Consider the following 132,176-nt stretch of genomic DNA (forward strand, 5'->3'; position numbering starts at 1 on the left):
CATCATACACTGATGACAGAGGCCGATATGTAAAGAAGGAACTAATCCCATTCACATTCATACGCTGCTGACAGAGCAGCGGGAGCAACTGGGGGTTAAGTGTCTTTCCCAAGCACTTCGCGTGTGGCTGCAGGAGCTGGGATTTGAACCCTGACCTTCCAGTCGAGCGACGACTGACTCTATCAACTGAGCCACAGCCTTCTCGATGCACTCTTTATTTTATGACCTCTCATGTTCTCCTGGTGATTTATGCAAATGTCATTTGTGGGCAATTTGAAGATAACCTCTACAAACGTAGATGAAACCTTTCTGCAAAATACTTTCACACTTGTCACCTTAATGCAGTTTCTGTTAGTGATTTGTTTGCTCCAGTACTTTCTTTGGATTCTGCCTGTGTGAAGGAGTCCTTTGAATTAGATTTGTAAACATTTCTTTTATTGACTGAACACTTATGCACAAGGTGTTTTAATAGCTGTGTATGATTGAGGCCAAATGTCTCAGTCATGTGCTCAGTGTTCTCAAATAAAGCTTTAGGACAGTGTTGTCATAGCGTCCATTTACACTCAAAATACGAGATCATGCAAGTAGATAAGTATATAAATGTTTATTTCAAAACATGAGAATGGTCATTATGATAAAATTCAATAATATGCTGATACAATTCTTTTTTTTTATAAGGGATAGATTGAAAAGTATTTGTTTATATATCAAGTACAACAAGCTCTTTCTCTTTGAAGAATAAAATAAAATAGATTTTTTTTTTTTTCCTCAGACACCATGGCATGTGAACACGACCACTTCACACCACAGCGACGTTTGAAACGTTTAAATGTACAACCAGTACCACTTTGAAAGTTCGCTTTCAGTGAGAGCAGTATCACGTTCAGCTGATTTGTTTGGCTCAAATCTCAATCCAACAAAACTCTCCGTTTGTCCATAGCCGTGGGAAGCAGGGCTACAGCGCCCTCTGCTGGTTGGCTGAGTTATTGAATAAAAGTCCAATCCAGTCCGCCTCTGCAGATTCTCTCTCTCTCTCTCTCTCTCTTTTCATCCCATCAATCCAGGTTTTTGACATCACGTATCACACTTACTCCACTTTATTTTTTTAGAAAGCAAAAATATGATGCTTTATCTGAGTGTAAAAGGTGTAAAAGTCTATTTCAAAACATGTTATGACAAAAAAACACAACGTGAAGTCATCAGAGCTCAGTCAGATCTGCAGAGATAGTGAATTTGTAAACATCCTTACAGTGTGAATCCATGCAAAATAGAGCCTAGTGCAATATTTGCAAGTTGGCAGACTCATGATACGTTTCCTTAGTGATGAACACGACAAACATTTTCATTTGTAATGAATGGCATGTGTTAACCACACTCCCAAGAAAAACATGTAACAGTTTGTGAATTTGAGACTCACATTACAACCTTTATCCGATCTCACTTTTCGTCACACAAACATGACACTGACACCCTCTTTGAAATAGCATCTAGACTTACACGACAGCACTTTGGAGAAGGGAAAGCTATTTGAAGCACTGATACCCCGAATACAAATCGGCGATCCATGCTTGCAGCGAATGATGCACAAATAACATGTCAATCCTAAAAAAAAAAAAAAAAAAAAAGTGTGATTGGATCTGCAACAAAAAAAAAAAAACACCCGACCTAGGCAAGTGCAGGGATTTTTCCTTAAAGGGCTACTGCTAGTGATTTAGTATTGCATAAAGTTAATGGACGCACAGGAGATTAATTGGAGGTTGAACCAAAAGAAGGGGAGTCAAAACTGAAGGGCAAAAAGTAACCTGGGTCGTACTGGAAAATACTGAACTTGAAAATGTTGAAGCATGTTGAAGGTTAATGAAAGCACTATCATACGTTCTTCGAATGTCTTCTGTCTCTTTAAAAATATATGAAGGTCATTTTTTTGAACCACAGATGTGACCACACTGAAACAGCTTTAACAGTCTGAGTGTCACTCCTTATTATGACTTGTTTACTTTGACAGTAACACTGGAGTCATATGGTAAAAATGAAACTCATCCAATCAGAGGAAAACTAGCAATTCATAGATTCTGTTAGGGAACGGCTCAGTTTGATGGTACAAGGCTCGGAAGTTTGCGAGAGTTCAATCAATCTGTATTTGTAGCGTCAATGTTACTCGAGACACTCAACAAAAAGCAGGTACTCTTTGTTATTTAAAATAACAAAAGAGCAGGTAAAAAGACCTTACTCAATGCTATATTACAAAGACCCAACGTTAATCCATCATGAGTGCAGCAGTTAGCAACATTTAGCAAAGTTACAGTGGCAAGAAAAGATGCAGAAATCGTGGGCTAAAGCAGGCTCAGGCTGTTGAACCAGGCTCACAATGAACAGCAATCTGCCGGGCAGTGTGTTTGACATAGAAGTGTTTAGTTGGTTAATTCTTAAGTTGTTACCATGGTGAGGACAATACAAACAAACACACAAGGTATGAGCGCGATGATGTGGTCTTTGTCTCTCATTGGTACATTGTGTCGTGGGCTTCTTCTGGACTTTTATCTTTCACATTTTTGGGAAGTTATTACTTATAATACTTTTCATTGTTACATTTTCTTCTGCTTGCACTCATGGTTCAAAGGGATGATTGATGCATGTGCGTTTGTAAAATGAGGTTTTAGTTTTCTGTCTTTTGACATTCGGGCTTACTTTGACGTCTCTGTGTCTCTTGTGGCGTTGCGTCTTTTGTGTGCTTGCAGGCCTCCTCAGACGGTCTAAGAGGCCTTACTGTTAATCAGCTTTCACTTGTCAAACAGCTGTGGTTGATGGTTCCACATATGAATTACTTGTCATCTCCATGAGCACTGATTGAGCATTGTTAGCCTGGTTATTCTGAAACTTTTCTCACATTTGAACTTTTGGCTTTAATTCCACAGCTCAGATAGATTTTTATGATTCCATGGACTGTTAACTTTTACTCGTCCTTTGATTGCAGTTTAAGGTTTTAGTTTGGAGTTTGAGAGAGTGTGGAGGGTGAATATTAGGAGGTAACATTGAGTGATGGTGTGAGTTAAACTATACCGTGTTTATTCAGCAAGCGTGCCCTAAACTCAACCCATTCCAACAAAGCCATCTTCCCACGGCTATGCGCGCACCGCCTGTAAATCCCGCACATCGGGGTCCTCTCAAAGACATTCAAGTTCCACTGCTTACACCTGATTGGTTGGTTTTTGTCCTGTCCAAAGTGTTCAGCGTGCTCGACAGGTTAGCCTTCTGTCTGTCCAGGCTAGACGTGTTCCGTGATTGGACGGTAACATTTCCAGCGCCTGGTTGGTTGACTCGACTTCGCTCCAAACTTGTGGAAGTGCGCGAATGGACAGTCCTCTCTCCTGCCAGAGTGTTAACGGAGCGTAATTGGTTGGCTCTCCCTCTGTCCAAACTGTTAACTGTGTTTAATTGGCTGCTCCTGCCTTGCTCCAGAGTCCCAGGACCGCCTGATTGGTTGGCCCTCCCTGTCTGCTGATTGTTCAGGGTTTGCAGTTGGCTGGTCCTGTCCCTCTCGGGGAGTTTCGGCTGAGTGGAGCTGCTTCTGTCCGTGTTAATAGTCTGTATCCTCTGCCTGTCCCTCTCCCTTTCCAGACTGGTGTCCCTGCGCACGAGTCCGCTCCTCTCCCTCTCCAGGCTGCTCTGGATCTCAGCCCTCCTGGCCAGAGCCTCCCTCAGCTGGGTCCTGAACGTCTCGATCTTCCCCTGCAGGTCCTGGAGCTCCCCCTCCCACATGCTGGTCTGAGCCGCCCTGTTTCCCAGCGGAGAGAGAACCAAGCCGGAGGATGCCAGCGTAGACACCGGCCCCCCGTTAGCATGGAGGCTTATCTGCGGAGGGGAGGCGAAACTCCCCATGCCGCCTAGCCCGAAGCCTCCAAGACCGAGCCCAGGTCGGCCCACCATGCCGGGCCTGCCGCGCACAGAGGCGGTGTGTGTGCGCAGGCGGTAGCTGTGTAAGGTCTCCAGGTCGAAGTGCACACGTTTCTCCTTGGGCTCATGCGATGGGGAGGAGTTGTTGGTGTCTCCGGCTGTGGTGGAAGCGTCTGGGGAGTTTGGAGGAGACCTGGGAGGAGGGTGATGCTGTTTCCTGTGCAGGGTGCAGTTCTCTGAGATACAAGAGGAGGGGCTAGTGAAAGAGAGGAGGATCAGAGCAAAGAGCACATATCCAGTGAGAAATACTTCACAACAGGATGCATGAATATATTTAGATACAAACAAACTGCAAACACAAATACAAACTGTATAAGAAGGATCTGATCTGAAATACTGCTGTAAATTATAAACAACATGCATGCTATAAAAATAAGATGTGTTATTTTAATGCTCTGTACTATTCTAGGTTCTTCTATGAGAACGGCAACAATTAGCAACAGCCTACAACCATATCACTCAACACATGGGCTGAAATAGATATGAAAATGGTATTTATAAAACATTTCTGACCAGTCCTCATCTGTTTACTTTGGTTTTTGATCTTTTTGTGTATTATGACATCAAGTTGGTCAAATCAGCAAATCAGTAACCACAACTCTTTTCAGATTTGAATTGTTATTCTGACTGAATTGTTATTCTGAAAATGAATTTTTCGGACACCATATGAATGCAGTGTTCGTCATAAGGTGGACAACTGCTGGCTGTACTTTCACATTAACTTTAAAACATGAGAGTGCTTTCTTTTTTTCTTTCTCTAAATACTAAATATTTTATTATTTTCTTTAAAAAAGGGTAATATTTAAGATTATTGATTGAAAAAAGACAGAATAAAGAACATTCTTACAATGGAAACAAAACAAAAAAGACAGATTCTGAAACCCCCCCCGACTGAAACATCATCTTCCTGTACATAAATAATGTTGTTTAATTAAAGCAATTACAGAGTGCAGATTCCAAAGTAAGTTAATGCCTTCATTACTTTTCATCGAGGCCGCTCAGCTCCTTCCCAACGTCCTCGTACGTGGTGTGGAGGGCTCTGTGAATTTTCTGAAAGTAGAAAAGATAAAAAGATAAAACTCCAGCTGTAATCTGAATTATTTTAATCAATCATCAGCATCTGAATTAAATCAGCAGAGACGATGAAGTTTAATTCATAAGAGCGGTTATTTTAGCCAGACGACGTACAGGACTTGTAAGATTCCTCACAAATCCTGCTGTGGTGCTGCTTTGAATAATTAAATCAAGGGATTGAGATTCAGAGGGAGACCGTTCTTTTCTTCTTAAAGTTTAGGAGAGGTTAAGGTTTCAGTCGCTTTACACTTTTTAAGTATCAAAGTCTTTAGGTTAGGCTGAAAAGAAACACCTTGAGTTCTAATGTATGACTATGCGTTCTTGGATCTTTAAACATGTCTTCAGGTGTCTGAGGAGAAAGGGACACTTTCGCTCTTGATGGGTTTTTATCTTCCGTGACTAACTGAGACGTGGTCTTCTCAGAGAAGCTGAGCTGGTTTGTGATGGATGCAGGAGGCTGCCCAGCACTTGTTACCTTTTAGGAAGGATGTTGCAAACAAACATTCAGAGTAATATTCACACTGATAGTACCATTTCCGTTTTTTAATTAAAAAATATCATCACAGGCGCCTCGTTTGGTAATAGCTGGAGTTTCATAAATAACTAAATATAACCTTTTGATCGCCAATTAGTGTTCCCTTTGATGTTCATAGCCTAAAACACAAGAATTCAATAACAGTGTTTGTGCATAAAAATAGACTACTGTTCTTTTTTTTTTTTACTTTCTATGTATAATTTTTTTTAACCAAATAACAAATTGCAAATGCACATTTAGATATGCACATTTCAAAAACTGCTTTGCATGGAGTAGGAGGAGGTAAAAGAAAATGTACAATCAAATATCAGTAAGATAAATCAACTGGATCTGTGAGGAAAAGCCAAAGAAAGGCTAAATATTTTACAAGGGGTCATGAAGCAGTTTATAAATGTTTGCCAATGTGAGTTTTTAATCATTTTCCGATATTCCAAACAAATACGTTGAGGTGCTGTGGAACTGCGCCGACTCAGGGGCATCAAAAAGTGACAATTGTGTGTGTGTTAGTACTGGAGAAAAATGTGAAAAAAAAGGTAGAGGAGATACCCCTACACCAATTCAACCGTGCTTAAAAGTCACAAAAGAGTCCACAGGATGAGATAAATGCAAAAAAAAATAGTCTCTTTAATGAAGACACGATAGGTGCTCACAGTGCTAAAGGTAAATAAAAACAGTAGCAGCTTTCTACTACAGCAGTTGCTACTGTTTTTACTCAACTTTTTTTTATTTTTATTTAATTTTAAAATATGACAGAGGTTAGTTTAAAGAGCAGAGATGCTAAATTATGTGGTTGGAATTCCATAGTAGATAATCAGAAATAAGTACATTTTGCCCAGTCTTGGCTGTTATTATGAGTTTTCAACACTAGAGGGCGTATGTTACCTGCAAATAAGACTTAACTCCAGGGGGGTAAGGACTTCTTACAAATAAGAGTATGCTGGTGTGTGTGTGTGTGTGTGTGTGTGTGTGTGTGTGTGTGTGTGTGTGTGTGTGTGTGTGTGTGACTGTTCTCATATGCTTGTGCACGTTCATATATGAGTAATGTGAAGGTTAAAGTTGTGCATCTTTTCTCCCCTTCTGTTGTCTCTTTCTGTTTTGCGTGCATGAGCATGTTTCCACTCTCCACCACGTGCGTAGTGTTTCCACTCACCTGGCTCGTGTGCAGCCAGTACTGCAGTGTGTGCGTGCGCCGGAGGCGTGGGATGACCAGGTGATAGAAGGTGTGTTCACCTGCCAAGGTCAGCAAGGCTCCACCCACCCCCATACACAGCAGCACGAACAGGCCCGAGAAATGCTGGATCCCCATCTGTAGAGTCTGGGGGGGGGGGGGGGGGGGGGGGGGGGGGGGGGGGTGGAGTGGTAGTGGTGACACAGATTAGTAAAAACTTAATATGACAGAAAAAAAAATGCAGAGATTGATGATTTGTATTTACATAATTACTAGTCAGGCCGCTCTGTACGAATATGCAATTGATATTCAGCTTCTGTATGTCTACTTTAGCTGTGTAAGCCCATAAGAATAGAATAAAGAAGAGAGGGCAAGAGCGTAAAAGACCTGCCTGGAAAGGAAAGTAGAAGCAAAGTAGGAGACATGGAAAGCGTAAAGAGCTGAGAGGGGAAAGAAAACTGAGAGTGATAGTAAGAAAGAGCACTTAGCGATGCTTAATTGAGGAGCAGTTTGTTCCCATTTTGTTCGCCCACATTCCGCTGGACACATTGTCTATCTCTTATGAGGTTTTCATGGGCCTGGAGGAAGTGGAAACAGACAGCGGTGCTCTCTAATCATGTTCCCTTCACCCGGCTCATTTCTGGGCTGCCTCTGATGGCAATTAGCCCCATGCTGACTCTGCAAATTCATCAGCGACAACAGTGACCTCCTTTTGCTCCCAATCCAGAGGGCGAGATCGCAGTCGCACTAACACCCACATTGTTTGAGAGTAGCCCACTCTCTGCCGTTGTATAGTACAAATGGTAATAACTTTCTAATGCAGGGTGAAGTTAAGGTTCTGTTTCATTCGGAGAAACCTACGACTGTGTAATTGTGTTTTCATAATGTGATCCAGCTTTGAAGTGGGATTTAAAAGGCATGGCCAAAGGGAGTTGAATTGCTGCTCGGCTCACAGACAACAAATATAGATAGACTACAGACAGTGCGCTCTATCTAGAGATTCACACTTTGTTTTTTTTATAAAAGGAGGGCAAGAACTCAAAGTACTTTGCTTTAGCGCACACACTAGACAGAAATAAGTATCTTCACTCAGACAGTACGTGCCTCTAACTCCAGTTGAGCTCAGCAAATAGGCCCGAGTTTATGTGATTGTATGTCTACGCCTGGGCCTGTGTGTTCATCTGTGTGTGTCACTGTCAGGTGTGTGTGTTTAGCTGCCAGGCAATCCTGTCAGTGCCCCAAAGGGAGACTCATTTAGAGGAGTACAGCTCCATAAGGCTTCGCTTTACACACCACACACGTACACACGCTACATGAACACGCGCACTCTCCCACGCGCCGGCGACTTACCTCAGTGACGGCAAAGACTCGTTTCCCGCAAGGCACCACCTTATACCATTTGTCATGTAGCATGTCCATGAAGCCATCAGACTTGTAGCGACTCACGAACTCGGACACGTTTCGGGTTAGAGGAGAGCCCTGGGGCAGACCTATGCCGTAGCCTGAAAGACGAGGAGAAACACACAAACGTACAGTTGATAAATAGGCAACAGAATCTGGAAGAAGCAGCTCTATTTGTTCTGTTTTCATTGTCCAGTCATTGAACATGCTGTTTTAAGTATACTACTGTCTTTCAAGCTTTATCAAATGTTGTATAGAGTTAGCAAACACTATAATGTGGGTATTTGTAGTTATTGATATATGGTCATTAAAACTTTAACTCAATGTGATTGAAATCAAATGCAGTCTTATATAATTTTTTGCATTTATTTATTTTGCCATGGATTTTATTTCTTTAAATTACATAATTGTTGAACATTATAAAGTGAAGTGTGTGTGTGCATGTGTTTGAATGTGTGTGTCTCTGTATTGGCTGATGGGGATCCACATAAATGAATAAATAAATGCCCGAGGATGAAACTGGAGGATGCGGTCTTTCTCGGTGGTTTTCATAGGAAACCACAGTCAGCCAGCCGCAGTTAGCCAAAGGGCAGATGCCTCCTGGATAAAGTTGATTAATAGGTTCACTGGATAAAAAAAAAATTCCAAGGTACAGTGCGTTTACAGTGAAAATATATGAGCTTTTTTCTTGTATAGTAAGCCTATTTGTGTTGGGAAATGAAGCATAAAACCACAAATGCTGGTGGGTTGCCTTTGGGGGTAAGGCATAAATATTATGCAGATCAATATCTGTGTTTATAATGCTACGGTAAATTATTTTGAATCGACAAGAGGCATTCTATGAGAGCTGATAAAAAATAAAAGAGCACCGAGTATGTAGAGCAGGGATGGGCAACTTCGTTCACAGCAAGGGGCCACATTAATTTAATTCTCACTGCCAGAGGGGCCAAACTGTAGGATACAAAAACGATTACAGTCAATTTTGTCTCCAATTTAACTCAACATATGCCAGTGATCAAATATTATTATGGACATACTTCTGGCTTTCATGATTTCATGGCAGATTTAGTCATGTTTTACTTCATGTTCCCGATTAATTGATGTGTAAAATTTTACCTGAGGGCCACGTTGAGGGTTGATGCGGGCCCGCATGTGGCCCCCGGGCCGCCAGTTGCCCACCCCTGATGTAGAGTATGATCCTTTTCCGGATATGTCACTACGTTACGGCCAATAAAAAGTTGTTCATTTGGTGTGGGCGGGGTTTAGGTTACATGTACACGCGCGCGCTGTTTGAACGACTCCGCTAAAACCATGTCCCGCCTTTGCTATAAAATTAAGAGAAATTAAGCAGGAAAAGTATGAAAAACGGGGTATAAGCTAAAATTAAATTGAAGTTCAGGAAATTAATGGCTTAATGGTACTGCTGAAACACACAAAAACATAATAAAACCCGAAGAAGTCACCTGTCTGTTCCTCCATTATGGATGAAGGCCTACCTGGTAGCTTACTTGATAATTACTGGATAATATTGACGATTAAAACATAATTCCGGTGATATCTGTGACCGGCGGCCTTTAAACAACTTCACTTTTATATAAAAAAGAAAGTTGACTGGCTGAATGATGCTGCTGAAACAAAACCTACACAGGTGCATTTCACCTGGCTGTTCCTCCACCCTGGATGAACCTACTTGGAGGTGACGTCAACATTTGCCATGAAGTTCCGGAGGATGTTTTGAGGATTAAATTGCGTTTCCATGACCAGCGCTGCTCTTAATAACTTCACTTTCCCGTTACAAGAAAATGAGCCGGCAGACGGATTGGATTGCAATGACTTTATCTCCATATTCAACTCCAAGCCACGCCGCCCTGCCCCTCCTCTGACTGAAGCTGGCAGCGTCAAAAGGTAAGATTAATCAATGTGTTTGTTTGTGCCCGCCGTGGCCGCTGGATGACAGTAAATACCTTTTGTCATTAATAATGAATGTGATGCGTTCACTGACAGCGCGCTCGAGTCGTTGCTTTTTAAAATCGGTAGACCTTGCTTTTTTCAGAGCGACAAATGTATTGTTTGTCTACTTTTATGTGAACATGTGAGCTCATGAACTGTTCGATGATGAAGTTCGTGAGGTCTGGTTCGTTTATTTGTTTGGTGTTGTTGTTCATGTCTGTATCTTAGTTAGCTGTCACTTTTTTTTTGTTGTTGCCTGGATTCCTAAACTTAAACCCCTAAAGTGGAGAGTCGGACCACTACATAAGATTACAGACATATTTTTGGACTTGAAATAAAATAAATAATCACAGAAAAACTATACAATCTAACTACTTGACAAAAAGTTTTTAAATAGACCAAAAGTAGGCTAAGCCATTTACAGCTTTGTTTACTTTGAAGGCTATATCACAATTGAATTGACCGGATGCATGTTAATGTGTGCCAACATTTGTCAAGCTTTTATTTATGACATGGTCCTATTGGTTACATTTTTTGGTAGCACTAGTACAGTAGATGTATAGGTTAGCAACAAATCTTATATACTGAAACAAATTACAGGCTTACTGATACCAAACTTTATCATTTGGGCTTATACACTAGTAATGCTTACACCACTGCCTATCACTACTCAATGGTTGGAAAATCTGAAACCCGCGTCAAATATGAAAAAAATTGCATTTCAGATGGTCACTTTCCAATGCTCAGGATATTTTTTCAGACCGAGAAGCATCAGACACATAGACACTTATTTTCATGACCTGCTAGACTTGCAAAGCTGATATAGAAGAAGAAGCCATGCATTGATTTTACACGGCTGATTGGTATTGAGCCAATACTATTCTTATTGAGGGTGACAGGTATTGGACAGATATAAACCATCCACATTTAATACAGCTTCTCTTGTCAATATGATTAGGCCTATGGAAATTCAGTGACTTCTGCGATCCCATATTGCACGCTGCCAACTCAGTTATCTCGAGCGCAAAGGCAATCCTTTGTGCCTGATGTTACCTTAGAAAAATGAAGAGGTACAGGTAAGGTGGAATTATTTTTGGGTTGATTTGGCATGGGGGAAAAAGGGAGAGATGAATTATTGAAATGCTACCAGGATCAATGTCAGCATTGAAGGCATCTGAAGCATAGTAAACTGTGAACACTGTCAATCTGCTTGTATTTCTGTCAAAGCCTTCAGTGATCGTCCGCTTTCTGTCGTCCTCCGTTAGCCGGGTGGGTCGTCGTATTCACTAAAATGATTTGAGGGTTGGAGTGCGATCAAGTTTGACTCAACGCCCTGGACTCCATGTAATGGAAAGAGTGAAAATAAGGTCGTATTTTACCTCACTGTGCTCCTTACATGCAGTTATGTTCCCTTGGGTCATGCACTCACTAGCTGTTGCTGCCCTCTGGTGATTTATTGGTGCAATATATATGACTTCAGTGGAAATGAAAACACTGTGTGGGAGGAGACGGTGCAGCACCAGCATGTCGTCTGAGAAATTACTTAGAAGTTAAGCAAAACAAATTGTCAGCCATGTATTTTTCATGTAACCTTTATGAAGAACAACCATCTTTTGGAAATTGTTCCTGAAAGTACTCTTTCACCTGCACGCCATACTCTAAATGTGTCCTTTTCCTCTAGTGTGCATGATAACTTTTGTTAGACTTTCCTGCATTTCCATTATATTTTGAGAGGAACAAGCCTCAAGCCTGCCTGAGGAAAATTAAGAGGTACAAGACACTTCATACTACTTCAGCCATCAACTCGTAATATTATGAGTTTTATTCTGTTTTTACTGGCAGTTTTATGACATCCTTTGACGGAAAATATATTAAAATCTGAATGTGCTTAGGGAGGATACCATCCTTCTCCAGCTTTGAGTTCAGTTTTGTCACCACACTTCCAGGTTCCATAAAAATCCCCCCCCCCCCCCCCCCCATCAAAAATAAATGGTCCTCCATCCTCTCACCTACTTTGACCTCATCACCGCAGCGGCCTCTTAGCTGAAAAACACTTATGGTGGTCTGTGATGCAGATCATCCACTCTATCCATGCTCGCTTCACACCCTTACCCTCTGGTTAGAAGACCTGCTTTGACAAAAAGGCCAAATAAAGGCCACTCTCACTCCATTTGCACTTGAAACTAGATTACATGCTGACATTTCAGCGCTTATGTGTGTGTTTCACTGACAAGTTGTGTCACATTAATAGAACCTTGCCTATATGGGTTATGATACTAAGGGGAGGGGGGGGGGGTATTTACAGATTACCGATAAATCAGCCAATAATATGAGTCGTCTTTGTAGTTTAAATGAAAATAGACACTTTCCGTATTAATTGTTTACTAATTTCTCAGCCGGTTAAAGAATGCAAAGGTCCTCAGAAGACTTCTTTTGTGGCAGGTAACATTGTTGTTTTACATTCTCAAGAAATTCAAGTGCAGACTTGTGTTTCTTTATTCCACATGTGCTGCAGACCGTGTTGAGAATATAATAATATAGGGCTGCACGGTTATGGCCAAAAGTAAAATCACGTTTATTTTGATTAGTATTGAGATCATGATTGTTCATCACGTTTATTTATTCATTTTAGGGACTAACTCGTTTCTTTGTACTTTCACATTTTAAATAAGGAGAGCAACTCTTTGGTTCAATTATGTGCTACATTTGGGCTCATGTGCACATTTTGAACAGACACTCACTCACTCGCTCGCTCACTCCCTCACTCACATGCTCACTCACTCACTCACTTGCTCACACACTCACTCACTCACACGCTCACTCACTCGCTCACTCGCTCACACACTCACTCGCTCACTCACTCACTCACTCACTCACTCACTCACTCGCTCGCTCGCTCACTCACTCACTCACTCACACACATGCTTCTCCTACTCTCTGCCAGGCAGCGCACACAACTCTCCTCTGGCCTGCTTGTATTTTGACAGACAGATTGGATGGACACAGTGGGGGAAGATATCATGGATTTTTAATGTCCGACAGGCCACCACTATACTTTTAGTCCGGTTTCTTCTTGTTAACGAAAAACAAAGTTTTTAGCTCACCTCGTCTTCATTGTGTTATTGAACATTTTTCATCCTATGTTTTTTTTTAACAAAATGAACATGGGACTATATGGACAGACTTATACTAAAGATACGTTTTCATAGCAGCACACAAGTAAAATGATATTCATGTAAACACTGATTTAAACCTGTGACAGACTGAGATCAGCCAGATTGGCTGACTTATATGTAGTTATGTTCCATACATGAATACACCATAAAACACATGGTATCATTGTCTTTGTTGAGGCATTACTTTACTACAAGTAATATATTTGAATGTGATTACTTATACCTCCTGCAAGTATTGAGTACTTTGTCGGGTGATGGTTAACAGGCAAAACAAATGATGTGCTAATAAAATATTATGTTCAATTACGAGTTCAAACCCACTGCTGTCACAGATACAGATTTAATAGCCTCAGCGATATCATGATTATACAGTCAGTAAAGCAAATGATTGTTAGTTATTCCTATTTCAGTGGCTGGCACATTGGGAAAATTCCATAAAATCATTGTAATTAAATATTAAACTGTGCTTTATTTGTAAGAGAGTGTTTAATCTTCACTTGATTGCTTTTGCTTTGGACTTCCTTATTGCCCTCTTAATAAAGGTACAGCAGTGGTGTGCGTGTATGGAGTAATGAGACCAGACACAGCCATAAAACACCCACTTGTTACAGCAATATAATCATATAACTTTAATATTTTTAATTAAGTTACTAATTCAAGTGCCCCCTTTTTCCTCCCCCTACCACTGTTCATTACTTTAATTTCAAAAAGCGGCTCATTCGTGTATCATTACACAACTTCAAAGCTGGAGAGAAATCTGGCTCTGCCCGCCCCTCACTTTGAAACCGCATCTGTTTAGCATTACGGCTCACACTTCTGCAGGTACAAAATGAGATAAACCTGCCCCTCTGTTTGGAATCAAACGCACCCTCTCGGAGATTTATCGTCATACACGGTCTCCTGGGGTTGTTTGTTTCATTTCATCTGTACTGCAGAGAAAGACACAGTCATGCCAACAGCGCTCTTTTTTCTCTGTGTGTGTGTGTGTGTGTGTGTGTGTTTGAGTCAGACCTGGCAGCTGTTTGTGAGTGTGTTTCTGTGTGTGTGTGTGTGTGTGTGTGCTGTCAAGGTGTGTGGGGTTTGCGGACAGAAAGAGAGAGTAGCTAAGGTTCACGTTACTGTCACACTCTGCTTCCTACATGACAAAGAGTGTCTAAGCTTCCCTCCCTTTGTTCTTACCCTCTCCTTTACACTCCCCTTTTTTTCTCCTCTTTTTTCCCCCTCCTCGTGTTCTCCTTCTCATCCCTCCTTGTTCCCTGTCCGAGGTCATTTCTCTCCCACCATTGCTGCTAGTTTCCGCCTCTGTTAGTCCGCTCCTTATCTCCGTCATCCCTTCAATTCTGTTCAGTTTCTGCCTGAATCCATTCTTCTCTTTATCTTCCAGCTCCTCTCCTGAGTCAGTCCATCGCTTTGTCTCTGTACGTCTCCCTTCTCATTTTATTTTCCAGCAGACAGACACAGTTTTTTTCCCCCCTGTCATCAGCCTATCTCTGTCCACATTTCTTTAAAGCACTCAGTCAAATAGTGAAACACAAGTGGGCAGCCATTTGTCATTTGTTTTTCTTCTTTCCCCCAAGGCGACAACATATTCCATCACAAGCTTCAAGCCTCGCAGCTGTCACTCAAACCTCCCTCACACCTACTCGATCACAGGCACACTCCAGCACATTAAGTTGTATTTGAGAACACTTTATATAGATTCCTAAAAAAAGTTGTTATCTAAAAAAAAGAAGCTGATTCACCATCTTATGAGCTTTCATAACTTGTAGACTGTATTACGTTTTGTGAGAGATCTTTGCCCTTGGCCACTGCTTTCTTTTTTTGTTTCTGTACGCTAAAAGATATTTCATAATCAAACGGCAGCCAGTATTTTTGAGGCTTTTTGAAAGTTCTATCAGCAATGTTTTGCCTTTCATGTGCATTTCTTTGGTCTTCTATGAATTGTAATGTAAAACCCAAATTTCCCAACTGATATAGCTCAAAATCTCTTTGAAGCTGAATTGTTCAAATAACTTAAAAAAAAAAAAAATAACAACAAATGGAATGACTGTGCAAAGTGCATCAGTGGATTACTACCACTATTAATACTTAGTGCTTTTGTCTTTATCCTGTTTAATTAAAGTATGAACAGTTAGAGACACTGAGCTGCAGGCTAATCGGTTGGTTTTGATTTCTGCTTTGAAGTTTTTGGTTGCTGTCACCATCAAAAGCTGTTAATCTACACAGCAGACATCATAAAAAAAAATGATACAAAAAGTAATTGTCCTACGAGGACAATGAAGCGTGTCTAACCATACTGTACAGTATTGTATCATATCGTGCCGGATCGTATCTTACAGTATTATATCGTACAGGATTACGGTACCGTACTGTATTTTATCGTATTGTATTGCACTGTATCATATCTTAATAATTGTAGTTTTATTTAATTCTTGTAGTTTTCACATGACGTCATGCGCTTACAAAACTGCCCATCTGGCTGGCAAGAAAGACTTTCTACCCCTGTTGGCTACGGAGATGTTATCAGTTTCAGTTTCCACCTACGTGTTTTAGACAGTTTTATTTTTAAACGTTGAAATGAAAGACAGTTGTGTTTCAATTCAATACACTAACAGACTAGGATACAAGCCAGGGATGTACAGAACCTTTTGCAAACTTAGAAAGATAGATTGACTTTATTTGGCATGGATATCACAGATACATTGGACGAGCCAGATGCAATTTTTAAGTGTTTTAGCATACATGTTAGTTCTCTATATTAGACACTCTGCCGTTAGGGGAAAAAAAGAATAGACTTCTCTTAATCCTGCCATAAAATATTGTGTTAACATTACTACCATTTAAAACTGAAAGTAACAGACTGACAGTGACCCTGAAACTATCATTAGGTAATGTGAACAAGCTAATGTTAGCTAATTAGCACTCACCTATGATTTGATGATGAATTTCTTGCCCTTCACTTCCCAAACGGCAGCGTAATTGACCCATTCATATCGAAAATACAATTAAGCAGTATATGTAAACATAACTGGATTGAAGTTCTGTTGAGGAAATAGTGCAATTTATCTTAATGTCTCAGTTTTACTGTGGTTGTCTTGCGTTGTTTTGAAAAAATTGAAAAATACCAGCCCCCTGCTCCAGCCCCATGTTGTGTTCAATGGTGGTCACTACTTTTCTGAGCTCTTTTTGCCCTCCAGGCCTCTGCACCTGTCACGTGACTGAAAGACTAAGAATTATATAATACATCAAAAATACAGTGAGAGATAAAAGATACACTTCTAGGGCTGCAAGAATCGAGTAATTTTCTGATTATTTTTCTGATTTAAGGGTCGATGGGTCGGTTTTGGGGTCATTTGGCGCGAGTTTCATATAAACCTTTCAGATTGTAGATGAAGCGATCTGAGACAAAAACAGACTTCTGAGCCTCCTCTTCAGTCTGAGAAGGCATTCTTTTTGACTGAGTTCTAAAAATGCTGATGCAGACAGTAAAAAAACAAGTCAATATCTGTGAACCCTTTCAGATATGTTGAGGTGATGCTATGATTGCATCATGCCTCAAGGTGGATTCAGAGGTAGATGTTATTCTTTCACTGCTCAGGTGACATCTTCTTGTTTTTTTCTGTTTGGTCTGAGCAACATGCAGTTTTCTGCAGACAAGGAGATAAACAAAATCCAAACATTTGGAAACATGGAACCAAAGGGAACATGTGCTAATCATTTTTAAATGAACGCTTATCTTACTTTGGAATTAAACTCTAATATTCCCATTTCCACACAGACGCACTCAGACAAAAGTGTCCGACGTCACAGTCTAACCAAATCTTGTGCCAGCCTCATTTGATCTTCAGACGTGCTGTGTCCTGCTTGACTGAGCTCGTGTAGACCACTTCTGCACACAGGGACACACAATAGCACACGCATACAAACAAGCAGCGAGTGGCTGCGTGTTCAGTGGCAATATTATTAATGGGGTGTGTCTTGGCTGTCGTAAACATCTCCCAGCAGCACTCAGAGGAGACCGGCGCACAGCGACATCCCCACGTCTCTCTCCACTTAAGTAGCCTGAAGATTTCAGTAGAGCACCTTGCCTGCAGCGACTCCACAGTCCCAATTCCCTTCGTCTCTCTGTATCTCCGAACCACAAACTGCTCTATAAATCCCGCCGGCATCCTCATATGGACCAAATAACACTTCCTCTCTCTCTCTCTTTTCCCCCCTTCTCTCTATCTGTCCTTTCTCCTCCTCCTCCTCCTCCCTCACTCCATCTGCTCGGGTTGAAGGTTTGTCTTGATTAGGGGACTCTGCTGGCTGGCTCTTTTATCACTTGCAGTGCAGAAAGGCGCAAACTGGCAGTGGGCAAATGAAAACCCTCTATCTCCTTCTTGTGCTCAACACCCACCTCGCTGGCCCCCTCCTCACTGGCCCTCCCTTTCTTTACCTTTGTTGTTCTTTCCCTTTCTTACTTTTTCATCTCATATCCACTCTCCCCGTTTTTTTTCTCCCTACCAATCTTTTTCCTCTCTGTCTGTGTTTTTACTCTCTTACATTTCCTGTCTGAGCCATTTCCTGCCTTTTCTTTCGCTATCATTCAGACTTATTGAGTTATTCACTCCAATCCCAGCCCTGCTCACGCAGGCTGTCGGGGCGAATGGCTACGAAAGAGAGCTGTATTCCTCCCCTGCCTTTTTCATGTAGACAATGAATCAAGCAGTCATCAAACTGACCCACACTACATACCAATGAGACTGTTTTCTCATCCACAAGACCCTCAGTCATGCCACAGCGATGCCTCCTGGCTCCTTTTGTCTTATGCAGTGAAGAAAGCAGCAGATAACCTCAAGTGAGCGAGAGCTGCACAGTGAGTAGGGAGTGTGGGAGTGGGGTCTTTCCGAGGCTATGCTTTGACTGACAGAGGAATGGTATCAAAGTTAGTGTTTCGTCCCACGAGGCCTTCCTAGTAACTGTTTACTGTCTCTGCATCTTTGTTTGCCTGTCCCAGAGACGGGAGGAGAAAGGAAAAGGCTGAACCAAAAACAAATACACATGGAAGTACACACATTGGCCGTTTGCCTCTGTGGTAGGTTGCGAGGCACATAAAGTAAGAAATCACCATTTCACTGCTTCTCAACCTATCAGCAACTGAAGAGACATATAGACAGTGAAAAGTTGGACGGTCTTCTTGCTTTGTTTCAGGGTAAAACAACATATTTGATGACTGATTAGCTTCTGTTTTTAAAGCAGTTTATATTAGCATTAACCATAAATTACTTGAAAGTAAAGTCCTAGCTAATGTTGCTTTAGCCAGAGGGTCATGTAGGCTAATGTTATGTCTACAAATTAGCTTTGAATTTACACATTTCTTTTTGTACTGTGTAACAAACCAGACGGCCTCTTGAAGCCATTTCACTGCTTCTCAACTGGTAAAGATCTTAAAAGTCAAGTAAAAAGTTGGGTCTTCTGGCTGTATTTCAGGGTAAAACAACATCAGTGATAATTAGCTAATGGTAAACAACAGCTAATGCTAGCATTCAACCGGATAATTTTAGCTAGAAATTTGAATCCAAGCTAACAGGCTATTGCATCCACGAGGAGCTCATGACGCTTATGTTGTGTTAGCTAACATTACAAAAGCTAGGAATAGATTTCACTAACACTAACATACAATTATATGAGTATTAGCTAACAGTTATTAGCTTGTTAAGTGGCAGAACATGAATGTTAATACTCTGACCATGGCTAATGAGCTGTCAAATATGTTGATAACTCATTAGCCAGCTCCCTCACATCTATCACGCCTCAACTCTCAGCACCCTAAAACCATCACTCAGCTCCTCTGGGTAGTCTCTTCTGGTTGTCCTTTGGCCTTATCGCAAACTCAGTGGTCATTTTTTTCCCTTTTTGGGCCCCTTTGTCTTTTGTAAATATTATATTTGCCTTAGTTTGTGAAGCACTTTGGTCGCCTCACTTTGTTTTTATGTGTGCTATACAAATAAATTGACTTGATTCGGCTTGACAAGTTGTTGATGCTTAAAGTATTCTAGATTTCCCTCCTGATTTTCAGCGCCCATTGTTTTTTCATTTGCTTTTAAATAAAGAAGCAGTGAACAATAATGGACTGTCAGAAAGGCCTACCCTAAGCTAATACGACTGACAACATGGAAAACAAGAGACTTTATGACAGCATTATAGCTCCCCTCCCTGAGCACGGCACTAAAAGGAAACGGCGTCCTTGAGTAACGGTGGTCTACATGTATCTTACTATGCATACGTTTATTTGTGTCAATGACAGGAACAAGTCCGTTCTTTATTTCTGTACCAGTAAAAATACTGATGTGACTAAGCTAAGTTTGGGTTAAGAGGTTAAATGTTTGATACATCCAATAAATGTGTTCTGCCAGCGAGGATTTCACTTCAAAGTCACCTTCAGAAGGCGTGTGTGAGTACATGACATGCGACTAGAATACTGTAAAAGTTGTTGCAATGGCTGGAGCCTCATTTTACCTCAGTGAACGTCAGCGCCAGGCTTTCATTGGTGCTAAGAAATGATTAATTTTGACAGGTCGTCAGCTGCCTTTGTTTCTAAAAGTGACATGATTTACTCTTGTTCTGCAAAAAATCCCTCTGCTCATATATATTCATGGTAATTTGTAGCATACACATATCACTTAAGAATCTATTTTTTACTACGTCTATTACTGCTCAATCTAGTCATTATAATGGGCATCTGTCTCTTCCCCCCCTTATGGATCTTATGGTGATTTTTAGATGGAAGAAGACAGAAAAAGTAGCAAAGACTTTGTGAAAAAATTCCTTCTTCTGACAGTCTGGAGATGTTTAACACACCAGATTGTGCCCAACTATCAGTGCTCTCTCACACATAAGCACACTCATTATTGCAGCATCGTACCAGAACTTGAATATAATAATCCCCTACGTGGACTATTAGCTGTCTTATTTCTGTGAGTGGATCTGTCCATACGCTTCCTGCAGTTGGTTTGACCTGTAAGCCTTGAGTTCAAATTGTTCTGACAGGGTTTTGTTGTTAATAATAGATGGCTGAGTTCTTTTTACCCTGCAGCATTAAAAGTTCATCCAGTGTTATTCTGTCAGTCATGGAGCGGACTACAGTATTTGATCTCTTTGCTGAATATGCTTCTTTATAATGTGTGCATGGGTAGGTATGCATCCTCAAAGGTGAATACAGTAGAGTACATCATGCATGCACAGGTGCACTATTGAGTGAGTTTGAGTCCATAGAAGAATGTGTGCGAGCCAGGTTTTCGGTCTATATGAGCACATTATTTATTTATTTCTTTGGACAACGCACATTAATCAGCATCACTGTAAATGTGCCAGTTCCAGCCAAAAGTCTAGCAACAGCTGTTGTTCTACTGGTGTGTTACGGGGACAAGTCTGTTCCTACGTTCATGTTTTGGAGACTGACCTGACAGCTAGGGGCAAAAAGTAGGTCCTCACAAGCTCTATATTTATTCTGGGATATAAAACCATAGGGGTATACCACAAAGCAAGTTCATCATACCCAGGCTTTCTTTGAGTAAGCAGGCTCGACAAAGCCAGAAGTTGAGGTTCAAGATGTCGAGTATCACAAAGCAATTTGGTTTTGAACTTTCTCCGTCATAAAATGTAAGCGTTTTAGTTTAGCGCATCATTTAATGCTTCTTCCACACAAAAAAAGGAATGATGACTGGTTGTCTGCTTCAGTCAGATTAAAAAAAATGAGTGGAGATGATGACACCTGTGGTAAACTGTGGACACCACTACAGCGTGGAAGGAGAGAGATGCTGCAGAAAGTCAATGCGTTAACTCATATCTAGCAGGTTAAAAGGTAAACCCCCCAATTTTTCTGGTTAAGTAACTTTGACCTGAAACAAACTGGTAAAAAAGAAGAACGAGAGAGTGGGGGGGGGGGGGGGGGGGGGGGGGGGGTTGAAGCAAAGTATGTGCTACTCTAACTGCCCAGACTCTTTCTGTGGCATCAAAGTAACATCAAAATGAAAAAAGTTTCCATATTCCTTTAGCCGAGGAACTATAATGCCCACAAAGGTTATTCCTAGGTAATGATAACAAAGTGGCACTTTACTACGGTGGCTTGGAAGTATAAAACAAAATTACAACGTGTGAAACACTTTTACAAAATTTGAGACAAATTTACATTTTGAAAAACATTTTTCAATTTTATAAAACAAAATTACAAAACCAAAACACATTTACAATTCATAAAACAAATTTACAAGATGTGAAAGCAGCGAGACAAATTAAATCAAAGGGTAGATCACTTTTACCAGTCCCCAAACATAAATTTACAAACGACAGAATCTTGACGGAAAGGGAATGTACCAAATGATGTACCAAAGTGACCCTGAAGTTATTGAGTGAGGGGTCTTTAATTTTGTTTTGGCAGAAAGACTCAGCGGACAGCGATACAAAACATCTTTCTGTCACCACAAACTCCGTAAATATGAAGGTATCACTCCGTATCAAAAAAAAGTTTTTCAAAATGTAAATTTATTCTCAAATTTTGTAAGTGTTTCACACTTTGTAATGTTGTTTTGCACTTCCCAGCCACCGTACTTTACAGCAAATTTAAAGCTAAAACTCTGAACATAAAGTGGTCTCCAGCAGGTTATGGGTTTAGAGGACATTACCATGGTGATCTAGCCAAGTTAAAAAAGAGCCAGTTTCATGACACAAAAAACTCAACAGACGCTGCTTAGCCTCTAATCTCCCTTTGTGGTATACCCACCAGCTTTTTAAGAATGTAAATATTCTTTGACATGTAGGGGGTTTTGGTCAAAGGAAAGTAGTGACAGTGACTTTGATATGATGGGACGTTTCAAAAGAGTGTACAAGGTGCTCTACAAAACAGGAAACAAGAGAAAGAAAAGGACAGACTCAGCAGTATATAAAAAAGTTGGAACCACATAAAATAATGTTATGAGAAAAAAGGAGGATGCAAATAAGATTCTTCTTTAAAGTGGTCTCAAGGGAATGAGTGTAAGTCAAATCAGGGTCTTCCCATGTGATAAAATTAGTGTTTTTTCATGTGTGCGAGTGTGTTTGTGCACCTTCAATAGCGAACGGCTTCCCCACAGTGAGCAGCTTGCATTCTGCGTCGATGGAGACCTCAAAGTCCAACAGGGCTTTGTCCATAATGAAGGCATCCAGGAGAGGAGGATCTGTCCTTCACCACCGACACACACACAAACACAAACACACACACACACATTTTACAAGAGAGAGAGAGCGAGAGAGAGAGAGAGAGAGAGACATGCATTAATTGAAGATGGCGCTCTGCAAACTTTTGAAGACCTGCAAATCAGATTAACTTCGCAAACTGACTCGCACTCGTCTGACCTGTGCAGGAACTCTGTATTTAGGGCTGTCGTCCCACTCTGTCATTTATACAGAGGATGAGATTAACTGCATTCTAATACGCCGTGTAAACACATACATCATTACCTAAACTAACAGCCTCTGCGGCGGACTGATAAGGCTTTAAACACACTGATGAAGACTTTCCTGCTTCTGCTGTATCGATCCAATTGACCCTAATTGACCCCTAATTATAGACCGTTCCTCTGAAGCCGGCCTCGGCTGGCAAGAGATAAGTTACAGGATTCGAAGCAAAACAACCTGCATTTAAATACTATCCCTACACACACAACAATCACTGATACTGAGAAACAGATACCCAGACAGCTAAATGAAGGCACCAGCTTTTCATTACACCAACATATTTGCACCCACACCCCTACACACACACACCAATTAAATGGCAGACAGAGCCTAAATTGTATCATATTGGAAAAAGCATGCATGCACACACGCACAGTCTGATGGAAAAAGTAGAACAGGCTGATCAAATTACCTGCGACTTGTTATTATTCAGGATGTTTACTGCTAAACAAACAAAGGGGGGGCTGACTTTATAAAGTCTTTGCTGTGCTGGCGAAGCAGAAAAGTCTAGTTTTTTTTTTTTCTGTGCCTAGACCTGTCAAGAAGGAGGCTCGGGGAGAGGAGACGGGAGAGAGACTTCTTTAGGGACTAAAGACGGTCGGAAGTTATCCGATGCCTGGTCTTGGGAATAAAGTAGCGTGCGTGTGTGAGCATGCATGTGGCATTAAAGTGTGTAAGGGTGGCTGTAAGTTGTAAGCCTGTGTGTGTATATACATCCTATAAGTCTATACATTAGTGCTCATGTGCAGCAGCATGTGTAGCCCTGGGCGTTCTGCCTCTCCAGGATCACTCTTTTTTTTTTTTTCTCCTCTTAAGATTTGAGTGCAATATTGGGGTCAGTAGTTCTGCCAACACAGTATTTTACAGCCTCACTCTGCTCCCTGCACTGCTGTGACTCCCACTTCTGCTTCTCCCCGCACGCAAACAAACGAAGCCTTCATCCTCCCCGCGCTCATCCTCTTTCTCTGAACAAGCGCTTTGTATCTTTGCACTCGCATCACAAAGTCAGCACATGCGTTATCTCAGCATCTCTGCTGGAGCTCCACGGAGAAGCTGTGTGTGTGTGTGTGTGTGTGTGTGTGTGTGTAAGAATTGATGTGGTTAGAGCTGTGAGTGTGTTTTGCTGTGTGCGCTACAATACGGCTGTGTGTTTGTGCCCGGGTAAACCAGAAGAAATATGTTTTTAATTGAAGCAGATCTGATTTCCAGTCGTGGGAAGAAACTAAAAACATCAAGTTAGTAAGATACTATCTATTGGAGCCTTTTTAAATCCAAGGCTACCCAGTGCTCTAGAATACAAACATTACATTTCTAAATGACAATACAAAAACACTAATAAAACAGCTTATTCATCTACGATTTCTTTCAGATTTTTGGAATTAAAAAGCAGATTCGATGTATTGTGTTTTTCTATGACTTCCATACAAAACACCCATTGGCCAATTACATGACCCTAACCCTACCCTAACCCTAATCCATGCATATATGCTCAAACTTCTACAACACAGAAATTGCCATAAACAGACTAACACAATAGCCTTGTGATGGCTGTACTTTAAGTTAATTGAATTCTTTATTTACTTACAAAGATGAGTACAATAGATCCTTCCATCATCGGCCCTGATGTTAACAATTGGTGCTTTTCATGTTAATTCCTGTTTGTTTGAATGTTTTTATTTTGGTCATTCATTAAAGAATAACAAGAGTCAAAAATATTTGAGTAAATAGTCCACTTACAGAAATAGAAACATTTTTTTTTTTACATTTTTACACTTGTCCATTTCACACAATAACATTCAAACAATCAATGACCAAAAAAGGAATAGGCTGAAGCCCAAGGCTTATTTCTCGTTTATAGGACCACTGTGAGTTTATCTAAGGTCATTCATTAAAACTTTTTTTAATTTCAGAAAACAATAAAATGAATGATTAAAAACCATCAAAATAAATGATGATTACCTGATACTAACATTACTTTATCAGCCTCTGAATTGCGCTGCCTCAACCTTTTCTTTTCTATTTTCTTCTAAAACCCACAAGCATTCATTTTGGGATGAACTCCCTTTTGTGGCTATTACATTTACCACACTTCTGGGAAGGCTTACCACGAGATTTCCGAGAGTGTTTGTGCCATATTTGTGTCCATTCAGCCAATAAACCAAGTGTGAGGTCAGCCCGTTGGATGTTTGACAAGAAGCCCTGGCTCAAAATCAGGCTTTTTATTTCTCCCAAAGGTGTTCAGGTGTTGAGCTGTTGGCTCTGTGCAGGGCCAGTGTAGCTCTTAACATAGCAAAACTGCCCAACATGTCTTTTATTACCTTAAATTACCTTCCCTGAACTGATTGCCTAAAAGTGCGCAATAGTCTAAAATGCTTTTGCGTCCATGTAGCCTGGTAGCAGTTACAGTGTAATGCTTAAAGCCTCACTCAGCTCTGAACGACCTGTTCTAATTTAGAAATGTTCACCCGTGACGAATTAATAGTGTTGGTTAGAGTGTCCATTGACTTTTAAAAATATAGTGTTGGATAAAAAGTGATGTATTAATAATCCACAGGTGCAAACATGATTGAAAGTCTAACCCCTGTAATGTGAAGGGAAAATCTGTTTCTACTTAAGTCTTTCATGGAGGATAAATTCAGTGAGTACAGCAGAGGTTAGGCAGGCAGACGGCAAAGTGTGTTCACCCTCAGATGCTTATTATGAGGTAAGTAGAGAAATAGCAGATTTTTGTACAGAAGAACAAAACAGGATAACATGCTGCAATAAATGAGATATGATAAACAAAAAATCGTATATATATTGCATTAGGGCCCGACTGATATCTGATTTTTGTGGCCAATAAAATATCATTATTGGGCAAAAAAAATAAATCTGATTCCTATATATCGGCCGATATCTTTCTTAGATATCTGTCCGATTTGTAGAGCTAAATAGATTTAGATATACACATTTATTGCGTTGATCCCTTAAATGCAGTTATCCAACAATTTTGTGTTGAAAAAGATTTTTAACGAAGACAAGATGGTCTGCAACTGCCGATGTACGTGCACCACCGCTTGAAACTCTGGAAGGTGATGATTGTTGTAGTCCATATAGCACCCTCTGCTGGTGACAGCCAGAAAGAGAACTGCTAGTGTAATACAATGATACTCCAATTAAATGACATTTGAACAGTGAATAAATCTAGTAATATTGGCACATTATCACACAGTATCTGCGATAAAATTAGCTGATACCGATAGTGACTGAATAAGCTAATATCGGTCGAGAGTATCGGCTGGCCGATTAATCGGTCAAGGTCTAATATGCATGTTTACATTCTCAAAAGTGAATAGTTAAAAGGAAGCTCAAATATCTGTGCACTTAACCTAAAGATTCTCAGACGTTAAGTTATCTGGTAGCAGTCTGCAAACTATTTCAAGAGTCAAAACTAACTGGAAAAAGCTGAATTTAACTGTCATTACTTAATTTAAAGAGCCCATATTATGCCCTTTTTGGGGTTCGCATATTTAATCTATGTACCTACTAAAGTATGTTCATAATAGCTAAAGTTTGAAAAAAGTGTCTGTTTTCATGTACTGCCGCTCCATGCACCGGCTCTCTTCTGACTCTCTCTCTAAGGCTCTGAAGTGCCCACGTTCAGAGTCCCCACGTGTGCCAAGTCTGATCTGATTGGTCGGCCTGTCGGCTCTGCCGTAATTGGTCTGTCGCTCAGCACGGTTCTTGGAAATGTCCCGCCCCTTTTACCATATTGGGAATGCAGCCACTTTGGCTCCGTCAGAGGGTAGCATAAACATTAGCACCTTAGCACTACTGTGCTACCGCAGGCTACGGCATATCGTGGGCGTGCTACAGAAGTTAATGGGCCTGCAATATGAGTTGCTGGGCTTGCCACAACGAGCCAATGGACTTAGATCAGTGATCTCACACTGACAAGACGTCACACTGGCAACATTTTTTTCGAGGGGGACTAGAACCGAGCGTTACATGCGGCTAATGCTGCAGCTAACAGGAGGACGTAGGAGAAGCCGCGTTTACGCAGACTTTGAATTTTTGCACATAGATGTGCCTAAACATGCACAAGACACTTGGAAAACACACTAAAGAGCATATAAAACCAGAAAAAGCATAATATGGGCCCTTTAAAGCTCCTTTGAGGAGTTTTTAGCTGATTAGAAACTGATTGAAAATAATATAGATGACTCTTAACGAGACCATCAGCGAGAGAGTGGTTATTAACATGTAATCCTTTGTTAATTAATGCAGCATGAACCACGGGGTAGCCGTCAGAGTGATCGACAGCACTCTGCAGAACTGACCTCTGTTGACATCTTCAATGGCAAAGTTGAATTTTTTCTACTTCTTCTTTTGAAATGACCTAAACCACTTTTCAACACTCTAAACTATTATAAATTTGATTTTTATACTCTTTTCAAACCCAGTCTCCCTTAAAGTGCAATCCTTTGTTGTATTCTTTTATAATCAATTATGAAATATAGTTTAAACTGCCCTTGATAATAAAATGTGTTCTATAAATAACCTTGCCTTGCCATCTTGCTTTCATCCGAACACAATCCCCATTCGACTCCCGATTCAAACACCCATCCTCGTTCCTCATTCGTCAGTTTGTCCCTGACCCTCATTCTATCTCTACGTTCAACACTTTTAATGAACAAAAAATATTTTCCTCAAACAGGGGGGACTTTATTAGTGTTATTCTTTGTGTTCACCTCACTTCAACTTTGTGTTGAGTGTAATAAATCCAGATAAAGACAAGTGATGAGTATCTGATCATATTTTTTGTCTGATGAAACGGCACACGGAGGGTTTACAAAAATAACTAAAACAAACAACAGTGGTTTAAACACCAGATATCTGCAGGTGGAATACATCAAAGGGGAAATCCCCAAATGAAGCTTATATTGAGCAATTACCTCGTTTCTGGATAGAAAAGTCAGTTCGTACAAAGATTAATAACAGCGTTCCCAAGCTGGATATCAAAACATCCAAGACTTGAATTGATGGCTCCATCGGCGATTGATAAATGACTGACTTTATGGGCCTGTAGACATTCTGATGAAGACTTTAGATCCAAATCAAATTTAAGGGTGTACAACTGGGGATTCAGAGAACATGCACGACACATCCATGGTGTTTTTTCTTCTTCCTCTTCCTTTCTTCACTTTCTGTGTATGCCCTCCAGACTGTCTCAAGGTGATTTCATGAACTCTTTGCTGAACATTTTAAAATTCAAAATGAATCTTCGGTATATTAGGGAACAGCGCGCTGCAGGAATTCTATTTACGGGATGGTTTTCACGAGTATATTTTTGTCTCTGATGTTTGTGAATCTGCCATGTTTGCTCTAGTTGTCACTAGACAGAATTGCTATGCACGGTGCGCTGAATACAGACAAGCACAGATAACGGATGCAAACGTGACTGGATTGTTTAGATCCGGATTGCATTTGCCTCTCTATGAGCTCTCTATACATGTGCACAGTGTTTGTGTCTTACTTTAACATGTGTACGCCTTCAGGGGTCGTGGGCTGGTTGTAGCGCCTCATGTAGTCGTGCATCTCCGGGAAGCTCTTCTTCATGTAATCTTCAGCGCTGCTCTCCCGCACCGTTCCAAAACGGAAGCCCATGGAGGGGTGGTGCAGCTGGGAAAGTGACGGAGGAAGACACGGGAGGGAAAAGGAGGGGGGGAGAAAGCGGCAGATAAAAGGAAGAGGGAAGAGAGAAGAGGGATGGGTATCATGATGGGGCTCATAAACTCCCTGCAGGGTTACGGATATGGGAAAGTGATAATCCCGCACAAATAATTCCGCTCTTTGCTCATTAGCCTGTCCTTGTATGCGATTAGCTTGTATGTACATGTCGCTGTGGGTCTGTATGTGTGTGTGTGTTTGTGTGTATGGTGTGCCGACATGTATGCAGTTGCAAGTTCGTGTCCTTGTGCGCAGTCTGACCTTGTCGTCGTGAATTCCCGAGACCTCCTCGAAGGTCTTTTCCCCCACCATGACTGCAGCTAGGTTAGCGGTGTAGCTGGACAGCACCAGTAAGCAGAAGATGGCCCAAAGGTTCATCAGGAAGCGCCCGGTCCAGCATTTTGGAGTCTGCAGAGTGGAGAGATCTTTTTTTTTAGATTATTATCTGGGTTTTATTTTGCTTCCGTGTACTGCTTTGAATATAAAGATTTATACAAAGATCAAAGAGAAGGGGGAGAAAAAAAGCAGATCTGAAGGATAAGGGAAGCTAAAAATACCATAGCTCAAAAGTGAAAATGTCACTATGTCAAGACAAAAAGGAAAGAGAGTGACAACATGGAGGAAATAAAGATAACAAACTTTGTACACAAGAAAAGTAAAGGGACAAATGTGTCAGGAAATTTTCTTTCAGGTTTTGACATGAATGCAGAACCCCCCATTATCTCAACCTCATTCTCCTCCCTCATATTCAGATTTAACCCTTGACTAAAGGTTATCGGATTTATAACAACACAGCAGACAAGAATAGCAAATCTCACAAAGTGTGACTGTTTTTTGAGACACATCAGAAATATCCTTCCATGAAATTGCCTGCCTAGGGGACAGAATCCACCTGAACACTGCGTTCATTTATTCATCCTGCCAATTAAAATCCACTTAACAGAAGAAAAGAGGTGAATTTCTAGTGTTTCCGAGGCTTGAGATTAATGAGACATTAATTATACAAACAAGGTTGTAACCCATTATTACGAAGGTGTTTGGATTCTCCGCATAATGATTGGGTGGACGAGGAGAAAAGGAGGATGGCATGCACACTTAAAGCACAAATTCTTCACTAATATTGTTTCGGGCAGCTTAGAGAATGAATGATGAATACATAATGATCAGTGTGCATTCACTGCTTCTATGTAGGTGTTTTCTCCACAAGGTTTTTTTTTTTTTTTTAATTTCACATTATGCCTAAATGCTACATCACTTATGCTAACACAAAAATTGTAATTGAAGTCCTGTCCCTCTCAGTAACCCTTGTTAAGCCTTTCAAGTTTCTCTTTCAGAGTTAACAACGATAAGTGGGGCATGCTAACAACCTGAATGTGTAAATAATTAAACAAACCGTGGGTATACTGTGCAGTGGTAGACAAAAACCACAAAAAAAAAGATTCTAACGTCAAGCCTGCCACATTTTTGCTAGCTAACATGCCAACTAACATGGCAGCTATCATGAAGCTTACTGTCAGTGGAAAGCTAGCTATTTAGCTGACATTAGAAGAAGAAGATATACTTTATTAATCCCTTTATTCATTATGGCAAGGGTAAATTAATTTTTTACACTCTGTTACTGAGACATGCTACAAACACAATAACCTGCGACACTCCGGTTCCAAATCAAGTCAGACTGAGTTACTGCCGTCCTTATTACACCTTTAGCACCATGTGTTGCACTTTAAAAGGCCTATGCCTAAGTTTTAAATGCCATTTGAACATTTCCAGCTGATATACTTTGAAACAACATAGAGGTGACTTCATTGTGAAAGAGTAAGCTGCAATCATGTTAAAATAAAAATATAGCTTCATATCTCAAATGTCAACATTGTTCTTGTATAGGCTAGCAGTGTAGGGCTAGCATACTTTTCATTCGGCTTTATGTATTATATTTGTGAATAACCAAGCAGCAACCTCCAGGGTTGAAAAATGAAGCCAACGCAGAAGTGCAAAGAAACTGTAGTTCCTAGAGTGTCCACTGGAGGCTGGCTGCAAACACACCATTACATTAAAATGATGATTTTGACATGAGAAATAACATGTTTACAGTCTGGTTCAAAAAACATTTTTGGTCTGAATAGCTCATGTTTTTATTGGCACACTCTCTGTGGTGGTGGATTTTATGAAATGATTTGTCCTTTTGTCTTGATTTTATTAAGACAGAGAGTGCTGCTTACTTAGGGTAATGGTCTGACTGACAGGTGGGCAACTGCACTTCAGTCAGAGATTTAACCATTAATTGCAAAATTAAAACACAGTTGATGGCTCTGATTATATGCTTAATGGGTTAGCTGAGCAGCATGCCACAGTTTTCCCGGGAGCGAAGTGCTAAACCTCACTGTATGAGGGGGCACCAAATGCTTTATAACATTGGTTTGTGCATGATTAAAAACAATGATTCAACCAGCAGGCCGTCAGCTGATTACAGCTGGGGTGAATAATTATTGTGTCCTGCATGAACATATGTGAAGCTTCATATCTTAGTCTGAGCAAAAGTTAACATTTCTGAAATGGCAACTGCCATCCTTAACCTTTAAAACAAGCTTCAGAAACCAATGGTCGATGTCACTGAGATTATGTCTATGTACAGTCGATGGGAAAAATGTCATGTACTATATTTCATTTGAACAAAAACCCTTTCTGACATCTCATCTGAAATTCATTTTTTTTTACTTTAAAAGGCTTCTGAGGACTTACAAATATGTTTAGCAAATGCTGTGTTGTTTCGGGTTACTTTAGCTGGGTTAGCAAAAGTGCTTATCCAAATCCAATACAGAGAAAGACACAGCTGCTACATCATCCTCTGCTAGTATTCAGGGAGAGTTTCCAGAAAGTGGGGAAAAACCACACTGTGAATGAAAGAGTCTTGTAGAATATTTTTAACCAGACTTTTCATTTTACAAATTGATGAAGGTCAGGTTCGTAAGTGGCGTGTTAATGTGTATCAATTAAGTAAGTAATGCTAGATTACAATAAGTAGCACCAATGACTGGACAAATAAGTAAAACTAACCTCTACAATAAAGGTGACTCCATGGAAATATTCCTTATTAGCAGTCAAGCAATCCATTTAGTTGCCCACTGACTTCCCCATGGCCTAAATAATCATGACTGTTTGGCTCTGACCCAGAACACAGAGGTTACAAGAGTTGCTCAAGGGAATTTTAACAGGTCACAACTCTGCTAATGGACAAAACCTTCAACAGACACATTTCCAGTTGCAAGGATCAAACCTGTGACCTTTCAATTATTGGAAGGTCTCTCTAATCAGTTTGCTTATGTTCAACCAAGTCATTTGCACCCCTTCCTTTAGGGACTAGGTTCGAATAAGCGTTTAAAAAAATAAAGTATTATGACTTTGTGTATGCTCCCTAAGCAGGGGAGGATAGATGAGAATAATTAAAACAAACGATGTTTGAAATATTTAATTTTGTGAGCCTCCATGGAAATTTGAAAAGAAAGCACAAGTAATCATAATGATTGATACTAGCACAGTATGATGCTGTTTAAAAAACAAAGAAGGCAGAAAACAGTTGTTTTTCATCTCTGCTGAAGTTGAGTATGTGCTGTAATGTTACTGCGGGTGTGACATAATCAGTCAAATCTGACATTTAATATATTCATGTATTTTTACCTTACAAAATGAAAAAAGGAGTTATTTTTCAATCTTCAAAGGATTGTAGTCCATCTTACAACATGCTTTCAATGGACACATTTGCCAAAGTCTTTGGATTCGTCGTGATTCATCTTAAATGATCTCCTGCCTCACTCATTGCCTTCTCTTTTCTAACCTTTGTTGCCTGGCCCTCCATCTTGCCCGCCCACCTGCCCTCTCCCCTTTTACATCATCGTCCATCTGCCCACCTCCACGTCACCCTCATTGTGTTGCTCTTCTCGTCGCTGCTTGCCCACTTACCCTTTCAACCCTGTCTCACTATCTTTCTGTCAACCCTCGTATTACCTCCTTTTTGAGCCCATTTCCTGATTTGCCCTCTAACCTTTCCACCCCCCCACTGGCTATCTTACACCTGCCTTCTTGTTTTCAACTTTGGTTCAGCCTACTTCAGGGAGTTAACCTCTACTCACTCCCTCTTTTTCCACCTTCATCCATCCCCATCATCCTCACCATAACTCCTTCAATCTCTGTCGGCCCACTTACCCTTTCCCCTCTCCCTCCCTGTATGTGCATTATCCTCCTTGTAGCTCCCTACTTTATCACTGCCTACCTTTTTAACCTCTCCCCTATCTATCTTTCTTCCTCCCGTGCCATTTCTATCCTCTTTCTCCATGCCTCTTTCCCTTCTAACCTTCTCTTTTCACTTGCCTTCACTGTTTGTGTAGATTTTCCCATAATGCAAATCCCCTCCTCTCTTTTGCTGCAATTTATTTTCCCTACCTTGCATGATGCCAATTTATCACACAGATGAGAGCTAGTTTACCTTGGTAGCGACAGTGCGTCCAAACAGTATGGCATAGCAGAGATTGAGGGCGGAGGAATAAGAGAACACTCGCAGCCTGTTCCTGCCGTGGGGTGTCATGCCGAAGGGGCTGTTCCACTCGTACAAGGTGAGGAAGAGCGCGGTGAGGTGGAGCGTGACAAAAATACCCACCCACATGGACCAGTGGAGAGGCCACATAAAGGCTCCAATTGGGGCAGCAGTGTCTCTGCTACGAACCTGGTGGTCAGAAACAAAAACAAAAAAAATGTCAAGAAACTGGCTCGATGCAGCTGATTTCTATCTGCAAGTGATAGTGCAATTTGTGCAAAATTTGTGATTTAAATTCAGCCTCAAGTTTGAAGGATCTTGTCTGTAAACTTTGCTTTAAACCCTCATGGGCATAACAAGAAAAATTGCATAAAATGTTTTTATTATGTACTATCCATCATTTTGGAAGGGCAAGCAATCTCTATTTCAAATAATGGAGTACTCATTTTCAAATGGAACCAAATTGTCAGATCATATTATGCACTGCAGTTTGTCAGGCACAGAGGGACATGTTAAGAAATCAAAGAACAACTGCAGCATGTTTGAGGACTCTATTAAGATGGCTTCTCAAAATGCTTGTTAAACTCCTAATAAACTCTTAAACTGCCGTTAAATTTGAACTTTCATAATTAAGGTGCACCGAAGATGTAGCAAACTAATTATTCACAGCTAATGATCTCCTATTCCTCAAAGTAGATTGGTTGAGCAGGGCAACAGGGTGAAATTAAGTGTTTGCAGACCATATCATCATACTGAAATAAAGTCAGCCAAAGAGAGAGAGAGAGAGAGAGAGAGACTGACAAATCAAAGAAACACTGATGATTGCAATGGTGTCACAATGCAGTATATTTTCGGGACATGCCCCACGTCTTGTACAATCATTAAAATACAAACTCAGAACTCCAACAAACTAATGATGACTTGAAGCAATAGTACCAGAATGCCTAGGCTGGTGGAGTAGAAGGGCGAGGTAAAATCAATGACTCTGCTCCGGGCAGAGTTGATGGAGAATGAAGTGACGGCCATGTCAGCTGTTCCACTCAGCAGGTCCCCGACCAGCCCCGTCCAACGTCCCGTCCCACTTGATGCGCCGTACTTTCCGTCCCCCACAATGTAAAGGTCAAAGGTAAATCCCATGTCTTCCGCAAGTTTCTCCAACAAGTCGATACAGTACCCATAGCAGCACCTCCTCAGGTCCTCTGGCAGGTCTGACAGGAAAGAAGAGATTATGATGTGAAATGTTTCCATTCCAAGTACTGGGGGTCTCACCAATGGGATTTTGTCCACATAAATATTGAAAAAGGATCATTGGAAAATTCTCATCCATCCTTTTGGGAAACTTCTTTGAGTGTTGTAAATGACCCCTGCACCAAGGCTAGGAAATATTTTGTCAAATTAAAATCTAACAAATCCTTGATCAACTTAAGGCAAGAAAAAAAGTTGGCAAGCTGGACACCTTATGATATAAATTCTTAAACTTTCTGCCACTTTGATTTTCCTGGCAAACCTTGTTTTGCAAACGCAGTCAATACAGATTAAGGAGTATGCCAATCGCTCTTGAAACTTGGCACAAGTCTGCCCTCGTTCTGCCAAGATAGAATATGGAATTTTGAGATCAGATATTTCATATTTATTGTATATTGAGAAAAGGGTACCACTGCCATGTATTTTGCACCTATGCCTCTACTTCTTGAAACCCTAGATACTAAATAAAAGGTACTTTCCTCAATGCAAATATGCACTTCAATTTGCTGTCTTCCATTTTCCATCCTCAAATTCAATTCAGAGAAAGTTTGGATGCCTTGTACTTCCCTGCTGTACAGCCGGCTTTGTGTGTAATGTCCTTTGTGAGATATAGTGCCTGTTTTTTCTTTCTTGAAGTCCTATTGATTTAACACCTTCAATGCTCATCACTCATGAAACAAAGATTTGGCTGTAGACCTAAGCCCTAGACAATGGACTGGGAATACTTCAGTACTGGACTGGCCAGCCTTGATCCCTTATTGATTTTTGCTTCTAAAATCCACTTCAATCTTGAGGAGAAGCAACTGAAATGTGTCCAGTGACATAGCAAAAAGGTCTAAGACTAATGACATAGGTATCTGTAATTTTTCATAGATCTGTACTCATGAATGTCCCACGAGTTCCTGTGATAGTTCTTGACCACCATGGTCTAATAAAGTTAATAAAGTTTATCTTCATACTACAAAGGCTGCTGTAGCTTTTTGAGCACTTTGAGCCGTTCATTCTCCATGCACATTCGTAGTAGGTGAAGTTGTGCGAGAAAACCCAACTCTGATTTTACAGTGCTTTGCTACTCTGAGGCACACTCACCATGGAAGACCAACACCACATCAGCATTATCCAGTCTTGGTCTCATAAAGTAAATAAAGTTGATATTGCTAATACATGTGTTGCTGGAGCCTTTTGACCTCTTCATAGTTCTTCACCACAACAAAAATTCAAAAACAAAACTCACCAATGCCCTCCCATTCTGCAGCAGTAGCGTTTGGGTTATGCAGCTGGTGGAAGAGGGCCTGGATTATGTCAGACCTGTTGGTTCTTGGGTCTAAGCATAGTTGACCCGCTGGACACAATCCATCCTCGTCCACCTCCCGTGTAAAGACAAATGGGTGTTCCACCAGTGTCACCACCCTGAGGCGTTGTCCCTCAACGGAAAATCCTGGCCTCCAGCGTCCTCCAATGTGACTATCCCCCTGTCCATCCCCTCCCCGTACCCCGGCTCCAAGACCTTGTCCCTGACTGCTTCTGAAGCCTCCCACCAGTCCCAGGATGCCTCCTTCTAACTCCAGCCTGCCTCGCGTCCACTGGCCTACGGTCACCCAGGCTGGCTGGCCAAGAGCACCCCTCTTCAGGCTCCATACATGGAACAGCTGGGAGGAGGAGACTCGAGATAGGCCAGCATCCACCTGGATCAGGCCTGTGGCCCCGGTAAAGGAAGTGTTGGAGAGAAACCTCAAGGGAAAGAAAGAGAAATGCAGATAATAAGCCAGAGAAAACAACATTTGAAAAAACTGCAAGATCCATGCTGGGTTATGACAGTTTAGAAATGTTGCCTGCAATCACAAACAACAGTTAATGGGCCAACCCAAGGAGAAAGCAAGGAATATTTTAACATAATGGTGCAATGGCATGGCTGGGTTGTGAAGCTGTTTTAAGTGCAGACTCAGATGGGTAATTTCATCTCCCAAAAAGTCGTAATTAAAAGTTAATTCAGAGCAGTGAGGGTCCCCTCCTATCTGCTGGCCCATACAGACAGTCATTGCTATTCGTCTCACTCGCCTGGTGACACCGTATTGGTCTTTACGGCGGAATGCATTAGGAAGAGCAATCCCCGTTCACACATAAATCTGCCCTGGCCTCTTGAACCGTGCAGGGATTGTTAGCTCATGTCTTTGCATTTGATCATACGGACATCGCCAGGTGCTGGCTCAGTGTGAAGCCATACAAGTACTGTTTGATCATGTCTTGATTAGTCGTGAATTGTCAAGGGGTCATTGGAAATCGTATGGGGTGGGTGTTTAAATGTTAAAGTATGCAGGGATCACTGCATTCAGTATGGGTGCTGAACCGTGCAGGGACTGTTGATTATGTCTGGGTCAAGGCTAGAAATGGCAAGTTTTCCTTCCAGTTAATGGAGAAGGTTTGTAAAGCCTTTGCTTTTTTCTCAGAGCAGGAAAATCGCTTTTCTGTCTTGCCCTTGTTATATACTTTCTTTCTATTTTATTTGTCTCATCTCTCATGAAGTAAAAAGCTCAATTGATGAACACAGAATGGAACCTGCTGCGGAACCCCTTCCTCTGTAAAATATGGGATATGCAATGTAAAGTGAAAGCTAAATTGATCATGTGGCTCATTAACCACCTCTGAGGCTTGCCTGGACCAAAGTCTATCTGCATCACAGAAAAAAAGACATGAAATGTACGTCATGTTTTGTGTGCTATGCTTGTGTTTTTTGTTAATAGTCGTCCTTCTGATTTCGTTGAACAGCATAATATGAATTCGTAAACCAATTCCTCGCACTATAATACTTTGAGCCTGATGAAAAAGCCTCTGATACCCATCTAATTCTGCGTTAACTTATGTTTCCTCATCAGCATCTCCCTCTGTCTCTGTGACCATAAAGCGCAAGTGCTAGCCTTGCCTTGAGCTGAAATCACTCATGGTAATAGCTCGGCTGAATCATCATATCCCATAGACAGCAGATTCATCAAGCACACCCACTCCAGACTCATATACTATCCTGTGGTGGCTGCGGCTGGCCACAAAAAAAAAAAAATTACACTTAGGCTTCACTTCACGTCTCTTATCTGAATAAAAACTATGGAGCCACTTTTGTGCAGTTAGTGTCATTTTTCGAATTCATGTCCAGAAATAGAAACATAAGATAGAAGTGGGAGATTATGCTGAGAGAAAGAGCGTGGTTGTTAACGCATGCCACACTTGAAACCAGCTTCACCTTTTAGTTACGCGTCTTTTGTTTGGCTGCACTGGGCCAGAGGCTGCAGCTTTTAAAGAATGACCCTGGGTGTCAAAGCAGGTTGATAAGTCAGCCCGTGGTGTCAGAGAGCGATGGCGTCCCCTCAATAACACCTGGCCTCGCTTTACTCACTCAGAGAGTAAATGTCAGCAGAGTGGCCCTTAAATGATGACTCCATAAGAGAGTCCCGGGCATGTGTATCACTCTGTTATCGCTCTATCTCCTTTGGTTTGGAGGAAAGTTTACTCCCTCTCACTTTGTATCTCTGGGATGATACGAGGTCTGCTTGTTTCAGTGGTTTTAATCTCTTCAGGGGAGATAAAATCAGCGTGGCAGGCGTGCCAAGTGAGATGGCATTGACTGACAGATCTCACTCTGATAACAACAACCCTCTATCAATTTCCCTCCCTTTTTTTTTTCTCCTGCTTCACATCCTTTCCCCACACAAGATTCTTCTTTCTTTCCGTTAGCCATTTCCTACTTCCCGTCTTTCATCTATGTGTTTGTCTTTGACCACTGTCTCCTTTCTCTCTAATGTATTTTGGGGAATAGGCAACCAGGGACTTTTTTTTTGATTCTGGACATTCAGAAGAACTACATCAAAGTGGCCAGTTTCTCATATCTTTACTCTGGCTCCCTCATACCTTCCCCACTTGCTTATATCTCAAGACATCCTCTCTCCTCCCTTGCCTTCCTCGCTCCGTCCCTTGGGCATTGAACTGTTAATTGCCTTTTCCATGTGGAAGTCTCTCACTTCCTGGAGCTTTGTAAAGGCTCTCTGGAGCATTGGCATGTCTGGCTGTTGCAGGGGAGGGATAAGAATCAGGGAGCACACTGGAGGGCATGGTGTCTAACTGGACCGGTTTGAATGGTGCGATAGAGCAACCGCTTTTATCAGTCCCTCACAGGCCAGGAACAAAGGTCACTAGCACTATATTAGGAAGGACTCTATCATAAATAGTAATTTCTGATAGCATAGACTTTGTCCTAATTGAACCTCTACAGAGATAGTGACTTTCTCTGTTGTTCTGCAGAAGTTTCAGTGAGTTTGAACACATTATTTATTATTTTCTTATAAAGCTTTACGGCTTAAACTGAATGAATTAGTGTACAGTTAGACGCTCTTTTTAGACCCATTTGGATGTTTTTTTAATTTAACCAAGAGAAAACCTGTTGACCCGTATATTGAAAATATACTATTATAATAAAGTATAAGAGTGTCCTGGCCAAAATAGGTTACATTCTCACATTGACCTTGTTACTCTGTGATATTCAGCATATTTACAGGAAAACAATCTCTGTTCAGCCTTTTACCGTGCCGTTTATGCTTTACCACAAAGTTAAGTTTCAGTTTGATATGATTGGCCTTAACTTGGAGTTACTGGATCGTAAACAACACATTCTCATTCAACAATGGCAATAAACTACTTTGTTGAAGTTGGAAACACATTATTGGATAGGAGAGGTTTAAAAATGAGTCAAAATTGACTTTTGTATTGAAACAGGACTCTAGTCTCTGGTTGTACTTCCTGTATTGTTTGCCCATCCTTAGTATTCCTTCCTAAACCAGACTTTATTGGGGACTCTACTACATCACTGACACCAGTTTTTTGCCAGTCAGTTAAAGTCCTCTGTATCTCATGCAGACACTAAAGGATATTTTGTATGAGATTGTAAAAGATGGCCTTGATATACTGTCTGTATTTGGCAAATTTGGAATGAAACAATGGATTCACAAACCGAATTACCAGACAAATTAAAATGTTTGGCCTTGATAATAGCGCTACAGATGATAGGTTAATGGATTGTTTGAGTCTTTAAGTAATCCACTTTGGTAAAGATTTGTTTTGATGCCATTATTTCCCCCTAGACACCATCAATACAACTTGATGTATTCTTGCTTTGACATACAGAACACTCTCTACCAGCAACACATTGCTGTTAATGTCACAGGATATTTTACTTAAAACCGGTTGATCATCAGTGAGCTTTATGGTATTGGTTTGGTGAATTTAATGGAATATCCACTTAAACCACTTTTTAGGCTGTATCAGAAGCCAATGTCACTGCTGGTATCGGAAAACTCTAACTTGTTACATACACACAACATTTCATTGCCCGAAGTTCAAAAGATTTCAATGCATTTCAACTTTCATCTATGTCAACCTCGTGATTATGCTACAGAAAATATCAGGGCATTGCAAGAAAGTAGGCTCCATTATCTTAAGAACGCTACAACATAAAAAATAAATCCATCCAATTTATGAATTATTCAGCCTGGTCCAAAGTTCTGGACCGACTGACAGCCGGACATCGCTATCAAGTTAGCCAAGCTTCTAGTGAAGATGAAAATGAACAATTTAATCACTTTAAATATAATAAACTTATTTTCACCCTGATAATAAATGTCCATTGATATTGCTTTGTAGCTCAACTCCCACTCCACTTGATTCTGCCTCTGGCCTTCCATACTAAATTGTTTTGGCATCCCAAGGCTTTACTTAGCTCCACTAAGAGAGAGAACACTGTGAGAATCCAACTTGTGATTATGTGGGAGGTGTTGATGATCACTCTCAGCTGGCAGGAACTAGTGTGTGTTCAATATTTGCTTTGGGCCCCACTCAAACCACAAATCCTTCTATCACTAGTACTACATGGCTGTAAAAGTTGGAACCATTCTCTTTTATCCTTTGCGCTGTTTCAAAAAATGTCCATGTCAACTTGCAAAGCGTAGATATTTGCTCCAGAGTGAGTTTATGGCCTTTTCTGATGTTAATGGTGCTTCAGTGCATCACTCAGCATCAGCCACATTTGGCATTAAAGGGATTGTAATTTATGTTAGTATGAGGGTTCTATTTTTACTGTGTACAAAAACGTGAGGATTTATTTTTTCTGCCTTAAGTGAAAGCATTTGTGTTTGATATGTATTTCAATGCTTACATAGCATGCATATATACGTTATCATAAACCGCACCTTGACAGAGGCAGTGAAAGCTGTCAGGGGTCCTTTTAAAAGCTGCAGGGATTGAAGCGGCAGCAGCGGAAGCAGCAAAGAGAAACAGGCAAAACTCTCTGGTGTCAGTCTGTGAATCTGTATGCCATAAAGACCTCCTCCCAACCCCCTTGTATGACAGCGCCACTCAGAAGGAAACACCCCCATGGTGCAGAGGACAGACAAGGGCAACAAACCAAAGCGTACAGTACCATAAGTGTAGCAAGCAACTTAAGAAAATATGCCAAAGTGTCTATCAGAAAGCTAACAAGCTTACAGACATTCCAAGGTGTGAACAGAGAATTAAATTGGTGTTTGTCAGTGTCTTCCATAAATTACTTGGTGATTTAAATGTCTGCACTTTTGGGAACTTTGCTGAGAATTTGTAAGTGACTTGGAGGCTGCAGGGTTTATAGTCTATTTCAGATCCATTCCTGACCAGTCCACTAGTAATCCTATGTAGCCTAAAGCACTGCATGTCTTACATTTCTACATCTGCATACCAGCAAGAAGGTGCTGCTCAGGGTCTGGCCTGAATCTTGACCTTAAGCATGGAGTCACAGAAGAAATATTGCTTTCTGCTAAATTTGTGTTTAAGGGTTTGGTTGACCCAAATTATACAAACAGATTTAAAAGCCAAGTTTTATCCAAAAAAAAGTCCAATACCATTTTTCCCTTACCCATGTCAATTAGGATACCTGGGCTAAAGTATTGGCCAATACCCAGCACCTCTTTGTTTATAATGAAATTGAAAAAATACAGCCGCTATTCTATTATTATTATTATTATTAAACAGCTTTGGGTTACCGGTACTCCTACAGTTATAAGAGCTATCTTTGTTTTAAGATATGGCTCATATCACACGAGGAGTCCCTTCCTAGAAATACGGTGAGCACTAAGAGTCTCACTCGCTAAGCTAATGTTAGCCGTGGATAGCTCTCCTGACTTCCTGTTTTTGAGTAACCCTATTCTTAACATGAAAACTGCCGTATTAAACATTTTGAGCATTTTAAATGATGTTAATGTTAAAACATAATTGAAAAACATCAAGCCTTGAATTAGTCCCTGGAAAACACAGAGGGAGATAAAAATTTGCCTACCTACATTTTGCTAGCTTTGACTGACACGACATTTTGCTAACAGCAGGGAGTGTAGTGCCAGCCTAGCAGTACACTGTTCTTCTCTGCTGCTATAAGGCATTAGCTGTATGGGACAGCCATAGAAAATACAAGTGCTGTTTAGTATAGGGTTTAGAAGAAGAAGAATCAAATCAATTTTGTGGGGGCTAATATATAAAGATATCAAATAAACAATACACATTTAAGGCAGTCTTTGAGCATCCCTCCATTCTAATGAATGTCTTGTATTTGACTTTTTCTATTTCAACTAAATCAAGATGCTCACTTTTATGGATGCTGCGTCGGTTAAACATCAGTGTTGGCCGATATAGGCCCGTCTGACAAATATCGACCTGTCAGAAAATAAGGTGGTATGCACTGATGTAACTAGCCAATTTCTGTCTTGTGTCACTTTATTGTTGACAAGCGACCCAAACGCTTGTGCAGATGATGTCACCTGCAGGGAAAACACTGATGTGTTTTCATGGTGAAAATATCGGCAGTGTTGCACTTTTACACGGGACTTTGAGAGAGATCAGCGACATAAGGTTTGTAAGACACATTTGTCATATATGAACAGTGTGTGCATCTACCTGGCCAGATATTGTCCTGAAGAGGGCAGCTCATGCCTGTTCGGTTTGTCGTAACAGTTCACCATGTTCTGAATCAGCGCCAAGTCTGGCCTGACCATGGTCGCTGCAGTGACCGCACGACCAATCAACTGCAAAGCATCCCTTATGTAGAAGCTGATTGGCTTACGTCCGACCTCCCCATAGGCCAACAGTCCAAGGGGCCCTCCGAGAGTGTGGAGCGAATCTGGAGACAAGGGATATCCCATAATCCACTGCAGTGCTGGTAGCGATGGAGCGAGGCGCTGAGCGGCCCGCAGGACAGAAGAGAGACACTCTGGGTCAGATCCCAGGAGGAGAACGGAAGAGATAGGAGAGGGGGAGCGCAGAAAACTGGTGGAGAGGATCTTCAAAGCCTCCTCTTCCCTCTGATCCTCCCTCCTCTCCTCGCTGGCGTCCCCTCTTCTATCTCCGCCCCCAGAGATATGGGTCAAGTTGATGATATCCCATAAATGCCACGAGGACCCGCTGTGCGTCTGCAGGTGAGACAGCAATCCATCACCTCCTTCCTCCCACCCAGGGCAAATCACAGCTGCTCCTCCCCAGCTGTCCTCCCCCCGGCTTCCTCTGTCCCTGTCCCCGTCTTTCCCCTGCAGGACAGCCAGCAGCAGAGTGCCCAGGGTTGATGGAGGCACACGGGCGGACATCTGCAGGTGGAATCGGTTCTATGAAAGAGGACAGGAAGGAGGAGTAGGAAGAGGTGAAAGATAAAAAAAAAAAAGAGAGAAGTGAGAAAGTTAGAGGGAACAACAGCAAAATGATTGAGGACGGGGCACAGAAGGGAGAGAGAGAAAAGGGAGGAGGGAAAACAGAAAACAAGATCAAAACAGAGATTAATAGATAAAGCCATACCCCAACACCTCGGGGCTGAATAACATACAATCACATTAAACGCGGCTTTTATGGGCGCCGGAGTGCTGCAAAACAATCCCTGTTGCTGCAATAATTCAGCACAACGATGATCAGAAGCAATCCGTCACATTTGTTCATTATCTCTCACCCTGAATAAGGAGAGTGGCGCTGATACAAACAAGGAGTCAATGATTCGCATCTAATCTGCAACATCACAGTTGGCTTGGCAAGACAACAGTAGCATCCACAGTTCATCCAGAAGCCCGGCATTTCCAAACCCCGCTGAAAACACTGGCTTGTTTCATACTGTTCCAAAGTGGATAACACTGTTGTCCTTGAATGCAGCTCACAGATGGACCTTCCTCCTCCTTCCTTTGGGGCTTCTTTCCATTTTTCATCCTATCAGTGCTCCAGGCAAGGTTGAGGAGGGGGATTGAGGGTGCTGCTTTTATATAGTGAGCCCAAAGTTAAGCTTAACGTGACTCAAGTTAAGATTCTCACAAGCTCGCCGAACTAAAACGAAAGGAATGCACAATGCAGTATGCCTATAAACACCCTCTGGCACAAATGCATACACATTTTCAGCTTTTCCACATATAAATGCACCAAAAAACATGTGCTTATAGTAGAAAAAATCAATACTGTTAATCTATGCAGTAACATTCAGTATGCAAACTTGTGGAATACACCGTCACACGCTCAGGTGTCCCTGAAGATATCTAAACCAGACTTCAACACACACACCCGCTCATTCAAATGGAAATATCCCACCCGGGAGTACAAAGTAAACAGAGCGACCCTCCGCCGAAAGTCCTTGAATCCCATAAGAGAAAAGGAAAAAAAATAATGTTTGAGTGAAGTCTGCAAAGACATGGCTGAATTAATGCAGTGTTGTCTCCTGGGAGAGTCATGAAGGGAGAGTGGCGTGTGTGTGGGGAAAAGTAAAAATAGGCGTCTGTGTTTGAACTCAATAGGGGGCTGGAAAGATGGCGGAGGTGGAGGTGATGGCAGCAGGTGGCGTCAGAAGAACAGAGACAGGAAGGGAGATGCCTGCTACAGGTGTGGGTATTATTCGGCATCTTACTGCCAGGTTTGAAGCTAACATCATGCTTGTTTTGTCAAAGGGCTCAGAGAGTTTAAAAAAAGTGACAGAAAAAGGATCAAAAACAGAGCCCCGAGGCAGCTGCAGGAATTAGTGTGTGAATCTATAACTGCTCTCATCTCTACTGGGTACGATCCATCCATGACATATATCATTTAAATATTAATGTAATGCTAAATGTTAATGTTTGCTCATCTCATGTTAATAACATCCACATGAAAAGGACTACAAGCTACAACATTAGACAGTCTGACTAGTCTAAAAAAAAGCTGTGAATTATACTTTCAGTGGAAACAGATGGCTAGAAAACTAAAAAAATGAATCATACTAAATATATCATTGTCAAATTAATCATGATCAAAATCATCAGGGATGCATCTCACAGCTGTGTCAGCTGTTTCAGAGCAATATATTATTTGATTATTTCTCTTCCACAGACAATTATGTCTGACTTTTAATTTGCTTGACTTTGAGAGAGATTCTTTTACAATTCCATTTACATTTGCGGCGTTTAGCCAGCGCTCTTATCCACCGCGACTCACAACGGTAGAATTACTTCAAGAGTGAAGACGTGAGAATAATGACAAGAGCTCCCTGTGCCATTATAGTAGTGGTATTTGTAGTCGCTGCTGTTAGGAGAGAAAGCGAATTAGAGTGAATGGAGGAGGCAGATGTGGGAGTCGTGATGTGATTCTGAAGAGATAAGGAGATTTGAGCCCTTTTCCTTAAGACATGAGTTCCAGCCCATAAGTCGTGCAAGCACTCTGCTGTTTTCTCTGTTTTGAAGAAGGACTTACTCAAAAAGTCTGTGGGCAATCGAATGTGACAAGCACCAAAGTGGACCCAATGAAACTTAAAATAAGCACCTCGCTGGAGTTATTGCCTATTACAACTGCAGTCGCTTCTTGCCTGCATTTCAGTGTTTTGGCACAATTAATTCCAGTGATATATTAGGGCAATAACTCCCAAGAGAGCATTTTCTCCTGTGCTTAAAGGTACAAATGCAATTCAGTGAACTTATAAAAAGTTTTTTTTTTAAGGATATGTGCATTAATAATAACCCAAAACAGCCTTGCGCCGAAAATAAAGATAACTAAAAAAGTAGTAAACACAATCTTACAGCTCTGTTAATTGGAAATACTCGGAATATGTGAAGCATGGAATGAAAACTGCAGCCACTTTGTCCATTTAAATTTGCTAATCTGATACAGTGCAGCGGGATCTGACAAAACAGCACAGAGTTGTCTGTTAACAGTTGAACATGGTTGGCCTGTGATGATAAACATGAATTCTTTGTAGAAACAGGGAACAGGACAGTCCTAGTATTTAACAGCAAAACTGCTGAAGGTGCTTTTTTTACACATCCGCACTGGCTTCATTTTTCAACTCCAGAGGCACAAGACCTCAGTCCTTGTGAAATCCCCCTACCTATTTATTACTTTAAGATATTTATCTGCATGAGTGACAATGAAGGGTTCATGCCAATTGGCTATCACTAAGGACTCGGATCATTAAGGAGTCTTACTGTAATAATAGTATCAGTATCAATAAAAAATAACAATCCCCATCCAAACTCTCAAGTAACTTAGGAGGGGTTCAAAATGACAAACCTTAGCATAATGGAGCATGAGAAATCTGTCCTCTCTGATTACACCTGAAAATTGCTTGATAAGTTCTACTGCTTTAAACATAATAATAATGGATATGTGTACATCCTGCTGTTCTAAGCCGTCTTCAGTAAGTGAGACAGACAATGAAAGATTGAATTAAAGTATATACAAATGAGTATCATCAGCATAAAAAACATGATTGACATTGTGATGTGAGATACCAGGTGGAGGCATATAATGAAAACCAAACAGGCCCAAGAATGCTTCCTTGTGGAATCTCCACTTGAAATCATGAGTCTCTGACACAAAACCAAGGATGACAAAAATATTGGTTAGGTATCAGGGAGATCCAATAAGACCAACATATTTCTTCAGTTTTCCAAAGACAAAGTAAGGTGACCAACTGCCCAAAAAGTTTGCTATTGTTTTTTGCGATTAAATTGACGAGTTATGCTGTAGGGTTGTCATTTTCAGCTGCCATTCTTCGCTATCCTCTGTTCCTTACTATTTGTCACCAGCATTGCGTTCAATGCACACTTGTTGTGCGTGTGCGTTAAAGGAAAAGCTTCTCTTTGGACTTTAATAGAGCCGTTTGTCACTCATTTTCAAAACAGGCCAAACGCTCTTCAATCAAACAATGACAAAATCCTACATGTAGCATCCTGAAGCATTATCAAGAACAATGAAAATCCCTGTCAGTCATCACTCTAGCTTAATCCAGCCTGTCTGAAACACAAGCTGGCAACATCGCTGTTTATCCCTGTGACACACCAAAAATGATGTATATGCGTTTATGTCTGCATCCGAGCGAGAAAGCTTTCCGACAGATATTTAAGTACACTGTGGCTGCCTGAATGCGTCTGTGCTTGTTCCTGACAGCCTGTGCTGCTGCTTTGGGTCCAGGCCAACTTTGTAGTTGTGGTTATCAGGCATTTGAATTTAAAATGTCATTTTTTTAACAGACCTTAGGGAACCTGAGTGGAGTTTTGATCTCTAGAGGAATGCAGCTGGTAATTTTTTCATGATGTCGCTGTCTAGACAAGATAAAAGGTGGCTGTGCTGTCTAGAGCTGGAAAGTTAGCGGACTATTGGCAGTTTTCACAAACACAGAGGGTGTGAGTGTGCGTGAGCAGGGAGCAGCTACAGGCTTGATCCTGTCATCCATGCTGCTATCGAAGTCCAGCTCTGCTGCTCCAGTCAATCCTGACCCCAGCTGATGTGTTGCTTTTTTTTTAAGTACACAGATCTTTTTCAGGCCTGGTTAGGAATGCAATAGATTTTTTTTTTGTGAGCTGCTACACATTTTCAACCTGTAATGACCTCCAGTGTGGGTGTTCGTGTGTGTATTTTTGTGTGCACTCTCTTATCTCCTCTTTCTATTCTCAGGTAAAAGCTTCATCTGCAAGCGGCAGGATATAAAGACTCTGAACTAAGGATGCAAGACAAGCACAGCTAAAAGGAATGTCAGCATTATTCAGATATGAAGTACAAAATCCATCCCCCTGTGCACACATCTGCAAATTAGGAGCCTTGAACTGAACCTCTTCTGAACAAATCCAGGGTTCTGTTTGATGCGCTGGCCCTAAGAGTTTCATGTCCCCAAGCACTATGCATGTGCACAAATACACACAACAAAACCCTCACACACAGACAGGAAACATACACACATACAGCCCGCGCAAACAAACTGACACACACACACACACACACACACACACACACACACACACACACAAAGGCGCCAGAGCAAGAACACACAGATCCAGTACAAACACGGCGCAGTGTGAATACTCGAGCGTAAACCCAGAGGGATCTTTGGGCAATGTGGAGTAAGCAAACCGACAGGAGTGCGTTGAATCAGAACAGGAGGTAGCAGCTCCCTGTTACTAAGCTCATTCCTTATTTAGGCCTCCATAAGTAAAGCATCGACACTTGGAAGGTTTGCAACCGAGTGCACAATGCCAAAAACAAACAAAAAAAGGGTTCTCTGTGTGGAAAAGGGAGAACAGAAGAAACGGCAGCACCTGCAGTTTGAGAGCTTATTAAAAGCAAGTTGGAGCAAAAGCAAGAATCTGGAATTGTGTGTGTGTGTGTGTGTGTGTGTGTGTATTTGTGTGTTTTGGAGAGTTCTGGCAGTAGCAAGAGGCTAAAGAGGTCTAAGATTTAAGCTGAATCTCTGCAAAAAGTGAAGAATCTCCTCACATCCTTCCTCCACTGCTCCAGGCTACAGATCTCTTTAACTCGCTGCAGCTTGAAATACTGCGAAAGCACTCTGCAGCCTCACTCGGGCTCAACACTGCACTCATGAATCGTTCTCATCCAGCACAGTGCAGCTGCTTCACCCAACCTCTGCCTGAGCCGGTGAATGGCTGCTTAGCTTCCCCATTCAGTCAAGAAACAAAGCTCATGGTCGGGGCAGGATTCCAAACAACAACACTTCACTGAACACATTCATATTTCCTCGACGCTGTCACCAGGTGAGCCTGCTGTGTGTGGGGACGATGCAGCGAAAGAGATAGGAAGAGGAACTGTGAATATATGTTTGAGATGAAAAGGTGGAGGAGAAAGGTGATAGGTGGTTTAATATCCGCATTTGTGAACGGAGGTAAAAGGTGATGGTTTGCATGAGAATGTGTGTGTGTAGCAATAAGGTGCGAGGAAGAAAAAGGGAAAGATTTTCTCAGCAGGGGTTTACGCCTTCTATTTCACACACCTGAAAGCTGAGCGTATTGTACCCTGAATGTCAGACTGAAATGTCACAGCACATGTCGGCTGACGCATAAAAACACATGAATCCAACATAAGCAATCTCATTTAACCCGCGGTGCAGAAAGGGTTTCTTATTTTGAGGTGCATCACACCCTGTTTCTATAGCGCACACATACAGTGAGGAATAAAGAAACAGTTAAATGTGTGCCATTTTTCAGACTTTTTTTCTGTCACAGTCCAAATAAACGGGCGTGATCGAATAAGGCCAGCAGAGTTGTTTGCATAGTTAATGAAGCGCGGCTGTTTAGTCCACCAGACGTTTGCTAACCGAGCTGTTTGTCGTGTTGTTGTGTAATTGTATGCAAATAGCATTGTTTAATTTTCTCCTAATTTCCTCACGTCTCCTGGCGGTAAGTGTTATATGGGTGACTTTAATCTTACTCCGCCATGCTGCCGGCTACAGCAGGCTAAGCTTTGTGTGGGGAAGGGGTTGCCGCTGTTGGACACAAGTGCATGTGCAAATTCACACAGATGCCAAACTGCAGTAAACATACACAGGGACGCACTGCAAATTACATTTTCGTGCTTACATATGCATGAAAGTATGCCACACACACTCGCACGTGCACACAGAAACACAACTGTGAAGCAATCAGCCACTTAACACAGCAAATGACTGTGGTTATCTAAGCATAGCAGCCTGTTGGCTCACAGAACCACAGTGATAAGCAGTAAGATACACACTATTAGGCTCCGCCACAGGACCGGCCACAGATTGAAATGGGCCTAAATCTTGTTTCACAGTTAAACAGCTGATGGAGATGGAGCCGTGTCTCTATGACTGTCATTACGATATTACTTACATGCAAATACTTAAAGTCCATCCAATTCCATCCGCCGCGTCCTATACAGTGATAGAGAGGAAAAGTGTGCGGGAGATTGAGGCCCATCAGGGGAGCGATGAAACAGCAGGGGCGGTGTGTAAAACACGTTTAGAATTAAGTTTGATTACAGGGAAATGTCGGCTCGTAGATGTGACAATTCGGTGGCTGCAGCTGGTATATGAATATGTGAGTCCATTAAACATAAGGATCTTGTTAGTTTCCTCTGTGGTCTGGCGGCTTGGTAGAGGAAGGGGCTATACAGTAACATCGTAAAAAAACACAATTGTGGTCCTGAGCGATTGTGGGAAAAGCCATTAGTCTTGACGGGCCATGTCTCCTCTTTCCCTCCGGGGTCTGAGTTTATGGCGCTCATTCCGAGAAGGAGAGAAAATGGGATCTTTGTGCACACCGTCGTCACACCAACTGTAGCGAGCTGTGTTTGTGTTGTTGTGTTTGTATAAAGGTGCATGCTGTGGCAAAAGTAGACACACTTCTAACTGATGCAGTTAAATGTTAACTGACTTAGAAAATGTGAGAGTACAATTTCTGAGATGTATTCACAGTATAGACCTAAAAAGTAATCCTCTTTAGGACGTTCATATCATCTGTTTCTGTCCAAAGCTGACTGAACTTGATGCTTTATTGGAAAGAATATCATAAAACATGTAACTTTTCTTCAATGTGGAAACCTAGATTGGGGATGTCTTGCTGCTCTGAATATGTTTCGTTTTCATTTTTTTTTTTTTTTATATCCATGTCTTTACAATTTCTTCCTTTTAGATCGACATTTCATTCACCAGGCCTTTTTTTCTTGGGATTTAAGTTTTATTATTTGGTCTGTTGTATCCTTGACAAGCCTTAAACATAGCTTTTATGTTGTCTTTGTCTTTGCATTATTCACACACAGTATGTCAATTCCGCCACCAGGGGGCCCTCAATCAGAACAAAAACAAAAGATGACATCGAGGATGGCAGGGAATCACGGGAGCGATTTTCTCTGCTACCACCCCCACCCTCAACCCCAATGAAACGCACTTGACTGTAGTCAAGACGAACGGGCGAAACAGACCCGAGGAAGAGAATGTGTTTACCAACGATGTATCCAAGTAAAATTTACATGACTTTTTGTTCTTATCACAACAGCACATACAGCAGCTTTCAGTCGCAGTTTTCGCTTCCCTATGCAAACGGTCTTTGACGTAACATTCTCTGTTTCCACGGCAACGATAAAAACATGTCCCGAATGAGTGTGAAGTGAACAGAAGTGAGTTGGCCGAGAAGAAGCCGGACAGCTGTGAAAATAAGTTAGAGGATGATCAGGACAAAAAAAAAGAAACTAGAGATGGATATCGTGATGTTCTCTTATATAATTGTCTTGCAATTTTATAATTACTGCAGATTCTCTGTGTCTTTATATCATTATCATGGGCCACGTATCGTTGGTATCATCGCATCTTATTGTATCGTATCGTATCATAACTTACCCTGTGATTATCATCCTTACTTTATTGACTGTGTGCCAATGTATCATCTTTTCTATGTGTTATTGTTCCATCAATGTCGGATGAAATATGCAAAACAAGAAGATAATCCCGCTCAAATGCATCAGAGAAAAGGCTGTTTTCAAAATGAAAGAAGTACTAAGGAAGGGCATTTGTCATGAATTGCAGTCAAACATGTTTGTAAAGAAATCAATACCCAAGTAAAGTACAGACAGACTCAAACTTTACTTTAGCAAAATGAGAAGCTATTGGTGCTTAATTTCTTTCAAACTCTGTGTATACATAAGTAGTTTCCCCGGGGAGTAAGAGAGTCTGCAAAAGCACTAGGGAGCTATGTGTGTGTATATGTGTGTGTGTGTGTGTGTGTCCATCTGAATGCCAGTGATTTACAAAGGATTTAATGGAATATTGTTCTCAGCATGGCTTCAAATTAATTTAAATGATCAAGACACAGAACACAGCAACGTTTTTTCCCCTGGAGCTCTGAAAGCAACTGAAGAATTGAAAAGAAAAAAAACCAAAAAAAACCTGCCGACTGCTTTCTCCTGAACACACACACACACACACACACACACACAACCACACCACGGACAAACACACAGAAACATATTAATCGCAGTTTCCCAGACAAGACTGATCACATACTCAAACCAGCCGAGTGCTTTGGGCTTTGCACGCATGAAGACGTTTCTGCTACACGATTTCAAGTCGCACAGCTCAATCAAGTGACATCCAGAGGGAGTTAAAACATGCAAGTGCATATCAAAGTATGCTAATGCTTCCATGCTAGGGCTGTAAATGTTTGGTAAATGGAGTAATTCTAAGTGCAGAGTGTTCAACTTTCACTATCAGTTGACTTGTAATTTAATGAGCCTCCGCGGGCTCAGCGAATGTCCTGATGTCATCACTAATAATCAGATAGAGGAAACAGCGGGGGGACTGAATGTGCTGTTCTGGCCTGGTTACGCAGGTCTCCAGTCAGCCAATGTTAGTGCTGAGTGCACTGCTAGCATGGGTGAAGGCTGTCATCTCAGCGCGCTGCGTCTGCGCCTCTTTTGTCAGGAGCTCTTTTGATCCCCTCAGTTTGCAGAGATACAAGCCCACAGCAGAAATATGCTGAATGGATTCATGTATCATCCTCCCGCCCTACAAACAGCCTCTGGCCCCCACTCGCTATTTATGATCATAATAGCTGCCGTTATTTATTAAAGAGAGCTATTGTCGTCCTCGCTCTATAGACAATGTTCCTTTCTCTGCTGGGGAGAATAATATTTGTCCTTTCGCTGCGATATGAGCCGGCATACTGGATGTGATGGTGATTGATTCCAGTGTTGAACAGCGCAGAGAGGTAACAGCGGAAGGCTAATCTGAGTTATGATTGCCACTGTAATCGCATTTTCTCCCCTGACTCATCCATCTGCTCTACAGTAGCACATACAGGCCGTATTCTGATTACGCCGCACATCTGTCAATAACCCAAAAAAAACCCGCGCTACGGAGTCGGCGACACGTTCCTGTTCCTTCTCCATCACCTTCCGCCGGTTTTCCCATCACCATGATTTCCTTTATCGTAACTGCTTCCCTCCTTTCCTGCGGCACAGTTTTTTTTTTTTATCTTCCTGAGCTAGCTGGAGGTGGCGTCATGTATTTTGCAGTAATCACAGCATCATGTCGGGGGTAAAATGAGCTGTTTCGGGTGTTCAGGGGGCCCCGGCGCAGTGGCTGTCAGGGCAGAAAATAGCCTCTTGGTGGGGTGTAATTCCGACCAGCAGGCAGCTGGACCAAGGCGACTGCAGCATTATTTAGTTACCGGGAGAATGATACCAACAGTTCCCCAAGTGCAGATGCAGAGTGGCGTGATGTCATTAACAGTCGGCCCACGGGGCGCGTGGCGCTGAAACTTCAGGGGGGGGACACATTTATTCACAACACCCCAGCGGTGCAAGCATGCCACGGCAGTAATGAGGTGTCTAGAGCTTTGGGTGCAGGCTGCGTGTCTGAATGCGTGTGATATTTAGTCTTAGGGTGTTTGTTTTGGTGTGTGTGCTTAGAAATGTGTGACCGAACAACTCCCTAATGGAAAAGATCCCTTCGCTCCGGTCGTGTTGAATACTGAAACTCCAAAGCAGACTTCCCAGGAGTGAAATAATACACCCAGAGAGAGGGAGAGGGGGAAGTCATTTAGGAGGAGTGTGTTTGTGCGAGAGTGTGCGTCAAGCCGAGTATGTGTGAGTGAAAGTTGGGGTGTGTGTGTGTGTGTGTGTGTGTGTTTGTAGGATGGATGGGCTCGTGGTGAGTAAATGACCTGCCTTGATTCAGCCTATCAGCTGAGCTCTCCACCCAGACTCCCTGATATCCCCTTTCATCCATCTCTATAAGCGAGAGATGACGGAGAGATGGAGGGACGGAGGAGACGAATATGCGCCGTACAGAGTGAACGATTTCAAGTGCAAGAAGCGAGCATAAAGGCCTAATTAGAGATGCGGGAGAAATTTGGGAGAAAGAGTGTCGGAGACAGAAGGAGTGAACAAAAAGACGATTAGGCTTCACTCCGAACGTTGGGTAATATGTATGACAAACTGCAGCCCCGCTCACACCACAAGTGCCTCTCTAATGTGACTAAGTTCCAGTCGATTGAAGGGCCATTTGGGGTGAGTTGATTCGGGGGGCCACAGATGCACACTCTGTTTGGCCCTGGCCCACTTCTGCTGCTGTATTATTGAATACTCGATGAGCAGAAAATGTTGGGGGGGGGGAAAGCATCAACTACTTCAAAACAGATGACGCTGACTGTGAAAATGATTCCGGGCATGAAAATGAGGCCCATTTTAGAGCATTATCATCATAAAAATGAGTAATTTGCATACTTTTTTTCATAGAAAGTCATTTAACTTCTGCATGAATCTGAAGCATTTTGCATTGACTTAAATCCATCAGTATGCCCTTGTTGCATGCTGTCACTGTCCCCTGCACAACACCCACTCAGGGGCATGGTTTTTGAGATTTCTGATTTGATCCCAGATCATTTTTTCTGTGAAAGTCTGAAGTAAATTTGCTCAGATGAACGTAATTTGAAAGGACGTCGAGTGCCGTATTTGGAGACAAGTGACAAGGACATGGATGCAGATGCAGAAAGAAACAAATGCAAGCAGTATGGCTGCATGGAAACCCCTCCTGCTCCTAAAATTCCCATTTATCACTGTGGCTAACTGGTAGAGTCGGGGTGGGGGGTTCGATCCAGCCACAGCTGCAGGAACTGGGATGTGTCCTTGGGCAAGACACTTAACCTCCCGGTTATTCCAGCTGCTCTGTTGGCGGCGCATAAATGTGTATGAATGGGATTCGCTAATACTGATGATGGTCACTTTACAATAGCAGCCTCTGCCATCAGTGTGTGAATGGGTAGGTGTGACATGCGGTGTAAAAGTGCTTTGAGTAATCAGAAGAAAAGCACTATATTATATCAAGTCCATTTACCATTAACCATTCATGACAACTTATTCTTGTATTTCCAGTTCCATGTGATGCATTTTGCCAGATCTCAGCGCTCGACTTTCTGATTACAATCCTGTAATACAGCTGTGATAGAGCTCAGGTTTCCCTTTTAGCTTTGCTGAGTTTTTCATCCAGACACATGGGCAAACATAAGGCACCCACCCACATAAATCTTGTGCAGCTGGGTCTGTCATTAGCTCAGTCTGCCAATAAACTGTGAATAAACCGTGCTAACGTTGTTCTAATGAATAACTTTTGAGAGAGGATTACTTGCAGAGGCTGCTGCATCGCTACCTCAAGATAGATGTAAACATTTTCTGCAACAGCTACTTTTGTGTTATATCTATATTTAAACCTTTATTCAACCTGGAGGATGATTTGCTGAACATGCTGAGCACGCATGTTCTTTTTTTTTGCAGAAATGCACTTGTTGATGTATGAGCTGCTAAGCCCAGGTACATCCCTCTAACCTTGACAGGAGGAAAGAGTGCCTTGCTCAAGGACAGGAAGTGGACATTTGTTACAGTCAGGACGGTGCGTTCACTTACACCGGCATATTGTGGGATTCAAACCAGTGACCTTGGCCGCCAGCTGTTTGCCCTGTAAGCTGCTACATTATGATTATGCATCCCGAGCACTATGTTTTTCATCAGAGCCAAAGCCACAAAGCATAAACAAAAGCACCGCAGCTGTCAAATGCAGATTTCAAACTGCAGTAAAATGTCTCTCAGGAGGAAACAATTTTGTCCTGCTTCCCTTGCTTGGATAAACAGTCATATTTCTGCAGGTTGCCTGATTATTCACAGACAGACAGAGGGAGGAGTACAGTTCACTCACGGCTTATGTTGATCAGGGTCAAACCTCTGTGGGATGAGGTTCACCTGCGTGCAGAATGCTATTATAAAGCTTGTGATGTTGGTAAAGAAAGAAGCATTATACTTTCCGTTGCTGTTATAAGAAAATTGGCCCAATGCCCCAGTGGTTACTGATACTATCAAATGCCCCAAAATAACAAAACTGCTTTTTCCATAGCTCCTCATTCTAAAGCCCATTTAACCAAAGGACAAAGCTAACATGAACGCTAACCACCGTCCCATGCCATTGTCACTGCTGTTTGTACCACACACCAGGAACTCTGCCAGCCAATCATATACATCCCAAAAAAAGAGCGACTGGTTTTTGCTACACAGATGTTTGCTCTCATCACCACAAGGAAGGAGGAAGCTCAAGAGAGTGAGCGAGAGAAAAAGAGAGCTTCCATCACAAGTGACGTAGAAGCATGTTTGTACAGTCTCCCTGTGATTGGCTAGTTCTCTGCAAGCTAACCCTTATTGGTTGTTTCATTCAGGCTGGAACTGTTTTTTAAAATACAAAGGGACAGCTACCCACATAGATCAGATCGATAAGACGTCAGACACAATTTCAATTTAATATTGTTAGTGCACTGATTACCATTCATTGATCAAACTGTATTTGAACTAAAATTGTGATGAAATGATGCTGCCTACTGTAGCTTTAAAACCAGAATTGGGCAAATTCCAAAAGCAGAAATGCTGAATGTAACTGATGTGTTAAACAGGATACCACACTGTCGCTCTCACTTACTCACTCACTTAAGGAACCCATTAAATAAACAAGGTTTTTTTCAGGGCTAAAGTGGTGTACTTATCATGCTCTGGGGGGGATAGTAGAGATTGAAAAAAAAAAAAAAAAGTCACAAGTAACATTAAAAGAAGGTTGCTCTTTACATCGCCCCTGAGCCCCTTTTTCCTTACAAATATGCCATTAGTCATTTTGATGACTCATCCTCCATGCAGAGGTCTCATTGTTAGCAGCAACCTTTCCCTTCAGATGTAACCTTTAAGCAGACTTAAAGGGGAGCGTGTTTGGGTTTATTTACAAAAAACACCCCACATATATAAAGAAAGCAGTTTGAGGAACTTTAATATTTCAGTCCTGTCTCATCACATTTGACATGTTGACGCATCCAACCAGGTTTTATTGGCACATTGATAACTGATGTAAACATCGTAGACCGAGCCAATTAACCCTTGAGGAGGCCTGCGGGCATGTTTTGGATCAACAGCTGCACAACATGTGGCAGAGAGACTGCTCTGCTAAGAAAAAATGGCAGCAACAGCCAATGCCCCCAAACTAAATATGTTCATTTTCAAGTGACAAGAGCTCTGGTGGCTGCAGAGGCTGGAGGTCGGGATGGTTGAATGCATCAAAAAAAAAACCATCAGACTCTGACACAAGGTCACAGAAGCTAGAAGTTAGTTTCTTTTAAGCCTTCAATGTGATTTTTTCTTAAACCGATAAATGCAGGATGATGACTAAACCCAAAGGGTCAATGGAATTTTCTTTGTGCAAAAAGTTATACATTTTAATGAGCCTTTGGCACAAACAAACTTACTGCACTAACTCCCTCCCTTGGAAAGTAATCAACACAGCAGATAATTTAAAGTTAGTCATTATTGTCATGTTTTCTTTCTTTAAAAAAATGTCATCCTGCTGATCTTTTAACAGTCAAATATATCACTCATCAAGCATCTTTGCCATGGAGAATGTCAAGAAGAGAAAAAAAAAAGGATGTTTCGGCATCTTGCAGCTCAACACTTTGACAGCTACCCCCCAAAAACAGCACATGTCACTCCACTCTTCATCTCCCTCAACTGGCTCCCAGTTACTGCTCGTCTCAAATTTAAAACTCTGCTGCTCGCTTACGAATCAGCAACAAAAACAGCTTCTTCTAACCTACACTCTCTTATCAAGGTCTACACTCCCGTCTGATCCAACCTTCACAACAGGGTCCTAAATCTCTAACCAGACTCTTCTCCTCTGTCGCCCCCCGGTGGTGGAATGAACTACACCAAACTCCATTCGATCTGTTGAGTCCCTTTGCACCTTTAAGAGAAAGCTAAAGACCCATCTCTTTCATGAACACCTAAGAACTTAATAATATTAATGATGATGATGATGATGATGATATTTAGGATGGTTGTGATGCTGATTATAACTCTTAAGAACAGCTGTCCATGTTGTTGTTGTTGATGATGATATTTTAAATTTAGTGTCCTCCTTTCTTGATACTTGCTTGTGTTGTACTTACTCTTCGATGTTCGTCAATTTGGATGAAAGCTAAATGAATGTGGAATTATAGAAAAAACCCCAGGAGCAGTTTCTAGGAATTAAAAGTTATGACAAATAAATAATCATTATTGTGACCGCTGTTCTCTTTTGCTTTTTGGGTACAAAAAAAAAAAGGAATATCAGTATAACTTTCAGACTGTTTCATTACCAGCTCAATCTCCTCAAAGTAGCTTTAACGAAACCGTGATCCCTTTATCAAACAATGCTCCATAGCGCTAATTAGCGTCAATAACTGAACTGCATACGATTACCTAACTGGCAATTATAAAGTTAACCACAATGTTTTCCTAAACCTAGCCAAAAATATAGTTGGGCAAGTTTTTCCTCACAGTTTTGGGAGGGCACTGACAAATGGTCTACTGTGGCGGAATACACAAACAAGCTTCATTAAGTTTTATATTTTGCCCTGAGCCCAAGAAACCAACGAGCATTCCTAAAATACCCTCTATCTTGGTTGTGACATGAGGGTTTTTTTTTTTGTATATAATTTGGCACAAATACATTTGGAAATATACATCACGTATGTACTTAAATAATATTAGTATACAGTGTTCTTCTAGTTGTTTATGCTAAACACACCTAAACACATTGACTTAAGTCAAATGACCAAAACCTTGAGGACCTCATTTTGAGGACCCCGGATGTTTAAGAGACCCTGGTTCCAGCCTTAATGTGGGACTAAACTCCAGGCATTATTCAAATAATGATTTGTAATTGATGCATTTTCCCCCAATAATCACATTTTCACTTTGGATTTTGAACTGTGTTTTTTTCCCTCTGCAGTTTGTTTGTTGAGATACTGATGCAATGTCCTGATAGATGCAGCATCTTGAAAACAGATCACATTTTGGCCAAATGACTCAAAGCAAATGGGACTTGAAAACTGCAATTTGTGTAAAAATGTAATCACTAAACCACTGGGCATTTGGCCTTTTCTTTTTTGCTCTGCACAAGAAAAAATGAGTCATTAATCTGGCTCTCAGTTACCTCAGTTTCAGTATTAATTGCTGCATCAAATAAATGGGGCAGATCTCTGCGCTAGGTCCTAATCACTTATCTGCCATTAGTGCTTCTAGCCAGGGGGTTTAATTGGAGCGGCTCATAGTTGTGGAAAATAACTCGGTGTTATCTTCGACAAAGGCACGAGGGTGGCCCATTTAGAGGGAAGCAACTATTGTCTGTTCAGAATAAAACAGAGATCAGACGCTGCCTTGGCGTACATGCTTTAATGAAAAAACACGGGTCATTGGTGTTTGTGTGAGTTTCTGTTGCTCTGTTTTAGATGTGCATGCTTAAGGCAGCAGACACATTTCCAGAAACAAAGTCAGCTCATGATAAGAGGCAGACTCGCCTCAGAGCCCGAGACCTCGTCCATCTCCAGACAAAAACCAGCGATAACCACAGCTGTGCTCCTCAAAGCTGAAGAGCTGAGAGAGAAAAGGGGGGGGGGGAAAGAGAGACAGCAATAATCTTTCTGTAACTGCCAGCTCAGAGTTTAACACTCTGCAAAGTCACCTCCAATTTAGATTCATAAAGAAGATTGCATGCGTCAGATCTTCCTAAGTACTGGGACTTTTAGGAGCCAAGCTTAATTTCCTTAGTTGGCAAACACCTCCGCGACGTGTGATCTTTCAATTAGAGGGAGCAGCTGTGAGTCGGTATGATTTATGTGTGTATGTAAGTGCGTCGTGCACATGGTCAGCATTAAAACAGTGGTCCACAGTACAATAATATTTGACCCTCTTATGCTCTAAATGAATGGAGAGTGATATTCAGTGATCTGTGACCGCCCCCCTCCCCTCTGCAGCTCCATCTTTCAGTCTCAATTAATATGAAGAGCTGCGTTCCGAGTGTTGATTGATGTTGATTGAAACATGTAAAGGGCATCAGAGAGCAATGAGATCCGGCTTAAAGGTCCACACACACACACATACTAACACACTAGGACACACACACACACAGGGCAACACAAATTGTCTCCACTGTGTGTGTGTTTGTGTGCAGACGTCAGAATGTGTGCAGACCCGAGTGTGCCTGCCTTTTCCACTCAGTATGCCTGAGGAGCAACACATCATTTACAAAATATCCCAGATAATCGTGTCGAGATTAACGATCTCATTTTGATTAATGTATAATGTTTAATTAACTCAACTTTAGGTCTACGGCTTCGTCAGAGGTTCCCCTGCATAGCAAACAGGCTTCTTGCTCAGTGTCAGGTACACGGAGAGCGCGGAGAGAGGAAGTGCGGGAGATAAATTTCATATTAATCTCCGGGGATGATATTTGTGATCTGCCACCAGTCTCTATGAATAATTAATACAACCCATTCAAAATGAAGGATCACAATAATGAATAGCACAAAGCAGAATGTGTTTGTTTGTACGTTTAATAGGTTTTAAGAGGTTTGTTTGATGGCGCCAGATGTGAATGTTTCTCCTTAAAGATTCTAAAGTCTCTTTTGAAACCATGAAAATGCAAATATGATTACAAATTTAAACTCTAATGAGTCTCATGCACAAAAGAGACAAGAACTTTGGGAAATATTTGAAAACTTAGTTCCAAAGCAGCTCTTTCTGCTGTTTGGATCACTTCTCAAAATGTGAGTGTTTGTGGTCCATGACATCTGATTGACATCTCCACAGAGGCATATGTGACAGTTGGTGTTGTGTTGCTTAAATATTTGAAACTTCTGAGTCAGAATCAGAGGAAGAATGGAAGGACGTCTATCTAAAATATTCATTTGAATTGGTCGCTGCATTGTGAGTTACAAAATGCATGGGTATGCTGCCGTATCACAGCTAGCATACCCATGCAATGGTTGAGATGCCACTCTTTGTTCTAAAAGCTATACACTTAAGGCTAAGGGATAGCTTTGTTGCGTTGGCTAGTGCTGTTTTGTGTTTTTGGATTTATTTTTGAGAGACAGTGGATAGAGTCAAAAACCACGGAGAGACAGAGAGAGTGAGTGGCATGCGCACTAACCGCTAGGCTACCGTTGCCCCACTCATGCTGTGTTATTATGGAGCTCATTATTGTCATGAACATAAGTCCTGCTGAAATTAGACAACTGTTGACACTCATCATAATCACCATCAGCATCTTCTTCTTCACTGACAGACCCAGGAGTCCATTAAAAATCACAATAACAAGGGAAACACAGACGAACAAAACACCACAAATAAAGCAAAACAGCAACACTAGTTGTTAAGAGCCAAACAGCTCGTGCGTTTTTTTAATGTTTGATGATATTAAATGCCTATTTTTGCAGTAAATACCCAAGGGTAACCACACTCAACTCAGTGTTCCTAGCGACTGATTTCCATGTCCAGACCGGAGCTACAGCCCCGGCTAGAGGTGGTTCGCCGCATTACAGCTTAGACACAACATCTGTGACCAACATAGATAAAATGACATGGGGTAGAGTCTGTCAACTGGAAGGTCAAGGTTCGATCCCCAGCCCCTGCGGCCACATGTTGACGTGTCCTTTGTCAAGATATTGAACCCCAAATTGTCCACCTAATCCATTCAGCCTCTGCCATCCATGTGTGAATGTGGCGTGAGTGTGACATGCGGCGTCAATCACAAGTTAATGCTGAGGCGTCGGCATTAACTTTCTAATCACAAATAATTACGGTCTGAAATGAATGCATTCATCTTTTTTAATCCGATTTACACGTTTCTTTGTCCCTTCAGTTTTTGATCTGTAACGAGTTCCTGTTTCATTGGTAAAGTCAATGTCGTAACCTTCGATCTACTAGAGGCGCCTTACTTCATTTCAAAATAAAAGCATGGTTGAATTCAAACAGCAAGAACAGTACTCTCAGTTTAAGACAGTACAACAAATCTAAATAAAAGCCTGACAATTTGTTTTCAAAGTAACATAATGGAATTTCAAACATGCGATTAACTATTAAAATTTAGCGATTAATCAAGACGAAAGCTTTTCATCGTTTGACAGCCCTTATAATTACTTTATTGAACAAGATATTGTGGTGCAGACTATCGTGGGTCATGAAATTTTATCATTTAACTGTTTGATCTCACACATCCTTATTTAGATTTGAGGTTTCCTGGGCCTTTAAACACACACTACATCTCTTGGACACATTTGCATGTGCTGCAAAAATACGATATCCTGTTTCTGGTTCTGTTTCTACTATGATGCCTGTACAGTAAAACTGCGAGCACTTCCGAGTGAGCATCCACATGCCAAAGCAGAGGAGATTATGCCAACGCTGTGTATAGTATGCATGAGCGTGTTTGAGCGCATATTATGTCGGCGATTATACGCTCCTCTTTCTATCTAAGACATTTCTTTGAAGCTTATAGGTTGGTGTACAAGACAAAGTAAGCGTGAAATTGACACCCAATCCTGTTGGCCGAACCACATCCACGTCCAAATGAACCACTTAAACAGTCCTGGGAACGAATGTAAGCCTTTCTAGTGATAACTCATCAATATTAAAACCTCTTCTTTTACAATATGTGTTACATTCTGTGGCCTGGAAATGAAAGGCGACAGTGACTTGAACGTTTTCTCTTTTTCGCCTCCTGTCTCTCAGCCTTTCCTCCTCCTCTTCCTCCTGCTTCCCTCTCTCCCAGCTGGCACACTCTGTGCGAGTCTGATAACGTGATTTCACGCAAAAGTGAAATCCTTCACATGTCTGATGTATGCATCTTTCCCTGTCTCTAATTCCCCGTCAACCCACCCCAACCTTCCTCTTTCTCCCCCACCTCCCCGTTAAACAGCCCCACCTGACATTTGTAGGGTGGCTGCTCAGAGGGAAAAAAAGGTGCTTTGTGGCATTGGCAGGTCAGAGACTGTGTGAGAGAAAGACGGTGGGGAAGAAATCAATGTCTTTGGCAGGTGTTCCTGTAGGAAAGACTGAGGGCAAGAAGAAGGCAGAGTGGGGAGGCAGTGTCATTGGCAGGTACGCTGTGTGTCTCTGCGGTAAATGCAAGCTCTGAAGGGTAGTGTAGCATTTGGGAGTACATTTAATATCAGATTAAGCGTCTGACAGATGAGGGTGACAGAAAGAAAGTGTGTGTCTGCGTGTGTGTTAAACTGCACCCTTAAGAGAGATAGAAGGAGAATGAGTTTTTGAAAGATAGCCAAGAGATAAAATGACATTTACGCATCAGAACTTCACACGTCTCCCATTCCTGAACATCAGGCAGCCTGTCCTTTCCCTGGGACCGATCTGTCACCTCAGCTGGGCCCCTGAGCTTAGAAAAAAACACACATGCAGATGGAGATAATGTGCCCGGAAGAGAAAAAAAAGAGAAAAAAGGTTCTGCAGAGGTTCTTTTCTAACTAATATGAATGAATCATTTTGTCCCCCACGTAGAAAAGTTTCCTTCTTTGCCGTCATTTTTCCCCTCCACACTCAGATTTCATTCCTCCTCCATCCTCCACCTCTTTGCTTAAAAAGCATCTTATACTGTACTCTCGTCACATTCTCCCGGCTACAACCATCCAATCCGACCACGCTCCTCCAACCTCAAGGCTACTACAACCTCTCCTTTACGGTAGCGTGAGCAAATCGATGCATATAGGAGTTTTATGGGACTGGGGCCCGCTATATGATCCTTTCAGAGAGTGTGAAATGTTTTGAATGAAATGTGAGGACTCGGGAATCGGAACTCATTTTCTCTTTGAGCACAAAACATGGAGATACAGGAGAGCTACACACAGAGTGTAATCCACCTTTTTCCGCCTGAGACATGGGGTGACCAACCTGCTTGTTAAATATACAAACTGTGTGCATGACATGAAGAATTGGTTAAAGAAGCAAATGTATAAAAGGTAAACATCCTTTGACGGCTCCTGCAAAACAAATGCTCAACTCGCTGATCTGCAGCCATGTTTGACACATTTCAGATGGTTCAAGACACATTTATCGAATATTAGTATGACTCTGTATTATGCGCACACAATACATGGTCTATATACAACTGCTTGATATTAAAAAACTTCATCTCAACTGCCAACTTGACTTAGCTTTTCTGGATCTTCGGCTTGAATAACTGCAGATATTTCAAAAGCATTATTCGCTGAAAATTTTAATGAAGTCTGTCTCTCAGTGTGCCGTTAATCTCCTTTGTCTGAGACCAACTGGGTGACTAAACACACATTAAAATAACTTTTTGTCGGTCTGTTTTATAACCAGATAAATACTCACAGGAGCTTTAACTGAAAAAGAAGTGAACTAAGGAGTCAGTGTTTCCCCTAGAATCACGCTGTACCTGAGCTGTGAAAATAGGGCGCAGGGGGTGGGTTTTTTTTTTGGTTTTTTTTAAAGATTTATTTTTGGGCTTTTTGTGCCTTTAATGGAGAGATAGGACAGTGTATAGAGTCGGAAACCAGGGAGAGAGAGTGGGGAACGACATGCGGGAGGGAGGCCACGGGAGGGATGCGAGCCCGGGCCGCCCGCTTGAGACGACAGCCTCAATGCATGGGGCGCGCCCTAACCATTGCGCCACCAGCGCCCCAGGGGCTATTGTTTTTTAACTAGCTTATGTTATTTGTTAGTATTATGCTTGTGTATATTTATTGTGCTTTATGATCTTAGTTTTAGTCTGTAAACAAACGCAGCTTAATCTGATCATCTTAACTCTGTTCACAGCTCCTCTTCTATCTCTATTCCTACTTCCACACACACACACACACACACACACACACACATGTTCCTCCTTGCCTCATTCTGTAGCTTTGTTTATTGTGTGTTTTTGACAATATTCTCAATCAGTTCATAAGCTCAGTATATTATTCACTTTCACATCAGGGGATCGGCGCTTAGGCTACTGATGATAACCAGCATGACGAGGATTACCGCAGCTTCAGAAAAATATAAAAACAACAGCATCAGAAGCTACGGTTTTAGAAAGAGATATATACATGTACTAGCATCACAGTCGTTGCATTTGCGCAAGGGTTGTGCAGGGGGGACGTACGGCCTGCAGACATCTCACTCGCTCTTTTTCTCTCTCTCTCTCCCACTCTCTCGCTTTCTCTCTCCTGCTGTGATTTTATGGATAAACCAATAACAAGTCAGGAAATATACTTGGGCGACCATAAATATACCTGGACGGCCCATCCAGATGAAAGTCTATGTGTGGGAAACACTGGAGGTCAACATTGACCATTTGGAATTTTAACCCCAGTCTGCAGGATGCTCTTCATTGAATGTGGTCTGACTTCAACACCAAGTCAAAATAATAATCATGAGACCAACATTCTGAAATGATGCTGTTTAAGGACCTTTAGGGTCAAAGTTTGTCACATTGGCCAACAGTCAATATTTCAAGTTTTCTGTTTTGGGCGGTTAAAAGATTTCACAACCCCAGAAGAATGAATGATAAACTTTTTGTGCCAATCAACAAAACTTAAAGAGTAAAAGCACAGCAATGTTTTGAACAACAACATCATCCTCACAATGAGAATGCCAACATGGAAGTGTTTAATCTCCTTCTCAGTTTAACGTGTCAGCCTCTTACATTTGCAAATCAAGCAAGTATATGTGAGGCTAATGCAGTTTTCATAAGCTTTGCAGGTATTTGGCTCCAAACCAAACTTCTGGGTACATTAAAAATGTTGACTTAATTATAAGAAACACATCCCAAGGGGGGGGCGGTAATGTTTGTACCGGATTTCTTGGCATCGGTTGAATAGTTGTGAAGATGTTGCACTTAAAAACACAAATGTCAACTTTAAAGTCTGCTTTGATTGAACCAGGTTGGGTCCTTCTCAAAGTAAAAAAAAATGACAGAGGGAGAGACAAAGAGGTGGGTATTTTTTTTCGCTTTTCCTGCCAGAAAACCCAACAGCAAGATCACAATATCATTCATCAACTCTGAAATCGAGATAGAGAATTTCTGCCTAAGTGAACGTCTGGCAGTCTGCTTTTACAAGCCAGTGAGAAGGTGGCAGGCGACTAAAAATAGCCCTGCAGCAGGGCCTCATAAATGGGCTGGAGGAACAGCAAAGGGGAAAGAAAAGGAAAAACACACACACACACACACACACACACACACACACAGCCAAGTGCTGATTTCATTTCCCTACCTGTCATAGCCCCGGCTAAATAACTCCGGTCAGGGTATTACAAGCACTGGGCTTCGATGACTACCAACAGCAATCCCCATACAGGTGGGAAATGAGAAGGATGAAAGGGGAGGGGGGAGGAGGGCAAGTGATAAGAGGGTGAGAGAGGTAAAAAAAAAAACCCAATGGAGAGTAGGGGAGACAGAGAGAGGTGAAGAGTGTAGAAGAAGGCGTAAGGAAATTGAGGAGAACAGGAGAGATGGAGATACAGAGAGCGGCAAGGACAAGCCTTAATGAGAAAAAGAAGGATGGAAATGGGACGAGGAATAAGAAAGGTGGAAGACACAGGAGGCAGGAGACACACAATACGCACAAACACACACACACAAACCCTCACATACCGGGGTAGCAGTGAGATTGCCTCTGACAGATGGAATTACACACTCCTATAACTCTGTAACTGTCCTGCTGGAACACACACAAAGGTGACAGTTGACTTTCTGAAGCCAGCGTTCTCTGGGCAAGGTTACATCCTCAGCAAGTTTACACTCTGTCTTTATCTTTTCCCCCGCTCGCCCTCACACACACTTTTAAACACACACACACAGAAACAGAGAGAGAGAGAGAGAGAGTTATAGAAACAGGGAGAAAATAGAAATACTTTTAGTGATTCCAATCTGTGCCATATTGCACAGTGTGTGACAAACTGCAGTAGTGTCCTGCCAAGGGAAAGATAGAGAGAGAGAGGTGGAGGTGGAGAATAAAATAAAAAGGAGTGGGTGGGGTAACAAGAGAGAGAGACTGAAAGAGACTGCACAAAGAGAGACAATGACCAAGAGGAAGGAAAAAAAAACAATGTTGGTTTTTGTATTTGTGCCAAGGTGGAGCAGGGACAGGACACTGTTTCATAATAAATGACAGCATTAGAGTGACCGCCATTAAAATCTGTGCACACAATGGCCGAAGCAGGTATTTTACTTAAAGGAATCCCAGCCTTCCAGCCCGGGACAAGAGTGCACGATCTAGCTATAGTTAAGCTTCAAGGACACTTGATTGAAGTCGTAAAAATGAAAGATGACTCGTTGGAACGGAGTCACTGCGGAATCTCTCCCTCAACTTCTCATCCCCCCCCCCCTCCTGCCTCCGTCTTTTTCCAGCCCCTCTCTCTCTCTCCTCCTCCTCTGCGGACGCTTCATCCTGCCAAAACAGTGCCTCTCGCCCCGAAACCCTCAGAGGTGGAGGCAGGGATAATTGAAAAAGTTCTCACACGGGGAGTTAAGTAAAGCAGATAAGGGGAGGGGGGGAGGGGGGTGGGGGGTGGGGAGGGGGTCAGGTTGGAAATTTGTTTGCCGCACAGCAAATACACAGGACGAATGTGTTTGACCGGAGGAGGAAGAAGAGGAGGAATCTGTCCTGAGAGGGGAGAAAAGGCAATACATGGAGTGTGTGTGTGTGTGTGTGTGTGTGTGTGTGTGCGTGTGTTTGTGTGGTAAACAGGGAAGGGGAGGGTTGAAAGCTTTATCTTATCTACTTTAGCCATCGCTACTGTCCACTGGCTCAGAGTATAATACCCACTTATGCAAATACATCCACATCTCTGCTCCCCTGATACAGTGGAAGCTCTAACAATACAGTTACAAAGTGTGTTTGAGTGCAGGCGTGTGTGCGCAAATGTTGTTGCCTGTTTGTGCACGGCTCACCAGCCTCCTGGGTTTGTGTGCAGTTGTGTTGATGTTGTGTATTTTTGCGGGAATATGCCAAGAAAACACCCTCTCTCTTTCCATCCCCGCAGCCATCCATCCATCCACGCCTTGCTCCCCTTCATCCCTCATTCCCTCTCGCCGCCTCCCTGCTGACATCCCTCTCCAAGTCTCTCCTTCTTTTTCCCTTCCCCGTCTCTCCTCCCTTCATCCCTCCTTCCCCTCCTTCTGTCACTGCCTTTTGTCTTCTCACGGCCACCTCGAATGGACCGCCAGATCAATCAGAGGCACTCAGCAGAGTTTGTTAGCGAGCCACCGTTGTGGGAGAATGAAGCCATGCACCCAAGGGTCTCCCGCCCCTTATAATTAAATAGCTGGAGGACTGAACGCTTTCCTCCCGAGGACCTCCTGCACTCTCCGCCGACAAAACTACCTGCGGGCAATTTGTGCGGGCCACCAAAAACTAATCACTTAGGCTTGTGCAATCTCAGGAACGCTCTTGAGAGAGAAACAGCAATAATATTAGCTTTTGGAAAATATCCACTGTTAATAACTGCACTTGGAGAAGCGGCAAATGCGGATTTGAAAGCAGAGTTAACCCCGTGGCTGCCTGGAGAACGGATGACATGCAGATGAAAAAGACAGTCAATGGGATGGGCCGCTCAAGAGTCCATGGTCTGTCAATCACAAGGTGATTTACTTGAAGCAGGAGAATAAGTTGTGTGTGCAGCGATCAATATCTCATCCTATAAGTGCCAGGAAAGAAATACAACTGACCAGCAAACCTTTGGCTGTGTGACCCACATATACAGTACACACAAAAGTACATGCATGCTGTTTGTTTACACACAGCTGGCAGGGGTCCAACAACATTTAAACAAACCTTCCTTCAGAGCTGTATTGGATCATTTAATGTGAATTTTATTACACTCCTTTCAACAGTTTGAACCAATTATACTAAGTGTTACTATCAGTAGAAATAACTGAAAGAGGTCCAATCAAAATGATTTAATCAAGAAAGGAGATCTCAGAGGATCCTTACGTTGGACTGTAACGTTCCTCAGCAAGCCTTTTAGCCTAGTTTAGCTCATTGTTTTGGTTTTGGTTTCACCAAGAAATGAATGAAAATAGCATTTGGTAAGAAATAATCTGATAACCTAATTGTACGCTGCATATCTCTGTAGCTAGCTTGGAACTCAGTTGGATGTGTATCAGCTATAGAAACACTGGGAGTAGAGTAGATGCTGAGGTTGAATTGTGAACCTTTATTAGTCGAGTAGCCAAAACGCAAGACTTCTTGTGAACACTCCTTGTCTTTTGAATGTGTGAAAAGGCAACCACGAGCAAACATGTTTACAATTGTAAAAGTGTTATTCAAGAGTATGTCAGCATTGTGCTTTCTTCTCTCGGAGCTTTCAAATGTGGCAAAATACATTAGTTCAGTTTAGTTTTTAGTCTCGATCATTTATTCTACATAAACAAAAGAATGTGTCCATGTTGGTAAAAACCTGAAAATGTTTCCACAAACCCACAACCATGAGTCATGTAAAAGCTCATAACAAACATACAAAACCACTAATATCAGTGTTCAAAAACTCACGAGGTCTGAAAATAAAACAAGAAAGCAAAGCAAGAAGGGACGCTTTTTGTGCAAATAAGCATTAACTATGACTCAAGATCTCCTTCAGCTTTTGTAGTTTTCTATTTCTTAAAAAGCTGATGAAACCATGTTTCATACTTCTGTAGGCCACTCAACTTTGTTCAAGTAGAGTTTGTCACATTCTGACAATAAAGAATAATTAAACCATGATTAACCGTCTGGTTTCTTCAGCTTTCACCCAGAAAATCGGCCTTTAAATCTGAAAGAAATAATGATTTGACAATTATCGTGATAATTATCCATATCGAATTTTCGACATCAAAACGCTACCGAACCATCCTGTTCCGACAAGGTGCTATCCATTCACTGTTCTAGTTTGTGTCCCATGTAGTAGAGTGTGGGGAGCAGGCCCATTAACCAGAGCTTCAGCCCAGCTGTGGCCGCAGCCTTGGCTGGTGGTGGGGCTGCTTTACATTTTGAGCACAACATGTGAATGACGCCGGTGCTCGAGTTTAACTGACGGAAGTAATTCTGGTGCTGACTAGAGAGCTTGATGACGTTTAACCATCTAGTTGGCTAAACTTGCACATCTCTAGAAGCCGGGGTAAATGCTGCACACCTGGGGAAAGTGTCTCTCATAGTGGTCCATGTTTTAAATTCCAACAAAAACAAATTGAAGTGAATTAAAAAACTCAACAACAAAAAATGTTTGCCAAACATTTTGTTCACATAATCACAGTTTTTCGCAAACTTTTGATGATTTCAACCTGGCCATTTTGCACGAGAAGTCAAAGACTGGGCCTGCATACCAAAAACCACAAGCTTCTGAATAAACACACTAATCACACTAAACAATGTTCGTGTCCAGCATTATGACAAAGGACACACATGCACACCAACAGTCACACTGGCAGAGCAGCGGCACTGCTGGGAGAGCGTTGGCAGTCGAACCGCGGTGGCCGGCGTTGCTCCCGTCACGATGGGCTGATTGAGACCGACACATGAATGGACCGACCGGCAACCTCCGTCTCTATCAGGCGTCCTTTAACCACAGCACACAAGGCAGCCAATGAATGCTGCCACTGTAATACAGTGCCATTTTGAAAATTAGCACTGTTAGACAAAGTCTGGGAGTGACTGCCTCTGGAAGGTCCCAAACAAATGATTGCTCTGCTGAGTCATAAGCTGTGCAGACTTTCTGCCAACAAAACAAACAAAAATCACACCATAACTGGAGAACCACCAGTGACCAGATGAGAGGCGCCGCGGCGTTCCCACAGGATTCACATGTGAAAACCCCACAATTTATTTAGTTGGAACACAAAACACCATTTCAGAGCATTCAGTTTTAATTTTTATACTCCCTCTCTCAGGGAAATGTAACTTTTCCACCACTAACAGGAGGATTATGGGATGAGTATTCAACATTTAAGCTAACTAGTTCTGGAGTAATGCATCATTATAAAAAGCACTGTTGTGCCAGAATTACAAAACACATTTTGGCAACATCAGTCCTTGAATTATTTTCATATAAAACCAACCAATGTTTTATAACCATAGTGACTAGATGGCCATTTTGGAAATTAACAGAGGTGTTTTTAGTGTCAAGAGGCCTTAGTTGAAGCCGGAAAAACGTTTATATCATCTCCATTAAATTCAGCATTAAAACGGGGAAAAATGTGTTCTGATATTTTTAGAGTGTAAAAGGTACCGTGATTCTCTCAACAGAAGCCAAACAGTGAGCAGTTCCTTTCTGTACTTCTTATGTCCGTTACCTCAAGTGAAAAGGAAAGGTTTTCACCCTCTCTACTGTGGCATACCATCCAAAATTGAGATGTACTCCACTTTTATACTCTGTAAATCTCCCTCTGTAGTCTTCAAAAGTGAGCGGCCTGAAGAAGATATCTCCGTCCGACCATTTCGCCCTGCTGCCCTGCCTGAAAAGGAGTGTTAGACCAACCCATTCCACCTGAATGCCTCAGAGCCAGCTCACTCCGACAGCGTGACACAAGAAAAAAAAGGAAATAAACAGCCAACTCCTCAAAAAAACTCAATGTGACATGTCCAGATGTTAGTCCACTCTACTGCTCATAAATAGGAAAACACAGAAGTTTTCCCCTGAAAAAAAATTCCACCCTTGTCCCTTTCTTTTTTCTTTAATTAAAGTATCGTCAGCGCTGTGTTTTCCTCGCCTGAGGTGCAGCAGAATTATTGATTCTGCTCAGTTTTTACAGTTTCCAGCCGCTTTTACAACAGCAGAAACACAACATTTGTGTTTCTCATACTTTATTCCATCAACGACCCAAAAAAACCCACAACTTCAAACCCTAAAGTATGAGCACTCAGCCTTGACTGGTTTTCATTCAGCCATTGTTCTTCATGCTCTTTGTCATTTTAAGAGAGTAGATGTCTCAACTTTTTAATAGATCCAGATCTCGCTCGCAGAATAAATCTCTGCAATCTTCGCGGTGTTCTTCAAATATCCTTTTGTATAAAAGAGTCAAAGTAAATTGGGGATAGATGCTAGATTTATAAATGTGACTGACCTGAATTAGAGTGAAATATTGCTCCGCTCTCTTGCGTGACTTGGCATGAGATAAGTGCGACAGGGAAGATGCTTTAGCGCTATCTGGAGGACGCTCTGTCCTCTGTTTGAAGGGCAATAAGGAAGAAAAATTGATCACATCCCGTTTTCCCTGACGCGATCACTCTTTTTCTTTCCTTCATTCTACGTCTCTCTTTCTTTCTCGATGTGTCTTCAGCTCTCATTTTTCGTCTCCTTGCCTCATGCAACCATCCGTTAAGTTCAACCCTCTCAATTTGGAATCTCTTTCTCCCTGCTACCCTCTGTCTCACAGTTGTACCATGTCTCCTCGCAGCCAATAAATAGTGTTTATGTGTTGGATGTTGTGCATATGAATATCAGATGGTCGTGATGTTTTCCTGCTCCGGCAGACAGCCTGTGTTATCGCTCAGGATTTATCTGTCGTTCCGCTCCGCTCTGCTTTATGAAGGCAGCTCCAACACAGAGGTCAATACGGAGAGAGAGAGAGAGAGAGAACAGAAGCAAGACTTCCCCAACAAATGACAACTGCTTGTATGTATGATGGATGCTTCCAGATACAATCTGACTGAGCGTGGGTATCCAAGCATGTGTGGGGTAGAGCGGTGAGTGTGCAGGTGTAGGTGTGTGTTTCTCTCTGTTTTGCATAAAGGTACAAAAGTGTGTGTATGATTACATCTTCAGCGATAGGTCTGTGTAGTATATGGCAGTTAGAGGAGATTACAGGTGTGTGATAGAGGCAGTTTGTGTGCACTGAGAATATATCTTTGTGGCGTGTGAAGTGTTCTGGTAGAGTCAGAAAGAAGGCATTTATCCCGTTTTGTGGTGTTGTCACCAACTTCACATAAACAGTTTCAATTTCTTACCCTGTTCTTACAGAGCGCCCCATTGTTCAGGAGACAGCAAATATTTGAGCTGAAAGCATGGAAAGAAATGTTAAGTAAAGCTGAAACTAAATACAGTTCTGCCATTGATATAGAAGCAAGTTATGTTACCTTTTTTTTAGCTTTTGTAAAAGGTAAGAGGCATTCGACTATGTCAGGTAAAAGGCAGTAAGGGTTCTTAAAGGTACTTCAACCCTCTAGGGCCACATTGGTGCAAGTACAGTCATCTTCATTCTGCTCCTCTGAGTCATAACTCAGTTACTTTCTGAGTAGTCCACTGTGCACTAGTGCTGTCACTTTTTTCAAAAAATCAACCTGGAACAAATCTTGAACATGTCATGTCATGGTAATGTCCGTACACATTAGAATATAGAGAACGGCTCATTACCATTCGAATGTGAACTTTCTCCCCCAGGTTGGAATGAATGATCGAATTTCAAATAACAAATGACAGCCCTGTTGTGCACACACAGATATAAATCCATTTAGAAATCATGTCAAAAAAAGCAAATAGAAGCTCCTTTATAGCTCCATGATCAGCCTGATATGTCACGTCATCAGTATCAGTCAATCTTAATCCAGATGGTGATTATATAGACGCCCTGGTTGTTTGATACTTTCTGTGTTCTCTTGTCTCACAGTGTTAAAAGTGTGGATCAAACACAGAGAGCATGCCTTCCACTTCGATAAGACAGAGAAAAACAAAGGAAGAAAAAAATCCATTAAAACTGTTTTGTGTTGCATATCAATTTATTTTCTCATTAGTCGACAGAGGGTATTGTTGGTGGGCATCGGTTGTCTCAATTATATTTAGGGTGATGAAGGGACAAACAAATTCCATTCCTAATGGTTTATATCCTACCACATGGGTTTGTAAATTATTTGTTTTACATGACGGTGGTTAGTTGCTAACCATGGTGGGATCCAGACTTTCTTTTTTTTTTAAGTTGGGGTGGCCTGACTGGGGCACTGACTTAGGGGTGTGACTCTCTTCTTTGCAAGACGATCCGATATGAATCTCAATATCCAGGCAACAATTTAATTAATTATATATTCATACAACAATTCAATCCCATTTCTTTCCATTTGATTTGTACAGTTCAATTTGATGCAATGCAAGTCGCTAATAGAATCCCATTTAATTTTTTTACTTTAAGAAATTGCGGGAAAAAAGAGGGATGGACTGGCATTATAACATTTCGACTAGTTGTTTAGTCGAAATAAAAATTTCAGTTTACGGCCTGGCAACATCACTAATTGAAAGTACTAATGTAATCTAAAATGGGTTAAATTCAAAGGCAAAAGAAGCTGCAAAAAAGCCCAAATAGCTAATTTCCCTACAAGTCCCCACCACTGATAAGGCAAAAAAAGCCAATTATAGTTTAGGATTTTGGGGTGTAGTGGCCAATCAGATTTCTAGGTCCGTCTCTGTTTCTAACTATGAGTTGACAGCATGTCTCCTAGTAAAGCCAGCATTTAACAAAATCCATTTGAAAAACCCAACTTGAAGCTCAAAGCAAAGACACTTTAGATAAAAGTATCAAACATGGTTTCATCCTCTTTTTAAAGAATGGAAAACTCCAGTAGCTGAAGTAGGTCTTGAGTCATATTTAATGCTTCTTTCCACAAAAAGTGACGAGTTTTACTTCAAACAAGGTGTTCATATTTAATATTTGAAGTCTGTGATCCTCAGACATCATCAGACACCTGGTGTCTTCCTAAGTAAAGCTCTTCAGTTGGACTGAGTCCAAGAGACTCTACCAGAGTATTTCACTTTCTGGCTTTAAAAAACTCCTTGGTGTCCTGGTTTGTAAGTTTAGCATCATTGCCCCAGTAAATTGTCCATAAAGCCAGAATTCAAACAGGATGGTGTTTATTTAATTCCAGATCCATTGGACTGGAGTGGAGCCACATGGGCTATGATATAGCTGCATCTCTACACATGTAACTGATGTAAACGATGTAACGGAGCGTGTTGGTGTGTGTACGTGAGGGCCACAAGTGCACCGCTGTGCGTCTCCTCACAGACTGCTCTTCCCTCTGTGGGCAGGTGGCGTTGAAACCCATCCAGATGGGCTCTAAATCATTCCTGTTTTCTTGCCAACTCCCAACATAAATATCCCAGAAGTAACACAGAAGTTACCTTGGGGTCTACCATCCTTCAATCCGCTGTCTACGTCTCTCACGCCTCTCAAATAACTCCATCTCTGACATCTTTTCTCTCTGTCACATTCCCCCTGTCACCTCCTGCTCCCCCCTTTTTTCGTTCTTTTGTCTCTCGCCTGCTTGCTCACTTTACTTTTCAGTCCTCTTCTCTGTGTTTTAATCTTTCTTTTCTTAACTTACCTGAATGACTTATCTGACTGTCTAAGCTGCGGTATCATTCTGTATCTCTTTCTCTTATTTACTTTTTATCCTTTGCTTTTGTCTCCCCCCTTTCTGGACACTTCCCCCACCTTCTCTTCTTTACCCCTGGGTTCTTTTGATAACCTGTCGCTTTGGCACTCGCTCAGCCGTGTCCCACAGCCATCTGTTTAATCTCACATCAGCACATGTCTCTCTCACCTGTCTAGCCTTCTGCCTGCCTCTCCCGTCTGCTTGCCTTTCACCTGTGACCTGTGGGACTTTCTATAGGCCCTTATGTGTGTGTTGTCTCCAAGTCTGGCCTTATCACTGAAGACCACATGGCCTAGATTTTTGGGTTTTCTGGCTTATTCTCCAATCACCACAACACACACAGTCTTGTGAGTACACACATCAACAACTGCTGCAGAGTCAACAGCATCAAAGAAAAGTGGAACTAACTTCGGAAGGATCCAGAAAGTTGCAGACAACATGTCGACATGTGTCTCCTCATCATTTTGAATAATTTTGCATGAGAATAATCTGATCAGACAGAGAGTGTGTGTGTGTGTGTGTGTGTGTGTGTGTGTGTGTGTGTGTGTGTGTGTGTGTGTGTGTGTGTGTGTGTGTGTGTGTGTGTGTGTGTGTGTGTGTGTGTGTGTGTGTGTGTGTGTGTGTGTGTGTGTGTGTGTGTGTGTGTGTGTGTGTGTGTGTGTGTGTGTGTGTGAGAGAGAGAGAGAGAGAGTGTGTGCATTCACTTATCTGTACGAGTGTGCACATGCCGGTGTGTGAGGGTGTTTTTCAATCACAGATAGCTCGAAGTTATCACTCACTAATCCTCTAATGAACCGGCGCAGTTTAGATAAAACCGCCTCCATCAAACTCCTCCACGGAAGAGAAAAGCATCAGGCCCAGGCCTCCTGTCATCCTCCCCTGCATTCCTTCAATACCCTCGTTCCCCTCCAGTCCTCCGCCAACCCTTCTTCCATTCCTACAGCTCTTTCCGATCGATCCCTCCCTGTGTTGATCCCTTTTATAATTGTGATTGGTAACTTTCTAACTCTTTCCCTGTCTCTCCTTCTCGTCTTGTTTCGTTGGATTTACCCGTTTTTTTTTTTCTTTTTGCACCATCCTTTCCTCCTCCTGATTTCTTTGTTTCTTCAAGTTACCCTTTTTCTTTACTCTTTTCCTCAGCAGCCCCTTCCCCCTCTTTCCCAATCTAAACTTTTCTTTCTTATTGGATGAACCTTTCCCTACAGTGACTGACTGGATCCTTCATGTGCTCTGTGATCTCTGATGTCCTGAACTTGTTCCTTTTTATTTCTTTAACATCCTTCCTCACTTCATGTCATGTTTGCCACCTGGTTATTCCCTTTGTACTTGATCACTACTTCCACTTTTTCCTCATCTGATGTCTCCTTTCTTATTTGATTTCTCCTTCCCAAAAGTGTCCCTCTGTATCCATCTTTTTCTAGCATCATTTCTCCTTCTTCCAGTCCATACATCTAAATACCTTTCTTACTTCCTATTTCCTCATCCAGATCTGATCAGAATCAGGTTTGTTGCCGAGTATGTTTTCATGAATTGGCCTGGATAGATGGTTTCACAGCAATAAACATAAGTGGAAAAAAACAAGAATGTGCAAGGAGCAAGTACAACAGGTCAAGAATCATCAATAGAGATTTGAAAGTCAAATTGTAGCATTGTGTTTAAAGAACATGTGCAAATGATGAAGATAGTCCAACAGATGGGAGGAGACGTCAAGGGCAGAAACGTTTAGATGACTCTAACTGCAGTGTGTGAGGTAATCTTCTGAAACTGTTTATGTCCCGGGTGGAAGGGATCGGCCACAATCTTTCCAGCACGCCTCAAGGTCCTGGAGGATTCCAGTCCTGAAGGGGTGGCAAATTGTAGCAAATCATCTTCTTGGTGGAGCAATTGATACGCTTCTTTACTACCATCCGAGTTCCTCATTTCTTACTTAATCCATCCATCCCTTGACTAATTCATTTGTTCTTTACGACCCCTCCTCTTGTCATTAAATACATTCACATTTTTTCCTGCCGTGGTTGAGCCGTCATTCCATGTTCCTCAAATTATGTCCCGTTTTCCAATCGATACTGCCACTAGTTCTCTTTAGTGTTCGATAGGGCTGCGCAATTTCATCGTTATAAATACAATTTTATAAACAAGCAAAATGTGTAACCATTTTAACCATTGCATTGAGGCTTTGGGTATAATGGTCATGCTTTTCCCACCATATTGATGCAGTCAGGTGAAGCTGAAGCTAGCTATCAGCTACTATCAGATTTATTGGAGCCAATTTAGTAGTGGAAAATAAACTGCGTATTGTTATGAAATGAGATTAAGGAGAAATATGTTGCAAATGGCATAGTGTGTGTAAAACATTAAAAAAAACAGGAGTTACGCATAAAATCTGTGAGTTCAAGTTGATACGCACTCTTTCAATTTAGTTTTGTTATTCATCTAACATCGCTGTTATCGCAATATTGAACAATGTAATTGGACATCACATATTTTTCTCATATCCTGCAGACTGATTGTACCATTTGATCTTTCCACCTGATTTCTTCATTGTTTCCTTGATCATTCCTTCAATGCCAAATCAGATTATGCTTGTGTTTGTCTCCCTTTGATTCCTCATTGATATCTTTATTTCTAATTGTCCTACTTCATAAACCTACTTCACTGATTTCCCAATTTCTCTATCTTGTTTTCCTTTCCTCCCCTGATCTCCCCTTCCTTTACTGCCTCACCCATTCTCTACTTCACTTGTATCTTAATTCCTTAATCTATTCCTTGATTCTTTCTTCCTGGAACTTGACCACCCAATTCCTCTAATTTCATTGGTTTCTTCTTCCGACATGTTCTACTACTTGAACCCCCTTCTGTTTTCTACTCCCTTAGTTCCCCCTTTCCTTCCTGACCCATCCTCCAATCATTCCATCCTTTGATTTATAATCCTTTCTTTCTTTCTCTCTTCGTCCCTTACTCAACCATCGTGAAACTGATTTCCTTCCTCCCCTTCCTTGACACCTCAATCCCAACTACCAGAGCCCACCCATTTTTCATGATCTTGCTTCTCTCGTCCCCTTTTTGACTCCTTCATCCCCCTCTTTTCAGCATTTCCTACCAACTGGTACCTTCTTGTTTCCTTCTATCAGAATTCACATCATTCTTTCCCCCAACCTTTACTACCTCTGGTTCTTTTCTTTATTTTGGGTTCTCTTCCCCCTTTCTTACACTATGCCATAGCCTTCCCTTTCTTCTTCAAATCCTTCTTCCCTTGTTTCCTATCCCCTAAATCCTCAAAGTCTATGTTAATTCCTTCCTTCTGGTAAAACCAGTTCCTCCTGCTTCCAACATTTCCCAATACTTGATTCCCCGGTAGATCCTTTTATCAATATTTCTGCACACCCTCTGTTAACCTTTTTTTTTATCTTACCCTCTTTCTCTGTCTTTTCTCTCCCATTCTATAAATTATATTTGCCATTCCCTCCTTAATACCTCATTCCCAACTTCCAGATTCCTTATTTTTCCTCATCCCATCCCTTGTTCCTCAATATCCTATTCCAATATTCCTCCTTTATCCATTCTTCCAAGTTATCCAACCGACTGGTTCCTTCTTCCTTAAGGGATCCCTAACTCCTTTATCCCTACATACCTTCCTCAATCCCTCCATTAACTCTTCATAATGACACCCCATCTCCCTCTCTCCCTGACACATGCAGACATTCCTTTGAATTCTGCCTCCATGCATGACTTGTCTGCCTCGTTTGCTTATTTTCTTTAGCTCTGTGGAGAAATATAAGGCGGGTTTGGAAACATGTGTTTCACCAGAGGGCTAAAACACAAACCAAACATTGGAATGCTAACTCAAACGCCACGCTGAGCAGCTCAAACAGCCCCACAGTCCTTTCGGTTGATACGTCCTCCGCTCTGCTCCGTTTCTGCACTGCTCAATTAATCTGGCTCAGTCAAGACCACGCTGAACTGTCATCATAACACTAATAAAGAAAAAGCTTTGAGCTGTTTGCATTAAGAGGCCTGCTTGTCTCAAACTGTCAGTTTGCCTGCGGCTCTGGCTCGGCACAAGTTTTTGTCCCCTCTCTTTGCACTCGTTTATTCCTCTGTGGGCCCGGGCGCAAATCCCCTCATCATCTGAGAGGGAAAAAAAAAAACCAAAGGCAGCACGGCCCTCGTAAAGTCTCATTACGCTTAATAACCTTTAGTGAGCGCTGAACAGACACTGCATATGTGTGCGGGGATGACATACATGCAGGTATAGATTTGCATGGACTTTGTGCATGTGCTTCTCTGCGTGTGTGCGCGTGTGTGTGTGTGTGTGTTTGAATGTGTGTGTCCTCTGAGAGTAGGGCTAGCTCCGAGCCACAATGCGTCTTATTCAGCAGGGTCCCTGGATTAAAATGTAATTTCATTCAAAGTCGCAAATTGGGTTTTTTACTGTACTAATCTTCATTTTACTAAGCAGAATGAGGTATGTCATTATATAAAAAAAGGACTTACTTAATGAAAGAATGCAGGACGGATAGATTGCAGAGGGGAAAAGTAGTTCCCCAGCAGGACAATAAAGGATATTTTAAATCATAAACAGTTTAAGCTTTATGAACTGTACACTACAGGACTGTACTGTAGGCAAGGGATAATAACATTAGCATCAACATTTGGAGAGATTCGACTGATGCTGGGAGTCAGAAGGAAAACAAAACACAACAGTATGGTAACAAGTGCAAGAGGTTAAAGCAACAGGATCCAAGCAAATAAGCCTTTATACTTAGGATGTGCATACATAAGACCAAGGTCTCTCTTAAAAAACAAGGCAGGTAGAAAGTAGACCACATGCTCTTCTCTTCTTTGTAATGTAACTTTTAATGTGGCAATAATTGAGCTAACCGAACTACAAAGAGAAAAAAAGAATAAGAGAATGTGAAATTAGTCTTACATCGTGCTTTACCGCAGACTTTCAGAGTGTATCTTAATAATGTTAGCTGCAGCTGGGGCTAAAGTGAGAGTAAGTGAGCTGCAGGAGTATAGCTTCACTGTGAAGTGTGTCCAATAATGAATTCACACCCTACCAACCCCTCTCACCCAATCACACTCAGGAATCAGCAAAAACCATTTCCCTTCTGCTCTCCCTGCTAATACATTTCCGGGAATAGGAATCATGATCCGCAAAATCATTTCTGTGATATTATCACTGAATCTGGAATTGTTTGGTGAGGCCCGAGCTTTGAGAAAATGCTGGCTGCATTAAGAATGACTGCGATTGCGAAAGATGTTCTTTTTTTTTTCAATTAAATCCGTTGGCAGCCAGGCATCAGAATTATTTTACTCTATGATGACAAATGCTGCTATTACCAACACACCCGGACACACTTCAATTCTAATACCCAGCTCATTCGATTTTTTGGGTTAATTAAGGTCATTTTGGGATTCCTTTACTAATACATCAAATAGTCCCAATTTCATTTTTTACCCTCATTCTGCAAAAAGCCGCTGATGAACAAATCACCTTCCCAAATGTCCATTATAGCCCTGATGGGAATTAGGGGCCCATTTCCTCTTCCGTCTCCCTCCTCCCCCTTGCCTCTGTCCCTTCTTCCTCCCCATCCTCCCTGCCATAGATGGACGGCAGAGATTTACAGTTAAGGGTCACACAGTGGTTCTAATTAGCTTAAGTAGGTTGGGAGGAATAAGCACTTCCTCGCTGAGACGCATCACAGAGTCCCACAGCTCAGTCTGACTAAGCAGAGCGAGGCGAACGCAGACGGGTACCCGACCTCTGTCGCCATCTGACTAACCGTCCTCATGTCTGTCTGCGTCCTTTAGGGTCTCCCTGTCTGAGATTTTCAACGCAGGAGCATTTTAACAATAGATACTAAGCAGAACTTGAGTGATTTATTCATTTGGATCTCCATTAGTCGCTATCCAGGGTCCACTCTTAGACGGCAGAAAAAGATGGATGGCACCACAGCTGCCGCTAAAGTGCGGCCAAAACATTTAGAGCTCCCCCTACTGCTTCCTCCATGTCTCCAGATGGGACAGGGGTGAACTACAAAACCAAAATACATACCAAATACATTTTCCTTGAACATCGTTTCTAACCTTATGGTTGGTTCTTATCATGATGACTTATGTCCAAGAATGTACTTTTCTGAGAAGTTTAGTCTTAATTAGTTACTTCTTGCTATAACAAGGGATTTAACGCCATGATTGACAGTTGTGTTTTCAAACGCTCCCATGGCATTCTGTATCGATTAGCACAGCAGTGGAGGAGCGGCGCGATGAAACATAAACACTAACAGAGTATCTGCTTCTAACAGACATAAGAACCCGGGTCTGCTGTGGACTGTGCCAACCAAAGGGATCTTTTTAGTTGTATCAGTCATTTAAATGTGTGTTTCTTTTGACCGGTGTATTTTGGGTTCTCAGTGTTTTAAGGGCGGCTGTGTCTCATGCTGAAGTCGGTCATCTCTCAACCTGGAGGTTTGGGGGTTCGATCCCCAGCTCCATCCCCAGCAACATGTCTGGTGTGTCTTTGGGCAAGACAGTTCACCCCTAATTGCCCCCACTGCTTTTTCAGCGCAATTGAATGTATATGAATGGTATTAGTTAATACTGAAGGACACTTTAAATAGCAGATTCTGCCATCAGTGTGTGAATGGGTAGGTGTGACATGCGTTGTAAAAGTGCTTTTAAAAAGTCTGAAGATTGTAAAAGCGCTCTACAAGCTCAAGTCCATTTACCATTTTCTGCAGAGGGCAAAGACATCATCCATCTTTATAAACAGTACAGTCAATGGGTCAACACAAGGAAACATTACATCACAATTTGCAGCGGTTATTATGCAATTAAAGATGGAAGTCAGTCCAAGGTGATCATTCTGTGGTGAAATGTACCTGCATTTTGAGAACAATAACCCCTCAGCTGTGGTTTTAGGAGCAAGTCTGGAAAATATGTCATTAGTCCCATTTAGATCAGAAGTCTCTTTTTCAAAAAAAGACCTGACCAAGAACAGCAGCAACACACATCAACAAAACCACTCAAAGTCTTACAGTACACATTTCATAATAAGAAAATCATCGGCTGAAATGTTTTCATACAGAAAGTATGGATTCAAGACTTCTCACCTAGGGTTTAAATATCACAGTGCCTCGCTCAATAGTTTAAACCTCTTGGATTTTCACAAATCAATGAACAAACAAAAGCAGTCCAAAAACCCTGAGGTCCAATGCCAATCTAGATACCAAGATACGATAATCCGTCATTTGCATAGGTAACGAAACAAATACCACCAGTAGGTGCACTCATCAGATGCTATGGCTTATAGTGAATTCCCCAACCAAATTATTAGTTTTGGGTCATTTATTGTAAAGAAATATACAATATTCTGCTATTAGAAAGTGTTATGACTGTCAAAGCTGGCTTATATCAGCCATTGTCCATCACTTCTGTGCATATGTTTTATGCAACAGTATCAAAGGGGTTCTTGGCGTTGGCCAATACTCAAGTCTATGTATTGGAATTGACAAAAAGAAGGAAAAAAACGTGGTATTGGAACATCTCTACCTGAAGGCAGCTGGTGGAACCTGATTTACTGTGAGTCACAGCATAGCAAGTTGTATTTGTATTACATTCTACAACTACATAATACTGCTGTCCTGCTTCAAAATAGTTGAACTTTATGTATTAGTCATAGTCCATCCATCCGTTTCATACCATATCACAACTCTTATTTATGTGCACTTCTAGCATGAAAAGTTTTAGGAGGTTGAAAACGTAAGCAAGACACATTAGTATGAAGCTCACATCATGGCTCGGCATAGTTAATCCAGTTTTGTCTTCAAATCAAACACAAAATATGAAATTGAAGCTGACGGTTAAGGGACATTATTGCACTGACAAGTCGAATTATTTCCTGAGAAAATTGTTTTTTTTCCCCTTCTCATGTCATTTGACCTTGAGGAAGTCTTTTTACCCTCTTACGAAAGCTCAATCAGAACCCTATATGCTATACGTGTTTTTCTAAATTGGTGTCAAATTGTCTTGACAGTATGAAGGAAGCATAGCAAGTGTGTCCTCCTGCACACACACTTGTCCCTTTTACTGTGGATGTGTGTGTGTGTGTGTGTGTGTGTCTATCTGATGTCCAGGGAGGGAATCTGCACACAAGAAGAAAAAAAACCACGGGCTTTATTCCCAACCCCCTGCGGAAAAGAATTCTCCCCAATTTCAAAAACTCATGAGAGAAGACTGGCCTTCCAAAAACAAAAAAGCCCTCCTTTTTTTTGGATCAATCTGTGACGGATTTGGCATTTTTTTTGGCAGACACATTTGTTTTGTTTCTGCATTTCTCCAGCCTTCCTTCCTTCCTTCTTCTTCTCCTCCTCCTCTCAGGAGCACTCCTCCTCCTCCTCCCCCCTGATGCTCGCATGTAAACAGAATTTTTAATTAGAGTCATATCTTCCGTTTGTGTAATTTGCTATCAGCGGAGAAGCCGGTGTACGATTCCCATGTTTGCACAGGGTAACAATTTGCCTCCCTGTTGACCCGGCCCACTCATCTCTCGCCCTCTCTGTGTGTGTTGGAGAACCTGTCCCGCCTCCTGCCTGCATCCTTTCATTTCAGTTCCATTGTTAAGGAGGTGCTGAATAGAGCTGAAGAGAATGCCCATGTGCAAGACAGTTACACTGTTTAGAGCCGCAGCAAAGAACTTTCATCAGTTTTATGAAGCAATTAGATTTTTTTTTATGACAAATTGATCGTTTGCTTCTTGTGCAAAATGTCAGAAAATAGTGAAAAAAAACTCACAGAGGGGAAATAAATATATTTGCAATGATTAAAGGAGGAGAAACACATCGATATGACCACAAATTTTAGGAGATGGGATCGATAATTGTATTAACGAATCACTTGTTGCAATAACTTACTGTTTGCCTTACGTAAGCCTCTTATTTACATCATTTTTCGCTAATTTCTTCATCTGTCTGTTTTTTTCCTCTCATGACTCCTCCGCAAGCTCGCACTGAACTTAGCACTTTGAAATCTTGAACCATGGATTTCTGCAGGTTAATTCTGCATATCTTTTCCTCACCGTGTATATACGTCTTTTAACTTTTACCGCTCATAGCAGCTCCCCTGTTTTTGTTTTTTTTCTTCTTCCTCCGCTGCCTACAAAACAAGCAGATGTTGCAGCTGCCAGGTACCTTGAACACAACACCTGGGAACCAAAGAGCCCGACACTGAGAGGGAGGCGAAAAAAGCTCTCGTACATTTAATATACAGCTGAATTATTTTTGTTTATCACAGACATAAAAGCTCAAGAAAAACAGGCATGTGTTTATACACAACATGCTGTTTGACATTATTTCTATAAATGCTGAAAAGCTGCCGGATGAAGAGAAAGAGAGAGAGAGAGAGACATGGCTGTTTCTTTGCCTGCTTGGCACACTTCTGTAGCACTGAGAGGCCTCCCACAGCTAAAAAAAAAAAAAAAAAGAAACACACACTCCTCCTTCCCGGCTCACCCTTCCCTCTCTTTCTCCCCCCCCCCCCCCCCATCTCTCTCTTCCTCTCCTTCTGCTTATCTCCTCGCACTGCCGACACATTCGTCAAGTGGTGTGACTTCTCATTCATGCAATCCTTATTGAAATCGAAGAAGCAATCCATTGTTGACAAAGAGACGCGACGGGACAAAGATTTCAGACTTAAACTATAGATCACTCCACCCTCTCTGTCTCTGTCTCTTCTCTCTGTCCCTATAACGCTGCCCCTTAGTTCAGACTGTGTGTATGTTTGTTTGTGTGTGTGTTTGTCAGATGGACATGTGTGAAAGTCCCCTTTATGTGCACTTTCTATGTGTGTAAGAGTGTGTGTAGCAGAGATGCAGTCGGCTGCGAAGTTGGATAGAGGCGGTTATGACTGGAGCTGGATTGACTGACTGGCAAGCAGCTCGACTGCTGCTGGGAATACTAACATGGCACACACACACACACACACACACACACACACACACACACACACACACACCCACACACACACACACATCTATTTCCTTCACCTACAAACTCATAGACACACAAAAAAATGTACATTTAAACCCACAAAAAGCCCCTAACCTCTCTGTAACATCCATCTATCAGCGTCTCAGCACTTTGAATGATTCACACTGAAAGGTGCCAAAGCACAGACTTCTTCAATCAAAGATGCACCCATTCAGACACACACTCTATCATACATACACACTCTTTTAACACACACACACACACACACACACACACACACACACACACACACACACACACAGCAGGAGGAACTTAAAGACAGAAGAAAAGAAGATTTTCACTCTAAACCTCTGTAGCTGGAGGGCTGGAGGGTTCAGTCCAATACCGATGCAGGGCTACACATTAAACATGCATGTGAGGGGGCCTGTATAGGTTCAGCAGAAGAAGCTCAGCTGCAGATCAATGTGAACACCAGACTTCACTGGAGGAGGACAGTTAGAGTGCAACTTAAAAATCAGAGACACTTAAGAGTCTTCTGCTAGACCAATTATCCTTTCGTTTTCTTTGTATGTTCCAAATGTCCTTATTTGAGCCTTTTCTAAAGAAAAAAAGAGTAATTGCTCAAATTACCCTGGCTAAATGTACCTGTGCTTACGGGGTTCCTTTGCCTTTAGCTAGACTTAAATTCTGCCAGTTGAGATGAGTTTTTGTAGCAGCTCAGACACCAAAATCCTCGCCACAGGCCAAAGGGTCAGCCAGTGGTTCATCTGCAAGAGTCAACTCTGTGATAAAGGCCCAAATGAGAAAATGTTGCACCACAGGCTGCTGCTCATTGAAGTGCAAAGTGTGCCCCCCCCCCCCCCCAAAAAAAAACAATCAAACACAGCCTTCAGTGTTTCATGATTTTTGTGTTTCTTCCAAGAATGTGCTGCTACAGGTGCACGGAGAAGACACACAGAATCCTCACATACCTTAGTCACCAGAGGCTCTGTGTCCTCCAGGATGGAGATGAAAGGGATTTCCAGAAAAGACGAGATGAACTCCACTTGGATCAGCTCCTCCCTGGAGCGCGGGAAGGCGAGCACCGCGGACACCCCTCTGACCACCAGGTCCTGGCAGGCGCTCCGGGACAACGACTCGGGGTCTCCTCCCGAGGGCGACCGAGCCACCATCTCCAGGCTCAGGTTGAAGGGCAGCAGAGGGGGTGTCTGGGAGGAGGAGGTGGTGGTTGAGGAGTCCGCGCCTCCGCTCTGGTGCCGGAGGCTAGCCAGGGCGCGGTTGAGCGCGTTTTGTATCCGTGCCGGCTGTCGGGTCGGCAAGAGTGCGCCGAGACGCACGGTGTGTCCGATCCGGGCGAGGATGTGGCAGTGCTGCGGGTGCGGGAAGCAGGACTCCGGGGAGGAGGAGAAGACGGCAAAAAGAAGAAGCAGCAGGATCGGTCTGGCAGAGAGGAAGAGGAGATGAGGTCTCCCCGGGGCGAGGCAGTAGGTCCAGAGTCCGGGGAGAGACACCATGCTGCAGCTCCGACACACAACAGAGGAGGACTGGGCTCTGCTCGGCGGGAGATGGCATAGCTCCCTCTTTTCTCCCGGCTCCACCGCTTCTCCTCGGACTTGATGGTTCTTCTTTCTTTTTCTTTTTTTCTTGCCCTGTTCTTCTTTCGCTGTCGACGGTGATTTTGTCGGCGTCTTGACGTCTTGCCTTTCACCTCTTCAAAGTTTCTGTGTCAACAGTGAAAGACGCGCTGGTGGAGGCAGAGGAGAGATGAGCGCGCACAGCTTAGAGCGGTCGCCCCGCTTCTGTCAGTCTCTGCTGGAGGAAGGCACACACCAGCTGTGAAGTGTGAGTGTGAGGGAGTGTGTGTGTGTGTGTGTGTGTGTGTGTGTGTGTGTGTGTGTGTGTGTGTGTGTGTGTCTCGGCGCGTGTGTGTGGGTCCATGCGCCTGCCGGCCAATAATCTAACCTCTCACGGAGCCTGCCTCTTGTTGAATCTTAATGAAAATCCGTCGGTAACATTTCCTTCCGCTTCATCTGGTCCCAGACAGAATTTGCACTTCATGTTTTCATTCAGAATGACAAAAAAACGGCAAGATATCAAACATGTTTCTTTATAATTATTTTACAAATCTTACTCAAAGGCATTCAACCATAAGAAGAAATGACTTCCATTTGTCCATCTGCCGTTTAGTTGAGGAAAACCTCACTTACCTCAGCATTTTCACTTTAAACATCTCAGAAATCTGTCCCCAAACACTCACATCCTCACATTAGGACCATAAGAAGCATTAAAGAGCTTTAACTTTCCAAAAGATTGATTCCTATTCCCAAAAAAAGAGGGAGAAAATTGGATGCTTTTTCAAGATTAAACCCTGTTATTAATGGTGGCCATTTGTTTTGTGAGGTAATAGGGGAACTTTTTAAGCACCTCTGCAGCTCTGCTCGCCATGTCCCCGCCAGGGTTGGCCAACACAAAGCTAATAGCTTGCTGAAATCTCAATTTTCCCCCCCCCAAGATTTATTCCCCACTTCCTCCCTGCCGTCCAAGTCGAACATTATCCGTTGTGTAACCACATCTTTTTCAGCACCACGGACAGCGCCAGTGCCATAAAAGAGATCTACTGTGCATGCTAATTTGGCTTCATGGGAGGGACAGCACTCAGTCTGGCCTTCATTCATTCTGCACTCAGTTTTCTCTGCCTTCTCTGATCTAATTTGCCATCGATAGAGCAGAACATCCAGTAAATCATTCTTTTCAGCCCAAGTGAAATCCTGTTCTCAGGGTCCCCACACTCTCTTTTGCTGATAATTCCTAGTTTGTCAGACATTTGTGAAGCTTCAGACGTCTCTCTTCCCTCTGTTTTTCTGCCTTTGCGTTTCGTTTTTTTTTTTTCTGGCAATCTGCGGCTTTGGCGTGGGGTGATGCTCGAGGGCCATTTCAGCGTGCGGTCTGACATGAAAAGGTTGCTTTGACGTACAGATACACGTTTCACTGCCACTCACACACACACACCGGTCGCCGGCATCAACAAGTCATTTCACAGCCTGCTGGGTGACCCGGTGTGATACCAGTGCAGTTTACTGACAAATCTGATACCATGGGGCAAAAAAAAAAAGTGTTTTCTTACCCGGCCTCCTTTTCCTCTCCTCATGCTCCACTTGCTCCAATAGAGAAAAGATGAAAACCAACACTGTGGGCTTTGTTCTACTGCAGAAACCAGCAGCATTAAAGTTGCATGGATCTTCACACACACTCTCCCTCTGGTACCTGTTGAAACTGGGCACTACTTCCCAAACATATCGCTTTATGTTTAGGATACAGAATAAGATGATTATTGGGTCAAGTCAAGTTGGTTCCTTACAATCAATGTGTCAGGATCCACCAGACAGATGGTGTATTACTCTACCAGAAACCTGTCAGTATTCTACACAAACATCTTAAAAACTCTCATCATTTCACCTTAGAAATCTATCGTTCTCTTTTTTTCCCCAACCACAGTTTTGATTTATTCCACCATGCATCTTTGGATTGCTGTGTTTTGTTATTTTAGTTTGAGCTGGAGAAAACCAGTGGCAAAATCCTGCATAAACACATCAGTGAGAACATCTATACTGCCAGTTGTTCTTGTGTTTCAAATACATGGGCCAGACGTGGCCATCGAACAGGTCGGGGGGGGGGGGGGGGGGGGGGGGGGGGGGGGGTCTGGCACAGTGTAGTTCCTAGAGCACCTCCTCTTTTTGCATTCTTCGTCTGCTTCCAAGTCATTTAACAGCCTCTTAAAAGCATCTAATGAGACCGGCTCGTTAAGTTTCAGCTCTTTTTGTAATTTGTTCCAAGTAAAGGAAACCGCAACACTTAAACACCTTTTCCCCCCAGTTCAGTTTGACTTTTTGAAAAAGACAGTAAGGTCCTGGGAAAGAAGATGTTTTAGTCCCTGTACTCTTGGTAGAGGTATAAAGGAAGTAGACCTAAGATAGACTTGTAAATAAGAGTATGCCCGTGTTTACTGTAAGTCTGCGTACTGTGTGGTGGAAGAAGTTCATCCAACACACAACAAACACATTTTAGGGAAAGTGGAGCAGCAGCAAATTGTGCATATCATATTTAAACACTACACAGTGTAAAGAAATGTAAGTAGTCAGAAGTTAACATTGGTAAGGATGCCATCATCATGAAACTAAGCTTTTGCCTAAAATCATCCTGGAAGTGAATGTGTTTCCAACATGCTAAGTTGCAATTTACATGTTACTTGTTTCTGTTTTTGGAATTCCCCCAGCAGATTTTACTATAAGGATTACTGTAATTTTACAAATACAGGCACATGGTATAACAGCACTTTGGTAATCCGGTAAAGAGATTACTAGACAGAAACAATTCATTAGATTGGAGAAAAAAAAAGTAAATTGATAATCGTCTGGTAGATTTAAAAATGTGAAAAAGGCGTCCTGCAGCCATTTGAATCCTCAGACATGCCAAGTCAACAAACTAACTGCAACAAAGTCCAACAGTTGGGTCGCCCTCAAGTCAACTTTTTCTGGATCAGGAAATGTCTACTGGAACACAGAGGGAAGACTACAGCTAACAGCCAACCAGCTCATACATGCTGTGCTTGCCGGAGAGAGGACGTAACTCTCCACACAAGCAGGTGGCGTTGCCTGAATTTATCATTCAGAAAGGGAAACTAGAAGACCTTGAACTGCTTATATACAAACTGTTCATATGATACAGGAGCTGTTACCAGTTTTACATTGCTTACCTTTCAGGTGGCTAAGTGATAGTGAAAATAAAGAATATGGTTGATAAAATGCACTGAATCCAAATAGCACTGAGATGGTCAGCAGTTGGCGTTTTGCTCGCAGAAGAGGAAAAGAATCTGTGTCAGCTCTCTTAACCTCATTTCTAATCATTTGTTCCTTTGTGCAGTCATAGAGCCAAACAGACTGATTTCTCTCTCTGTCACATTTTCGCTCTGATTTAATTTGCTCAGAGAGACCAAAGCTGTGAACAGAGCTCCACAAGTGTCAAAGGTGCTAGACGACCCAAAAACACAATATACGACCCCGTCCCAGAGACTCATCTCGATCCTAAAGACCTTTTTTTCCCTCGAACGTATGACGCATTTTCACAGCTAGAATAAATATGTATCATGATCTATTATTTAATATCATGAGTCATATTTCCACCAAAAGAAGTGTGGCAAGCTTGTTTGCTATGAGTAAATCCTTAATACTGATCCTTAAATCGTCTCAAAAATATAAGGAAAGAAAAAACACAATTTATTTAAACCTGTTTTTAAAGATCTATTATGCTGATCCATATTTAAATACATACATATAATGTTTCGTATTGGGTGTCTATACTAAACCGTGGCAAAGTGTTTTTAAGCATAAGATACACAGTTGTTGATGTAATCCCCTGATGTAGTTTCCTGCTGCTCTGAACGAGTCGTTACAAGAACTTTGCGAGACTTGGCCGGAAACTGACGTCAGTTGCAGGACATGAGGGTTTTAAATGACGCCAGAATACAATAAATTAGGGGGGGTTTTTTTAGCTACAAATCTCACAAAGCTACTCAATCGATGTCCCAAACTGACGTAATTCATGGTGAAGGTGAGTATAATAGATATCATTTAAATATCAAATTTGTGACAAAAGTTATTTTGTTTTGTTTGAGTCTGAACCCCTGAACATCGTGAAAGTATAGACCATTAGATTAACTGCGTCTCTTAAAATCAGTTTATTTTCCTCGGTGTTAATGAGAAATCAATAAAAACAAGGCTCCTGATGAGACAGAATTAATTATGTAAATTAGAAAATCTGTAGATGTCTTGGGTCAAGTCAACTTTATTTATATAGCACGTTTATAACAGCCGAGGCGGACCAAAGTGCTGTACAGTAAATCAGTCAAAATACATTGCATCCAAAACATCAGAAAAACACGTAAAAGCATAAATTAAAAGTGAATTAAAACACAAAACAATAGTAAAAGTTCTAATAGACACTGCTGCTGAGATAAAACACTCAACTAGAGGTAAGAAATGGGTTTTTAAAAGTGACTTAAACTGCTCAGTTGTGGCAGCAGATCTTATTTTAAATGGTAATCTGTTCCAAAGTGTTGGAGCTGCAACAGAAAAGGCTCGATCGCCCCCTAGTTTTGAGCCTTGTTTTGGGCACGTCCAGGAGCAGCTGGTTGGAGGACCTTAGTGCTCTGGATGGAGCATGAACATATAGTTCACTTAGGTAGTGAGGTGTTGAGCCATTTAATGATTTAAAAGCCAGAAGTAACATTTCAAAATCAATCCTGTAGCGAACAGGAAGCCAGTGGAGAGAACGGAGCACAGAGGTTATGTGGTCCCTCTTTTTTGTGCCTGTTTGGAGGTGAGCAGCCGCATTTTTGGATAAGCTGCAGGCGTTGGATGGATGACTGGTCCAAGCCCACATATAGTGAGTTGCAGTAGTCCAGGCGAGATGTTATGAATGCATGTATTACTGTTTCTAGATCATTGGCAGGGAGGTATGATTTTGGGTAACAGTACTCCCAGGGGCTCGATGCTGCTTTACAGATTTTATATTTGTATTTTGTATAATGATACAATGCTTCTAGTACTGTATCAATATCCCATACGGTTGTTAGTTCATATACCATGAAGAGGGATATCTTCACTCACTGCCTCCAGTGAAATGTATTTTGAAGTTATTAATTCAAACATGACATATAATAAGGTTTACAGTAGAACGATTGCTCTGCTAATCTCATCCAGCGTGAGGGTGAAACTGTGAAATAAAGAATATGCATTGTTAAGTATAGACACATCTCGGGAGGCTGGTAAGTGGCTGCATGACGAACTGAACCGCTGGGAGCCCTGGGAATAAAAAAATAAAATAATCTGCAGAAACGGAACAGAAGAAAAGGTACATCCGGATGTAATTTTATTTTTGGGCAAGGTGACTTGTTCTCACTTGTTGCCTTCTTCTCCTGCATGGATATGGGGAGCCTGTGCTCAAGAATAGAATGATTGTAAAATTACATTTCAGGAGCACGATATATTCCAGGAGGACAATGCTTATTAAGGCTCTCGAGTGTGTTTGCAAACTCCCCTTGGCACACAATCACTGCACAGAGAGAAAGGGATGCTTGGGACACGTCCTTAGTTTGTCCCCACAGGTTGTGTTCAGGTGTCCCAGATGCACACTTTATCTGTTTTTCTGTTGTCTATAAAAGGCTTCGCCCCCGCGGGTGCATTTGTGTTGATTATGTACATTGTGAGGGATTAATATGGGAAACAGGATTAAGAAGACATCAGAAACCCAATTAAAGTAGCCCTTCATCTCTGCTGGCGGGATGTGTGTGTCTGTCTTTCACAGTGGGAGATCCCTCCTCCTGTCCACTCATCAGCCTCTGCCCTCTGTTTCTATTTTTATACAAAGGCGGAGAAGTGGAGGGTAAACGCTCAGCTCAGTGTTTGATTAGGATATCATTTGATTAGGTGGTTTTTCTATGATTACAAAACAATCAATTCAAGTACAGTATCAACCCTGACTCTGACAGGGCATGGGGGGTTGTAAAGTTTTGTTGGATTGGTCTTTGCACCTCTTCCTTTTTGTACAAATTTTCTGTATAGTTATCAACAAGACTCACGCCATATTTAGAATACAACAGAACAATTTGATCGGACAAAAAAAGAATGTTTTCTCCACCTCTTTCCACCTGCCAAATACTGTAACTGTACATATATATGTGGACGAGGCATCTGGTTCCCAAAGTGAAGAAAAATCACAAGCGCCTTAAATCGGCATTCTTTCTATGGACCAGCAGGGGGCGACTACTCTAGTTGTAAATTATGTCTAATTGTGTCAAACGAGATAGAAAAAAGATTCAAACTTTTCAGTAAATAAATACATTTAATACACATTTTTCTTTGCCTTTTGGTGTCACTTGCTAGTTTCAGTTTTCTTCAATAAAACAGGGAGATTTCTTGGGGTGGGGGGGGTAAATTGTCACATTTATATATGACATTCACACTGCAGGGTATGCTTTTGAGTGTGGTTACCAGGCAAACTGTCAACAAGGATGGATAGAGCCATAACACAAAGTTTCCATGAAAATGTCAAGAATTATGTTAATGGAAAAAAAAATACAATGTCTAAAACTAAAATGTCAAACTTTAGGCTTCCAAAGAAGGTCACACACAAAGTCATGCCATCACTGTGCTCTTTCCTCTTATTCAAATCCGAATGGTATTATGGGCCCATTAAGTGTAAAATATATGATAAAGTAGGGTATGATTTAGTGCTTGACTTTTCTTTGATTGACAAGTCGCTATGCATATCCAAGAAGGCTTCCATAATATGTCTCACTTCTGGGTTGCAGAAAGACATAATGGCGACGGCTTAAATCTGACAAATCAGGCGCGTTCACAAACCAAAATATTCTCCTTTGATCGGTCTCCCCTTCGTCTCGATCATCTCCTCGGCTCCACCCATTTTGCCCTGCATTAACTTCCCTCCTTTTATTTCCTCTGATCTCTTCCCCCTCTCCCCGGCTCTGCGTTTTTTTTTTTTTGTGTATGTGTGTGTGTGTCTCTTTGAGGTAGACAGCAAATTTGCTATTTGCCCCCAAACATGGAACCCACACCATTAAACCACATCAATGAGTCATTCCCACTGAACCAAAACTGTAATTACACTGGTAAAAAAGACTGCTGGAGAACACTGCGCTTTAGCTGAGGGGTGAGCCAACAACAACTGCCAATTCGAGTAAGGGCGAGTGCGCTTCTGCGAGGGGGAACAGTCTGTCTTTGCATGTGTGCGTCTCATTGTGTATGTGTGTTTGTGTGTTTGTGTGGATGTAATCCTAAATAATCTGGCAGTACAACCTGTGAGGTAGAACAGAGGCTGTTGAAATGCCAGCGAGCTGTGAGTTAGTATTCCTGGCAGAGTGCTAAAGGCACTAATATCACCTTTTAGCACAATGCTCGCTAACAAGGAGAAAGACAGAGGAAGAGGAAGAAAGAAAAGAATGAAGAGAGACAAATAATCAAGTGTAGCAGAGCTGGGAAGGCTCGGGAAGGTAAACAAGTGATGAGAAGTAGGAATGTTTAGGGAAGATTTGGTGCTGGCGTGCGCTTCGTCTTTAGAGTTGAAGCAAATTAATGACATGACTTCATTCCTCTCAGTTCCTTTCACCCTCTGCTACCCCTGATGTACAAAGACACTGGTCTATGGAGGGAGACTTATCTGGAAGCAGCAGCACCCTGCATGTGTGTGTGTGTGTGTCTGTCTGTGTCTGTGTGTGTGTCTGTCTGTGTGTGTGTGTGTGTGTGTGTGTGTGTCTGTCTGTGTGTCTGTCTGTGTGTGTGTGCCAGAATGTGTGTGTCTCTGTGTTTCAAGTGGGTTTGTGTGAACTGTGTGTCTATGAGTGTACAGTGTGTGCTTTTGAATGTTAGCATTATCTACATGTGTGTGGCTCGCATTGTGAGGCCTTTCATGTGTGGACGTGTTCCGTTCGGGGGCCAGTGTTTCCTTAGTTTTATTTCACAGTCACAGCTCATGTAGCACTTAGCTGGTACAAATGCTGAAACGTCAAAGGACACACTCACACTTAACATGGTTTCATAATTATTTTTCCAGTTCTTTATGCGAGTGCAGTGGAAGAAATTCTGGATTCATTTTGTTCTCATTGTGTTCCCGTATGGCAACTACTCTACTCTCTCTACAACTAAGGGATGGCTTGTCTTGATATTTTGCTCAAACACTCATTGTTCCCAGAGGATGACGCCTATTACTCTATTGATCCTTTGACTTTCCTTTAACACATTTTTGGTTATCCAATAAAATATCTCAACTTGTGCACAAAGGTTCCACCAACAATCATGATCACGGCTGGTGGAACATTTGGTGTCTGTGGTTCAATGGTAGAGTCGTCTGTCAACTGGAAGGTCAGGAGTTCGCTCCCCAGCTCCTTCAGTCACATGTCACATGTGTCCTTGGGCAGGACACTTAACCCCAAGTTGCTCCTGCTGCTTCGTCAGCGGCGTACAGATGTGTATAAATGAGATTAGTTAATACGGATGGACACTTTGCATAGCAGCCATCAGCGTGTGAATGTGTAGGTGTGACCTGCGGTGTAAAAGCGCTTTGAGTAGTCAGAAGTCTAGAAGACCGCTATACAAGCTCAAATCCATTTATCATTTACCATATGCCATGGTTCACAGATGATGTATCCTTGTGATTTGCTACCATTTGTTCCAAAGCCACCATAAGAGGTGCATATCTGATGTTGTTGAATGAGCTGGTCCTCACAGTCCTTACAGGGATGTTTGTCACCACATGAAACCGTGCAAACACAGCCTCTCCCCCCTGTGACCGTGATGATGCATCAATTGGTATTTGCAAAATTTCATTTTAAGCAGGACACGACATCAGATTCAGAAAACCAGTTCAGAGGGACAAAATCGCTCAAAATGTCATACTTGCCGACAGTGTTTCAGATATTAGTGCCCTCCAAAGACTCCTTCATTCTTTCATTGTTGCGGATGCTTTATCTCACTTTTTGTGATTCTTGGAAATCTAAAAATGACACAGATAAAGAAGAGCACCAGGTGGCTCAGTGTTTGTGACACATTTCCAGTAAATGCATCGTCCACGGTTCAAGTGAGTCTGCTGTTTTTATTCCACTGGTACTGAAACACAGTTTTGCCCCCACAAGACCTAACAAAGAAATGCTCTTAGGTTTGTGAATTATTTCTCATCAAACACTTTTAACTATTTAATACAACAAAAAAAACATGGACAATTCAGTGCAGAGTTGTGCTTAAGGGTTTTTATTTATGTATTTTTAAAGTTCAATGTAAATATTTCACATGTCACTGAAGAGTTACTGAACACTTATCCCCTGCTCGATTAATCTTGATGTGACCACTGGGCTTCTTGATGAGTCCTCTGTTCTGTTTCAGTGTACCGCAAAGAGCTGTGGCTGATCAGCAAATCAAGTTAAGCCTTGTGTCCTTCAAAAGTCCTTGGCCCTCAGGAACAAAACAAAGACTTGTGCAAAGCTGCATACAAAGTGCTGCTGCACATCGAAGCCCCCACTGTGCAAATGAACAAACAATACAAAAAACCAAAAACATATTCGGAATATTGTTTTCTTTTTCTGTTAAACAGATTATTCTCACTATTGCCAACCATACATCAACATCTCCCAGAGGCCAGCTGGGTATATGTTAAACAAATCATTTGGAAGAAAAGCATCATGAACAACATGTCTCATTAGCATCTCGCCTGCAGGAGAGAAAAATCATTCCGAGCAGCCTACACACGGGGTCCTGTTGTCCTGTTCTCCCGGTGTCATGATTGAATCCCCACCCACCACCAAATCCCCCAACCTTTCAAGGTAAGTTTTGGGAGGAATACGTTGCCGTTGATGCATGAATAAAGAGGAGATGGGAGACATGACTAATGATAGGACAGTTAGTAGATTCAGTCGAGGACCATCTGTGTTGGAGAGCTGCGTTGATTAGCCCAAACTGTGTCCAAACATGCTGTAGGCAACACTATAGCATCCAGGAAAACATGCACGCGTGTTTCCCATGTCCCATGAGCTGGTTCGTTATGACTTCTGTGTGTTGTTGTTGTTGTTGTTGTTGTAATGCGGTAAAGCACAGTTACACACTGAGAGTCTCTGTTTGGAGAGACACTCAGAATGGAGAAAGATAAGAAGCCAGTGTGGGTTTTTTTTTTTTTTTTGTGAGTGTCTGCATACAAATGTGTGCGCAAGTGTGTGCTCCTTCAGTGTGTGTGTGTGTGTGTGTGTGTGTCCGCTCAATCACCTCCCTTTGAGACATGTGCAGGTGACGGAGGTGAAGTGTTAATCAGGACCTCAGGCAGTGGTTTTACAGAATATATGTGTTTAAATATGGAATATACAGCCAATACCCAAGTGAGAATGTATTTGCGCATTTGCATGATTGGACAGTACTGATTAATATGTGCATATTATACTGCACTGTACCTAACAATATCAGATAATGTGTGTGTGTTTGTGTCAGTACACACTTGTTGTTTTTTTGTTTTTTTCGTCTCTGAACTGTAGATTACACCGATTTTGTTGAGTAAGAAACAGCAGCCTCCTTCCCGAGCACAAGAGAGGCCTCATTTGCCTCCAGTTTTGTTTCCTCTAAGGGTCTCCATTGACATTCAGAGAGGGAGGGACTGGGCCCTAATTAGGTTGGCTCACACATTCCGAGATTCAACCAATCAATGGGCCGCTAATGGGCTGTCAGTCAAACGACAGGGCCTGGGACGGGTCAGGGTCGCCAGAGGAATGCCTTAATTTCTCAGCAGAATGGGACAAAATAGGCCAGATAGGAGTCCAGCCAATGGGGGCAATTATAGAAAATGATGAGGTCCGATAGTGGGACACGGTGCATAATGAGCAGCAGGGAGGTGGAGGGGGGTTACACTGCGAGCTTTTGAATCTTTTAAACTTTCCCAAGGTGGAAGTTTGGGCTTGCCTGCAGCTGTTTTTTTTTTTTTGTTTTTTTTACTGTGCTTCATCTTTCCTTTTTATATTTCTCCTTCTTGTCATTTGATTATTTCGATTTGTTCAGACGACAGACACATACAAGCTTGTACTAATCGTAAGAGCTGCAATGAAAAGACGCGCATGTAGCGCCTGACATCTGCAGATTTCTTTTATCTCTCTTGATGCTTGACGGAGACACCTGTTGCTGTGCACATAAGACTGCAAACAAACAGATGCTGCACGTGGTTGTTTCTTGTTCCTCAACAGCTTGTTGGGCCCTTGTTCTGTAATTTTCAAAAACAAGAAACAAATATGGTGGCAAGGCGAAACGGGACAGAACTGCAGATTAACTTTTTAAGCCATGGATAAAAGAATTGGTCAAAATACGGGGTTTAAATCTGCAGAGGCTATATGTCATTTTGCTTAACAATAAGCTTCTTGTCAAGGCAGAGATGAGTTTTGTGTCATCAGTAATATGACACAGAGGTTGTCTGGGCACAAAGCTAACATCAGGGCTGATGACATTTATTGTATTCCTCCCTACTTTTGTCACAAACTCGATTTCATTGGACACTTAAAATCCTCACGGAGGCTCCAGTCTTTGACAATTACACACCGCTGCATTATGAAAAGACTGGCTCAGCTGGAATCAAATGTTTTATTCAGTCGTGACATTGCTGGTGGGGATTGCATGACAGCAACCGCATTATTCACTCGCAAACAAATGTACCGTTTACAAGACAAATACAGCTGTCACAACGGTAACTTCTCATGTTTTGTTCATGTGATCAAGGAGGCAATTAGTGCTTTTTCTCTTCCCTTTACAAAAGATCGTAAGCGTGTGTGTTATGAAAGGGTTTGTCCATTGTGTCAAACCGATGGAATATTATCACCTCTCTCTGCTTCCCCTCAGCTCCATGAAACAGCTTTCAGATGAGTCAGTCTCGCTGCTCCCATCTACCTCAAAGGTAAAAAACTCCTCTCTAAATCGTCTGTCTTACTTGCCAAAAAGCAAAAACAGAAGTTGGCATCTAACCAGTAGCTGTTTGTGTTGATTGTGGGGGAGGAGGCGGGGGTAATGGTTTTCCTATTCATCCTTTACCGTCATGGTTCGGTGCATGCAGTCATACAACGACTATGTCTTAGTGTAGACAAAAAAAAGACAGTCAAACATGGCAGCACCCACATGCCAATCCAGGTGGCAGTAATGCTCTTAACTGTTTACTAAAACGCTATTAAACAACAGACGAAGAAGAAGAAGACGCAGACACAGCCATGGCCAAGACATGCCGAAAGGAAGCAGGTGTCCAACGACTTATCCTGCTGTTCTTTTTTTTAAAGCCTCCGAGTGTGAAAGGCAGAGAGTGTTGAAGACAGCAGAGCATATGTGAGCACAATCCATTCCACCGTTCCTTTTTTAAGTACATGATATATTGACCTGAACACTGTTAAGGAAAATGTGTAATTTCTTAAGTTAAAATTACCGCGATCACGATGCTAAATCTGTCCGCAACTTAATAGCAATTTCCATCATGAGTTAGCATCAAGCTAACAAACTTAAATGTACATCCCATTTAATGTTTGAAGGTCTAATTAGGCTGAATGAGACGACATATGAATTTGCACATGAAGCGAGTTAGTGAGATCACACTGGAGACGCATTTGGAGACACATGATCTGGCTTAGAGTGTGTGTGTGTGTGTGTGTGTGTGTGTGTGTGTGTGTGTGTGTGTGTGTGTGTGTGTGTGTGTGTGTGTGTGTGTGTGTGGTGGGTTAGTTAATTAATTTTATTTGAATTATTGCCAGGAGTAACAGAGGCATAGCACGGGGAAAAAACACATATAGACGGTTTTACCATTAGGCAAAGGTTGCCTGGGACCTTGTGCCGCAAGGGACCTCAAGGTATAGGTGACATATGGTCGCCCAGGACGCCACCTTCCGAGAGGACGTTGACATTGATGGAATCCGTTGAACAAATCTCCCTGCAATTTATCTTTGAAATCTTGACTAGTAAAGCCCTGGGTTGTGTTCGGTTTCAGTTTTTCTTACATCTTCTCTCTTGTGAGATCATATGGGATTGTATGCAATCATTCCTGTTGTGATTGATTCCCCGCTATTTTTTTTTATCTTTAAGTTGGTGCATGCTGGAGATTGAAGTGAAAAATATCTTCAAAGTTCTTCCATATTTTGTGAAATCGGAACCATTTTTGAATCAGTAAGGGTTTTAAAAACTCCTGCGGTGTTAGCTTTGCCTGGTAGAAGATTTCAAAGCAGCTTTAAGACAAGATAATTTATAGCCTGGACTCTATAATATCGGAACGCAGAGCATGCGATTATAAGTATGTCATTTGGTGAGACTGGCAGGAAACTTTTTTTACATCATTTTACAGCCCATAACTGGAAGAGGCTGAAGCTTAATTAAAGCCTTCAGAGTTTCACGATGTGGCAGATGGCAGAATGAATGAAAAGCTTAAGAATCACTTCCAAGGTATTCATCCTCTTAAAGTAAAACATTAAAACGCATGTACAGAGCGATGCTAAGCAGGAGGAGGAGTGACACGACGCAACACTGCTTTGCTGCTGTAAGTAATGTGATCTTAATTTGGAGAAGCAGAAGCAGCAGAGTAACAGCATGAGATGGAGTCCACAGAAATCCTGTCAGCTGCGGTTTCATTTGTGTGCGGGGGGGGGGGGGGATAATTACAGTTTTCTGATATTTCATTTCAATATGATGCTCAGTGTTTGCACATTTGTTGCACAGTTCCTAATGCAGCAGCTGTAAACAATCCAGGATCCAGTCTACCAATGTGTAACGTGTGTCATTTCAATCTCTCGCCCCCCGCATTTCTCAAAGTTTGCATTTAGTGAGAGTCCGCTTGGACTGAAATGATCAAGTTCAGTCTTACAGAAAAGTTCGAGTTCTTGCCTTATATTTCTCAAGAAGCTTAATTTCCTCATTTCATCACCATCTTCTTCATTTCATCACCACATTCAGGCCTTTGATCCACAATATTCTCCCATACAATCTTTGTAGATTGATTAAGCTTGTTAAGCTTGAGGACTTCTTTTTTTTTTGTTGAGAATTTGTATCTTTTATATCGAAACAAATAAAGAGAAAATTGCCTTCGATCAAACTGATATGTATATACAAAATGTGTATCTGTGTTTTTTTTTCTTTCATTTCATGCCTCAGGGCTGTGTGGGATAATTACATTTTTCCGCTAATTGACAGAGTGAAAAGATTAGTTGTACCTTGCAAGTGTTTTCTCAGCTGCAGTTTTCTTGCTGCAGAGACGGAAATATACCCGACACCTTCCCTCTGAGATAGAAGCTTAGAGCGGCAGCCGAGGTGCAGCCTACAGGAAAAACATCAGGCTGTCATGGTGAGGAAGATGTACATGTCGAGTTCCACAGGTTAATGTCCCTGGCTAACAGTGAGTGGTGATAATATGTAGGAGCCGTGCCCATTACTCCCATTGTCATAGGGGGAGGCTGCACAGTGCTGAGCAGGCAGTGCGAGGTGCAGGGGATTACATTAATATAGGCCACTGTGCCTCTCCCAGAGCGTTCACAGCACTTTGCAATGAGTAGAGTGAAAAAGAGGACGAGGACGGGGAGGAGGTAGGGAGACGGAGCTCACCTCAGAGAAGGAGCACAGGCCAGCTGGGTAATAATGAGAGGTCCTGTATGAGGCTAATATGAGCTAATCTGTGTCTTCTATGATCTATTCCAATCGAATCAGCCTCTCTTCTTGCGCAGGCCGTTTGTCATTGCATTAACAGGGGACCTGCTAATGAAGTTGACGACACACAGGCTGACTTCCTGCCCGGGACTAGTCCGATGTAATTACGCCTTCACTGAAGCAAGCCCGCGCCGTCCACCTCTTGCTACCCTCCCTCTAAATCTTCAACGCCCAAACACTCCTTCTGCCTCCTTAGCATATATCAGCCATACATTTCTTCTCCCCTTATTCGCACTACTGACTTCTCACAGTCATCTATATTTTAAGGTCAGGCGAAGGCTGTGATATTGGCCAGTAATAGCAGTCATGAACATGGCTGCATGCAGTAAATAACAGTGCATTTTATGTCGCGCATTATCAGGAATGACTCATATGCTGACTCGTTCATTTCCATGATGCACAGGCAATATTACTGTAAAACAGAACTTTTTAAGAGCTTACTGTACGACACTTTATTATGCTTACCTGTGAGTTCAGATACAGTGAAGCTAAAGGGAAAAAAACTACTGATAAAATATAATGAAGAATCTTTCTCAAATTGCAAATATGTGTTGAGTGCAAGTCATATGTTGGTTACTAATGATATTTCCATGCTGTACATAACTTAATGTTTACATTTCTGTGTTGATTTACTGATGTGTGAAGTGATGTGAGGCATGAAGCGGTAGAATGCGATGCGATTGGATGAGATGGGATGCCATGCGATGCAATGTGGTACGATATCATACCATACCATACCGTACGAAACACAGCCCACAATAACAATAATATCCCCCAAAAAGTTACAACATTACCTCAGCAGAGCAATTGTGCTATAATTTATATATTTCAAGACCATCAAAACATAATGAAATATTACATCTGAATAACAGAAAAATACCAAAAAAAAAAAAAAACCTTAAAAAGATGAAGTAAAGGGTTGATGTATTCATTCAGTGCAATTTCGTTTCAGTTTCACCTCCTGTAATATTTCATCGTTGAAATTCTTTTCAAGGCTGTCTGCATCTTTTATCGTGCTGCCAACTTCTTCTTTGGCCAAATCATTTCCCAAGTGACCCTCATTCAGGTCATAATAATCACTGTGAGGAGTCGTGAAGGGGTGAAACGATGCGTCAGATTGCCAGAGAGATCTGTTTAGACTGCCGTAGTTTTAAAAATTAAAATATCGATATTTGGCTGCAGTGATTCAATAATTGTATCAGACCAGTCAGACCTCTTGAAAATCTTTTTTTCTTGCGGCCATATTCATCTTTAATATCCCCTTTGCTGCCGTGATGCATAGCTGCACTCCAACGACCAGAGACACAACTTTTAAGATGAAACAAGCTTGAAACATACAGAAAAAAAGATAAGAGTGAAACGGTGTTTTTCGGCAGCAGCATTTATTGATTCTGAACTACTTTGGGGCAACAATAAAAGGCTGTAAACCACTGACTGTTGAAGAATAGAACATAGCCTTTGGTTTCAGATGTGAAGCCAAACTATTAAGAAAGAGCCTAGAAGCTGCATACTTTTAATGGCCAGCAGGGGGGGGAGGGGGGGGGGGGGGGGGGACTGCACTACTACTAAAAATGAATCATGTTTTATGCAACCAGATGGGGATATATGGCTTTTCTCTGTTGGTTTATTATGCTAGTAAAGATTTTTCTTGTAGTGTATCTTCTAATCAGCAAGTTGGTGTCTTCTTCAACCTTTGTTTGTTTAATTTTGAGTGAAAATGCAACAAAGCAGGGCACGCCTAGGGCCATGGTTCTGAACTGGTCTAGCCTCAGGACCCAGTCCCATTGACCATCGCATACCAATATTTATGAAAATTCTCAAAAAGAAAAAAAAAACGTTTCATGAGACAGAACCAAACATCCCAGTATCTAAAAACCAAATCCAAACCCAATAGTAAAATTATCAACCAAAATGACCAGCAACTCGTGATTGGCATTTCACCACCACGGCAGCCTGTCAAGTTCAACCAGTATAGAGATGTTTAAATGTGTATCCAACCTCCATATATTTCCATTTTGATTTTCTAAAACCAAGGTGGCCATGACCAGAATGCAAAACCCAAGGCTTCAAAAGTGTGTGTGTTACACCAATAGAGGACCTTCGAGCTGCTTCCTCTGATTCTGTCTCGATGTCAACACAGCCTTGATGTTATGTGACCTTAATCGCTAGCAGGTGCAGTGTTTAGCATCCAGCACATGTGGGCCGAACTAAATGTCCTTTTATGCTATGTGCTAGTCTTTGCCAACTTCTGAGAAAAGCATCAAACTTTTTTTGTACGAGATACTCTTCTATCTGCACCAACAAGTTGCTTTCCCTGCAGTGCTATTTTGGACAGGTCTGTACACGCATTCATGTGTGGTGGTGACTGTGTCTGCCAAGGCCCTGTCCTCTGCCTGTATTTGGATGTTTTGGTTTGTTTTGGGTGACACAGGACGTTTCAGGTTGGAGAGCTGGTGTGTTTTCCCCCAGCCAATGACACCTTGCAGATGAGTTTAGGAGTGGATATAATTCAGCCATTGGATGGGATTCAAACTAGTTAATGACAGACGTGGCTGTAGCTGCAAAAAAAGAAAATATGATCAAATCGAGCGGAAACACTGAGCAGCTAAAGCTTGTTCCAAAGCGAGTGGTGAACCTTTGGTTGGCTTTTACCGGCGGACCGGAGTTGGCCTGCTTTTTTTTGGACAGGCAGGGGACAAACACTGGGATAACAACCAGTTATGTTGACTCTTGAATCACAGAAAAAAAGGGCCCAGTTTGATTACAAGCTGCAAAGAACAATGCTACTGACTCCATCTTCAACCAAAAACAGTTTGACTTGTCGGGGCTTAAAACGTTAACAACGTGCCGGAAGATGTTAAAATGTAAACTGAGCCAAGAAAAACTGCCGTGTCAGTGGAAGTTAACAAGTGGTTACATCACAAATAATCACTTGATCCTTCCTTAAATAAAAATGTTGGTAAGTGCAGCTTTAAAAAATCCTCAATAAAGCATGGAATTGAATGTTATATGACTTCAGCCATCAGTAAATGTCCTCTGTTGCTGTTCCAAATTTGTAACAGTGTTTCACCTTCAACTTTATTGTATGAAATTTATTGCTGCTCCAGCAGACGCCCCCGCGCTGGTCGGCCATGTTGACAAGAGCAATTACATCACAATTTGATCTGCCGACATAATAGATTGTCACTCATGAACAATAGACCATAAATCTGTCACAACTTGATGGCGGGGTCACTCTTTTGTCCCTCTTAATCACCGGCTCATTGAAACACTTAATCTGACTCCTTTCCTCCCTCATCCCTTCATCCTTTCTTAATTCTTTCCTACAGATGTCTTCCTTTTTTCGTTAATATCTTCCATTACTGCCCTTCGTTTTATTCCTACCTCTTTTAACTGACCAGACTGATTCACCATCTTAGCATCCTTCCTCATCACCCCCCCCCCCTCCTCCCTCCCTTTTCCCTTCACTCTTAACTTGCTCTTGCTCTGCTAAGTCACTCACTCTCATTCTCCCTCCCACGTTTTCTTCTCCATCTGTTCTACTTTCACCAGCTTCCGTCATCCATCCTTGTCACTTTGACTACTGCTGCCTTTTGTACTCATCCTGCCTCAAACACTGATGCCAGCTTCTCACTCAACTCCTCCTCTTGTCCCTCTGTGATACTCTCCTACTCTCATTCCCTCTAATGATACACTCTTTTACTCACTGTCTCATTTCTCTCCTCCCTCCCTCCCCCTCCTCACATCTATTACCCCCCCCCCCCCCCCCCCCCCCCTACTCCCCTAGCTTTTTGTACCCCCGCCCCCCTTTTCAACTCCTATATATTTCTCGGTGTCTCTCTCTCTTTCTTTCCACTCACTCTGAGCGATGGCTCTATTGATTCTCTCTGTGATGATATTGCCCAAGGACAACCACGGGGCAGAAAACCTCTTTAACTTACCTGAGAGAACCTCCTTTTGTCTGAGTGTGTGAGTGTATATGTGTGTTTCCTTGTGTGTGTGTGTGTGTGTGTGTGCTTGCAACCAGAGGCCAATTTAACTTTTAGGAGTCATCACTAATCACATGTTAGAAAAACAGCCTCTGGCCTGTGTACGTTTGTAGTTTTTAAGCCCTGCTGCGTGTCTGCAGGTATCAGTGTGTTTTTTTGAGGTGAAGCCAGAACGTACCTGCGTGTTTTCTGAGGGTGAAAAGAAGGGGGAAAAAATAAGTTTTGTCCTCTAGTTTTGATAATCTCATGTTGGGGTGTGGCCATCTCCGACTGGCACCATGGCCGCACATCAGAAGCTATCAGTCTGTGTTTGAAATAATTCCCCCCCCCCCCTCTTCTCTCCAAGCTCTTGGAAAGCTGTCTGCACTGTTGGCTCGCACAACAGGTGCCGTCATAGATGCAGATGCTCCTCAAGCAGCCATATTGCTAGCGGGACTTTCCTGCGTATCACACCATAAATCACATGCACGCACATATGCAGGCTCACACAAGGGCAGAGGCATGATACAGGAGCCTTACACACACACACACACACACACACACACACACACACACACACACACACAGAAACACACATGCACTGATCAGGGGAGATACAGAGAGGGGATAAACTATGAAAAAGCAGAGTCTGCAAACTTTTTTTGCCCTCTTTGTGTACGTTCATTTAAGGTCTGTGACATTTTGAGCTGCACAGCAGATATTTATTCAATCCGCTGAAAATGAACCTGCAGTGTTGGCTATTGTAGAGATTCCGCCTTGCGTGCAGCCATCCCGCATTAGTGCTGCAGGAGAGCTACAAGGAAGCAATTTGTTTAGGTTACAGTATTCCCCGTAAGTACAGCGGCGATGCGGGAAGCATCTCCAATGTGTCGTTCCCACTTCATCTGTATTCGTCCCCCATGGGCTGCATTTAATTCAGTTATGTAATGTTTGGCTTGTAAAGTATCTCTCCGTGGACCTTCGGAACTCATTGAAAACATTTTGCAAATAAGCCGAGTAAGCAAGAAAGAACTTGTATATAGTTCAAATTAACGACGCAAAACGGGAACGCGCTGAGAATTTAAAACGCGGAAAGAAATTAGCTTTCACTCCGCCTGACCAATTGTGCATGTTCAGTTTTGCCAAAATATCTGGGGAGGTTTGTTGTGATGTTTCACTTCACTTGTGATCTCGCTGCTCTCTGATAAGCGTTCTCAACAAGTGGAGCACTGCTTTATGCGGAGAGAATCTTCTTTTTAATCCTTCAGTGTTCATTTTTTTTTTTTTTTTTTACAAGAAAGTACTGTAGCTGTGGAGGCTTTGCATGATGATTTTCATTCTCAAGTCTTTGGATGTTTATTTCTCCGTCCAGACCACTCAGAGGACACCTGAGCAGCACACTTATGATTGGTTCTAATAGTGAAGGGAAGTTAAACAGCTACTAGATCACAACTAATTTAGCCACTAAACCCATGCACAAAGAATTCAATCATTTTCTCCAGGGATTGCTTCAGGTGTTTTAAAGGGAGTATTTCATTCAGTAAAGCTGGGAATACTTTAAATACATTTAAATGTAATCCCACACTTTAGGAGTAAAACGTTTATTAAGCATGACCAAGTCTCACTATTGATGTGATCAAACTGTCCGGTCAGATTGTCAAGCCCGATCTGAGTGCAAACATTTTCGTCAACTTCCAACAGACGGGGGTTAATGTCAGATCTGTGTGTATGTCATTTGTCTCGTTTGCGTGTCTTAGATACAAACGGCATCAAAAACACTCTCTCACATGAACACAAACCTAGCAGCGCCAACAAACACAGAAGCTAGCTTCCAATCTCAGTCCTGACAAACATGTCCTGGCGGCAGGAGGTTCCGCAGCTATTTCCTGCCAACGTTTCTGTCGTTCATATCTTCCGCGATTTGGAAGGGGAAGACAGATCAAACAGGCGTGCCTGTTGTTGCCATGGTGCTTTCAGATGCTGGTTGCCAGTTTGAACTGGCACAATCAGTTTTAAAAAAAAAAAGTTGTCGTGGAATTGGCTGCTCTCACTGTTTGAATATGTGAAATGTTTTTACTTCAAACATGCCAGAAATCCATTTGACATGTCGGGAGCATCTGATCAGGCCATTATCAGCACTCGGGCACCGCTGTACACTGCACAACAAACGACGTGCGATCGACCTGAAATTTTGCCCAACTCAAACTACTCATGCGACTCAAAAATCGTGTCGGAATCAGCCTCAAATTGCACAGTGCCTTACATTTCCTGAAGACCTTGAACACCTCACACTCTAAGCTCTTTTATGTTTCTAACAACGTCTCTTGTTGGTGATTAATCCTTATTGGGGGTTTTTATTACTGCACAAACATTATAAGATGACCTTTTCTCACATTCTGCCCCCCAGGTGCTGTCAACCTCCCGACATGTACAACAAATTGAATCCTTTCTAGGACCTGTGTGTGCAGTCATTGCTAACAGTACGCTTATCACTGCACGTGATACAGCACGTTGATACAGTATGAAGGTGCGCTCGTGTGCTGTTGCTTAAAGCTAAACGTGCGTGACCCAAGTCATGTTTAATTTGTAACACCTCCCGAGATATGGTGTACAATAATTGCTCTGAATCCGCGGGCGGTTTTGGCTATTTTTCCTGGATAAGATAACACAGAGCAAGGTCTAATGGAGTTCCCGCGGAGCACAGAGAGAGAGAGAATGAAAGAGAAGTAAGGAGGACGTGTGTGACGGAGGGAAAGACCCCTCAATCTTTACCTTGTTCACGCTGTGGCTGTGCTTTCACATAGAGGCGCACATATGTCCACGCATGTATGCATGGTATTACAGCACGCGCACACACACACACACTCTCTGTACTAAGCTAATAATACAAAGTGAGAGTGTGCATAAATTCTAGTCAGTGGTAGCAGCTTGTCCCGTGAAGGTCAGAGCACGGCTTCTCAGCGAGCCTGCCGCTTGACGGATCCCTGATTCCTCCGTCTACATCTGTGCACGGCCCCCTTCTTCTTCTTCTACATCTTTTTTATTTTCATTTCTTTGCTTCAGGTTCCCTTCCTTCACCTACTATCCTTTCATTCATTCGTCTCCCCCCCCCCTTTTAAGTCCTCACCCATATTCTCTTCCTCTGTGCTATTCTTCCAATCTTTTTTGACTTTTCTTTGAACTGAAGCGCCTTCTTTTTTTTTCTTCCTTTTTCTACTTTTTCTTTTCTTGCTCTGTGACTCTCTCCTCTGTCCTCCTCTCCTTTTTTTCCTTTTTCAGTCTCTCTTTGATCCATACACCAGCTTCTTGGAGCCCCTCTTATTGTGAAAGGCTCTGTGATTCCCTGTCTTTCTCGTTGTCTGTCACTTCCCCGCTCTCTGTCACACTCCTCTTCCTCCTGATAGCAGGAGCGTGCAGGTTTATCTTTAATGATGAAACAGAGAAGTACACAAACATGAACTGAAACCGCCTTCCTCCTCTAATCCAGTCATCGCTGTCGTCCCCTCTCTCTTTACACCATCACTGTATTTGCTTGTGTTTGCTAGTGTGTGTGTGTGTGTGTGTGTGTGTGTGTGTGTGTGTGTGTGTGTGATCCGAGGATGCTCTGTGTGTGTCTATCAGACGCAGAGCTAATTGAGGTCATTGGTGTTGCACATGCTGAAGCAGGGAGATGGAGGGAAAAAAAGCCCACAGCTTTGAACCTTCTCTGCTCAGCACACTGCCAAAAAAATCCTCTCTCTCTCTCTCTCTCTCTCTCTGTCTCTCTCTCTCTCATCATACACTAATAACACACACTAACACACACACTCAGGAATGCACACATGCTTAATTTTCGACCAAACAGAAGGTTTTAATCCTCGGATTTGGGTGAGGCTGCTGTGTTGGTGTGTGAGTGTGTGTTTACGGTGCAGTGTGTGTGGCGTCTTTGTAAATGAATCTGAGGGTTTGTAAGGTACCCCTATGAGGAATGATCTAGAAATGAAAATAAATCAGAGACTGCTACATCCTCTTTCAACCTAGGGGTGTTTCTGTCCTTTCGCTGGTGTCAATAGCCACACACACACACACACAGAGACACACTCACACACACACACACACAGAGACACACTCACACACACACACGCGCACATATCCAATAAAACCTCTACACCCCACGTGGCTCTAGGGGCAGCTGATGGTGACTGATAACTCACTGAAGACGCAGGGACAGTGTAAACAGAACTGTCAGAGTTTATTTGAAGTCCAGAAATCGGCCGGGAAAATCCCAAATGAAGCTCCCGCTCGAGAAACACAAGCCAAGAGCTTTGTACACAAAGACTTGAAGGGGGGGGGGGGGCGTTCTCTGGTCTCTCTGCTGGAGCTGCACAAGTTTTGAATCCAAGGTGGAATCAGAGGATTGCATGACATACTTGACACCCCTGGGTGCCGTTCTCATGTCAGCCCATTAGTTTGTTTACCCATCAAAAATTTACAGTCTGCCAAATACTTAGCCAAGAGACACAGTGGGGAGAGGTTAATGTGTCTTTTCCTTTAACACTTCGTGAAACAGAAAGCCATACAGGGCGAATATCTTGGCTGAATTTCACAGTGTTCACTGCTCAGCCTCTTGTTTATAATCTCTCACAGATTAAAACCATTACATTTGTTAGTATATCCCTTACAATAACGCGTATTCCTGTATCAATTAATTCCATTACATTTGTATTAGAGAGCTTTATTTTACTTTTTTTTTTTTTAAACCATCTGTGCACAACCTTTCTTGTAATTTATTCCTGTCCCAGGATTCTTTTCACTGGCCATGTTTAGTGTCTGGCAAAGAAAAGCACAGACAAAAACCTCCATGTCACTGCCAAGCTTGCTCCAGATCCAACACAGATATAATTGTCACATATTATCCTCTTTTCTAACAAGTTTAAATGAGTCTCAGAGGTCCCCAATACATGTAATTGAATTTTCTTGAAAAAGAAATCCACTCTGATCCTGTATTTGATCATGCCTATAAACCCCTTTATTTCAGCCCTGATCAGAACAGGCTGTTTCTGTGTCTGTAGCTTTAAATTGCAAGTGAGCTGTGTTTGACCACGCCCCTTTCTGGAAGGGTGTGTGGCTCAGGCTTACTGGCAGCATCCCTCATTTTTCACAGTGAAAAGGCAGAATTAGAGGGCAAAACAAACACCTCTGTGGGAGTGTCATCCACCTGTGGGAGGAGTTACTGCCCTTTGTGATGTCATGAAGGGAAAATCTCCAAACGGCCTGTTTGAGTACACATTTCCTAAAAGTGGAGCAGGCAAAAGACAGGGAGGATGGTCTTTTCTCATAATTGGGGGGTTTGTAGAGCAGGCTAGGCCATATATAGGTGTTAGGAAACCATGGTAAAGTATATTTTGGTTTAAATAAAAGTACAGCACATATGCTAGTTTAACTTGCCGTGCACAGCCAGCTTGCTCTTATGGCTAATAAAATTCCATTTTATACTGGATAATTGAATCAAATCAACATCATAAAAGCTAGCAATATACATCAAAACATTGTGGCGAACAAAAATATACATTAAATCAGTGTTTCTCAAATTGGGGTACGTGTGCGCCTAGAGGTACGTAGGAGTACTGCAAGGGGTATGTGACAAATTACATTTAAAAAAAGTTGCATCACAACAAGCCAAATTAATGATTTATAGGTAAATCCATACACTGATTTAAGACAACTTAATTAACAGCATATGTTCTCTATGCGACATGAAATAGGGCACTATTTCCAACTATATTCGTTTATAGCCTAATATAGCTTGCATTTTGTGCAGAGCCTCTTCGACCAGGGGGCCTCCGTCTGTTGACGTGAATTGTTCAGCGAGCATGCATGTGCGTTTACATGCTAACAAGAGCGCGGCCAGAAAGATAAAAATGAACAGGTTGTTGAAACAAGGTTACTAATCAGTTGGGGAAAATGAGATGGAAGACGAAAAATGTTCTTGGCCGGACAAGGGGGTACTTGGCTGAAAATAATTGTGAAAGGGGGTACACAAGCCAAAAACGTTTGAGAATCCCTGCATTAAATGATTCAACAAATTAAAGGATGGCTTTTCATAAAAACTCAGGCAAAACAGTGGATACCCATCTCTCCCACATGGAATCGTACACAGAGGGGAGAGAGAAGGGAGCACAATGGAAATAGCGAAATACCCACCAAGAAGAAAACAAAGGAAGTCCCAAAGTCCTATTGGACAAACATCAAACAGATAATTGCAAGGCCATTTTGTGTAATAACACAAAAGCTGAGGTGCATATTTGACCCTACTGAAGGGAAAACACAAGGGCTTTGACATGGTTATTGTGCTATTTAACTAGATGTCCTCTTCAGCTCCACCTTCTTGTCCAAATATGGTTGACCCTGCCACCAAAAAAAAATGGCAATGCCAAGCTTCAAGCTTGGGAAACCAATGTCACAATGTCCTTATTAAAATGTTCAATCCATGCTTATATATATATAAGGACAAACTTGAGATGATTTATACCACATATCTAGAGACAGGAACTCAGCCAGGTGACAAGTTGGGGGAAAAAAGCTCCATTAAAAAAGTGCAACTCCATCCTCTGACACCACATGCCGCCTCTGCAAGCTCTGCAGCACTTTCAGTACATTTTTGTACGTTTCAAACACATTGTATAATATTTGATATGTATAATTTAAACAGATGAGTGTTGAGTCAATCCAAGTCTTTGAAGCTCTTTGTATGACCGAAAGGACTCCTCATGCTTTGCAGTGGTTCTAATAACGAACATAAGCACTTCAAATAGATGAAAGGATACATCAGTGTCCATTGACATGCGTGCGTTCATGATGCATCACCTTCAGGCACTGCTGCATCATTTCAAGACAATTTAGCTCATTGATCAGCGGCCCGCAGAAGCAGAATGAAAAACTATGTGTAGCACAGGGTCACAGGCTGTGAACTAGCCAAGGGCTCAGAGGAGAAACAATTTTGTAACTGTTGTCGCCACAGGCGCCAGACTCCAGGCGCCATAAGGCACAATGATAACCATTCATCATACAAGCAAAGCATTAATTATAGCTTTTCATAATTAAGCCCTGAACTGACAAGTAATGGATATTGATCTCAAAGGAGGAGAAGTAGTCAACACTTTCCTCACATGACTAGCACAAAAACATCAATGTTATTTCTGAGATCAATACCATGACTAATTTATCTGTGATATAATTCGTTCTATCGTCTGCGTAGAAGTCAAGGTCAACATTTTGGGAGCAGATGGAAGATTGTGTTGTCAGTGCTCTAATATGCCCCATATCCTTTAAAGTTGCTATGACAAGGCACAGTAGGTATCAATAAAGACATAATCGATTTTCAGGCATCAGGCCAGTTGGAAGATGTTTATGGTTTATTTTTACTATCACACTGAGGGATGGAATAATGGCCTGCTGGGTGTGTTTGTTTCACATTATAAACAGCGGCGTTTATTGATCTGATGGTGCCAACTCACTCAGACGAGACAGGAAAACACTGATCCCGAAGGATAAAAGCAGCTTCTAATGAAAAACGTGATTCCATACCCAGCATTTCTAATTTGGAGACCGGAGATTGTGTTGTATGCATTCAGAAAGTTCTTTCGTATTTCATTCATGATCCTCCCTCCACTCTGACGCTGGACCCAGCTGGAGTTAAAGGGAATCAATAATCCCGCCATGGAATTTCTGACATCAAAGACAGAAATCTTTCTTAACTGTAAAGAATATAAAGTAGATATCTGCTTGACATCTTCTTTTACTATTTTTTTTTTCTTAAGCAATCCAATTAATTCATGCAGTTCAGAAATAGTTACAGCCACTCTCAGACGTGCTTTATCAAGCCCAGACATAAATTTGCAATATTAATCACTCATATTTAATTACTCTCATTGCTCCATAAAGTTGGGTGTTGCTTAATGCTGCCGTGTTTTGTGATCCGACGAGCTGGATGTAATTTATGACCAGTGTTCATATAGAGGATCCAGTATAGGACAGATTTGAGCTCATCCAACAGGGAAGTCACTTCAGGTCCAGTAGCTACTCTGATAATAATCCTCTCAGAATAATGACACTTGAGTCTTGGATGAATTTGCACGGTAAATGTTATATGAAAATTCCAGGGAACAAAATTTACAAGTGAGCTGTAAACAAATTTAACACGAGATCTGATTGTCCAGAAATACCATAAAAAGGAAACTTTAAATCATCTAAAAGCCATATAATTCCCTTACAGCCATTGCTGCTCCTCTTCCTCCTGCAGTCTTGGCTGCCCATTAGATTATGAAACTCTCCTCTCCTCCCCTGTCCTCTACTAGAAATACAAAACAGAGCAAGACGGACTGCAATACCCTGCCAAGATGTGGACGTTTCCTAAAGCTCTCTTACTCACATGTGGGAAAAAAAATGGAACTTGTGCTTGTGGTTGGTTAGCTAAGTTAAGCACATATATTGACATGAGGGGTAACTGTTTGTTTGTCTACTGCCAAAGCTTCACCTCCAAATGCCACAAAGATATTATTTTCCATTAAAGCCATGGGTGTGCTGTGAAAACCCACAGCTAAAGCAGTGTTTCTTCAAACACTGATGTTACTGATCTTAGGTACATTATGGAGTCTGGGTAGTACGTCTACCACCTAACCAGCTGTAAATCACTGCAGTTTTGAGAAGGGGCTTTAGCTACCTCTAGCACCAGTGTAGCACCATGCTTGGTTAGCTAGAAAGTAGAAAGCCCACTAGCCACATAAATCTCACTTTCTTTCATGAGTGTAGAGCACACAGGAGCTTTAACCCATGAAATAGAAGAGTGCAAAACATACAGAAACACGTAGGGGTAATTTTACTGCCGAATTGAAAAATGTGGCTGCATTTTGCACATCTGAGGGTTTTTCTCTGTGACCTAGCACGGGTCCACTCACAAAACATGCTTGTCTACTCTCTGCCTGTAAATATTACCTAATATTAAAGGGCCCATATTATGCTTTTTCTGGTTTTATATGCTCTTTAGTGTGTTCTGTGTCCTGTGCATGTTTAGGCACATCTATGTGCAAAGCTGCATGTAGCGCTCGGTTCTAGCCCCCCTCGAAAAAAAATTGTCAGTGTGACGTCTTGTCAGTGTGAGATCACTGATCTAAGCCCATTGGCTCGTTGTGGCAAGCCCAGCAGCTCATGTTGCACGCCCGTTAACTTCTGTAGCACGCCCACGATATGCCGTAGCCTGCGGTAGCACAGTAGTGCTAAGGTGCTAATGTTTTTGCTCCCTGCCCCTCGGAGCCAGAGTGGCTGAGCGACTGACCAATTACGGCAGAGCCGACAGGCCGACCGATCAGATCAGACTTGGCACACGTGGGGACTCTGAACGTGGGCACTTCAGAGCCTTAGAGAGAGAGTCAGAAGCGAGCCGGTGCATGGAGCGGCAGTACATGAAAACAGACACTTTTTTCCAACCTTTAGCTATTGTGAACGTACTTTAGTAGGTACATAGATTAAATATACGAACCCCAAAAAGGGCAGAATATGGGCTCTTTAATATTACCATTACTGTGTTAGAAAATAAGGGCGTTAATAATCACAAGAGTGAGCTGGTTATGTTTCCTTAGCGACAGCTGAAGTCACAAGTGGAAACTGTTACCATTTCTTCCAGTAGGTGTGAGACAGAAGCAATCGATCACAGGCAGCCAGATTAAGATCGCTGTGCGGATTACAGAACAACTCGTTTACAGTTTGTGTTGAACAACAAAGAATGAGGTAGAGGCTGTAAAATCAAACCCTTTCTTTCATTCAACATTTTTGAGCATGTCATGTTTTTACAGTTTTTCTGTTGTGCTTTATAAATCCTCGTGATTATATGATTTGTCTAACTTTACATCAGATTTTGAGTGATTGCAGGCCTGTGATTGATTGCACTTTTTAGCTTGTAGAAGAGTTTGAGGATCATAATTTAAACCTGTCATCTTGAACAATCTACAGATGGGTTGAGGTTCTTTCATTTATCATGTGTTCATAATTGAATCAAGATGGAGTATAAATCTTCAGAATGAAGCGGAGTAGAGTAGAGAGGAGCTTTGTGTGTGTGTGTGTGTACCCCTTTAAAGAAACATGTACAGTACACTCTCAGCCCCTATCGCAGGCTGGTGATCCTTGTCAAGTTGTTTGTTTTCCTCAATTGTCTTAAAGGGATTGAGGCTTACATTCCTAATTAAGTCAGTAAACATTCAGAATGATTACGTTGATCTTCATATGGGGAGACAAAGAAAGATGTTGTGTAAACACGGGGGATAATTGCGAGGGCAGCCATTTGATTATGAGTTTAAATAAGCTACTCCATTTGCTGTAATCAGCACTAATTACTAGTTCTACTGTATGTCCCCTTTGGAAACAAACAAGTTTCTTCTTTCAGTTACTGATGAGGATGCGAGATGGCCAACTGCATACCTGTTTATTTCATCTTTAAATATCATTGTTCGGACTTATTTATTGGGCCTCCTATAGACTGTGTGATCTTTGCAATGTTAAGAGTTTATGTCAAGCCACACTGTGCCACACGGATCACATAATCTTGGGTGCCACATGCCTGTACACTGTGACTTAAGGTACTTATATTGACTCGTAGGCTGTGATGAAAGTCAACACGCAGCGTCATAGCTACATCATGTTGTCATCGTGATTGAGTTGAGGTCGCCAGGTTGCCATGGCGGTCAGCAAAAAGAGAGCTCTTGCCATAGTAACCTTCATGTGCATAGAAAACAAACTGCAACAAAGGAGGGATAGAAAAATGTCAACACGGCCGTGTTTAGGGAAAAGGGGCCAAGTTGAGATGCCAGTGTTGCAAAGGGAGCTTGAGATAAGTGACGTTGTTGTTAGCATACGCTTGTGACGGCTCTGGCGCAGGCTGTGTGGTCGCGCTGATTAGTGCATCATTTCATGCCGCCTTTACATTGTGAGATGATCATCCTTAATATCTCACACTGTCAGATATTTGTAGGACAAATTGTTTTGGAGCCACGACCACGGATAGTGTCATGATTGATCATCTTTCATCTGGGACAGCCCAGAATCGTACAATCTGTACAATGAAAAGAGTCAGAAATCAGGGAGAGAGAGAGTGGGGAATGACATGGGGCAAAGGGGCTAAAGGTTAGATTTGAACCTGGACTGCCCACTTTCGAGTACTATAGCCTCTGTATGTGCAAAATAACCACTATCCCACCCACACCCCATCTTCATTTTCTTTTGAGCCCTGCTATTGAATCCAGCGCAGCTTAGAAATATGTAGAAAGTTAAAAGACAAAAACAGAGCAGGCTAAAGAACTATATTAGAGAACGTTCGATCACAGAACAGAGGAACACAGAAGAAGATTTACAGAAGTCAAAACAAAGGCGGATTTTATTGAGGCAGGGTTATAAATCACAGAACACATCAAATCATTTGTAGAAATGCACACAACCATACACATGGCCTTAGTCGATATTTCTGTATGACCATATCTCAGTGCAGGTACAGGTACAGTATATGGGACTGGCCCCTGAATATGGTCAGGAAAGGATTTTTTTTTATACAGCAACACTAGATAACGTAGATCCCCAAGCCTCTATGAAAACCTCTGCACATGCACAGTCCACATCAGCACTGACCACATGACCAAACCCACAATGCTTGTGCACGTGTGAGCATATAATAATATTTGTGCACATACAAACAACCAATATTGCACATACTGAATGCAACATTGTAATGCAATGATGCACATGTCCATATAGAAACACACACACACACACACACACACACACATCATGGACTGCACAGACTAAAGCAGCTGATGACCCTCGGGCTAGCTCCTCTTATCAGTCTAAGCCGCTCCTGGCTTAAGGATAAGCAAAAGGAAACCACTGGAACTGACACTTTGGATAGCTTTAGCAAAAACATTGTAATGTAGAAAATTCTGCAGCCACAAATGATTAAGTCTGCTATTTCACAATGTATTGTGTAACTGCTTCAGTGTTAAAGATTGGGATACGAGGCTAGAGAGTGGCTGTGCATGCAAGGTTTATGATGTACAAATATATTGTAAATTGCACCCATAGGCTAACGGTTGACTATCTCCTCTCACAATGACACACTTTTTATTACACCCAGCTGAAAAAAAAAGCAGTCAAGAGCTCCTTTCGCCACTGAGGTTTAAGATCTTACATTGGTGTATTAAATTTGCCAGAGACAGATCAGTCAGTGGATTGAATCAGAGGAGTAAAAATACTGTCCTCGAAATTCTCAGCCACTTAAACCCCACATAAGCACAACTCGCCAAGGCATCGCAGTCATTTCAGCCACCAGCGGTGAACTCGCAAATCCCTTTTCTTCTGCCTCTTTCAGCTTAGGGCTGCGGAGCGAGCGGGAGCAGAGCGGCGGGCTACATATCTTTGAGGTATTCAAACGCACATTCATGACTGGACTGAAGAAACGGCCTCTTGGAGGGGGGGAGGTGGTCTTCTGGCAGGTAGGGCTGTGTGTGTGTGTGTGTGTGTGTGTTCATGTGTGTCCACACTGGTGCATGTCTGTGAACATACATGCACTGCTGTGTTTTGCATGTGCGCTTTCTCATGCGGCACATTCTGCTGGATACTTCCAGCAGAATGTGCTTTGGTGTGAGACCCCAGCTGCTGCTTCCTGGTGCCTGGCTCGGCGCTGATAAGGACGCGATCCTCTCAAGACTTAAACACACTGCAAATTGAGGAGACAATTAGTGCCTTGTTGTTCTACAATCAATAAAGTTGCTGCAGCACAGTTAAGAACAGAGACACAATCGAATTAGTATGATGAAAGGTTGCTCGTTGTCACTGTGGCCATTTAAAACAAGTGCCTCTGTAACAGGTGTGCCAAGAAATAATTGAGCTGTCTTTAACCGAACCGTTTTTTTTAAGCTGCCATTTAGCAATTTATTTGTTTCACTTAGACAGTTCGTAGCTTGATTAATCCACTGCTAGCTTGAATATCCAACATTTATCTCCAGTGTTGGACAGTTAACAGTCTCTGTGAGTGTCAAAGCAGGCCACACTTGTACATAAGAAGAGCTCCAAGTATAGTGGTTCAGAAAAACAACACAGCCCATTTGTCATCATGGTTGCACTTTATCAGATCCCAATCCATCTTCCCTTCCTAAAAAAAACACAGATAGTGCTGCACTCCAGCTCCTGTGAGAGCCCTTCCTTCTCTCTCTTCCTCTCTCTCCGCTTTCCTCTCCCCCACTTCCCTCCTTACCCTCTCCTCCACCTTTCCTCCATTTGTCTCCCCAGGCCAAGATCAAACTGTGAATTGCAAAAGTCCTTGAGAAACCCCTGAATCAGACGATCGGTTGTCAGCTCCGCAGCTCTCCCGTGTCCCCCGATGATCCCTACCCATCTATCTACGCATTCCCCCTGCTCTTACACAACTCCCCCTCCGCTTCTTTTCTTCCTCTTCACCTGCTCCTCTGTCTGTCTCAGTCTGCAGGAGGGCGTGAGGAGGAAAAAAAGAAAGAGAAAATTGGACATTTCATGATTTTTTGACTAAAAGAAAGGAAATCAGTAAGTTGCACACTAGGGACAAAAAAGAGGTTTCCAATGTTTTTCTCTCAGTTCTGCACCAAAAAATATACTTTTTGACAAAACATTTCCGCTATTTAAGAAAACTCATTTAACATTATAAATTTTTTATTGAAAACCCTGCTATTCGATCTCACAGACAGGAAGAGCAAACTTGCATTAAAACATTTTAAATAAATGTAGACTTGTTTCCCTGACTGAAATCGCACTTGAAGTCAACTTTTCTACTGTAGATATGAAGTTAGGAGTTGATTAACTCTTGCATGTAAACCCCTCAGTCTTACCCAAGCTATAGCCTACATGTTCTGTGCATGCTCCAAGGATCCCATGTTGGGTTTCGACCTGGAAACCAAAGAAGATAAATGCATTAAAGAAACCAGAGAAGAAACCAACATGAAGGTATCAACATAGCAAGTGCTAGAGCGAGAACCATGCCAAATCTAGACAGAAGGGGAGAGACAGTGTATGTTGTTGTCAGCTGAAGGAGTTAAAGGGATACTTCACCCATTTGCATTAAGCTTTGTATCATTAGAAAACTGGTAGTATTTTTGATTGGTCGTGCACCCCGCCCTCATTTTCCCCTGAGATGGGAACACTCTGTATTTCTTGTCTGAAAAGGAGCCTCAGATGACACAAAAATCGTCATTTTGCGTAATCGGAGGCTGCTTTGGTTAGAGGAGGTGAAACGAAATCGATAGTTCCTCATGTTTTCAACCCGAAAAAAGAAAACAGTTTTCCGCTTGCTAACTTGTTTGTGCATCATTCATGTATTAAAGAAGTTCCAGTAGACGGGGCGCTGGTGGCACAGTGGTTAGTGCGCGCGCCCCATGTATGGAGGCTGTAGTCTCAAGCGGGCGGCCCGGGCTCACATCCCACCTGTGGCCTCTTTCCCGCATGTCATTCCCACACTCTCTCTCCCTGATTTCCGACTCTATCCACTGTCCTATCTCTCTATTAAAGGCATAAAAAGCCCAAAAATAAATCTTTAAAAAAAAAAAAGAAGTTCCAGTAGTAACTAACTGAAAACATATCGCCATCTACAGTAGGACATATTTCTGTCAATAAATCAATCTCTCCCGGTGCTTGCATACTTGGACAAAAATAGTATTCCAATTAATTGGCCTAATCAAGCTATAACTGTAGCTCGACATAAATGTGTTTCGCAAACGTAATGTGTGATTAACTACATGCTGCAAAACAGCCTTCATTTACATTTTACAAGGCAAAGAGTCACAACAAGTGAAACGTTTCCCTGCGAAAGAGAGCGGGAAGAGATTTTCTTTTGTCAAAAATCACTAATTAAACATGTAGAAGACAAAATCAGAGATATAAGAGATTCAGTTGTGTCCCCAGGGGGCGCTGAAATCAACACAAAAAGAAAAGTCCTTCATAGGAGCTTTAAGCAATAACTCACAGGTTTAGAAATCTAAAACAGAAGTTCGGGTGAGTGTTTAATAAGGTTATTTTGAAGTGTAAAACTGCACATATACGCTTCATAAATGAGAGATGTCCTAAAGAGAGAGGCTAGTGATTAAGATTGCTCAGGCAGGGCATTAAATGTATGGATGAATAGGTGTTTACACACCCGTTGATTAACAAAGACATCAGAGGTGATTTTTGTCGATAACTTCAACAGTTATAGTATTCAGCGGGCTACAGACTGATGTCTTATCAAAGGACTCGTTCAGCCTCTATGTTTAATGACCTTTGAACCAGCAGTGAACAGGTGATGTTTCAGCCAATTAACAGACAAAAGTAAAGAGATGAAAGAAGTTGGTGGCGATGTCAGATGAGTCTAAAGAAAATAAAGACTCAGAAGAAATACCCTTTTCCATTCCTGCCTTGACCCACCGGCTTTTCATTAATTCCTCTCCTCTGCAGTCGTTTGACAAACAAGCCTTTCGCAGTAGTATCAAAGTGTAGTGAAATGTGTCATCTGTCTTTCCTGGTGGGCTGATGTCAGCCCCACTCTCATGAGCTGCTGTTTGCGTGACAAACGGCCTGGGGGGCGTGCCGGGGCCGGGCGGACGAGGGGCAGAGGGAGGGATGCGGGCCATTTTAATTTCAGGATGATGGAGACGCTGCTCATGGTTTTTCTTTTACTCTGAAGGGCCCAGAGCCAGATTGTATCTTTAGAGGAATGGATTAAGTTCAATGTCCCTCCTCGCAGGAGACAGGAAGTTTACAGAAGTGAACAGAAAGAGAGGGAAACACGCGCAGGTGCCGCCGCTCGCTCAGAAATGATTGATGAGATGCGAGATCAGGGTTTCCTTTAGCGGAATTACTCAGGCCTGTCTTGAAATTACGGTACAGCAGCTCCTCGCAGGATTGTGTGTTTGCCTTGAGCCTGGTCTATTTCACGAAAGACCTAGCTGGCAACTGTGTGTATGAGTGTGTGCGTTTCTAATCTCTATTTATCCAGGGAAGGTTTGCTCAGCACTTAGGCTCTTTTCGCAGTAACACTCTCTCTCCCATCTAAACAGCTAGTTAAAAACACTGACTTATAGGCATTTTCAAGAACAATTAGGGTTATAGACTGTCAGCTCCACGCTTAAATGAAACAAATCGGGAATTAGCGCCTGATAAATGCTCCAGGACAGTTTGATAGCATTTGTTCTGGGAGAGGAGAGGATTTACTTTACCTTTCTCCCTGGCGGTGTATCTTGTCTTGCCATCTCTTTGAGCGGAGCTTTTTCGAATTTCATTCAAAATATGACATTACGCAATCATCACAGTCACTCGGAGAGACGGGCCTGAAGGGAGCGTGTTTTTATTGGCTGGAACTGGATGACAAAGCTGCTCTGATGGTAAAGCGTGTGGTGGAAAAAGTCATTAGGATTAAAGGCCCAATCAGATGCTAATCAGCTCATCTGGGGGGGGGGGGGGGGGGGCAGGATGGGGGCCTTGTTTGCCTGTTACAGTCGAAGCTACACAAATAAGACAGTAAGGAGGAAGGGGTTACCATCCATACACATGCACATACTGCATCCACTCATATATGCACCCACACACAAACAGCATTAGAGGGCAGGTGTACTAGATGCCCTGCCATGGCTGACTGACTGGCTGACTGGCAAGGTCACACAGATTTTGGATGGGAATGCTGGGCATCACTGAACCCGATACTGACAGGGAGAGAGGGGGGGGGGGGGGACGCACGTTCACACTTACAAACCACACAAGCCTGTGGGAATCTCTCTCCATCCTCCCACTTCCTTTCTCTCTCTATCGCACATACATAGACACACACTGTCACAATCTATAGGCACAAACAAGCAAACATACATACTCAGAAATGCACAGGGGCACCGAAGCCTCCGTGATTAAATTGGTTTATTTAAGAGGGAGGAAAGCGGGGTTGGCAGTCGGGGCGCAAAGGCAGATAGGGGGTAAATACATTTAAATGCATTAGTATGGTTAAGCAAACATATGGAATGGGTTGGGTGTGCGAGTTAGAGAGAAAGCAATAAATGCACATTTTGAAGGGCTGAAAATCACCATGAAAAAGGCTTTGATAGGAAGGTAGCATATTTGAATTTAACCTGTATGTATACATACTCTACATATCCATGCTACATGTTGAAGCACATTACAGTAACATGTACACACAACGCTAACCCTATCACACACACATTCTTTCACACTACCAATGACAGGCACGCTGGTGGTGAAGACTGGAGCGGTTCCCAACTGCCTCTTTGACAGGCAGCTAAACCGCATTAGCAGAAACAATGGAGCACTCAATCTCCTCAGCTCTCCCTGGAGAGTCCCGAAGAGGGGAAGCGGACAGAGAGGATGGAGATTTAGCCTAATATACGTTGGGAGGCTGGGGCTTTGGCGTGACCCTCTTCCTGTGCGCCTGTCTGTCAGCTGGTAATTGAGGAATAGCAAGGTATAGGCCGGTTGCCTGAGTCAGTGGATAAGTAATGATCTTCTTGGGCCATTGACCCCCGTCCATTATAGCTAATCTAATCTGAAAAATAAATAATGAAATTCACCTATGAGGCGATCCTGAAGTGGATCAGCACTCTTGCCAAAGTGTCAGCACTCATACAAAGAAGTGTCGATTGCTGCCTCCTTAAAAGGCAGACAGAGCCATTTGATTCCCACAGACCAGACACAGCTGTTTTAAGTGCCTGCGTGTCTGAGGAATCTGTCTGTCAGACCGCCTGTCCGTCTATAAACCAGTATTGATTTGTATTTTTATTTTTTACCCTACGGAGCCGTGGAACAAAATGTGAGTACGAAATTGACATATAATGATCTCACAGATTTGTGAAGTTGACCTTGTAAGCACACGGCTGCCTCTTTTTTTTTTTTTTTTTTTTTTTTTAACCAAGAAGCAACTTCTGGTGTTGAAAAATAAAGTCAATGCAGAAGAGAAAAAAGCTGCAGCTCTTTGTGTGTCCACCTGAGGCTAGCTTTAAAAGCTAAAGAATCCCCATTATGTCCCATAAGGCCACCTGGGTCTTAAACAAATTTAGTGTCAATACTGAATGTCTTTATTGCTTCACACTGTACAGGCGCTGTTTTTTTTTTTATCCCATCTGTTTTGATTTTATTCAGCTTAAGAGTTACTCACACATTTGCATTATTCTGGGCATGGCTGGGTTGACTGACAGGCGGGTCTCTTGCCTACTGACAAACTCACCTGTCAGTCAACTAAACCTCTTTTTGTGTTACGAGACTCTTTCAGATTTGGGTTGAGATACAGTTCCAATATGGCGACTACCATCGTTGGGCTTGAAAAGGCCACTTTAAACACCAATGGTTCACTGAGACTCCGTCCATGTTGTATACAGTCGTTGTTGACACATCATCTAGACGTGCAGTGGCATAAGCATGCTTGGCTAATGCAGTTCTGAGTGACATAAGTCTGATATTCATTCTCCTTTTAGCTCCCTTTTGGTTTACAACTGTCTTCTTACCTGCGACATTCTCCACTTCTCCATTTAGTAGCTAACTGTGTATGTTTTAAATCTGGAGCAGATCATGTAGCATGCAGTTTATCAGAGCTTTTGTGCTGATAGCAGTTTCTTCCTGAGACTTAAAATGAGATTGATGAAAGCAGTGAACCTAACAGTTAAGTTGGGGGCAATAAAACCAATGACCTGAAAGATGCTCAAATGCTTCATAAAGCTGAGGGGAACTGCACAGTTCAATGATTATTCCATGTTGGTTCATCACTCTGAATGTTTCCTTTCACATTGCATAGTCACTTGACCCGTTGTTAATATAAGGATATCAATTAGTAAGGCTTTAAGAAGCTCAAACATTTGTGAAGACAGTTTGTCCGGCACTAAAGGAGCTGTATTCCACCTGAAGCGTAGATTAAAGCATGGTAAATGGAGCTGCTTACCTAACTCTGCCCTTTAAATTGACAATTTAAGCACTTATTGTCGCACTTTGGCACCAGTATCTTCAACCAAAACAAAGCTGTCTCTTCAGCGTACCCTCCCTTCGTGTACCGACAGAAAACAGCCATTTCTACATCTCATTTCCATTCAGATATACAACCCAACGTCTTATTTCTTTGAAGTATTTTATTCCCCCCAAATAAATCTTTGTCTTGTCTGTTGGACTCTTGTGACAAAACTACGCCATCATGCCTGTACAACAGTGTCCTTGAGTTGGCTGGGCGGTCTCTCTTCCCTCAGCTGGTGGCAGGGCTAACGGTTGGATATATTATAGGGAGGATGAATTTAATATTTGATATCTTCCAAAAATAATGTTTAAATGTTACGTATTTTAGCTTTGAAAATTGTGTTGGATTTGTTGAAACTATGTTTGAGGTGGGCTGCAGGTATAGCCTAGCTTTTAGTATGCGCGCCCCATGTACAGAAGAGCGGGCAGTGCGGGTTTGAATCTGACCTGTGGCTCCTTCCTACATGTTGTTGACTACTGTCTCTCTCCCCGGTTTCTGACTCTATCCACTGTCCTATCTCTGGAATAAAAGCATTAACCCTGAAAAAAAAGTTATCTGGAATTTTATATGGTCTGTCTGTCCTGTGGTTTTCCCAGGGCTCCACTCTAGGCTCCCTATTGTTTTGTTTAAAAACGCAAACAGGACAGACATGAAACAACAGAACAAATGTTACATTTAAAAATAAAGTTCTTTTTTTGTCTGTCAGAAAAAAGTCTTGAATCTTGAAACCTTTCTCCAGCTAAATGAAGGAATATCTGAAATTATACATTTTTTGTCCTTCACAGACTTTTCTAATTTAACAAAACCATGTTGCCTCCTTATTTATGAATGGTAAGCATACAACAAGAAAACTTAATGTAATATTCAACAGTGACCTTAATCAAACATAAGTTACATACGTCTTTCAATTGGTTTAATCAATTTAGGAGCTTCTCAAAATCCATGTATTGTCATTCTGCCAGATCTAGAGATGGTCATTCATGCTTTTATCGTGTTTGTTAGATTATTATAAGTGATTGTATTGGCAGTTATCATACGCCTTTAGCTAGAACAGCTATTACCAGTGTTCTTGCCTCTCATCACTGAAAGAAGTATAATTCTGAAATGTAACTGAATACCTTAGAGGCACATCATTGTTAAATAGCTGACTTGCTGCTCCCCTCTGAACTACATTGCAGCCTCTGATCTTCAGACATGGCTCTGCTGGCTGGTTCTAAAGCCTGGCTCAAAACTAAAGGTGACCAGGCCTCTGCAGTCAGAGCTCCTGAGCTTTAAAGTCCCTGTCTGAATATTCCAGTTTTGCAGAATATCTGGTATCTGTTTTCTTATCACTTTATAAATTCAGGTCTTTTTAGAACATTACTGCACTGTTGAGAAAAACGTTATTTCTTTAAATGTTGAACTGGCCCTTTAAATAATGTAATGGAATCTAATGGTCCCAGCATGGCCTTACTTCAACTCTGTCCAGTACTGCAGAGTCTCTCATCAAGATGATTTACGACCAATGCAATGTCTCTCTCCCTTTCTTTCTTTCTCTCTCTCTCTCTCGCTCTCTATTCCCCTCTCTCCCTCTCTCTCTGTTCTACTGCCCAACAAATTCCCATCTACTATATTAGATAATGCACAGCCCATCATGTAAAGAGCCATAGATTATACTATGGCTGATGACAACAGAGGAGAAAGGGGGATGGGAGAAGGATTATAAAGACCAGAATGATGAGGAGGCTAATTTAAGCAGTTTGAAAATGCTGGAGAGGGAGAGAGAGAAAGAGAGGGGGGAGAGGGAGAGAGAGAAAGAGAGAGATAAAGAGAGGGATACAGAGAAGGAGAGAGGGAGAGAGAAAGAGAGGGATACAGAGAAGGAGAGAGAGGGATACGGAGAAGGAGAGAGGGAGAGAGAAAGAGAGGGATACAGAGAAGGAGAGAGAGAAAGAGAAAGAGAGGGATACAGAGAAGGAGAGAGAGAGAGAAAGAGAGGGATACAGGGAAGGAGAGAGGGAGAGAGAGAGAAAGAGAGGGATACAGAGAAGGAGAGAGAGAGAGAAAGAGAGGGATACAGGGAAGGAGAGAGGGAGAGAGAGAAAGAGAGGGATACAGAGAAGGAGAGAGGGAGAGAGAGAAAGAGAGGGAGAGAGAGAGAGAAAGAGAGGGATACAGAGGAGAGAGAGAGAGGGGGGAAGAGAGGGATACAGAGAAGAAGAGAGAGAGAGAGAAAGAGAGGGATACAGAGAGGGAGAGAGAAAGAGATGGATACAGAGAAGGAGAGAAAGAGAGGGATACAGAGAAGGAGAGAGGGAAAGAGAAAGAGAGGGATACAGAGAGGGAGAGAGAGAGAGGGGGATACAGAGAAGGAGAGAGAGAGAGAGAGAGAGGGATACAGAGAGGGAGAGAGAGAGAGAGAGAGAGGGATACAGAGAAGGAGAGAGAGAGAGAGGGATACAGAGAAGGAGAGAGGGAGAGAGAAAGAGAAAGAGAGGGATACAGAGAGGGAGAGAGAGAGAGGGATACAGAGAAGGAGAGAGAGAGAGAGAGGCAGTTAAGGCTTAATGGAAATAAGTTGATGTGATAAGGTGCCAACTGTCAGGGAGTTTTAAAATATACTTTAGCACATGTATTTTGAGAAACAAAATGCCCTTTTCCTAATCCACTCTCCTCGCCCCTGTTACCTCCGTAAATCTCTCCCCAGCACTAATTAACTATTATGACAAATACTGCGAGTATATTTACTTTGTTGACAGAGGCGGTGCACCTCAGTCCCAGAGGGCGAGAATGAGTTATATATCACCTTCTTCCTCCCCCTGCCTCTGTCTCCTTCCCCGTTTCCGCTTGTAACTCTCCTTCTCTCCCACTTAGCCATATGGAGAGTGACATGTGTATCTCTCATAAACTCCCACAGAGCAACAGAGCTGTGCACCACTACTGTGTTCTGGGCGGTATATAGTTAGCAGAGCTTGTGCTGATGTATTGAGTGTAATGGCCAACAGCGTTTGTTGAGATTAATTGATACTAATGGCTAACACAGTTAGTGGTGAGCGATGGCTGCTACACCGCAGACCCACTGGAGAATTAGACACAAATCAAGTTGCGGCCGGGCTCCCGCTTGCAGCAACGCGCTCCGTCTGTTCTGTCGTCTACACTGATGACGGAAACTTTGGCCACAAGTTAGACGCTTGCTTTACTGGAGGGTTTTGTTCAAAACAGTGACAAGTGTGACAGTTTGACAACCTAAATGCTAGAAATGATTGACAGTGATTCAAGTAAAGTAAGCTGTTGGGCGTACACGCCCTGTTATCTGCATGTTTGGAAAGAGTAGAACCAAAAAAAAAAAAAAAAAAAAAGGTACCAATAAGTTTTTTTTTTTTGTTCCGCGAGAGAAAAAGATGCTATGCAAAAGTTCTCAAGCAAAACTCCACCAGGAAGTGTATCATGCATGCCAAACAGGTAGTAGTCAGCTTAGATGGCAACATTATCACAGGAAGTAATGTGAAATAAAGATATGCATATCACGGGAGGGAAGGAGATGTTAGAGTAATCCATCTTAATCGTGAGCGTGCGAAATCCAGACAAGGGATGCATGTTAACACCAGGCATACAGCCAAGGATATAGAATCATTTTCATCAGTGTAACGAAGAAGGGACTTCAATTTAATCTAGGTACATTTGCGAGAGAGGCTTTAATTAACACTCACTCAAACTTCTCATTTTACTTGTAACAATGCCTTACATTTGAATGTAGAAATATCTTCTCTCTTTTGTCACCGAGAGTTTATTGTCAATATTTCAGGTTCTTCCTTTCATAAAATGTTGTCCCTAAATTCAACAGGAGATCTTTCATGAAGAACATGATCCTCTGTTTGCCTGATTCCACTTTTAGAGATCAGATCATGAAATGTGCATTTCAGAATTGAATTATGAATACGTCGTTTTTTTATCTCAACAGATCAACTGTGATTCGCTTTGACGGATAACCTCATCAGTTCGAGTCACGTCACCGCAGCATAAACAGATCTTCCTCTCACGGCGTCTGCCTCCTGTTAATCACAGAATGTGACTTGACAACTATTTGAAAAAGCACCCCGAGGCCAGGATGACTCATCCAATATGGCTGCCACTCCATCACCGGGGGGGCTGGCCTAAAAAGGTTCCCTTCTTCTTCCAATCTCTTAATCATTGCCCCTCTTCACCTCCCCACTCATAACTCATCGTCTTTGACTGCACCACCACCTCTGATCTGGACCACTAGCCTTTGCCTTGCAGAGACGGAGTGTGTCATTGCTTCTCATTGCTTTCAATCGCCTGACTGACAGATCTGACAGCATGAGCAGGAGAGGAGTCTCTCTGCTGTGCATCCTCTCCCCCCCCGGCTTCACTGTGCTTCAAACTTTCTGCTGTGTTCAGACGCCCCATCTACCCACACCCACACAGTCTACATGCCCCGGCGTCCCTTTTTCCCTCCCCAGGAGGGCTAAAATCCCATCATCCCTCTATGTCAGTGTCGCTGTTGCAATCCTTACCCCATTAGCATAATATTCCCATTCCCTTGCCGCCTCACTCTCCATGTATCAGACAAACTGCTCTGGGAATCATCGTGGGATTTGCCCTACTCATGCTCAGTCTACTCTCACAACTTCCTCTCTACACACACTCATCCATCTATCCACCTATCTATCTATCTATCCATCTATCTATCTATCTATCCATCTATCCATCTATCCATCTATCCATCTATCCATCCATCCATCTATCCATCTATCTATCCATCCATCCATCCATCCATCTATCTATCCATCTATCCATCCATCCATCTATCCATCTATCTATCCATCCATCCATCCATCTATCCATCTATCCATCCATCCATCCATCCATCTATCTATCCATCTATCCATCCATCCATCCATCCATCCATCTATCCATCCATCCATCCATCCATCCATCCATCCATCCATCCATCCATCCATCCATCCATCCATCCATCCATCCATCCATCCATCTATCCATCCATCTATCCATCCATCCATCTATCCATCCATCCATCTATCCATCTATCTATCTATCCATCCATCTATCCATCTATCTATCTATCCATCCATCTATCTATCATCCATCCATCCATCTATCCATCTATCCATCTATCTATCCATCCATCCATCCATCCATCCATCCATCCATCCATCTATCCATCTATCCATCTATCCATCCATCCATCTATCCATCCATCTATCCATCCATCCATCCATCCATCCATCCATCTATCCATCTATCTATCCAGATGAAGATATGAAAGAGTTGGAAAGTAATGAAGTGTAACACTGTCTGTTACATGGCCGACTGGCTCCAACCGCTTCCTCAGTGATCTATAATGTGTTTGTATCTAACCGCTTCTACCTTGGGTGTGACAAACACGTCTCGCTAGCTGCGTCTGTAGCTGTAATCGTCAATATATTTGGAGCTAGGTGCCACTCGAAGGTAAGGCGTGCAATATGCCACATCCGGTTCGTCCTTCAGATTGAGCTGTTAAATTAGCTGTTCAAATCCACAACAACCAAATACATTTTTATATCCATCTTGCAGACACACGTTTCCTATTTTAGAACTTTTTCCGACAGAAACTTTTGTCCAAATCAAAGTACATCTGAGAGTAAGAACAACTCATGCGCGGATTAGCCTGTAAGTGCTAATGAACAGCTTTGAAGTCCCGATGATACGGTGAGACTCACTGCAAATTATAAGACAGAAGGCAGGACAAAACCTTGGCATGAATTTGATTGGATCATTAGCTTCGACAATGCGTTTTAATTGGGGAAAAGACATTTGAAATGTTTTACTGTAAAGAAAAATACAGTTATATGAAGTAAAACATACTCAGATAATGCTTTAATATATATATATATATATATATATATTGATACTAAGCCTCCAACGTCACATGAAAACAATAAGATTGAGGACAAAATGAAGGTTTGACCAAGCTGTGGAAATTTGAAGGCTTGGAAGTGACAGTTGGCTAAATATGATACACACAGATGATCTTAATTTGGGACCTTCCACGAGATGTAGGTGGTTGTGCATATACTTCAGTTTGGTTGTGTTGTTGACACCCAACATGCCCCACATGCCTACTTGAATAAACTGTAGACACAAGCCTTACCCAGCCGTCTGCAATGACCAAAAAGCACCTGCTGGAGTGTCAGCCGGGTCTGGTTCAAGGCCTTGAGGGCCGACCAGAGCAGTGTCAGGGGGCTCCCAGATTGTGCGAGAGAGCTGCTTTCTAATTGCCTGTACTTCACTAAGTGCCTCCAGCTCTCCATCTAAGTATCTGACTGGAGTAAAATGTATCTGCTGCCAAAAAAAGCTGTGGAAAAAAACAGAACAAAGCATTTATATTGATTCAGTACCTGTGGTCCCTTCTTAAACATGAGGAAGCTTCATTCAAATAACAGTACCTCCTGTAGCACTTGAAGCAATAATGGATTATCTTCAGTGTTTTTCACTTTAAAGCAGCTGCAGGAAAATATTGCCAAAGCAATAAGAAGATAACGTGTGCCATTAATACAAGATTCGCACCGGCATTTTTTGTTTCTCTGCAAATTTTTTGTCCCGCTGATCCGTTTCATATTTTTCCTTCTGTATGTTTTTTTTTTTTTTTTCCCACACAGTGCAGCTGGTTGAATTAAGAAAAAAATGCAGCTCATGATAGATTTGGAAAGGTAAGGTAACTGTTGGGAAACATCACTGAAGTGAGAAATTGCAAGCGCTCCAGGCAAATTGCAATGACCTGAAAATACAGATACCTGAGTATGAAGCCGGCTTTTTCAGATATCTCTTATATCTATTTGATTTAGTCCAAAACAAAACAGACCAGAAAACACCAGATTACATGCTTTTCTCTGCTTAGATATTCAAAACACGTGCTTTATCTGAGGGGCCAAAATGTCCCTTTCACCAGACAGTGTTAACAGGGCCCCTTCCCATGACCAAGACAGATAACAGGACACAGGAGCAGTGGGGCGAACATGAGAGGAAGAAGTGGGCCAAACATGCCATTACAGAGACTGACCTTGTGGAACTACCTGAAGAGTGTCGTTGTGTCTCTGTCCTCCTCTCAGACTGATTGCTATGCAGCTGCAACGTCACTGAGCTGATGTGAGTGATGGAGGACTTAACTTCATTGAGCAAGGGCAGGAGGAAGGAAACACTCTATCCTGTCTAACATCTGAAAGTCAACTGAAGGCCAATGCTGAGCTATGTCGCCCTCTGTTGGTCATTTGGAGTACAGAGAGTCCAAATTATTGATTTAAGGACCATCAAGGCAAACTTGCAATTAGAAATTGTTTGATATATATGCTAAATCAAAGCTTTACCGCTCTTTTTTGTAATTTTTTTACGACAAATCCCAGGACTGTACACCATACTATACATGCCTTCTGTTTGTGGTTTATACAACCAGATAGATCTTCCTCCTGGTTTACTTTAAACAATGTTTCAGAGCCTAAAAGGTGCAAAACTATCCAGTTATTCAAAAGTTTAAAAAAAAGGCAAAGATTTTCATTTTATCTGAAGATTTTCCTGCCAGCCCCTAGTAAAAATTTTCCTCAAGAAGTCAAGATGAGCACATATTCAGGACACTGTTTGAGAGGACGGAGATGATGGTGTTTATGATAGTAACTGCAACTGATTTTCATGTTTGGTCCACATAGACAGAGTGAAGTTTCTTTATACTCTATTCTGCTTACAAGTTCTTTACCACTTGTTCCAGTTTCTATTGGAGAGGAGAGGCAAAAATGCATCCTGGCATCGTTCGCTGTCATGTCCTCATTCTTGAGACCCCCCCTGGAAAGTTTCAAGCCGTGAGGTGCATAATGTGAACTGGGAACTCAGGAAGAAATCAGGGGCAAACTTTCCTTAAACTGTCAAGAAACTTTTAGGAATGCATGCTTGAAAGAGGCTTTAAAGTATGTTTTATTAATTCCTCTCCTGTTAATGATCTCAATAATTGTATACCCTCTTGTGACGGCCCCAGCCAGAGGATTGAGATCCACTGCAACACAACAACACCGTAATGTATAACAAAGCAGATTGCTGGTACACTCTGAAGGTCAATCACAGTTGTTGTGCAAAGTGTAATTAGCTTGATTAATGGCGTGCACTGTCTCTGTGCAGAATATTTTGTGCAGTAACACTTTTCTTGCTTGTTTTGCTTCATTCTAAGTAGAGGAACAGGAT

General features: G+C 42.1%; 1 protein-coding gene across 1 annotated transcript; it reads right to left on the bottom strand.

The window, feature by feature from the left end:
* Positions 1-2,555: 2,555 nt before the first annotated feature.
* Positions 2,556-86,783, bottom strand: grin3ba (glutamate receptor, ionotropic, N-methyl-D-aspartate 3Ba). The gene is made up of 12 exons (XM_061063341.1): positions 85,671-86,783; positions 42,177-42,877; positions 35,452-35,948; positions 33,909-34,180; positions 32,925-33,161; positions 28,706-28,852; positions 28,251-28,396; positions 22,345-22,460; positions 8,082-8,233; positions 6,714-6,878; positions 4,937-5,004; positions 2,556-4,150 (listed from the first exon to the last, which is right to left on the bottom strand). The coding sequence occupies exons 1-12, from the start codon at positions 86,211-86,213 to the stop codon at positions 3,175-3,177; spliced, it is 4,020 nt and encodes a 1,339-aa protein (XP_060919324.1). The 5' UTR covers positions 86,214-86,783; the 3' UTR covers positions 2,556-3,174.
* Between the last annotated feature and the right edge of the window lie 45,393 nt (positions 86,784-132,176).

This window comes from Labrus mixtus, chromosome 18, assembly GCF_963584025.1.
Source record: "Labrus mixtus chromosome 18, fLabMix1.1, whole genome shotgun sequence".
NCBI lineage: Eukaryota > Metazoa > Chordata > Actinopteri > Labriformes > Labridae > Labrus > Labrus mixtus.

Coding starts and splice junctions, on each gene's coding strand:
- grin3ba (XM_061063341.1), bottom strand. CDS start 86,213: ATGGTGTCTCTCCCCGGACTCTGGACCTACTGCCTCGCCCCGGGGAGA. Junction 42,878..85,670: donor CAGAGCCTCTGGTGACTAAG/GTATGTGAGGAT, acceptor CCTCTTTCATAG/AACCGATTCCACCTGCAGAT. Junction 28,397..28,705: donor CGGGAATTCACGACGACAAG/GTCAGACTGCGC, acceptor TCACTTTCCCAG/CTGCACCACCCCTCCATGGG.